This window comes from Sander lucioperca, chromosome 11 (assembly GCF_008315115.2).
Source record: "Sander lucioperca isolate FBNREF2018 chromosome 11, SLUC_FBN_1.2, whole genome shotgun sequence".
NCBI classification, from domain to species: Eukaryota; Metazoa; Chordata; class Actinopteri; order Perciformes; family Percidae; genus Sander; species Sander lucioperca.
Window position 1 is genome coordinate 34659555 of NC_050183.1, and position 119751 is coordinate 34779305.

Genomic DNA, 119751 nt, shown 5'->3' on the forward strand with positions numbered 1-119751 from the left:
TTGGAATACAAACTTGTATACCAAATTGTAAAAATGTAATCTTTTATGAAAAAAACACTTATATGAATGTAATGTGTATATTGGTCAAAACGTTTAGAAACCCCATTCTTAACCCTGTGTCCTAGTTGTCATGTGTTTCTAAGCAGTAACAACACTAAGTAAGAATATTGTATTGTATGTACACTGTTGTTTAACAATGAATAAATTAATTTAAACATTAATGTCAGGTATTTCAGGCATCAAGATTTAACTGTACAATCTCCAAATATGCTCTTGGTGCAAAAGCAGCTTTTGATTCATTTAGCACATTTTAAAACCAGGTTCACAAAGTGCTGTGTAAAGAGAAGAACATATAACAGTCAATGAGATAATATATACATACAAAGAACACACAAAATGCATGGAAAATACAGTGTTTACAAGAATAAAACAATTGTGAGCAAAAGTACAACTAAAAAACATACTTGTGGATTGGCTGTACACAAAAAAGGAAACAATGTACTATCTACTCCTTTGAAAAAAATCAACTGTATCAAAAATAATGATAACGCTGAGTGATAATGAACATGATTCAAGACTTTTCAAGTAGTGACAAGGTTTGGATGGGAACCTTATCATTTTGGTGCGTAAAAGTACAAGGTATGTTCAAATCGGAGTGCATAAGGTTAATAATACTAGGTTATACCTACACAGTTCTTTAATTTGTTTATGCAGCATATTTTATTGTTTAAAGGTGCTACAAGTTTAAAGGTGCTTTTCTTGTCATTCACAGAGAAATTAAATTTGTCAACACAGGAGCAGTTGGCAGCCACAGGCACCCGTGGACCACCTCCAGTCTTTTTACCAGTGCCTTTTGGTCATAGGGCACTGACAGCAGCACTAACCTAGACAACGGCGGCAGTTTTGAATGTGTGACCATAACACGTGACATTTCTATTTTATGTTGCGAAACGGTCGTAGTTGTAAACTCGTGTTTAACGTTGTTAAACGGAACTGCTCGGGTAAGTTTAGGCAAAAAACTACTTGGTTAGGGTTAGGAAAAGATCATGGATTGGGTAAATCCGTAACAAAGTTGGTTTGCCTAAAGAAAGTCAACATTGACTTTTGGTTTCACGCGGCACACAAACAGCTGTCTCCTGGGTGAGAGCCCTGGGTTTGTTTGACCCATCCACCACCCCAAACCACTTTGGTACTCTTAAGCTTGATTTATGGTTGTGCGGAGGCTCCACACAGAGCTTTCGCCGTAGCCTACGTTAAGTGGCCTGAAGTTTATACTTGTAAGTTGGTATGTGCGTCGATCTCTTTAAGAGAATAGCAGGGTCGGCATGTGTGTGGGGAGTGTGTGGTAGAGCGAGTGAGAGAGGGACGTGATAAGCTTCGGAGCGAGTGCCGACTCTAGAGGCATAGTGGGAGAAACAAAATGTCTCCCCATGTGCTTTCTGACCACGGTCGGAAATCTGTAGCAGGAAAAGTTAACCCTCTCCATGATTTCATATTGTTTATGGAGAAGGAGAACCAGGAAATGAGTAGACGGAAGTGCAACGCTACCAAGCCACGGCGGAGCAACTTGCGTCACAGCGAAGTGTAGTTAAATTTTTTGAGAGGTGCAAGTCAGGCTACGGCGTAGGGTCCGGCGTAGGGTCCGGCGTAGGGTACGGCGTAGGGTACGGCGTAGGGTACGGCGTAGGGTACGGCGTAGGGTCGGTATCTCCACGTACCTACGTACGTAGCTACAGCGTTTATTTAACGCAGAAGCACAAATTGGCTTTTAGACTATGTCACCTGACTTTCGCCTTTACTCCCACCATGATTACTACAGTCACTAGAGGTCACCACCTAACAATAAACATGAATATGGGTCATAATAGGCTGCTTGCACAATCTACCTATACGGCTTTCTTTGAAAGGACAGTCTGATACCACCAAATGGGTGAAGCTGGCAATTGGATCTTGAGTAGAATATTTTTTTGAAGGGGTCAGTTCACCCAAATAACAGAACAGAAACAGAACATATTTGGTAACATAAACACATATTTGCTTACTATATCTCGCTATCATCGTGAAGTTTTGAGATATCCGTACTTAAAATTTCTGCCTCAATTGAGGGGAAGGGCATTTTGTGCATGGTGCGTACAGCCTTGAACATTTCAACAGCAACATCTTCCAGAAGCAATGACCCAGTCACTCTGGATAATCAATACACTTGCTGTAAACAGGTTTCATTAAGAATATTTATTTGATAAAATGTAGGGGTAATAAAAACTGCAAGGTCTTATCCCACTGTTACAGGGAAGAAATGATGCTGTTGAATCATTTCAAACATGATATCTTGTTGCTGTGAGGTGCTCACTGCAGACCAAAATCTACTAAGATCCATTTTATTTGGGTGGAGGCAGAAATTTCTAAACTAACTGCATGGTTAGATACCATTACAGGAAAGGTGTTTTTGTAATTTGAGTAAACTGTCCCTTTTAAGTTGAGGTCAATTAGGTGTATCTAGTTAATGTAAATATAATTAAATTAAATCACAAAGCTAAAAAGGATCAAAAGGATAGAAATGTCCATAGATCCACTGTAGACATGACACCAGCCATGATCAATCCTAGAGTTCTACCGACCTTGTATGTGCTGTGGTATGTCATATAAGTTACTAATACATCATGAGGTGCACCAGTACTGTACCATGTAAATACTAGGGCTGTCAATCGATTTAAAAAATTTATCTAATTAATTACAGACTCTGTGATTAATTAATCGAAATTAATCGCATACATAATTAACGGTGCCTGAACCGATACTTTTTAAGAAAAGAAAAAAAGAAAAGAAAACAAAGGGTACTAAACAACAGTTGGTGACATTAAAGAAAGGCTTGTTTATTGCTAAGGCCATATGGTCAAAATTAAATGATTTAATAATAATGTATAACAATAACTTATTTCACTAGTAAATTGCTGTTGAACGACAAAAACAACCACCAAGGACATTTACAATAACTTCAAATGCACCACGAAGCTGTAGTTTACCAGTTTCATTGAACGCACTGTCTGTGTTGTTTTTCCGACGGCAGCTCGGCAGCCAAGTATATCTCGCTGCAGTCTGCGGGAAGGCGGGGCTTGACATCAAGCCCCGCCCACATCCAAGTCAGCCATTTTTTTTTTGCTTACGTCATTCCCCATACGCTCGAACGGACCAAGAAAGCCTGGTAGCATTTTTTACTATGAAGAAAATTATTTGGATAAATGCCATGTTTTTTATTTTGAATCTTTTAATTTTATTTGAAAATTTTATATCTATAAATGTAAATGATCTGAAAGAAAACCGAATAGGCTAGTCACCAATTTAAAAATGACATGAAATTATATTTTAAAACTTTAAAAAAGGACTGACAAATAAGAAAGCCATCCAGACTCTGAACATTTACAATGCCTTACAACCTCTTTAATGTAAATTTAATGCGCCCCTTTTTCGTGTATGTATGTATGCATTTAATGTTTTCAATGTGTTTATGGATCTGTACTTGAATAATAAAGTTTTTTGAAGACAAAAAAAAAGACGCGAAGCTGATATAGCCTCTTGATTCACATTAGATAGAAACTGATGATGTTTATAGGCTAAACACAAATGACATTTCATGCAACAGTGAAGTTTTCATGTAGTTACTACTGATTTCTGATTTTGAAATGATATCCAAATTTGAAAAATGGGTCATTTTAAACCTTGTTAATATTGATGACAATGTGTTCAAACGGAAAACGAGCCATATTTCATTTAATTTAGCCCTCAAAAGTAGAATGGTGTGTTGTTTCTTTAAATGGTCTCTCTGTCTGGTTCAGTAGAACTCACAATCATGCCAGATGCTCCTCAGATATTACCTGCACAGTAACACACCTAATCTAAGTATTTCAAAAGGTCGAACACACATACAGATGTCTAGATACAGTAAAATCGCTACGTGATTACCGTTATATCCGAGGGTTGAAGTTGCATTTTAACGGGGCAGTGCAAGTTGCTGCTGTGGTTTAGCTGAAGCTAACGCAGCCTGAGCTTTCACGTTACAATATAAAAGGTGTTGACCGTTGACTTAGCTAGCACGCAAACAGTTCATTTACATGTCTACGAGCACGTTAGCAAACTACACCAAAAGACAAATACTGAGGAATATTGATAGAAAGCAGGGGAAATTAGTAGGCTACTTCCATACTTTTTAGCATTGGCTAATTAGCAACCTGCCTTCCATCAGATGTAGCTTCCGAGCTAGCTAGCAGCTAGCCCCAGAAGCTCATAAAAACAAGGCTTTCACCGGAGCAGTCTTACGTTATTTCCGAACCACTCTTTTCGTTTCAAAGTCGGAAATCAAATGAACGAAAAAGTACACGGGCCCAATTACAGTTCACTGTTGTTGCATGAAATGTTGTTTGTGTTTAGCTTACATCAGTTTCTGTCATCTAATGTGAAACAAGAGGATATCAGCTTTACTACCGTCTTGGTCCGTTCGAGCGTATGGGGAGACGACGTAGGTTAAAAAAAAAAAAAAAAAAAAAAAAAAAAGACTGACTTGGATGTGGGCGGGGCTTGATGTCAAGCCCCGCCTTCCCGCAGACTGCAGCGAGATGCTCCTCTCGGCAGCTGCTTTTGCTCAGATTTCGGTAGCCAGGGTTGGCAGGAAGAAGATTTTTACAAATAAATGTTCCAATTAATGATCCAGGCAGCACATTCTCGTCTCCCTCCTTCATTTTACAGTCCAATGGTGGCTAGAACGGCTCCGGGTCAAACGTCAATATGGAATGGATTAATCTGCGTTAATCTGCGTTATTTTTTTTAACGCGTTATTTTTTCTCAGATTAATTAATCGACATTAACGCGTTATTTTGACAGCCCTAGTAAATACTGTTTCTAATTTTTAAAAGACTTATTTACACCCAAGATGAAATGCCAGACATTTTATGCCACGTAGGATGTGACTACCGTCCATCACTTAGACACTTACACCCATTTGGAAAAGAAGCACTAGAGTCCTGATTTATGCTCTCTTTTGCCTCCATGGGGAGCGAGTCAAAGAGATGATCCTCCACAATCAGGCAGCTCCTGTGCAGGAGGCTGCACTGACCAAGCTGAGCCGGGAGACGATCCAGACAGTTTCCCTTCAGTTCCAGATGTGTCAGCTGCGATAGTTGGCCAATTTTCTCTGGAATGGAGGAGATACAGTTGTGGCCGAGACATAAGGTCCTCAGTTTGTTGCATTTGAACAGTTGCTTAGGAACTACCTCAACTTTGTTGCCGGTAATGGCAAAATGTTGGAGGTTCTGCAGAAAGCCAGCCTCCAGTGGTATTACCACTACAGAGTTGTGGCTAACATCGAGGTACCTCAACTTGGGAAGGGTGAATAACGATGAGGGTAGACACTCAAGCTTGTTGTGTGAGAGATAGAGTGACTCAAGGTTTTTTACATGGCTAATTGACAATGGAATGGTGATGATTTTATTGTGCCAAAGTTTGAGGCACGTCAGTCTCTTAAGGTGCTGGAAGCTGATGATCTCCTCAATGGTACGAATGTTGTTGGATTTTAGATCAAGTTCCTGAAGGTTGTTCAAACTGAAAATAGCATGGGGGATTCGCTCCAGCTCACAGTTAAGAAGCTCCAGTTCGGCGAGATTCATTATTTTCTTCAAACTATTCAGCACTAAGAGCTTTGTACCATCATTATGAATGACCAACTTGATCAGATGTGGAGACAGATCCGTTATGTTTGTCGGGATCTTTGTTAGGTTGCTTTTGAGATGCAGAATATTTAAGTGCCTGAGGTCTCGCAGAGACTCGAGTCCGATCATTTTGTTGTTTTCAGAGTTCAGGTTACCAACCAAGTACAGTTCCCTTAAATTTTTCAACAAGTATACCCAGCTTGGAATCTCAGCAACATCTGTGAATTTGACATGAAGGCACCGGAGATGATCACGCAGAAAAATGAAAGCAGTCTGTTCAACTTTGGCTGGACAGTGATACAAGTGCAGCTCCTGGAGGTTTATCATTTGTGAGATTTTAGCAGTTATCCTGGCCTCTGGGATTAATTCTAGTTTAAGGATTTCCAAATCGGTGAGATCAAACACAGCATCTGGCACCCCAGAGAGCATAAAAAGATGGAGTTCCAACTTTTCTTGAGAATTGCGCGTCACATGCTGCCGCAACTTCTCAAAAGTCCACTCATGGTTCAGGCTGATCTCCCGAAGTTTGTTCTCACTCACCTCAGAGAGAAAAACACCAAAACGCTTTGAATACAGCTGGTCATACTGATCGACCATGTGGAGGAGGAATGCAAAGTCATTCTTAACATCTGGAATATCACTGAAGCTGCTCTCCTCTCTGACTTTTTCAAAGGAATACTCCTTAAGTGGTCTCCGAAAAAGCCAGAACAGTGTGTATATACAGATTATGCCATAAACGCATATAAGAGCAATATAACTAACAAGGAGTTTCTTTAACATGAACGCCATGTTGTGTGTACAGTGGAACTTTGTATATCCAGTCAAATGCTTTATTTCAGGCTCACACACATGGTCAAATTCTATAGAGGCAACAAAAGTCATCGTGTAGCAGAGGATCAAAATGAACTTAACTGTTTTGATGACTGTCTGAATGGCATACAGCCTGTAAATCAAGTCACTGTCTTCCACATGGGCACGGAATTTCCGGACTTTTTCAAACAGGGCTTTTGCTTGCTCACCATCTTTCTTGTCCAGAATGGTCATGGCGGGAACTTCACTCACAAGCTTTTCAGCAGAAAACGTGAGCCCAGGTTTAGTCAGCATTGGGACGGACTGATTTGGACTCCCCTCCTCGCTGCATGTTGACAGATGCTTCAGGAGGGAGGAGGCCCCAGCCAGTCTCTGCTTGTTCTCCTCCGAGTCCTCGCAGGCAGTCTCGGACAGTGCTTTGGTAGTCCAAGGCGATTCGAAACATTTTCCCAGTATCGAAACAAAATGTTCTATTTTAGAACTTGTCTTTGGGTACTTGAACCAGAAGTTGCTACTGACCATTAATACAATGGTGTGAATTAGAGCCAGGTATGGAAAATATTTGGAATACCAAGGAAGGGCAACATGGTAGCACATCTGATTGACAAAAACATACTGCTGAAAATCCAGCTTAGTCCTGACACCTGTAGGCTGAGGCTGCCCAAGAGTACCAGACTGCGTGAAGTGAACTGTAGGGGCGATGCTATCAGGAGGCCTTCTAGCCATTAAAGGAGCGGCTTGCTCTCCAACGGCGCTTTCTTTGTTCCATAAACTATCAACTATCTCTGGTGGTTGGGGTCCTAAAAAGCCCCCAGCCCCCTCTGGAGTTTGTTCCATAATGGGAAGACAAACCACTTGGTCCTTAGTTAACTGCATCGTTCCAGAAAATATGGCCAACATCAACATGACAATACCAAGATAATCCATGAAGACATCCCACCATGGTTTCAGTATTCGATAAGTCGGCTGGATGTCATTCAGGGAGGCTACTTCCGTGAGGCTGAACATTCCTGCAAAAGAGAATATGAATTACCATCATGCTTGATTTCTGTCATTACAAAAAGTATACATAATACGATTCTCATCCCAGTAGATTTTTTTGAAATCTGTATTTCTAATTTCACTTACTAATTGAATAGTTTTCTCATAACCTCCCACTGAGTTTCCCTTGTGCCACCCTGCTTTCACACATAGGCTTTGGCAGCTTTTTGAGTAAGGCTACATTTTCAGATGTATGCACCTTGTCATTATTTTATTCAAGCTAAATAGGACTTCTATCTTTGTTTTAACAATTCTATTTTTAGCTGTGACCAGCAGGGTATAAAAGTTTTTGTGTTTTTTTCAAGAACTTGAATTTATAATATATAATAATAATATTGTGTTATTGCAGGACAAAGCTTTTACCTGAGCTTAACTACCTGTCAGTATTTAGATAGTTGTACATGTACTGCTGATCTCACAGAGGGTGAAAGCAGGGGCGGACTGGGACAGAAATTCAGCCCTGGCACTGTAGCCACACCAGCCCACATTATCATGCCCATGCAGCCCAACCCACGGACACGTGCATTCACTAATTACATCTGTGAAATAATATAAGCAGTACCTTATGTAAAAGATTTTCAAACATTTAATGTAAGTAACTGGCAAACAATACTTACTACTTTTTAAAGAGCACACATTTATAACAAATTTACACATACTGCCTGTTTATGCCGTTTGTATGCTGTTACTGTCATTCTCTACAGTATGTTGTTCTTTGTTTGTCTGTTCGATTGTCCGTGTTTCTCTCTGTTGACACTGTACATATTGTCTGTCTGGTTCTCCATCTTTTCATCTGTTTTAACTCTCTAATTCTGCAATTTATATATGTTTTTATGGCTGTGATTATACTTAAGGGTTTTTCCTTGCTCAGAATTGGCCTTTGGGGGAACACAAAGTTTTGAGGGTAAAAGACTTCAATTCCTGCATTCTGATACATTTTTAGGCACCAATTTATGGTAAAGAAACGTCTATATTTATGGAAAGGAAATCACAAAATTCTGGTGGCAGTTAACAATTCAAAATACAAAATATAATGGAATATTATTATATTCAGTAGTCCAGTAAGGGGGCTTTCACATCTGGGACATGGGCTGGATACGACAACACTTAACCCCAAGGTCCAGTTGTTTAAAATAGCATGAACAGAGCTTTATGGTCAGTGGCGTTGAATATAGCCTACAGTGTAATGGACCACCACAGTTCATGCATACATGTGAACTGCGGATAAATTGCAGAGTTTAACCTACATAGTGTAAAACTAAACACGACGTGAATGGGGCACAGCAGAAAGACGGAGCAAAACAATGCTGCTTGTTCAGGGTTTTCATGTGTACTCCTATAGGCCTACACTTCGCATCAGGTGTTAAAACCAACTGTACCAAAACACCGAATTAGACTACTATTTAACGCGTCGAGACGTCTCAATTTAATATTGATGCCGTCAGACGGCCGCACGGACAGACAGCAGTCAGAGCTCCGGCGAAGCTCTGCGCTCGTCAGCAGCGGCTTCTCACTGCACAGCTGGTCCCCCAGAGCAGCATGATGACCGGGAGGGTCGGGTACAGCCTGAACCCTGCAAACGGAGATCCTGTTTGAAGGTGATGTACTTGATTTTGACTGAACGTCCCAATTTGAGTAACCTCTGGATGGTTCGGACGGCCCATCTCGGGACCAGGCTGGCTGTTGCCGACTGGCCAAATGCTTAATATTTATTATTATTATTATTATTATTATTAATAGAATTATTATTATTATGACCATAGTGAAATCATGCAAGCGATAAAAAACAGCCTATGCGCTGTTGGCCTGTAAAGACAATTTATTTGTATATTAAAAAAAAAAGAAATCTGACCGGCCCACATTTAAAAAAATGGCCAGGCCCCTCTGGCATTTGCCAGAATTGCCAGATGGCCAATCCGCCCCTGGGTGAAACTAATGGTATGTTGTGGAATTCCTTGCCAACTTAAAACCTAAAAATTCCATGTTTACCACTACTTTCATTGGATGGGTGACAAGTGGTAAACATCATACAAAAAAAAGTTTCATAATACCTTAGTTTACAGAGTGGTCAATTTTCACTTATATAAATGATGATCAACTGCAAAAAAAAAAATTACCAGTTTAATGATAAATATATCCATAAAACAATTGATAAAATAAATCAATTGTTTGTTGTCATGTTGTTCTATTGGATCATTTTAAATTGTAATGTGTTTCTAATAGCCTATTTCATTTTCTACATTTTTAGTGAGATAGCATTAACTGTACTCCATTGTTTTGCATTATTTTTCTGGTCACTTGTATATCACTCCTGATAGAAATAAATATTTCCTGGCTTTACTAGTTGATGAGAACAAGCCAATGTGACCAGTGCACAACAGATTCTGGGACACTGACGACTGGAGGGATTCACTCACTCTACTTTTAAGGAAGGCCGCATTTCCCAGTCACATTTAGAGGAGGCTCAGCGAGAACAGCCTTGTCAGATTGTTATGGATTTAGAGATGACACTGCCCTCGAACTGGGACACACCACACACGTCTGTAGAGACAGTGTATGCCATGTGAAACACAAATTCTGCAAACCTAAATGTAGTCTTAATTATCCATAACGCACCCTTTAAATTACTTATCATTGCAACATGCTTTTCTGTGCATGCCAACTAACTACTGCCTTACTATATATTAGCCTCCTTCCACAGAGTTTACAGTGTGCTCCGTCAGTAGCACTCACTACTAGGGGTAGGATCGATACAGCATAGTATATACAGACGGCAAGTATCGATCTATTATTATATATGTGTTGGTCAGTTTGTCTGCTTGACATCCCCATTTTGAAGCAATAAAACTGAAGTGAGATGAACAAACAGAGAAATGTATCTTTCTTAGATAAAACAGATGATGACAAAGTTTCCTTTTGGGGACATAATTGGAAATTGGGAAAAATTTGATGTTGGGGAAAAAGGTAAAAAATTGCAATATATCGCAGAATATTGCAATATGTTTAAAATCGCAATAATATTGTATCGTGACATAAGTATCGTGATGATATCGTATCGTGAGGCCTCTGGTGATTCCCACCCCTACTCACTACTAGGGATGCAACGATACACTCAACTCATGATTCGATACATGTCCACAATACGATTTTCTCGCGATTAGTTTAACAGAATGAGTTGCAGACAAATGACTGAAAATAGTCCTTTATTTATATAAACTGTGCACAACAGATGTGTCCTCTTATCAAAAGTGCAACTGAAATTGTGTTTTATCTTAAATAACAAAAATGTAATAAAAAAAGAAGCAGTGAAACGCCCTAGGCCTTTTAAAAATTGCATCACGATTATTTTTTTTTAATCTCAACCGGTTGTAATCTTTACACATTTACTGTATATCGATTTTTAACCGATTCTTGATGCATGTTACAGCCCTACTCACTACCACCACACATATACCCATCATACTGCCTTAGTGGCCTAAACTTAACCTATGTATATGTTGCCTGTAAAAACTCTTTATACTAACAAATCTATTGAATACATAATATATATAATTATTATTTATTTTATTTTTTTTTTTTTAATTAAATTAAATAATATAAAAAAAAATTGTGACCCCACTGTGTTTAACATATTGTTTGTTGAAAGAAAGTGACTATTTTTAACAAGGTTGGTTGAGACCGGTATAGCAGCAAGACGCATCCATGGCACAAAACAGCAGGTGGACCTCATTCCGTGAAGCCTTTAAACGCAGCACCGATATCTGAGTTACATTAGAGAAAATCACGACGCGTTCACATTACATTAGGGCACTAAAGACTAAATGCCCTGCTGGTTAATTTTTATAGCCGCTGTTTTTCACAACGCTATATATAACCTGGTACCACTACTGGGCTAGAGCATTTGGAGGTGCATTTAGGGCTATTTGTAGACCTTGAATAACCCAAATAACAGACCAGCACTCAACGCACAGATATACGCACCTTCAGGATGTCTGATCCAGTTATGTCGATGCTAGCAGTACCGAACAACACCTCTCTTTGTATGCCATCTTTCGCTGCGGTGATAAAGCCGTCCCTTCTTCGCATCAGTTGAACCGTGGGCCTGCTGGCCGGGCTGTAAGCAGCTTAGCTGACTACCCCCACTCCGCTTCAGATGGTCGGGTCCCCCGCCTCTGACTGGCGGCACAGCCGGGCACGACAGCTGCTGGAAGTGTAACGTTACCCGGCTTGATGTTATTCACACACTCACCGAGGTTGCTCCTCTATAGCCTACGTTACACCATGACCATCAATTGGCAACGGTTCTGTAGTAATGTGACGGATAAATCTCTCTTGATGTAGCACAGGATATGTTTTCACATAGCTTAAAGCCTGCAAGGATTGAAAGTAGGAGAGATGACCCACTGAAGTTAGGGACCGTCGTAAAAGTGCAAAGGGTGTAATTTAAAGTTACGTACACAGCTTTGTTTTGTTATTCCAAAAATAAATATACATGGAAGCTTTCACTAGAGGAAACGCTTAAGAGACTAGTAGAGCCATATGTATTCTACGTTTTTTAAATATTACATTTAAAAGGGTGAAAACACGACAAAGAAACTTCAAATTACCTTGATTTTAATGCAGGTCTTATTCGTCTTTGCACAATGTGTCATTGCTATATGACCCAATGAACCAATTATGGTGTTTTCTAATAGCTTTGTCACTTTTTTGTCATAGATACTTCAAAACACTTTGTTTCTGTTCTTGGTATCTTTGCACACAGTGAACACTCCAACCTAAGGGATAACAATGGTATATTTACAGTAGTGTCGACCAATGTGCATTGTCCCTGTAAAAAAATAAAATATATAAATTAAAAATAATAAATGTAACATATTTAGCAGGACTATATATATATATATATATATATATATATATATATATATATATATATATATATATGTTCCAGTTAGCATTGTTTTTATTACACTTATTACACATTTTTATCTGAAATGAATTAATTTTACTTTTCTTCTTTGTATGCATGTATTTGGTGAATAATGATTCAGATTCTTTATTTAATCTAGGACTGATCCTGTTGCAGTCACAAGCTCTTAAATTTTGAAGGAAAAATTATGCAATGAGGTCTTCTTTATTTATTTTGCCCCAACAACTTTCACATTTTTTGTTCTAGACACTTATAGACTTAATTTTTTCATTGGTGCATCATGTGCGCATAATAATAGACTAATCTTCTTTGCCTTGTAAATCCTCACCAGCCAGCAGGAAATATCTAATCCCACAACACCTTTAGGAGCATGCAATGTGCATTGACACCTTTCAGATAGTCTCATGCGCCGTACGTCAGACATTCTCCTCCCCTTTCGCTATCAAGGGCACTGTCGCTGCATCCGGAGCTTAGCACTGCTCAAACCATTGTGATTGGTTTAAAGTAGGGCTGTCAAGCGATTAAAATATTTCATCACGATTGATCGCATGATTGTTCATAGTTAAGTCGTGATTAATAGCAAATTAATCACAATTTTTTTTTAACTGTTCTAAATGTAATTTAAAAGGGATTTTCTCAAGTTTTTAATGCTCAAGTGGTATTTGAGACTCGACATTAAAAGAAATTTGCGTTGGTTGCCTGGGTGGCCTAGTGGTAGAGCACATGCCCACATATAGATGCTCAGTCCTTGACGCAGAGGCTGCGGGTTTGATTCCGACCTGCGGCACTTTCCTGCATGTCAATCCCCCTCTCTTTCCCCTTTAATGTCTAAGCTGTTACAAAAATAAATGCCAAAAAAATAGGAATTTGCGTTAACTCGTTATAATCACGTTCATTTTCACAGCCTTGGTTGAAAGAAATGCAAACAAGCCAGAGTAGTTTTTCCCCTATCCCAGAGTGATAAGCGGTGTAGCCAGACCATACTCAAGCATTGACACAGTGTCGACTGTGGAGATGGTATGGCTATGCGATATATGATATTAAGAAACATAATAATTTTTTTCTCTAAAATATTAGTCAATTCAACACCATTGCTTTTACCATACTGCATTGATCTGATCAAATTGTACGTTTTTTTTAAAAATATATATATATATTTTTTTATTTTATAAATCGTGGGGTTTTGTGCAGTTAGAACTTTAAGAAATTCCATCCTAAGAAATGACATTTAGAAAACAAATCCATTTTTATTGGTCAACAACATTAAAATACTGCTTATAAAAATACATTTTTGTAATGTAAGGCTGTACACTTATTGTGCACATTTTGAAAAGCTGAAGAAAAACACCAGTATGACAAAGTCCTTTAAATTTAATGCACTTTATACAGAATTGTTAAGTCAAGGTATTACATGTACTTATGTAAGATATATCTTTTGTTTTTTGCATTTCTGCTGCAGTCCATGTGAACTAACAGTCTCTTGAAATTAAAATAAGGGCAACATAAAATACAATATAGCATACACATGACTACTGGCCTATCTTAAGTGAAGTCTTCCATTTAGATTCACATTCAGTAATCAAATTATTTCATGTAGCAGTGACAGGAAATGTGTGTGTTTGGAACATAGACTTATTTGCTTTCTTGCCAAGTTAGATGAGAAGATTGTTACCACTCTTGTATCCGTATGCTAAATGTGAAGCTACAGCCATGAAACAGTTAGCTTAGCATCAAGACTGTAAGCAGGGGGGAAGTAGCTAGCCTGGTTCTGTCCAATTATTAATAAAATCTGCCTACCAGCACCTCAAAAACTCTTAAGAGACTCCAAGGCCAAACAATAGTCCAGCATGTAATTCCCCATGAAACCACAACTTGTGATTTAAAATTTTAAAAACTAATTAGCTAGCGTTAGGTGTATTTTTTCACTTTTGGACAAAGCCAGGCTAACAGTTTTCTCTTGCTTTTGGTCTTTGTGCTAAGCTAAGATAATCCACTGCTGGCTGTGTTTATGTAATGTTTTAACGTACAGATATGAGATTGATGTTAATCTTCTCATCTAACTCTAAGCATGAACTACTCCTTAAGAAGGATTTGTGGCTGGATAATATGTCAAAAGTGAATAACAGAACAAGCACCCCTGTTGCAGCCACACTTTAAAAGCCCCTTTCACACAGCCTGTTAAAGACAGGAATGTTGCGCCTTTAACAATAGCACCGCTTAGCTTTTTAGGGTCTGACGCCCAAGAGCGTCTGTATCCTTTTGTAATCGCAGATGGGCCATTAAAGAATCACCCATCTCCATCCCTTTATCGCTGTGTTAATCTCTATAGCAGCAAGGATACACGCAGCCCCCTCACAACCAGATAGTTTATTTAAAGCCCAGTTTTCTCCTGGTATTAAAATGTAAACTGAGTGATCCAATCACAAGTGGACATGTGCAGGTGTGAATGCATTTAGGACGCATTATGTTCCGATCGCATATGGCGCTTAACCACTGCTAGTACCAGCTCTGCTTGGCCGCGGTGCCCCATCCTCCATTTTCCGTTGCAGATTTAGTACCGCCTCATGCGTGAGGTGAGCGTGGCTGGTCATCATAGCAATGCCGCAGGAAACTGCCGTGACCTAAGGCAACACACACACACACAGAACGTCGAAGGTGTGTTGATTTTGATTCTCGGCATGTGGCCGTTGCCACAGCCAGAAGACAAATTTTGTTTCAAAAGAAGCTGGAGGGAGCACCGCTGGCTAAACTATTTAAAAATGGCGGGTTTGTTCAGGACACCCCCGTCTGTCGCTAGCAATGATGACGCAGTAATTAGTAAACGATTCTCTCTGACCAATCAGTAGTCTGCAGGTTTTCACGTCAGCTTTTGGTATCGCCTCAGCTCGTTTGGAACCTCGACGGAGGTGATACTAAAAAAAGTACCTGTTAGCTAGTACCAGGTACTTTTTTTTCATTATGGAAATCCAAAAAAGGCCAGTAGAGTCGAGGTGAGGCGAGCAGGTACCATGTAATGGAAAAACGCCATTAGACCACATTCGGAAGTAAATTGGGCCACGTATGACCACATTTTTTAGCATTGTGTATATGTATGTGTCCTGGGCCACATTAAGGACCGTCAACTCAACTGTGAGCGGAACTACGTACTCATTCAAAGTATTTCTCCCTGCTCTTATACCCCGGCTGTCCGGAGCTCTGATCCCCACTGTAGCCTGGAAAAGGGCAGCCGCTTGGAGACACATACTACTGCCAGGTGTAAACATGTGTACCTAGAGCTTTCCACTTGTGATCGACTCACTCAGGACAGATTTTAATACCAGGTGAAAACAGCCTATAACAGCTTAAACCCAGACAAAACTGGTATACTCTTATGTCTTACAGTAAAATGTGCTATTTTAGAAAAAGTATTTCACGCTGCTACTTGATGCAATATTTATTTGCTCTGTGTGTCATTCAGTTTAATTGAGTCAACACAAAATTTCTGAGGTTCCTGTGAGATAACTCCGGCAAATAAAACATTTTCATTTTAAAACATTTTCATTTTAAAACATCGTTTTGGTTCTATCTGATGCTGTTTTGAGTTGTAAGCAGCGTATAACCTGCAGTGTAAAACCTAAAAGGAAAGGAACAAATGCTGAACTACATTGTAATCAAGTTTGGCATTTTTATTTTGACAAGTAAACTAAATGATGAATATAATCACGGTGCAAATTATTATAATATCACATTTTGTTGCGCCTTAAGGCTGCGTTATGCCGGCGTTGTTTGGTTCAGTATGAAAAAGCGAAAACGGCGAAATTGCAGTATCTCTGTGTGAAAGAGGCTTATGTTACAATATATGAATGAGTAATTATCCCTTCCATCAAGGAAACTGGAAACATAACTTTCTTAACAGTAGTGTAATACTTAAGTATGGTAATGAGTTCATACAAAACAAATGCTCGGAATTGGTAGACCGAACAAACAGCAGGCACTGTGGCTACAAAAAGGCATCTCACTCAGCCTTCATTTGGTCCCTGACATCAGGAGGCAGAGTTTGAAACAGTGTCTCTTCCACTATAAGGCCGCTGTGCTTCAATGCACGACAGCAACCGAGCTCTTGGGGCAGAAGCTCAAAGTGGTTGCCTTTGAGGTCCAAGTACGTCAGTTGAGCTAGGTAGGAAATCTTTGGCGACAGTGAGGACAGCGAGTTTTTGCCAAGCTTCAGTGTTTTGAGCTTTTTGCAAAAGAAGAGCTCATCTGGTAGATTTTCGATTTTGTTACAGGTGACAGAGAAATACTGTAGACTCTGAAGAACTCCAATTTCTGGAGGGATGAATCGGATGTCATTGTTGGACACGTCCAGGTAGCGCAGCTTGTTGCACAAGAACAGGTGCGAAGGCAATATCTCGATCTTGTTGTGACTGAAGTAGAGGCGCTCTAGGCTGCCAAGCTTCTTGATATGCTCTGGGATGTACATGATACCATTGTACCAAAGTTTAAGGCAAGTGAGTTTTCGAAGATGTTGGAAGCTGATGATCTCCTCTATTGAGCGAAGGTTATTCTCTTTCAGGTCAAGCTCTTGCAGATTGGTTAGGCTGAAGATTGCATGTGGGATGCGTTCCAGATCACAATGCACTAGCTCCAGCTCGATCAGGTTGGTCATCTTTTTCAGGTTGTTGAGCATTACGAGCTTAGTGCCATCATTGTGCAAGTACAGCCGCTGCAGATGGCTGGAGACATCCACTATAGACTGAGGTATCTTGGTCAAATTGCTCTTAAGATAAAGCATTTTCAAACCCTTCATCTCCCGCAGTGACTCAAGAGCTATATTTTTGGAGGCATCAGGGCTTAGAGACCCGGTGAGATAGAGCTCCTCTAAGTTGCGCAGGACATACATCCAGTTTGGAAGTTCCCTGTTATCATCGAATTTCACACGAAGCACTTTCAGGTTCTCTTTGAGGAAGGAGGTAGCTGTTGTTTGCGACTTTAAAGAGGATTGGTAAAGAGACAGCTCCTGAAGGTCTTCCAGCTGAGAGATTGAGCCAGGGATGGTGGCATTGTTGATGATCTCCAGCCTGAGTGACTGCAGCTCTGTCAACTCAAAGACAGTGTCGGGTAACCCAGGGAGCATGAACAGCTGAAGTTCAAGTCTGTTGTTGCTGTTAGTCTGGAGTTTCTGACGCAATTTATCCGCGGTCCACTCATTGTTGAGGTTGAGCTGTTTCAGTTTGTTCTCACTGACCTCGGATAGAAACACTGCAAATCGTTTAGAATACAGCGGGTCATACTGATCAATCATGTGTAGCATGAAAGCAAAATCGTTTTTGACGTCTGGGATGTCATTGATGCCTGTTTCCTGTCGCACATACTCAAAGGAGTATTCTTTCAGTGAGCGGTAAAACAGCCAGTAAGAGGTGTAGAGGCTTGTTAATCCATAGACAGCCACTAAACACAGGTAACAGTAAGAAAGCTTAGAAAACAGATGAGCCATAGTGTGGTTGCATTGAAAGTTACGGTAGCCTGTCATGTCCTGGATCTCAACTTGGCAACTCACTCTATTTCGCACTTTATTCACGAGAGAACTATTATAGGCAATGATCAGGAGGAATTTAAACACCTTGAATACTGTCTGCCGGACGTACATCAGATAGAGAATGTCTCCTTCCTCAACGTGCAAACGGAACTTCTTCACCTTTTCAAAAAGAGCTTTAGCTTGTTCACCCTCTTTTTTATCAAGAGCACTTGCTGATGGTTTGTCAACTACAATCTTTTCTGGTATAGACCGGAGGGACTGTGTCTTCTCCAAACTTCCTTCTCCGGGAGACAAAGCAATGTTGGACCTAGAAGTGGCACTCTTTTTATCCTTTTCTTCAGGATTTTCTCCGGACACCTCCGACAAAGCTCGTGTGGTCCAGGGAGAGTCGAAGCACTTGCTGAGCATGGAGATGAAATGCTCTATTTTAGAGCTCGAGCCAGGGAATTTGAACCAGAAGTTGCTACACACCATGAAAATGAGAGTGTGTATAAGAACCAAATAAGGAAAGAACTTGGCATACCAATGCAGAGCTTTCTCATAACACATCTGATTGATGAAAAGGTACTGTTGAAAATCCAGCTGGGTTTTCAGGCCTGTCATTTCTTTTGGTACGGCTGAAATATTGGACTGCAGGTGTAACAGTGACTTCACTTCCACTTCACTTGTGTTCCCCAAAGACTCTCTCTGAGGAAGGCATATGATCTTATCTTGCATTACCTAAAAGGAAATGTAGGGTGAAAAGGAAGATTAGACAAATTTAAAGGACATCATCCCACCAATGCAGCCCCTTTCATTACTTCAATGCAGGGCTGTTTTGGGGTTTAAAAGGCCTGCTGAGAGACACCTGATTTCCCCAGATGGATTTTCTCTGCATACACAATTTCTTGTGTATGCAATCGGCTTTCTACTTCTATGCATGCGCATGACAAAGTCTCGAGACAGGGAAAGTATCACTGTGACAGCAGTGCAGTGGGATGAAAGGAGAGATCCCCACACAAATCACATTTACAAGAATTGCATCCAAAGTCAGACTTAAACTGAAACTAATACAAAGTAGCCTCCAGAAGTGTTAAGTGTTAAATTCAGACACATACATTATTGCTGTATGGAGACGCTGTGCCCTCACTGCTGAGCCTGTTCTCTCACTGAGCCCCGTCACATACAACACAGTAAACCCACACACATACAAACATAAATAAACAATTATTGCATCAACCTGTTAAAATGAATAAGTATTGCTTGAAAAATTGGGTTGGAGTAGAAGAGAAGTCGTTTTACTGACCTAAATTGAGCAATTACTGTGTGGGTTTGGTAACACCACTCAGGGTGAAAAGAACGCTCTCAAGAGAGGCATAAAAACAGGATAATTAAACATTGGTTCATGTCTCCCCATCATTAAGCCTCTGTACACCACTGCAGGAACAAAGTACGGGCCATCCTCAGAGACCCCCACTAAATACAACCTATGGCATCACAGGCCAGAAAGTCACACAACACAACACAGCAGGTTCAGCCGAAACTCCTTCCTATCTGCAATAATGCATCGACTCATTGCCAACAAGCTATTGTTATTACAGTGCATTTAAACGTTTCGTACTGCCTGTCTAACCTGATTTCTCTGACTAACCTGGTTTACGAATTGCATGTAAACATACTGAATATCGACTTGGAAAGTTGGCATCAGTAAACAACCCCTGCCTTTAGTGTTTACTGAAAATAATGAAAAACAGCTGCTTCACTCTGCAATGCTAACAACAGGAAACAGGGCACTTTAATTTAATGGTGGCAGGCCTAAATGGGAGACATTTTGTGCACTTTGTTTAGCTGACTGATACCAATGCCCATGCACAAGAACTACATTTGTGAAGAGTGAATCCAAAAGGGCATTATTACGATGGTTAAGTGCAAAGCAGCTGTGCTGCAGCACATCACAGACTAAAATGCTTAGTCAGGTCTGCTGGGGTCTCTGAAAAGCTGATCTGCAGCGAATATTGTGTGAGGCAATGACGTAATTATACAAAATGGCATGTTGATAATGTTCTGACTTATAAAGTAAACTTGACTACATGAATAATGATCTACTCAATTTATTAACCATTACATTGTGTCCAAACACTGTTATCGTGAGAGTGGAAATCAACAGCTGCTCCCACTCTGATAAATATCCTGTTAACTGTTTTTCTAAAAATGTTTTGGTATCATTTCCAGGATTTACACTACAGAGAATTGCAGGAGCCAAAAAATCAGTCCTATTCTAAGTTAAGCACTGGGCCAAGAGTTTGGAATCTTGATGTTTACTGAAAGGGGCTGGCTGGGTTAATATTTCCACTGGTAAACTCCTGTTGGGATGAATGCTTCCTTTGCTGCTCCCAGTCCAGGTTGTAAAAGCAGGGAATTAGTGCTTTTGAGCTGGTGCCAGAGAGGAGGCAGAGTAGTAATGTTCTTTCAGAGAGCCTATAGGCTTGCTCTAGTGAATTAAATTACTGCCCTTTCACTGTGATGAAAAAAATAGTAGGACAACTCCTTTTATCTCATAAACATGTTGCAGTTTGAGCTCATGTTACATTAGCATGCATTAGCTAAATTACTCCCTCACTTTCAAAGAGATGGTTACAGTAGAATAGTGGAAACACAAGCCATTACAAAACCTTATGGAACACATGAATGCAAAGCCTGTATATCATGGTGAGGCAATGTTACTGACCTGAAGAGTGCATCCGAAAACACCAATCATGAGCATGACTACAGACAGGTAGTCGGTGAACACATCCCACCACGGCTTCAGGACTCTGAACGCTGGCTGCTGTTCAGAGAACTGCCGGAATTCCATCACAGGAATCATGATGCCTGGTAACAAAAGAGTGGAAAATGATCCCAAATGACTTTCAGTCATACAATGGGGCAAATGGTTTGGCTATAACGGGGGATGAAACAATGGCGTTATTCAATTCCCAGCATTAAGGGGTATTCCTGTTTATAACAACTCACAACAGTACACTGTAGGTTTTTAGCCTTCATTCATGTCCCGCTCAAGATAACTTGAAATGACTTCAATCCTCAACTTTTCATCGAGTGCCACCATAAGGTCAAATTTTCAATTTGTGCAATACTTTGGTTTATGCCCAACTATCTGCACAAACTAATCACATTCCAATCAGCCTCAGCTGTATTTGTGTTTAGTGCGAATTAGAAAACGTGAGCACACAAGCTGATGGCGAACATGGTAAAACGTATACTTTCTTTATAAGCATTTTAGCACTTTTTTGGTTATTGTGAGCATGTTAGCATGCTATTATCATTCGGCCTCAGAGCCGCAAGCATAGCTGTAGACCAGCGGCAACGGGTTACTCACATTGGGGAGGACAGAAGGAAAACCAACCAAAAGTGTCATGTATTTTACAATAACTCTACTTTCTTATGATGATCGGAAAATTAAGCAGCAAAAACAATCAGAATCCAGTTTATTGCACACAATTATTTGCATACAAGTTTTTTTGTTTTGTTTATTAGTTTATATGTCATGGACAGTCCCCTTTAATTAACTGTAGTCCCCAGCCAGTTGACAATAGGCATCCTAAAATACTGGTTAAAAAATTAAAATAAAATAAATTACATTACATATATAATGACAGCAGGCCTAAGCAAAAGGGAGTAAAACATACAGACATGTGGCACACAATTGGGCAAGTACAAACAACTCTGGATGGTAATGAACCTGGGTTCCCGTGTGTGTGTGTGTGTGTGTGTGTGTGTGTGTGTGTGTGTGTGTGTGTGTGTGTGTGTGTGTGTGTGTTAGATAATGTGGCACAAGCATGTCAGTGCAATGAGGGGGGATGCAGCACCGAGTACATTACAGTGGAAATTTTACACAACTCCCTCAGATTTAAAAAGGACAGACAACAAAACAGTGTAAATCTGGAATTAGCCAAGCCACTGTGCCTTAAACTGATGAGTCACTCTCTAGTGGAGCTCCATCATTATACAAACGCACATTACTAATGTAACTATTTGTAAGTCAGTGGCCACAAAAGACTAAATAAATGACTCATGTTGTAGAGCTTGTGTTTGGACATTAACTTCATAGCCCAAGAAGCCCACATATTTGTAAAGTGGCTTCACAATAAACTTGATGACTGACTAAATTGAATTATACCAGAACCCAGCCCTTTCGTTGTTTACACACAGACTCTATGGTCTTCAAGTTACAGTATTAATCTCTTAAAAGTCTGTTTAAAAACGTTCTATAATAATCTTTCAGCATCTTGTAATCCAAGAGGTCTGAGAGAAGACATCTGCACCTCTGACGTTGGCCAATCACAGGTCATTTCAGAGAGAGAGAGAAAGCCTTCCTATTGGCTGTTCTGCCGATGCAGATGTGCGTGCTGGTGCCTTCTGTTTACTGTAGCCAAAGGCCAAAGAGCATCAGCTAATTTAAGGCTAAACTACTAGAAGAGATTTTTTGTGAACAATCTATACACAGTACATATAGGAACGAAGTTGTGTAAAAAGTAGTCCAGTTTATTGTCTAGGGAGCGGAGCTGGTCTGCTGGGGTTAGCCTTTAGCCTGACGAACACCTGACGTTTGGTGTGTTTACGTTTCCTTAGTCTATATCAACGACGTTCCACTTCCAGGATTGCTCCGGTGCCGCCAGAAATTCCACCGGATGCACCTCTTTTCGGCCGGATGTCCATTTCCTTCCACTTTCTTTGTTTTGGAATTCTAAACTCCGGTGGATTTATGAGGACTATAGTTAACTACTCCTCAGATCTCTGCAGGGTAAATCCAGACAGCTAGCTAGACTATCTGTCCAATCTGAGTTTTCTGTTGCACGACTAAAACAACTTTTGAACGTACACATGTTCCACCAAAACAAGTTCCCGAGGCTATTTTGCAGCGCACCGTGGCTGTCGGGTGCTTAGCTCCGCCCAGGACGATTGTGATTGGTTTAAAGAACGTTTTTCTCCCATCCCGGAATGCTGTGTGGACTAGCCAGACCCTCCTTCGCAGCGCTGTGGAGGAAGGTCTGGCAAAGCAAGAATAACGTTTCCTTTCACACAACGTCCGGCGTCTCCTCGTTCGGATGGCATCAGGCCGATACGAGGACCAGAGCCTGAAGCCGTGGCACCGCCTACTGCAGTCATCCTAGCGAGGACATGGCAGAGTCGGTGTGAGAGAAAAACGTAAATGTGGTAGATGAGCCGGTAGTTTAGCCTTCTGCTAACTCTAGCTGCGGCTAATTCAAGTTCATGTTTATGTAGCTAACTAGAACCTCGGTTCACAGTATGTCCTCTCAAAGGGCTTTATAAAGAAAACAGGACGGTCATTCTAATAGAATTGCAACTATAACAGCACGTCATCTGGTTGAAATGAGCGATTAGTGCTCGTACAGGTTAGGCCCTCCTTGCATGGAAATGATACATACATAAGTTTTCCCCACACAAAACCATCATATGGAATAATGGAAACATTACTGTTGGAAAAAAATCTAAGAAAAATTGGGTTAGTAAAGGTATTGTTTTTGTATGAAGAATAATGTATGTTGTTTTGTCCCTTATTTGTATTTTTGAGGTTTGTTTGTTTTTTTTAATTCTTTTTTAAATTCACTTATTTAAAGTCATTTTCTTTTTTCTCTGATTCATTATATTGAGTATATATCTAAAATGTTATATATTTGAATGTTTTTTTCAGTAAAGGTGTTGAAAAAAAGTACTTGTACTGGTGACTGTATGAAGCCGGTGCATGTCAGGCCCCAAGGAAGTTCGCCGGGCTTTTAAGTGTAATTTCATTCCCGGAAGTTTTTTGGCTTCACATGCCACTGAGCAACTCTCATAAATGGGGCTCCGCCTTGAACGGTGTATCCAATTCTCTTTACACATCCATGGCGCATGCCTGTGCTTGCCAGATGTGAGGGGCTATACAGAGAGGGGGCAGGGAGAGCTGCAGGAGGAGGTCTCCCTTTACTTTAAGATCTGGCGTTTTTTTTAAATTCTACCTCCTGCAGCTTTAACGGCTGTAACTTGTATAAGAGTGTGTAAGAGCGGTGTATCCCTGATGCAGCTTTCTGCTCACATGCTCTGGTCACCTTCTGTAAAGTGCTTACTGCAGCTGCAAGTGTCCTATTTCCAATGTCTGTCTGGCAGTGGAGTTGGCTGCATTGTCATTCAAACTTAGAAGGTCTACTCAATAAAAACCTTTGTACAAGCACTGGTGATTTTTGTAGTAAAACATCTCAGCTTGAAATTAATTTTTTCATAATTCTATCACAATGGGCTGGTGGAAACAATGAAAAATGCTAAATAAATGTAAAATATCATCCAAATACAAACATATCCCGTATGTGTCAAAAGTTTAATCATATCATCAATCATGTAATGAATAATCTACAAGGTGCCAGACCATAATGTACAGTGTTTTATGATCTGCAGCACCACAGTGCCTAAGAGACAGGTGTTGGCATTAGCTGATTACATACACTCAAGCTATAGTTCATTATTAATGAGTTTAGCTGTAAAGCAACATTGAATAGGTTCACTAAAAGCATGTGGGCTTTTAGAGAGATCATGTTTTTGCTAGTTCAATTACGTTTTAAGATCTGTATTGATTCACCCATCTCAGGGTCATGACACCCGGCGGGATGGAGAGCCATTGAGGGGATGGTGAACTGTCTACTGAGGTTCACTTCAAATGATCAGAACCATTTTTTGAGCCTGTTCTACCAGACTGGCAAACAGCTTCATTCCCCAGGCTGTCAGGAAGCTCAACACCCTCCCCTCCCCTCCACTCTGCCCCCAAGAACTCTGGACTCAACCCCTTTCTATATCTTATTTGTACATTTTACTTATCTTTTTTATATTTTATATATTACTTACTTACTTACTAATCTTTATTTGTATATATTTCTTATCTTTTAAATTTGTTGCACGTGTCCTTATGCACCGTGGGTCGGATAGAAACGTATTTTCAATTGCTCTGTATGTCTGGCACATATTGCAGAATTGACAATAAAGTTGACTTGACTAGTTATATTTCTATCTATCTGTGCAGTTTCATGTGCCAAGGTTTGAGATATCCATCTCGATTGAATTTAGTTCCTAGCATTAAAAGATATGTATTAATCCAACAGACACATCTGTATCCAGGAACACTGATCTAGTTACTCTGGATTAGACCTTGCTGACCTGAACTGTTAAAGGAAGAAATGTGTTCCGTGTTCTACATAGAAAGTAACTAAGTACATGATGTACAAGTACTGTACTTAAGTACAATTTTGAGGCAATTGAACTTCACTTGAGTATTTCTATTTTCTATGAACTTTCTGCTTACTATGTACTTTATACTTGTACGCAACAATATTGCTATAATTACTAGTTACTTTGAAGATTAAGCTTTTACACACAAACATAAGATAAACTAATTCAGGGGTTCCCAACCTTTTTCGAACTGTGAATCGTTTTTCTATTGTCAATTCGGTAACCTCTCAACCACACTCTGTTTGAATGCTTAAAGGAACACGCCAACTTATTGGGACTGCCACAACTCTTTATTAGACTAGCGGCAGCTTATTCACCATAACCCCCAGAGTTAGATAAGTCCATACATACCCTTCTCATCTCCGTGCGTGTTGTAACTCTGTCCGACGGCTCCACCGGTAGCTTAGCCTAGCACGGATCCTGAAGTTAATCGGTTCCAACTAGCCTACTGCTCCGAATAAGTGACAAAATAATGCCAACATGTTCCCGTTTACATGTTGTGATTTGTATAGTCACAGCATGTACAAATAATAAGGTCACATGAGACACAGCCATCTTCTAACCGTATATAAACTGGGAACTGTATTCGCAGAAAGGCGAAGCACTGCTACTCTCTGCTCGGGGCTTCTCAGGCGGTGCAAGCATATCACTCCGCCCAAGTAGCAGAAGTAGCACTGCTTCGCCTTTCTAAAGTCCCAATAAGTCGGCATGTTCCTTTAAAGATGGTGATGATGGACTGTTTATCTTGCATACTGAGGACCTACTTTATTTAAATTTTTGTTAGAGGTTTGACAGGGAGGGATGATTTCCTGTCTCTGTGTCCCGTGGGTTTCTCCACTGCCACAACTCTTTATTAGACTAGCGGCAGGTCCTGACTCTTGAGTCTATTGATTCCAATGGGAGAAGTGAACGTGAACGCAGGTTATGATCGATTATTTTGCCCCATAGTGACCAATGTAAATATTGGACCCGTTTTTTTACAAGCCACATAACTCCCGGACATTCTGACACTAAAATGGCATTTTTCAGACAAACAAATCAGCAACAAATAAATTGTGTTCAAAACCTGTTTCTGTCTCAGGAACAATCTCTTGTGAGATCTGGCAACACAGATAAGCACTTGAATTCCCTAACAAAACTCTTTTTTTTTTTGCTAAATATGGCTTTTAACTGTGCAAATATATGTTAGCAAAAGAAAATATGAATACATTATGCAAATATAAATCCATCCACAGGACATTCACTACACTTTCAAACAAGACCACGCCCATTTAGGAGACAGCTAGTGTGTGCCTGCCGTTTCATAACATTGGTGCTGCGTGTAATGCGCTATCTAAGTGTAACACGGAGAAAACCCCGGTGACATCATCAGGGTACTTTGTGAGAGGTCAACTGAACGTCATTTGTAAAATCTGCGGTGTGCCTCTTCAAGTTAAAGTGATTTACACTGCTACATATCAAAAAGTGGTACGTTAGAAAAATAGTGAGTATAATTTGACTGTAGGGTACATTTTTTAATACCAGGGTGGATTCGTAAAAAACAATCCAAGAAATAGCACAGAGAAAATAGGCTTTTGGCTCAGTGTGTGAAGCCTGTAGTCTGTAGGTAGGCTACTTTCAGGAAAAAGCCTGTCTTTCCACTGGATGAGTCAGCCATTGAGTTGAGCTGACCAAGCCATATCCTTGTCCCTTCCTGACAGGAAATTTGTCTGAATCCCAGATATCTAAAAACAGACATGTTTGGAACACACCCAGCCCCAGGCATACAAGAAAGTCTTGTCTCGTTTAGGATATGGGCTATATAAAAGAAGGGAAAAAAAACTACCCGCATTGCAGAAAAAAAAAGCCCTTGAATGGGTGATGAGGCGCACATTTAGTAGACTTTATCGTCAAACAGAAGCTCCTGAAAAAAGTGCGAATACAGTCAGAATAGCTGTGAATTATCATCACAAACCATCAATAAGTTATCTGTTTAGGAGCTGAGTTCCCTGTTAGAATATGAGGGATTAATTTAAAGGTGAGAGTTAAACGCGGTTAAACGCTTTGAACGCGGCTTTAAGCCTCGTGCACGCAAACTAAAGCGTGTCCTATTTACAACGACTGTTTGAAGATAGCAGGTAAAGTAACGGTAATCTCAGACTAAACTAGTTGGTGAGACGCTACGCCGACCGCAAATTACGCTATCTAGCCTATACATCGGACCAATATGGTCTTAAACCTACCCTACATCATAAAAAAGTGTGAGTGATTTACCTTCTTTTTAGATGAGAGCTGGAGTTGACGATGTAAGTGGTCGACTTTCAAGCGATGAGATTTAGGAACATGATGTGCGCACTCCCCCTTCTCTTCTGTCCACCGACCTTCCTGGATCTCCGAACACAGACCATGCAGGCATGCCTACTGCAAGCCACTGCCAGGGGCGTGGACTTCTGAGGAAACCCAAGCACAGACTTTGATGTTTGTGATGAATGATTTTTTTTAATATATATATTTATGACAGCTGAGTGGAGGAAGGACAAAACTGCAGCAGTTATCTACTAATAATACTCACAGAAACAAACAACAGCTCTCGCACCGTTGTCCTATACTTTTGCCTTTTCAACCTGGTGAATAAAAGTATCTTTTAGTTCAAGTCAATAAAAGTGCATTGATGGCATGCAGTGGTGGAAGAACTCCCATCCTGTATTTAACTCACATCCTGTATTTAAGTAAAAGTACCAATGTGTGAAAGTAGGCTACTCCTACTCCGCCTACAAGTAAAAGTCCTTTGTTCAAAACCCTTCCTAAGTAAAAGTACAGACTTATCATCAGCTAAATGTAGGCCTACTTAAATGCATCCAAAGTAAGTATCAACATTAATAAACATATATAGGCCTATATGGTTTAACCTTTAGCAATGCATTGTATTTTATGAGCTTATTATCATATGTGAAATGTACTAAGTATAAAGTAGTTGAAAATGGAAATACTCAAGTAAGGTAGGCTAGGCTACATCAAAATGGTACTTTGTTGCAGCACTTGAGTAAATGTTGTTAGTTATATTTTCATTTGTAATAAACACATAAATACATCCCCGAAATAATCTTATAAAGATGTAGGAATTACTGTCTCCTTCACGCTCCACTTTGCCCTCTTGTTCCCTCTGCACGAAGGCTGAAGCTGTTTTGAGCACTGTCGGCTTTTACAGCTGTTTGGAACAATCAGACTATTATGATCTAATACCGTATGACATTTGAAGATTTCCTTTTGCTTAAGGGAAACCAGTAGCTAGAACTTGGAGCGCAGATGCATGCTGATACAATCCAGATCCTTCTGTTCATGGGCAGTCTCACTCTGCAGCCTCTGAACCAGTATGGGCAAGATATTAAAGTATAGCCTGCTTAGCCAGGATATATTCTGTTGGCTGTTTATTAAGTACACCTAGCTAAAACTAATGCAGTCTAATACAACAGCCGCAATAATCCTACCCTCATTAATTAACTCTTTCATAGGGGTATCAATTCAACTTCATGGTCATTGTGGAGCTTGTTGTTTGTGGTTCAGTTGAATCACATTGCGTTGTACTGAGAGGAGTTTCTAATATTTTGCCCATCTCATTTATATCAATGAGGGTATTTTTGTTGTTGTTGCATATTTCAAATATAGTAACCTTTGTTTTGTACTTAGCAACTGTTGGCCCTTTAAACACATAAGAAACTTGAACATAAATGTGTACACTTGGACAACATTGTTTGCAGGCTACTGTCAAGAAGAGATCTCACACCTCTTTTGAACTCAGAAGATTTATGACCTATTATTTATGTAAGGGACTATACAAAAATATCACGGTGGTGAGGGGGCCTGAAGCTTATTGTTTCACTTCGTTAAAAAAAAGCAAAAGCCCTCCCCATGGTTTTTCTTTGAACTTGACGTAGTTAACTGCAACACCCTCCCCACAACATGTCGAGATTATTAACGCATCCTCATACCTTAACGACTTAAGACTAGATATTTTTCCTACAGTCCCTAATGTTTCATGTTTGCTCTAGGCAGTATAAGGAAACAGAAATGTGGTGTGCATGTGGTAGCAGAGCACTTTAATCAAAGAAATGACACTCATGACTCGTAAATTAAATTGGGTGAACCATCAAAATATTACAAAGGTAACCTTTTATCAATATAAACTTCATTTCAGTCAAACTAGAAGATGTATAATATATCTTCAGATATAAGATCTAAAAAACTAAACAAAAAAAACAAGCACCTAAATACCTGAACCATAATCACAAACTAAGTATGTCTAAAATTAAAATAAATACAATAATATCCTCTACTACTTTTTACAATGTTCCCAAGTTATAATAAGATTGTATTGTTTTTGTAACATTGACATTGACTTGAGTAGAAGTAGCACTTGCATCACAACAACTATCACTAGGATGTTAATGGTGACCTAAGGTTTACTGTATGTGCTGTGCTACTGCTGCAAGCTTCATTGACATTTTCACAAAAGTTATTGGTCTACCCATTACAAAAGAAACAGCTGGAAACCTTTAGTAAATACAAGTGGGGAAGAGCTACTTGCATTTGAAAGCAACGTAACACAAAGCAGAGGAATGTGTGTCAAACAGAGCCAAGGTTTCTTTGCCTTAGCTGGCTCGACAAAGCCTGAAGCCCCAATCAGAGGTAACGGGTACCATGACGGTGGTTATCAAATTTCTCTGTTAACTCCGGTTTTCTTTTTCAGTCTCTGTGCGCTTCCCATAAAAGGGGGCATTAAGAGTGTCATTTGACTCTTCTACCGCACTAAACGGATCGATCGGGTGGAGCCTACTTCTGACAATGAGGAAAATGAAAAACATATCACAGCAAAAAGCAACGCTGTTCCTGCAAATAACACAAGAGAGGAATGTTGGAATGTAGGTTAATTTTTTTTTCATGCACTCTATTTCTAACATGACAGCTGCTCTTTCTACAGCTCTGACATTTTAAGCTGGAAGCAGTGGCCTATTTTTAAACGTTATAGTCTACTCAAGAACTGTATTTATGTCTGACACTGTCCAACAATCTAGAGAGCCACCTTCGTGACACGGAAAGCCCTGGCTTTAGACTCGACATACCTCGCTAAGCCACTAATTTTGCTTTGTGGAAATACTGCAGGGTGCCAGGTCTCATACAGGCCAAACAAGTTTAAGGTAATCAAGAATGCAATCAGAAGACTAAGACTGTTGATAATTGGCAGGATGCTACAACTTAAAATATAACTCCTAATTATTTTCAGCTGGTCAGCATGCAATAGAATATAATATATCAAACCATGGGCATCGGGAGTAGGCCCCGCACTTTACAGCCCTGTTCCACTTTCTTTATTAAAGTTGCAAATCCCTGTATCCCCGCAAATGCCCCTTTATGCAACACGGGAGGGGTGGAGGGTGTCAGAGACATTTTTACTCGCATGTTAGTCTATATCCACAACGTTCCACTTCCGGGATTGCTCCGGTGCCGCCGGAAATTCTGCTGGATGTCCCTCTTTTCGGCCGGGTGTCCGTTACCTTCCGCTTTCTTTGTGTTGTAATTTTAAACTCCGTGGATTTATGAGGACTATGGTTAACTGCTCCTCAGATCTCTGCAGGCTAAATCCAGACAGCTAGCTAGACTATCTGTCCAATCTGAGTTTTCTGTTGCACGATTAAAACAACTTTTGAACGTACACATGTTCCACCAAAACAAGTTTCTTTCTGAGGCTATTTTGCAGCGGCACCGTGGCTCCGCTCGGCGCTTAGCACCGACCAAGACGATTGTGATTGGTTTAAAGAAATGCCAATAAACCAGAGCACGTTTTTCTACCATCCCAGACCCTCCACCGCAGCGCTATACCATATGGATTTCTTTAATGGATATGAATGGGACTGCAATATATGAGAGGCCGTATAGGAAATAATTCATACTTCTGTCTTACACACATCTTGCATATACACCACTATACTCATACACACACACACTATTATAATCCTTTTACATGTATGTATGAGAGGGTATAGTCGTGTATATGAGAGTATAGTAGTGTGTGTGTGAGAGTATAGCATTGTATGTGAGAGTGTAGTAGTATATGTGAGAGTATAGTAGTGTATGTGAGAGAGAGTATAGTAGTGTATGTGTGAGAGTATAGCATTGTATGTGAGAGAGTATAGTAGTGTATGTGAGAGTATAGTAGTGTATGTGAGAGAGAGTATAGTAGTGTATGTGTGAGAGTATAGCATTGTATGTGAGAGAGTATAGTAGTGTATGTGAGAGTATAGTAGTGTATGTGAGAGAGCATATAGTTGGGTATGTGAAAGAGAAAGTATAGTTGTGTGTGAGTGATTGTATAGTTGTGTGTGAGAGAGTATAGAAGTGTGTGTGAGGGAGTATAGTTGAAAAGGAAGTTGGTTTGATCAATCAGGATAGTTTAAATTCTCACTTCCTCATTGGCTAATGGGGCCATTTTAAATTAACATTATCTGGTGGGCTTGCTGCTTTGAAAGTACAGCTAGCACCAACTCAGAGGAACAAGGAACATTTAAATCAAGCAGCAGAAACTTTAAGGACAAAAACAACCTTGTTGGACGAAAAAACGTATTCTTATCTTATTTAGTTTCTTTTTCAAGGTCAGTTTTGGTTTGTGGAAGTAAATGGTAATGAGGAAAACATTGCTATCTTTTTCACTGATACACAGTTCAGAAAATTGTGAGGGAAACTGACAATTTGGGACATGACCGTGTCATTTTGGAAAGATTAATTTCTGAGCTCAATGGTTATACTCGGACAATGTCTTTCTTGCTCTCGATTAACGAGCAGTTTGAAGAGGGTGACAATCAGGGAAGCTTTGGTGTAGACCTGAAGATCTTTGTCCGAACCCGACGGGACCTTAATTTCTATCATTTTACACGGGCTCGCACTCCGGGTTGCAACATTTTAGTTGGGAGTGACAACGCTGAAATGAATGAAGACCCCAGTACATTTTGAGACTTCAATCAATGTTGTTGTTCCAGAAAATGACTTTATTTTCAATGAAACAGTTATGAACAGAATTCTAGAAACTGTAGACCCACTAGCCAATGACGGTAACATGGCATTCAATTATTTTTGGGCCTGGTGAACTCTATCAGTGAGCAAGTTCATTAGTGTCAAGGAAATTAATAAAGGTTAATAAAAGGCCAGTGACAATTTCTGCTTCACAATGTTGAACAATAAAATAAAATAACAAACTGGTTTCCTTTTTAGTCAAATGATTATTCCATTTTCAATTGTTTAAACAAGACATTAATAATGTATTAGGGAAATGGTGAGTTGATGACAACGATGCCTCATCAATTTAGTCAAGTTCATCAGGCAACAGATTTTAATAATGTATGTTCAGGAGTTCTCGGAAGTCATTCCTGACCAAATCCCTGAGTGTTTTTTAATGCAAAATCCATAGTTTCCTTGAAATCCTCAAATCTTTTCAGGACTGGCAACCGCAGGCAGTTAATGCATGTGTTTGCGGTGGGTAAATGACAGCTTGTCTGAGGGGCAGCTCATGGAGAAAATCCACTGAAGGTCGTGGGGAGAAGCCCAGGGGTGGAATTGCATTTGCTCCCGTCGCAAAGGCCAGGATACCCCCTAGTTGCAAGGGTCCCTCTTGCTCTGAAAAAGAAATACACCAAAGAACACCAAAAAAGAAATTAAACCTAGCATGTAGAAAACTTTTAAAAAGGAGGGAAAGGAAAGACAGACAGAAGGGCATATGAAAAGATTTTTATTCCATAACTAGCAATAATACTTACACTCAACATCCAGCAGGTAGTCCCTCCAAAATGCAACCACACATTCCTCTGCCCTTCATTTGTTGCTGCCCACTGCTGACAGTCGAATTTCAAAGAGCTGTTCTAGTACATCAGCTGTGAGTGGGGATGGCTCGTGACAAAACAGCGTTCTGAAAGCATCTGGGTGCATTCTTATCGCATCAAGAACACCAAGGGTCTTCATCCCCTCCCGGAATCTGTAAATCTGTAAAATGTATCATGAGAAGATACTGTTTTCAAATTGGATAAATTATCACACAGCACATGAAAGGGATGACTTACAAGACAGTTCAGTATTTTTTATTATGCAAAAAGGCCTTGTCATTGACAACTATCTAAAACGTGATGTTCTTTAAGTTATTTTATATGATACATGCAAGCCTTTATTCAGAGTGTTTGTAAGGTTGTACACTGGCTTTTAAAAATATATGTTGAAATCTTTAATTATTCTTAACCCTTGTAAGGTGTTCGGGTCTGTGGGACCCATTTTCAATGTTTGCTAAAAGAAAAATTATGCTATTTATTATTTCTTCTAACTCAAACTCACTGGCCATGGCTCATTTTCTGTGAAGAACATAAAAAAGAACTTATTTTCAATGGCTGCACACGGTACACCCCCCCTACACATAACTATTACATATGAGGTGTTCGGGTCTACTGGACCCCAGTGTAATTATTACAGTGTAATAATTATAGGTGCTATGTAGGTGCTAGAAACTTAACTGTGTCCTCCTCCTAATTGGGCCTGCTGTGTGTGTGTTTGTGTGTGTGTGTGTGTGTCTGCGTCTCTTTGTGTGTTTGTTCGTCTGTATGTGTGTCATAGTGTAGGTGCTATGAAACTATGTTGTCTTTCTGCACCTGCTATTCCCACACAAAGTTACAAAGCTGTTACATTTCAAGTACTTTTACCTGTTCTGATTAAGTTCTAAGAAATAAGCACCAATAATGATCAAAAATCTTGTTTCTATTTTTTTTTTTTTACATTTTTTATAATTTAATTTCCTTGTTTACTCACAAAAAAACGATTTTTGATCATATGATCTCACAGGAGTAAATGGCAAATATGAACTATAAATGATGTATATATCATTGGTAATTGAGCTAAAGTAAACCGCTGTTAAGTATTTTTACATAAATTGTTATGGCTGTATTGATTTAAAAGCCTAATAATGTGGTGGGTCCACCAGACCCGGGAACATTGGCTGTGTAACAAAAACATGAACACCTTAGAAGGGTTAATTATGTTTGCTAAACATAAATTATGTTTGCTTACACAAACCTTTGAAGTGCTCCCCTGACTCACCTGAAACATGATGATATCCTCCAATATCCTCAAAGTCCTTAGACACCCAGCATTGGCCAGATAATCTGTAATAAATCATCGTATAGTATGAACAACACAAGATTAGATATATTAAACAAACTGTTCTTTCCTGGAGGCCAGGCCTGTATGTGATGATGAAATTAGGTGATGCATGAATTTATATGAATGACAGCTATTATTTAACTACTTCAATCACAGTAGTATATTGAGCACTGACCAAGCCTGGTGTAAACATTCATATGAAGGTCAGAAACTAATCACACAAACTAAAGTGCAGATTGCAGAAATATAAAAACAAATATGTGGCTTTACCACACTTAGTAGTATTTAGATTATTATTCACTGTAATAAACATATGTAAACATGTGGATTGCACTTTTTAATAATAATAATAATAATAATAATAATAATAATAATACATTTTATTTATATAGTGCTTTTCATGGTACTCAAAGACACACACAGATAGGCTAAACATCGTCACCCAGTCAGATGATTGCAACTCAGCTAGCTAGCCAGCCAATGCTAGAGCTTTCTCATTTAACGCTATCTTTGCTGTAAACAGCCTACTCTGATGTCTCCTTACCCAAAGATAGGCGAAATCCAATAAATGCACAACTACACTGTAATAAGCTGCGCATTGAATAGCAAATTACAATGTGTTTGAAATTGAATAACAGGAGCGCAGCAATGGGTACTATACCTACCAATATGCTTCCATAGAGGGTTTTCACCGACGTCACGTTCTGGGCGGTAACCTAGATGCACAGCCATATTGGAGGCACTTTACGGTGTAAACAACTGAATGGAGTAATGGAGTAATGGAGTATTGTGCACTTTGGATACTTTAATACTTTATGTCTAAACAACAGAAAAGCTCATCAAAAATGCAAAGGCATGGAAGGACTTGGACCACAAAAAGGCGCGATATTTTGAGAAATTACAGTTTACTGGTGGTGCAGATCCCTAATAGGTGGCTCCCTCTTCTTGGACCCATGGCGACCCGGTGATTCTTCCTTCAGTTGCATATCCCGATATAGTCAACTACCTGGTTTTCTCGCCGAGCCCATACACAGCGGAAGACCTTAAATCCTACAAAAGTTTGGAGGCTTATAACCAGATGGTGTGTGAATGGGTGAGGGAGACGCAGTACCAAGTCATTAACGACCGTTGTGTTGTGAAGGCCAAAGTAAGTAATGCAATAACGTCTTTAATCAACCTAACCTTAACTGTATGATATTATTGCGATACTCAAGGTGTAGCCAAGTGACTCTCAATCGGTTTTTTTTCATTACAAAGACCGAACAAGACAGATTTTTCCCTCGTAGATCCTGGTTGAGCTTTGCCAACCACAAGCGCCTCCTTTCCTCTGATAACTTCTGGCATTCCTCTCCCTGGTTTTTAATAACTTTTGGAAGTCGATAATATTCCAAATATTTTTCTCGGTCTGACCTATTGGTACAACCTAAAACACGGCAATAATTAACAATTTTCCTTGACGCCATTCGGGATCTACTTCAGTGCCTGTGCTTTGTTGTGATACGGAGTACCTCCAATATGGCGACTTCTGGTCTGATGACGCGTCGTGAAAACCCTCTGTAACTGCTGCTGCTAGCTGCTAGCTTTTTCTCCTAGTCAAAGTCAAATGTATTTGTACAGTAAAATATCATATACTGTGGTTAATCAAAGGGCTTGATAGATACTGTGTTGTCTCTCTCATGTAACAACAGATTTAATTCTGAAACCTGATTTCTGAAATTATTTCACACAGCTTGCTCAAACTTGCTTGATCATATTAACTAGCACTAGTGGAGTTTTCAATGGAAAATGGCTAGCCCGTGTTGTATGTTGGTAGCAACTAGCTAGCGGCGCTAAAGTCACGACCATGCTAACATGAATTTGGGGGGACACTGCAGATAGGATGACGTTAATAAAAAAGGGTCCTTGGCTATTTTTTAATCAACTTACCTCTTCCTGGATTTCGACAACGATCCACTGAAATGCTTTCTCGTCTGGTAACGGGGTCCTAGCAGTAGTAGCGCTAGCGCTGGAGCCAGGTCTGACTGGATTTGCAGTTCCACCCCTGAATAATCTCTTCATCTCCGAATCAGAGCTCTGTTGGACTTGATTTAATTGTTGAGACATCGTTGACAATAGCTCACCATTTCCTAAAATATTATTTAGAAGACCCACAGCTTCATTTAGCCTCTCTCTGTCCATTACAGCGCCACTTCAGCCAAACTATTATAATGACAGTGCAGGATTTTGACCGTCAAATACCGCTTCTTCTTTGTCAACCAATCAGGAGCTGAGTAATCAAACTCCCTTCCATTTCAATCAAACTCTCACACACACACTACTATTCTCTCACACACACACTACTATTCTCTCTCACATACACTACTATACTCTCGCATAAACAACTATACATTCTCACATATTCAACTATATACTCTCTCACACACTACTATTCTCTCTCACATACACTACTATACTCTCTCACATACACTACTATACTCTCTCACATACACTACTATTCTCTCTCACATACACTACTATACTCTCTCACATACACTACTATACTCTCTCACATACACTACTATACTCACACACACACTACTATACTCTGTCACATACACGACTATACCCTCTCATACATACATGTAAAAGGATTATAATAGTGTGTGTGTATGAGTATAGTTCTGTATATGCAAGATTATGATAGTGTGTGTAAAACAGAAGTATGAACTACTTCCTATACGGCCTCTCATAGAAATGGAATGCTTTCCCTCAAAACCCTGCCCTCACACTCAAATAGCCAGTGCTTGCACTTACATTTGCTCTGCTTCTGCTCAAACTGTATGCTTGCACTCATGCTATATTGTTGCTTGGACAAATTCCCTACGCACAGTAATACACGCATACATGTGAGGTTGATGCACAATAAAAAGGCACTGAATAATATCCACATTTTGCAAACCGGCAATGCAATGAGCTGTAGTGATGCACTGGGAGAACGGCTAGAAGCTGCACTCCAGCTTCAACCCTTCTCCTCCCAGTCAGGCTGCTTCTGTGCGCTCTTGAATCATCTACTCTCAAATGTTTTGTTTTTTTTGGAGGGAATTTTTAAGCCTTTATTTGACAGGACAGCTGAAGACATGAAAGGGAAATGACATGTAGCAAAGGACCGCAGGTCGGAGTCGAACCCAGGCCCGCTGTGTCGAGGAGTAAACCTCTATATATGGGCTTTCAGATTTCTCCTCTGCTCTCTGATCTTTTGTGCAATAACCTTTAAAAATTCCCCAACCAATAGAATGTCAGGTGTAGTGTTTACCATTGAAATGATCCCTGCCCCATTGCGGGTGCATTCTCTTTTGTTTTTTAGAGGTTCCCTTGGGGGCGGTTTCTCTTTACCGGGTTCATCCACTCAGTCCTTCCAGACAGTAAATATATACCAGCATCCATACATATTTTACTATAATTTGCACTGTGCATATAGTCCTAGCGTGTGGGTATGCCAGAGCCCAAACAAAGACTAGCAGGGGGGGAGTCACGTCTGGCGACGACGTAGATGTGGCGCCATATTTATTAACAACGATGTACACATGGCGACGTGAATTATGGCGATGGTGTAGCCATGATTAGGGTTTAGGTCTGTGTGACGGTGTGACAGTTTAGCTGGTGATCATGTTAACTAGTGATATTTGCATAAAATCAGTGAATATTCAACAAGGCCTTGCCTACTTTTTAAGAGGGTTCTGCTCTGCCTCCGCCCCTCAAGTGCCAGAGGTTCACATTTTCACGAAGTGTTTGCAAGTGAGACAAAATAATGGAAAACTTCACCAGTATACAGTGCCTTGCAAAAGTATTCACCCCCCCTTGGCTTTTTACCTATTTTGTTACATTACAGCCTTTAGTTCAATGTTTTTTAATCAGAATTTTATGTGATGGATCAGAACACAATAGTCTAAATTGGTGAAGTGAAATGAAAAAAATATATACATAAAACTATTTTTTAGAAATAAAAAACTGAAAATTGGCATGTGCGTATGTATTCACCCCCTTTGTTATGAAGCCCATAAAAAGCTCTGGTTTCCTTCAGAAGTCACATAATTAGTGAAATGATGTCCACCTGTGTGTAATCTAAGTGTCACATGATCTGTCATTACATATACACACCTTTTTTGAAAGGCCCCAGAGGCTGCAACACCTAAGCAAGAGGCACCACTAACCAAACACTACCATGAAGACCAAGGAACTCTCCAAACAAGTAAGGGACAATGTTGTTGAGAAGTACAAGTCAGGGTTAGGTTATAAAAAAATATCCAAATCTTTGATGATCCCCAGGAGCACCATCAAATCTATCATAACCAAATGGAAAAACATGGCACAACAGCGAACCTGCCAAGAGACGGCCGCCCACCAAAACTCACAGACCGGGCAAGGAGGGCATTAATCAGAGAGGCAGCACAGAGACCTAAGGTAACCCTGGAGGAGCTGCAGAGTTCCACAGCAGAGACTGGAGTATCTGTACATAGGACGACAATAAGCCGTACGTTCCATAGAGTTGAGCTTTATGGCAGAGTGGCCAGCTGAAAGCCATTACTTTCAGCAAAAAACAAAATGGCACGTTTTGAGTTCGCGAAAAGGCATGTGTGAGGCTCCCAAAATGTATGGAGGAAGGTGCTCTGGTCTGATGAGACTAAAATGGAACTTTTCGGCCATCAAAGAAAATGCTATGTCTGGCGCAAACCCAACACATCACATCACCCAAAGAACACCATCCCCTGTTGTGGGGATGTTTTTCAGCAGCCGGGACTGGGAAACTGGTCAGAGTTGAGGGAAAGATGGATGGTGCCAAATACAGGGATATTCTTGAGCAAAACCTGTACCACTCTGTGCGTGATTTGAGGCTAAGACGGAGGTTCACCTTCCAGCAGGACAATGACCCCAAACACACTGCTAAAGCAACACTTGAGTGGTTTAAGGGGAAACATGCAAATGTGTTGGAATGGCCTAGTCAAAGCCCAGACCTCAATCCAATAGAAAATCTGTGGTCAGACTTAAAGATTGCTGTTCACAAGCACAAATCATCCAACTTGAAGGAGCTGGAGCAGTTTTGCAAGGAGGAATGGGCAAAACTCCCAGTGGTAAGATGTGTCAAGCTCATAGAGACTTATCCAAAGCGACTTGGAGCTGTGATTGCCGCAAAAGGTGGCTCTACAAAGTATTGACTTTGGGGGGTGAATAGTTATACACATTGACTTTTTCTGTTATTATGTCCTATTTGTTGTTTGTTCCACACAAATACGACACATGGAGCTCAGCGTAAATTCTTTCAGGAAGACTTATGTAGACTAAAACATATTCACTTTTCTCTCTCCTCTAAACGGAACAGCTGTAGAGGTGTTCACTTTTATCTTAACCAATCAGAAGCGGCCATGAAAATCACGAGCCAATCACCGCATGACATCCCTGTTTTAAACCTGTCTCTCTCTGCTGCTCAGTAGTCATTTCAGGCTAAGAGCACAACCCTCCTCCTACCCTTGCTCCTCCGGTCTTCATCACGCACGGCTCCTAGGTCCTCCGGCAGGCCACTACCGACGGCTCTTCGGTTTTGGTCTTCAGGCTCCTCACGCCACCATCAGTGTCTAGACTCCATCGGGGGATTATCTTTCGGGTTTCTACACCTTTTAAAATTTTAAAACGATGGAGTCTAATCTCCAAAGACTGTACATTTCAAATCATGCATACGTACAATAAATCTTTGCATATCTGCAACAAAGTCTCTCCTGATTGAAATACTGTATGAACGGGGGGAAAAAATATGGGTCTAATGAAATTAAACACAACTATAATCAGTTGACTTGTGGCACAGGTTGAAAGAGACTGTTTGTGCTAAGATAGGCCTACACATTCTTCGTATGAGATGGCCCACATTAACAATGATAAATGATCACGTTTGCGCATGACTGACATGTTTCATTTTTACCCCCAAAACGGAAAAAAATGTTAAGTGGGGTCATGTCTGTTTGTTGTACATCAGTTAGGTTTTGGTATGTGAGGCAAAGATGAACCTACTTTCCTGTTTCGAGACCTGAATTTGCCCATGTTAAATTTTGATATCACCAGGCGTATATTTCTCTCATATGTTAACCTGTGTTAACTTATACTAAAAGTCAAATATATAGATAGAAATCACAAAATCATTTCAGGGGTGTGTAGTGTAGTGGTATAGATGATGTAGAAGCTAGTCTATCAATTTTTCCATGACATCCAAGGTTCGAATCCCAGCTAGATCTCTAGTGCGTTGTTTCGTTTTATTTTTTTCCGTTCATACAGTATGTGTCGTAATTGTGTGGATAATGATTAAACGGACATGTATTACACATAAACTGGTGATGTTTTCAGCGATATCCATTATTTTGTCTCACTTGCAAACACTTCGTGAAAATGTGAACCTCTGGCACTCGAGAGGCGGAGGCAGAGCAGAACGCTCTTAAAAAATAGACAGGACCTTGTTGAATATTCACTGATTTTATGCAAATATCACCAGTTAACATGATCACCAGCTAAAGTGGCACAACGGCCGTGACTGTTCGTTCAACAACAATGGCAGACGTGATAGACAGATGGTTCATCCAATCACCTGCCAGGTTTTTTTTTTTTTTAGGGACTGTTTGTTATTTAATTAAGGGGCCACTGAAGGAGTTTTGTGGCCTCTAACCTAAAAAGACTTGACCCTCCCCTCATCAGTAATAATTTTCCTATGACCCTCCCATTGCATGCAAGTTTAGACTTAGCTAAGAAGTACAGATGCCATTTGATTTTTACAGCCATGACATACAGGCGTTAACCTCTGCATTCTCATCTTACACATCCCACTCCTCTGTTATGGTGTGGTGGCCATTTCAGTAGATTTACTCACCAACATTGTTGTGGAAACACAATAAGCATGGAAACTAAATGCACACTTCATGCATTACTGCATTACTTCAAATACTAAGTTATTCCTCTAGTAAACTAGTATTCACATGAAATAAAACAATAAAACATTGAGACCATTCAGCAAAGGACACTGGGAAATAACAATTCAACACTGGTTGCTATGGACTTGTCACTAGGCTTCGTCATTGTATATTTCAGCACATAGGTAAAGCTGCCGAAGCTGAACATTATATTCCAAAACACATATGTTTATTTTTAAAGCAGATTTTAAATTACATTGTAACAATTTAACAATTCGCCCTTATGAAATCCAATCGCGGCACGGTTGTTTTGGAACGCAATAGACAGACGCTTAAATTCAACTAAAATGTAACGGTGAACAATCAGTGTTGGACCTACAGTCTGTTGAGATGCCTCTCCAAACTCACCATAAAACGTTAAGACACGTTAAGAAAAAATATCCGTATTTTGCCGTAATCCAATGACACGAAAAAAAGTAATCCACAGCGATCAGTAGATCCATAAAACAGAGGCACGGTGTATCCAGCAAGGCCGATACGAGCGTCACATTCACCAGCCAGCTCCCAACAGGTGAACGAGGCCTCTCCACTTCGCCGTTTAAACAAAGTGGAATAAACGTATAAAAGTCCAAATCTACACAAAACCCGCAATCAATTAGTAAGCTGACATCACATTTATATACATGGCATTTAGGAAAACTTTATTGCAAGATGTCCAGACTAGTGCAACAGTAATTTTCGTTTTTTGCGTCCTGCTGCTCCCATCGTCAGCCAGGTAATATTTTTTTTTGCGAAAGCAGTATATGAAATCTGATGTATTACCTACCACCTGGTTGTTTTGTGTTATTTAAGATATTTATAAAATATGTGGTCATGCCAGACGTAATTATTCCACTAATTTTTTAAACAATGCAATTACCCGTTTCAGCCACCAGGGGGAAAACTCCATGTATGTGGTCAGACCCATCTGCTAGGGGGCCGAGACTGAGAGCTACATGGATAAATATGCACCAAACAAGCCACTTTGAAATTTTGCTCTTTTCATGAATAAAAAAGTTGGGTGACCCCCCCCCAACCCAGACTAAAAAATGTTGGATGACCCTGCCCTCAGCAAAATATAAAAAGACATGACCCTCCCCTATTTTCCTCCGGTGGTCCATTCCATAAATACCGAATGGTCTCTTATAGGGTCTACCCTTTTTCAAACAGCTTCCAATGACGGCTTCTCAGATGTTCTATGTAACAAACTATCTGGCGTGTCAGGTTACTCGCCGTATCTGTGTCGGCACTGTGCTGTCTCAGCTGTGTCTCACGGCGTAACCGCGACCTGATTTGAAGTGTTTATTTACACTTTAAGTCTATTTTTTCCACAATACGCATAAACTTGAGGTTGATGCACAATAAAAAGGCACTGAATAATATTTTATCCATATTTTCCACGTGCTGTAGTGATGCACTGGGAGAGCGGTTAGAAGCTGCCAGAGTTCTCTTTTGCTTTGCTGCCCACAGTAGTGGGAAGATATAGCCTACAGTAAAATATAATAAACTGAAAAACTGTTCCAAACACTGTTCTTTATTGATAAATAAAGCAGCACAAAAGACAAAAAAGTTCCAAGATATCCAATATCCAATAAATAGCTGCTTTGCAAACTGACCTAATGCTTGATGAAATAATGAAACAACCACAAACCCTTAGACAATGTAGTCTGTAGTTGAATCATCGGCTATTTTGTTGATAACAGCAATAAATAAACAGGGCCAGTTTTGAAAACGTAGCAACACGTTTATTTCAACTGTAACGGGGGTGCATTGAACATCCTGTTGTGTGAGCAAGCGCGCTGCCTCTTTATTACCACGAGTTTACATGCACGTCTCTGCTGATTAGGTATCACCCGTGACAACGTGGGGGATACTCGCCGCAGCCAACCTGTCGAGCGGCAGTGTGACGTCATGGGAGCGCCGTAACTGTTTATACTCGCGCGTGATGGTCGCGACACTAGTTGCAGTCTTCTCCCGAACAGAGGTGGAGCTAATGAGGAAAGGCTACCGACTTTGCTATTTCTTCGGCCTAGAAGAAGAAGAAAAAGATAAACAACGGCAGAACTGGCAGCATTGACGTCAATGTTTCGATTTGATTCGATGACCTACTTCGTTGGATCAAGCCTTTCATTCGCCATAAAATAACTCATCTTAACCCAGTAAGTTAACAAGAGAGACTTCCAGTCACTCTGAGAGTCCTGGCATCCGGTTGCCCTCGAGCTCGTCCATGCTTCCTATTTCCGCTTTGTCGCGCGCCGCTGAAAAAAATATAGTGGTGCATGCCCTCTGGTCGCGCACTCAAAATCCTGGCGCGCCAGCGAGATCTACGTCATTTTGACGTCACATTCGCGCGCGCCAGCTTGGTTGCGGCGACTGTAAAAAGGTCCTAAGGCCATAGCATCACCATTTCACACCGTAACGAGGAAACATGTCGTTCAACACGGCAATGGCAACAACATGGTGCACACCATTTTGAGATTGAATGTACCTGTGCAGAAGTCCATAAGCTACATTCCATGCAGTAACAAGATAACCTTTCTCCTCAATTTGAAACTTTATAGACTGCATGTTCTGTTAAATATGCTGCCATGTAATTTCCAAAACGCTAGCATGGTAGCCACAAAATACGGGGAAACAGCAGAATTACAATTGTTTTCTGCACACACGTGTCTCACTCATGGGTGTAGGTCTCACAATTTTCATAGCCTATGAGATGGTAAAGGTGTGACCTGCTCACTCTGACTCTGATTGGCTAGTACTCGTTGCCTTCGTTGAATGGATTGGTTAGGTTTAGGCACAAGGAGTGAGATTGGTTAGGGTTAGGGGAAGAATTCCAGGGCAAGCCAACCAGAGGCATAGTAAGGCAGAGTAGGGCGGGACATTCCTTCGCCATCCTAGGAAACGCAAATTTGCATACAATTTGGGACAATGCTGCCTTCATGGTTACCACGTAGAAAGTCCTTCATAAAGTGTTATGTGAGCTGTTGTTGACTTTGTCTAAGCCAACAACTAAAAAGACGACAACTATTGTAATGCAGTGACATAATAAAATGGAGAGAATAAAATTAATGTCAGATAGGCCTGTATTATTAAACTGATTTTCATTATCATTAACAAATGTTAAGCAAATATTGAGAGCAAATACACACAACAACAGTAACACAAGGAAATACCAAAAACTAATCTGAAAAGCACTTATTGCTACCTTGCTCTATTTAAAAAAATAAAATAAGCCATTTGCTTCGTCAGTTAATGTGCATTGTTCGTGTCCTACATGTAAAAATCATTAATTTCCGACAACGGTAAATGCAGCACCACTTTCTCTAGGACGTCTCCTCCTCCTGAGTCCTGACCGAGGCGCAGCGTACAGAGGTCTGTTTGTTTGGCCAACGACAAGTAAGTTGTGGTTGCAGACCGGTGGTGGTTTAACTTCTATCAGTAACGTTACATGGTACGTGTTTTTTTAAAGAAGGACTGATGGCAGTTGCTTTCATCACCGTGATACAATGCAAGATAAATCTAACGCATCAGCCAGCTCCTCTGGCAGCTATAACAAAATGTTGCCACCGCTAAAGCTAACGTTAGCTAGAAACGGCTAGCTTTATGCGGTGTGTAATGTTATTCGGCTGTAGCTAACCATAGCACATTGTTTACTAACAACATGCATTTTTCTGTGGTAAAAACCTACTGAGTGCAAATAACGGGGTCAATAACTTCCCCGACAGTGTATATAGGCCAAGGGCTACATAATATCTGGCTGGAAATGTCAGCACCGGACAGTCCATGGTCAGAACCATTGAACACTGCTGGATTTATGTGTTGCACATTTGCGCCATCTGCTGTTGTAGTTTTGCAGGATTAACGTTAAATCAAATTTAAACTGTAGGAAAAGCCATTCACATTTTCCTAGAGCCCAAGGTGACCTGTTCAGAAACCCTTTTTGTCCGACCAACAAGTCAACTTTACTGTCCTAAATACTAATTTATTTGTACTGAATGTAAAGAGCTCCCTGCATTATCATTATGCCTCATTATTAGTTGTAATATTGTAATATTCCTTATTATACGTTTCTTTGTTTTTAAACATGACTTGACATGTTTAAAAACATGACATACTTGATTTTGAGTTTAGGATTGTTTTCATTCATTATTTGGTGTAAACAAACAGTACAAAAACCCCAACATACTGAATGATTTCAATAGGAAAAAATAATTGAAGAAATATATAGTTTTTGTAAATTGTCAGCGTTACTGTTTTTGCGTTTGATCGATTTATTTCTTATATTTTCCTATGCCCTCTCATTTTTTGTAGTCAGTGTTACATTGCCAGTTTCACTCACTAAGAATGAATGTCATCTTTATTTGTTCAAACTGACCTAATGCATCAACCAACGTTTGTTAGCCTAATTCTTTATGCTTTGGAAACCTGATCTTTAGTCGATTGTTATTTAAAAGTATGAAAGTATTTTCTTCAAATGTATGTCCAAATGAGAAGTCACATATTGGTCCACCAAAATTAGATCTGGTGACTTTTGTAGCAATTGTTGTCCTAAAAAGAGTGGTGCAGTGGGAAATGTCAACATGAACCTTACAACAACTGCAAATAGATGTACACGTTGCAACATTGGAGCAAACGGCCGGTGTGACAGAAGAAAACATGTACACTACCGGTTATCACAGGAGCGCAAGATAAGGAAAAATCATTTTCACTGTATTTTTAATCTCTCTCTTTTTGTGCAGCATGAACATAGCACGACAAGTCCTGAATTGCTCCAAGTTTGCCTGTCATTCATCTACGATAAACTGCAGGAGAAGGTTTTGTACTTCACAGGTAAGAGAAGTCCACTTTAAAACTTTGTATTTAGCTATACTGTGCAATATTAGGTTGGTGATAAACTATTTGGCAAACTTACCATAAATTAGACACTGTTAAAAAAGGTCTAGGTGCTTGGATGGAGAGGTGCATATGAGTTGTTTTTAACTATTCTGACTTTAAAAGCTCAGTATATTAACGCCAGTGCAGTCTATATACATAACGTTACACTTCCGGGATTGCTCCGGTGACGCCGGAAATTCCGCTGGATGTCCCTCATTTCGGTCGGATGTCCGTTACCTTGGGCTTTCTTTGTGTGGGCATTCTAAACTCCGGTGGATTTATGAGGACTGTGGTTAACTGCTCCTCAGATCTCTGCAGGGTAGATCCAGACAGCTAGCTAGACTATCTGTCCAATCTGAGTTTTCTGTTGCACGACTAAAACAACCTTTGAACGTACACATGTTCCACCAAAACATGTTCCTTCCCGAGGCTATTTTGGAGAGGCACCGTTGCTCCATCCAAGACGATGGTGATTGGTTTACAGAAATGCCAATAAACCAGAGCACATTTTTCTCCCATCCCGGAATGCTGTGTGGACTAGCCAGACCCTCCACTGCAGCGCTGTAGAGGAAGGATCTGGCAATGCGAGACTAACGCCAGTGCAGTGAGGGCATAGTGCGGCTGGAAAATGGCTGGATAATGCATTCAATTTATGCACAGACATGCTCACAACAGTTACAAACCCACTGACCAAATTCCTGGTTTGTTAATGGACAGTACCAAAGTGAGTGGTGGATTATTTTACTTCTATCACACAGCTTGGTGGATAAGCAAGTAAGTAGTAGGTATTGCAATGTATTGATGTTAATTCAGGTGTAATGTATCTTGGTTTTGTGTTGCAGCATATAATGACATCCCGGCACACACACTCCAAAAGAATCCAGGGACTGGACAAGAATGTTTGGTAAGTGAAAGAATACTACTAAAACTACTACACTACTGCGTTTTATACTATGTCTCATTCCCTCACTTTATCATAATGTACATATTATATTATTGTGTTACATTGACTCTTGCATATTCTATTCTATTAATACTAGGGCTGAACGATTTGGGGAAAAAATGTAATTGCATTTTTCTGCCAGATATTGCGATTTGCTTCTTTTTTTTTTTGCTACATATTGCACCTTCTACGATCATGTTAAATAGAGTAATTAAATATGAATGAAAGATCCACTGAAAATACAACATTTCTGTAAATAATCTGTGATATGTAATAGTTTATCTTCTGAAAAAACAGTAAATATAATAATGAAGAGGAATAAAAAAATGTTGAATCAAATGTTACATCAAACATTCAACTAAATATTTCACATTGGATTAATTGCAGTCTTCACGATTAGCTAATCACATTCTTTCAAATCGCTATTTTGATTTGAAAACGATTAATCGTTCAGGCCTAATTAATACAGACAAACACTTGAGTTTCATTACTTAACCATATCAGTCTGGTGTACACTGTCTACATATACCTGTTGGCTCTGCTGCTATTAATCACACTACTTCACATCACTTTATCATTTCATTTGTCTCCAAATACTCTGTGATTAATTAATCGAAATTAATCGCATACATAATTAACGGTGCCTGAACCGATACTTTTTAAGAAAGTAAAAAAAGAAAAGGAAAAAAAAAGGGTACTAAACAACAGTAGGTGACATTAAAGAACGGCTTGTTTATTGCTAAGGCCATATGGTCAAAATTAAATGATTTAATAATAATGTATAACAATAACAATAACTTATTTCACTAGTAAATTGCTGTTGAACGACAAAAACAACCACCAGATGGGAAAAGGACATTTACAATAACTTCAAATGCACCACGAGGCTGTAGTTTACCAGTTTCATTGAACACACCGTCTGTGTTGTTTCTCCGACGGCAGCTGTAGATTGTTACATACCGGTGTTGAATCCTCTACAGTAAAACACAGCTTTACACCGTTTAGCGTTAGCTGTCAGCATTTTAACCGTGTTTAATCCAGCTACTAGCTAGCGGTAGGCTAACGTTAGCTGCTGTCGAGTATAGTGTTAAAGCCCATGTTGCAGGGTTTATTTTCTAATGAATTTGCGCAATTTGCTTGTTGGTAATAAACATTTAAACTGTTACCCAACAACATCAAATACAATGGATATCACAAAACGGAATAAAGTACGAAAAAGTAGTACTATTTTACAGCAGTTTGCAATGATTCTTTTTTCCTCCACAATGCATTGCATTACGTCCCGTTGGGGAGACGACAGACAAAAGCCCCATCTCTGTTCACTGTTTATGGTCTCGGTCTGTGCCACTGGTGTTGCAAAATATGGCTTTTGGTCTCGACCGAGTCCATGTGTCTTTATTATGTGTATAATAATATTGGAGGGAAAGTGAAACACAGCTTGGACAGGGATGCTGTTCGGCTTTTCACAAGTTTAGACAGCTAGCTAGCTAGCTACGCCGACGTTTGCAAACGTTAGCGCAACAGCGTTAGCCTAGACTGCTAGCTAGCTAGGTAAATATTACGACTGCCTTCGGAGTTTCCTATATTTGCATCCACGTTGTCAACATAAGACATGTTGCGTTAGTGCTCTTTTTGTACCATCATTTTATTGAATGAAATGTGATGTTAAGTTTTGCTCCTTGCTCGAGATGGGTGGGTTTTTGTTACATACAAAGCTAACTGGCTATAGTTAGCCTGTATGTATGCTAGCGGAATTAGCTAGCTAACGTTGCGTAACCAGCCAGCAACTTCGGCAATCGGCAGTAGTTTCGGTGAGCTAACCACGACAGTATTGTCGCCCACAATCAACCTCTGCTGCTAAAAGCAGTCAACCTGCAGTGATGTTTGAAATAGAGATGCTTGTGGATGTGTTAGCTGTCGTGGTTAGCTCCCCGAAACTACTGCCAAAGCTGCTGGCTGGCTACGCAACGTTAGCTAATTCCACTAGCATACGCACAGGCTAACTATAGCCAGTTAGCTTTGTGTGTAACGTAACAAAAACCCACCCATCTCGTAGGAGCGAAGCTTAACATTCCATTCAATACAATTATGGTACAAAAGGAGCACTAACGCCACATGTCTTATGTTGACAACGTGGACGCAGATATAGGAAACTCAGAAGGCAGTCGTAATATTTACCTAGCCGTCTAGGCTAACGCTGTTGCGCTAACGTTAGCAAAACGTCGGTGTAGCTTTAGCTAGCTGTCTAAACTTGTGAAAAGCCGAACAGCATCCCCATCCAAGTAATAAATAAACACTAGGCAAATATGTTGTTACTGGAGCTAGTAGGCTACCATCAAAACATGAGATATCTAATCGAAAATGTGTTTACAACGTCAGGGGATTTCACAGGTGGGACTGGCAAGTTAGCCCATAGCTAGCATGATGCCTTCTATTTCTAGATCTAGCTAGATTACCAGTACTTATCTGAACTAACGACATGATCACCGTCACTAGATATAAAGAAAACCTTGACTTTCACTCGGTGCTATTCACTGACAGTAAAAACACCTCTTCCACCTCTTCCTCATCCCAGTCAGTCACCATAGTTCTAGTACTAGGCTGAGGCACGTCTCCCCAACGTGACGTCATCACCGAATTGCGTTAAAAAACCCAATAATACCAAAAACGACAAAAACTGGCCTTTAACACTATTTGGAGACATTTTTAACAATGATATACATATGTTGAGTGCTTTATGTACCCATTAATCAACAGTGGTGGTTAACCTTCTTCGCCCAGAACATCGCCTCGGATTAGGGCGACACCAAGACCTGGGTCTTGGGTGCAGCTGTGGCTATGGACCTGCTACACCCTGCTACGCTCTGCGATTCCCTGCAATGCCCGGCTACGTCCTGCTGCGTCCACCGCGTCCACCCATGCTCTGCTGTGCCACGCTACATCCTGTACCGTCATAACCCCAACCGTCAGACACCGCCCACCAAGAGTCTGGGTCTGCCGAGGTTTCTTCCTAAAAGGGAGTTTTTCCTCGCCACTGTCGCAATAGCCACTGCTAATGCTTGCTCTTGGGGGAACTATTGGAATTGTTGGGGCTTTATAGAGTGTGGTCTAGACCTACTCTATCTGTAAAGTGTCTCGAGATAACTCTTGTTATGATTTGATACTATAAATAAAATTGAATTGAATTGAATTGAACCTGCAACATGGGCTTTAACTAGCATCACGTGCAGTGGTGTTTGTGTTGCCTGTAGGCTATCGTATGTTTCAGAGCATCAGAGAGAAGCGCAGACATATCAACTTCTCAACGGTTGTGATTGGTGCCACGATTTGGAAAAATTAGAAATGGGCTTGAATGGGCTCTTGGCCAGACTGACTTGCAGAGCAAATCTCAAATTTGCCGGAAGTTCGTCAGGGTTTTCCCAGGCTAGAGCAGGAGAGGAGTTCTGTTTACAGAACTCTGATCAGGTTCCATTTTACACCATATTGTTATCACATAAAAGCTAGCCAGTTTTCTGATGTTAGACAAGAGCAAAGTAAGTCCGGCAAGTAGGGTGTGAAGGACAGTAGCCCTATAGTCTTTGTGCTATTTAATTTTAATTTGATTCATGTCATTTACACAATTAAGAGGAAGTGTGGAATTTTTATCATCAGCATAATGGATAACTAATAACGGATAATTTGCAACATGCATTCATGTTAATAAATTAGTTGTTGCTGAATGTTTTACATAACTAGTGCAGTGCATTGCTTGGCCTGCTATATTGCTGCTTGCAGCTTTCTCCAGAACCATTGTACCTCAAAATAACATACATAAGGCCTCCAAAGCACTTGAAGGCAGGGTTGGTAATGTTAAAAAGCTAGCAAGTAGCATCTATTCGGGGCTCCGTCTAACCCCTCCCTCTTGCCCCCGGGGCTCGGACCCACACACACAGCCGTACACAAGCACCACTGCGTCACTGCTTCAGAGCAGAGCGGAGAAAGGACCGCCCCTCATCAAAACTACTTCTGGTCTCATTGAACTGCAGCAGGGGCATCTTTTGCTGAGTTTTTTTTCCTCCATTCTCCAGTGAACTTGCAGTAACTCCACGACCACGACACACATTGAGTGCAGCGGGGCAAGGAGGCATTTCATTTTTTTTTTCAGTTTTTACAGGATTACAGCAGCTACAGATGAGGATCTTTTTTGCTCCTTTTTCAGAGCCCATAAGTTATTTGTTGCCCTCGGGGTGTAAAGACCATTTCAAACCATATATAAAAAGTGCATATTGAAAATAATCGTTAATAATAAATAAACTATCGAAATAGTTGCCAACCCTGCCTTTATGCAACCCAACTGTATACTAATGAATTACTGTGTACTTCTTCTTCAGAGGAAAACGTTGTACTACTACATTTACCTGACAGAGAAATGTTACTGGTTACTTTGCAGATATAGATTTTACTCAAAAAAACGTCAAGACAATTAAGATATAATGCGTTATTATCCATTAAACTATTCCGCATTTATATTACAGTTAAAAGCTCCACCTTGAACATATGTTAAGTCAATTTAAGTACATTGTGCTGATAATGCCTCTCTTTCACGCTTCACTTTAAGTAAACCACTGCCAATACCTACTTTCAGAGAGAGAGGGTTAAAAGTAAAGCAAGGCCCCTGAAATCAATATATTATTATATTGAACATTTCAGTTAATCTAGTCTCGCCGTAACAAATAAATTTGTCATTTTAGCCAAACTTATTTCACATAAGATTGTATCTGATATATCTGATGTATCTTATCATTATCTAATGAAAAAACAACACACTTGTTCAACTGTCTTTAGCAGTTTAGATAACTGCTGTTATTACAGACACGTGAACTAGTCACAGACACTTGCCTCGTTCATGGACTCACGGCTTTCAGTGTCAGTGGTTCATTTTTTCAGCAACTACTATTGATCTACATGAATACATTTAGCAAATTATCCTTCGGGTTTATTGGATGTTCAGTAATACATTCAATCCAGTGAAAAATTAGCAATTGGTGAGGCTTTCAATACCCGCACGTGAGAATCACACAAATAATTAAAGGGCCAAACCAAAAAAAGAATTCATGGCTAAAAAAGCATTTTGTAGTAGAGCTATACGATTTTTTTAAGGTCACATGAATCTAAGAGGAATTTTCACTCAAATCTAGCCTGGATGCCAGCCGAACTTAGCCCCGCCCACAACATTTGAGGTCGGGAACTTCGGTCTGGACTTGATCCGTTGTGGAGCAACTATGCTCGAACCAGAGCTGTTTGGACCAATCAAATTGTCAGGGCAGGCTTTATACGATGATGGACAGATGATCAACGGTAACGTAATCAACCACGTCACCAAAGAGCGCTTGGGTTGAATTCGTTTACAACAAAGAGGGCTGCTGCTGGAGAATTGAGATGTGTAGATTCCGCCATTGCGTCTGTTATAGAAGATATCGACAGCGCATTCATTTTTTAAAAGGGGAACAGAGAACTGCGATCAAGGCATTTGTCTATCGGAAAGATGTTTTTGCCGTCCTTCCTACGGGATTCGGCAAAAGTTGAATCTATCAGCTGGCCCCGATAGTCACTAAGAAGATGGGGCGCAATGAAAACCCTGTGGTCACATACTCCGTTGCTCTGATTGGTTGTAGGTCTATCCAATTGAGTGCAGAGGCATTTTCTTTCCTGGTTCGGTTGAAATACTCCCCACAATCACAGCCCAATGAAGCAGTATCAGACTCATATTCTGACTAGAATCTGAGTATGACGACATCAAGCTAACTCAAATCTTCTTCTCTCAAGAAAATCCAGGACATGAACTGGGAGGTCTAGGTGAGACCGTATGGAAAACACACATATTGTTGGCTGTGCTTGTAAACATTTTTAGTCAATACTGACATCAAACCATAGTGATAGGTTTGGGTGAGAGACTTCAGTTTTATAGTTTCAAAGATATTTTGTGGCTATTTTTACTAGAAATGTGTTAGAATTTCTTTTTTTAATCTGTAGTCTGTTCAATAATGGCTTATTTCGTTGTCAATTCAGGGTGGCGTTTACGTCAGTGGCAGCAGACCCATCCATTGTTAACCTGGGCCAAGGCTATCCAGACATCCCTCCACCTTCTTACGTCAAGGAGGCACTAGCAGAGGCTGCATCAGTGGACAGGATGAACCAGTACACCAGAGGCTTTGTAAGACTGAACTAACTGTAACCACTCACTCATGGTCCACTACAACAAAAAGCAAATTGTTTTTGGAACCTGGTTATTTAACATTTCTTATAAATGTAATTGTAAAGGAAAGGTGTTGCTGAGGGACTGGAGACAACATTTAATACTTTCGATTTCACCTCTAAATGCTGATAATTGTATTAACACTATATTGTTTGAATAATTGGTCTTCTGTTGATTTGCAAGGGTCATCCATCTTTGGTGAAGGCCCTTTCTCAGGTTTATGGGAAGGTCCATGGGCGCCAGATTGACCCCTTCACAGAAATCCTGGTCACAGTAGGAGGTTATGGTTCCTTATTCAGCACCATGCAAGGACTGGTGGAAGAGGGAGATGAGGTAAGGTCATAGTTTATAGTCATAGACATTCATATATACATTCATAACCATGCTCCCAGTACATACAGTATATTAGTAATTGCGTAATGTTTATTACTCCAGGTCATCATAATAGAACCTTTCTTCGATTGTTATGTACCAATGGTGCGCATGGCAGGGGCCAAGCCTGTGTTGATACCGTTACGCCTTGTAAGTTACACCTAAAGCTACTGATGTTTGTCATACATGTTTCATATATCGTCACTGTCGGGTAAAAACCTTGTATGTCTAATTTGAATACGTTTTATTGAGCTTACAGGATTCAAAATGAACTTTTTTTCATCCACCAGCTAAATGGCTAGCGATTGTTCAAATTTTTACCAGCCACTCAATAGATTACCATTGTTTTTTTGGCTTGCGAGTGAAGCAAATCTATCAGCCACAAGTAGTCCATATCGATGACATTTCATTTCATTTCGCCGGATGTCTGCTACCTTCTGCTTTCTTTGTATTGGCATTCTAAACTCCGGTCTATTTATGAGGTTAACTGCTCCTCAGATCTCTGCAGGGTAAATCCAGACAGCTAGCTAGACTATCTGTCCAGTCTGAGTTTTCTGTTGCACCACTAAAACAACTTTTGAACGTACACGTTCCACCAAAACAAGTTCCTTGCTAAGGCTATTTTGCAGTTGCTTCGTCCGGCGCTTAGAGCCGTCCAAGACGATTGTGATTGGTTTAAAGAAATGCCAATAAACCAGAGCACGTTTTTCTCCCATCCTGGACTGTTGTGTGGACTAGCCAGACCTTTCTCCGCAGGTCTGTGGAGGAAGGTCTGGCAATGCAAAACTAATCCAGTCCAAGTGACCAATAGCATTGATTTATGAAAAAAAAAATGTAATGACGGAATATGGAGATGCAAGGTTGTTGCCCGACAGCGACGATATACAGTATGTATTTTATCTGCTGCACGTCTTAAGTATGTTAGCAGATATTAGGAGCCATGACACAAAACATCTTCTGCAAAAATTTAGAAGTCTGGAAATAAGACAATCACAAGTGCCGACTGGTTTCTCGACCCAGATGAGCTTTCCAGTAAATTCAACTCTAAGACAAAGGCCATCATCATCAACACACCCAACAATCCCATTGGGAAGGTAAGTCACAGTCACATACGTCACAGTCGTCACTCATTATGTTGCTTGCTGACTTGACTTGACGAAGAACCAGCGCTTTCAGTAGTTCCTGTCCTCTTCCTGCAGGTTTTCACCAGAGATGAGCTGCAGATGATCGCCGACCTCTGTATTAAACATGACACGCTGTGCTTCAGTGATGAGGTTTATGAGTGGCTCGTCTACAGGGGACACCAACACATCAAAATTGGTACATTTTCAGCTCAACATACCTATCTGACAAAAAAAAGAGTATGAAAGAGCCAATCAGTAGCCATGTTTTCATCCACACGTTTTTTTGCGAATTAAGTAATATCGAATGAAAAATGTCTTATGGAAACGGTAAAATTTGATTGATTTTCATGAAAATGGACACAAAGTTTGTACGTTCAGTCTAATTGGATTTTCTCTTAATCGATAAACGGCTCATGAGTTAAACACTGATGGAAACGTCATTTGCCGAATAAATAATTAATTGCGATTACGTTTTAGGTCATTTTATGGTTGCAACCCACCATGAAACGAAGAAGAAGAAGAAGTTTTAGGTAATTTCTGCTTTCTTTGCAGACACGGCGGGTGTCAACAAAGACAGATATAGGTGGACGAACGAGGACACTTTCGGACTTCAGGACATTTCATTTACGAGCAAAATATAACGGCTATTTTAGCAAAAAAAGAAAAAGCAAGAAATCTAAGAAATGCCATGATTTATTTGCATCATCATAGCCATGTTTTGATAGTGTCGTTGTTTTATTAGAGCTTGATGTGTTCAGCTGGCACATTAGCACAATTACAGCTTGTGCAATATTAATTATTTGTAGGTAGACGGCGAGATCCATTTTGGCTAGCAAACTTTGTTCGCAAATGTTAGCTTAAATGTTGTGCGATTCAGTGCGAAAATGAATGGAGACACCTTAAAATGTCTCAAATGTATTCTATACACCAATTTGGCTGCAAAATGGCACGTAACATCAGTACGCACAGGTTTTTATTCGGTTTAAAGCTGTTGGATGGAAACACACATTCACCGGCTTTATTTGCATGAATGTTTTTAGCGAACTTCAGTTAATTTGATTGAAAAGTAGATGGAAACATAGCTACTGTCATCCATCTTATAATAATCATCCATTCCATTCTTTACACACAGCTATAGGGATGGAAACCTCTACATGCAACAACCCTTGCTTTAGGGTTCAGTCACTTCAGAAAGTCGCTCTGCAAAATAGATTCCTGTGTACCCGTGAAATAGGCGTTGCTTGAAGCTTGGTGAAGAAGTGCTGGAAGCTTGGTGAAGAAGTACTGTTAACTGGCTAAGCTACTGTGGCTGGCAAGCTAACTGGTCATGCTAGATAGCAGTTAACATGCTAGCCCTAGTCAGTCACAATATCCCAAAAAGGTAGTGGGCAGTTTGTCAAATGCGAGCTAGGAAACCAGTATGGGAGGGAATCACCAGAGGCGCCATGATAAGATATTATCACGATACTTATGTCACAATATGATATTAATTTAATTTTAAACCCATTGTGATATGCAACGATAAATTGCAATTTATTACCTTTTTTCAACTTCAAATTATGTCCCCAAAGAAAAACTTTGTCAACATCTGTTTCATCTGCTGACCTCACGAGAAAAAAAAAACTCAACTCCACCATCTAGTGGACTGAAGAAGGAATTGATTTTTTTATTATAGTACCAAAAAGTTAAATTCTAATGTGCAATTTATATAATAAAAAAATCTGTGTACCGACACACTATTACCACGGAAAATGTTGCGATACTATGCTGTATTGATTTTTTTCCCCTCACCCCAACAAACCGCTAAGCTTAGTTGCTAACCAGACATGTTAACACAGTTTATTCAAGAGTTTACCATTGACTGTTGTCTCATGGCTCCAAATAGTGATAGCCTCTTTCATTTATAGGCTCAACACTTGCATTAACGTAACTTCTGTAAGCCAGTTCTCTATGTTTCCATCGCATGGAAATGATTTCAATATTATATTCAAGTTATACATTCTAGTTTGATTCCTACCCTGAGGAGCATTTATAGTATTTGTACACACCAGCCCAGTGTTTCAGAAAACATATATTTTTCGGCATGAAATTATGTTCTTAATATTGAATGTTTAATTTAAAAAATTGTCGTCACTGGCCTTAAAAGATGAAATATTCTAAACTTTTTCTCAATTTCAATTTCCTGACGTTTTGATGTAGTTTTCTTTCTCTACAGCCACTCTGCCTGGAATGTGGGATAGGACAATCGCTATCGGCAGTGCAGGGAAAACATTTAGTGTTACTGGATGGAAGGTAAGAAATTTGTGGATTTAGAACACAACTTTTTATATTCAACATGTCATCATGTCGTTAAAATGTGTGTCTCCTCTCCTAAGAAGCTTTGTGCGGGGGAGAGACGTGCATGATGGGCTTATGGTTTTGTCATTTATACATGTTTATTTTGGTTTATGGTTTATTGTCTATTTTGTTGAATGGTCTGGCATATTGTAGTTACTGTGTCATTTTTTCTTGCTTTGTGTCTGGGTGGGTGGTGATGACAGAAGGGAGGGGGGATTTGTTCATGTTGCGAATTGTATGTTTTGTAAAACAAAAAAAAATTTTTTAATCACACAAAAAATGTGTCTCCTAGCTTGGTTGGTCTATAGGACCTGAGCACTTGATAAAGCATCTTCAGACCGTCATGCAGAATACTCTGTACACCTGCCCGACACCTTTACAGGCAAGTTTGCACAGCTCTTGCACAATATGTTCCTTGAAACTCCATGTTTTTGTCTGAAACTTCTAGCTCTCCTTTTCTCTTCTCAGGAGGCTGTGGCGCAAGGTTTGCTGCGGAACTTTGAGCTGATGGATCAGCCCGAGTGCTACTTCTCCTCCCTGGCTGAAGAACTTGAGGGCAAGAGGGACCGTATGGCTGCCATCCTGCAAGAGGCTGGTATGACTCCAGTCATCCCGGAGGGAGGCTACTTCATGCTCGCGGACGTCACATCTCTCAGTGAGTTACTGAATATTTGAACTGACATCATTAGCACATATACACTGCTGTTGCATGCAAGTCGAGGGGAGAAGCTTGGTAGCTCATTTTAGTTTTCATGTTGGTGTTATGTGCTTCACAGAAATGAACTGACTAGTTGATCCAAGTAGTGCAATTGAAGCTTGAGCCCACAGAATGAAGAAATAACTTGTAAAAGTTGTCATTGTGTTGGAAGAGTTACTGGACTTTTAAAGAACAGTAGATCAGTCACTCTGCAGTTATGTAGAAAGGTTTTTGCCTTCAATCCAAAATTGTATTTGCACTTAAAACATCTGTTTGCGTCATTGTTGGAGTTAAAGAATGTGTTTTTTCAATTTGTGCAGTAGGAAATAGCTGACAGTTTTAAGTAAATAAATAGTTAATAATAAAAATAGTTAAGGAATTTATTTCTTGTATTATTTATTCAATGATTGATACGACGACACATGATGTGTCACCTTTTTCAGCTCTTCTGAGTTTACAGGTATGCAATTTGAAACTTCATAAATCCTGGTATTTTAGCAGTTTGGTGGTGGATCAGCAGTGGGACAGTCTGTTGGACCCCGACCCTGATGCTGAGTATTTATCTCTGCTCTGTGTCTATCGTAGATCAGGACCTGTCACATATGGTCGGGGATGAAGCCTACGACTACAAGTTTGTGCAGTGGATGATTAAAGAAAAGGTACATCCACTGAGTTAATTCGGTTTATAATATGTAGTACTACATTCTAATTCAGATGCACTCACATTGCAGCCATTGTTTTAATACTATTGTTTTAATAATATTAACAGAAATTGGCAGCCATTCCAGTCACAGCATTTGTTGGAGATGAGTCCAAGAAGCAGTTTGAGAAATATATTCGCCTTTGCTTCATAAAGGTAAATGCAAAACTTTTTGTTACAAACCAAAAAACACACCACACCCAAAATGATCTAGAAAAGACTTATGTTGGCACTTTTCTGCGGTGAAAAACACAATATTTACATAACCTTCAATTGTCTTTGTCTTAACAGCAAGATAGTACTCTAGACGCAGCAGAGACCATCCTGAAAAACTGGAAGAAGATGTAATGGGATGCAGTGTCTGAAGAGTTGAGCACGATTTCAGGGAGGAGCTACAACTCTGCGGTCCAACTGAAGGAATGGGATTTTGTTTTTTTAAAGAATATTTTTGGGGCATTTTCGGCCTTTATTAGATAGGACAGCTGAAGATGTAAAATGGTAGAGGGAGGAGGAATGACATGCAGCAAAGGGCTGCAGGTCGGAGCTGAACCTGCGGCCACTGCGATAAGTACTGAGCCTTTGTACATGGGGCACACGCTCTACCAGGTGAGCTATCCAGGCGCCCCAAGGGAATGGGATTTGACTGTAAAATTGCACACTAGAAACCGGTAAAATGTAGGTACGCCCTGATTGATCAGCTGCCGATTGTTCAGCCGATATTCAGTACGTGATCGGGAGATCGGCAGTAATGCTTAGCATTTGTTTATTTTGTACGTAGATTGGTGCACCTAATGCAGAATCAAAGTTGACAAGCACAAGTTCCGCCCGGATAATTATATTAGCCGTTTGCCATTAGCAAAATGTACTGAGGTTAGCACAGCAAGAGGATTGCCGAGCTAGTCAGTCCCACTATGACAGATGAAACGGCGGAGCTGGAAGACCTGGCTGCAGGTTCCTGGTCAGACGACAATGCCGTGTTGGCGGCGCCACACTGTTGTAGTGAATGGAAACACATCCAACGCGCTAATGCACATTGGACTCTATCACCACGACGTGCCGATCATGGAAAAAAAAAACACAAAAGCAAAGCAGGGTGAAAGAAATTTTGAAGCAATTTGCATTTAAATTTAAATACACAACAAAGTAATAAAGAACTTGAAGATAGGGGCTGGCGATATGGCAAAGATATTATATGATTTTTTTCTGGCATGATCACGATCCACCATCTCAGCACAACTCTTTTTCATGTTTAGTAATTATTTTCCCAATTACTGAATAGTACAACCACACTAATATCATTATTTAAAAAAAACTATAGCCCTACAAGGTAACAAAATACCACACCAAATTGTGTCCTCATATTCAGTGCTCACTTTAAAGCCTCCGGCGAGAACATAAACATATGAAAATCAGTTTTATTTTATTCTCTCATCTTCACCTCTCACCTGAGACACAGGTTTGCAGCCTGCAGTTCAGCGCGGCTGCTGGCACGCATGAATCACTCTCTTTTTCTCTCTGTCTTTTTTTAAAGGAGCCAGGAAGCCGACGGCAAAGCCTAACTTTACTTTCAATTGTATCAAACAAGGAGAAATGTTCTCTTTTAAAATGGTCATAAATCGATACTAGAGTAGCCTACTTCCTTGTTTACTGCTGCACCTGCAATGAAGGAAATACAGAGGAGTAGAAAAGAGCATCTGGCTCCACAACATCATCTGTTGAGTGTTTGATTGTTATTTATTTATGCTTTAGAGTGTAATCGCTGTCAATTCTAAAATATGCTTTATTTCTCTCTCCCCTCGCCCAAGCTCGCAGTGCAAATCTCTGCTGGCTGCAGAGATCCTACTGTACTATAGTAATTTTTCCATCTAATTGTTAAGCGAATTTTAACCAAACTTATAAAATGTCGCAAAAAAGAAAATGCAAATTAGAAGCGTTTCCATCAACTGGTTTAGAGCGAATAAACTAGACTACGCAAAGGGTAGTTTCGTCACAAGTTGACGTTACGCATGGTTGTTGATTGCAAACTGGCTTGCTAAATCAAAGAGTTTAGAAGCTAAGTTCTTTGGCTAAATGGAGAGAGGTAGCATTGTACAAGTTGGCCACCTGTGCAGAATACAGGGTTGTGGCAGAGACATTTGGTGTCAGAGAGACAACCGTTCACCGCTGTGTATACTCGGTGTGCAGGGCCATACGATTCAAGCTGTTGAACCAATTTGTCAATTTACCCGATGTGGCTGAGGCACAGGCTATAGCGCACCGCAACTCCACTACGCTCCTTGTTCCACAAGTGTACGGCGCACTGGATGGGACTCATTTCCTGATCCTTCCCCCATCCGATGGATACTGGGACTATATTCATGTGAGTTTCATGTTCGCTACGTCACAACTTATTCGGCAAAGCTGTTTCCATTTCCCATTTTGCGCATTAACTTTGCTAATTTGAGGAAGTTTTTTTTTAATTTTGCCGTTTCCATCAACATTTTCTAATGCGATACTTCAAAATGCACATAGAAATACGTTGATGGAAACCCCACTAATGACGAATTCAAGTAGCTACAATTAACACTAGTTCTGATGGTGTACAGCCGTTAATATAACACATCCATGTGTACAGTTGGACTGGAGTAGTCGACAACGTTAGCCGTTTACTAAATATGACATGTAAACTGCCCCGCCCATTTCCAACATGTAAGGTAATTGTTATGCATTGCTCCCTAGTTGTGCCATTGGTGCTATCTGAAATTGCCTTGACCAGGGATCAACCCGTGTTGACTGGCTTGGTTTGAATTGCCAAAATGAGGGTTGAACACATGTCAGATAAACCTGGTCCAACCCTGATCATTGGTGTGAAAGAGGTACAAGGTAATCAGTGCTGCTCCTGGAAAATAAAGGGAGGTGCTTTTGTGAAAAACAAAGCCGAAAATTCCCTCCATTTAGCTTTCTAAACATTATTCTAACATATAATTGTAACGATATAGGAATGTTCAGAATAGGTATTTAGTAAAAGTCAGGGCAACAGGGAAACAATGACTAAATAATTAAAACATTTTACCCCAACTTTGAATGGTGTGGGCTATGGCGGTTTGTTTGTCGGTTAATATTTTCATAGGGGTTTAACATTAGACGGAAGGTAAGCCAGGGGCTGCTTTGACTGTACCTTTCTGTTGTAACTCTGTCCTTTTGCCCTGTGTATAGTTTCCAATAAAACTGGAATCAAGACACAGGTCTTGGGTTGGTTTGGTAAAATAATAGTTTATACCATAATGGTGAGTAGAGTATCTTTGATGTTAATCTGTGATTACAAAATACAAAGTTGGAAAGTATCTGCCTATGGGTCTCTTCATTTTTGGCTTCTGTTTCTCTTTGGAAAAACAAAAAATTAAATCACAAATAATGCAGATGTTTGTTGTCTCGAGAAATGTATTTGTATAAAAAGAAATGCAATCCCCAAAAGAGTTCTACATATGACAATTAATGCTGGAACTTTATTAGCTGGCCTTACCTGTAGAAACAACTTTCACAGTAATTTAGTGTGTGTATTCACCAAATACCGAATTTTGCATCCCTCACGCACCAGATGGTTTTCTACACAACCATCTAAGAAGCTGTTATTTGAAAAAGTGCAGGCACTTTCAAAAAATACCTGGCAGAGAACCATTTGTCCATCACGTCCATTGTTATTCTGATTTAACTGTCTTGGCATTCCAGGCCAGGCCCCCGTGCTTTGAAGGAAATTGAATAAAGTGGCCAAACAGTGGAATTGCAACTCCCGGCTCCTCACATGATGCCCTCTGGTCCCCAAAAGACTTCCCCACTGGAAATCAGTGGATCATTTTTTTGAGCTTCACAATCCCCGCAAAAGGTCTCGTTTCACTATCAGAATTTGATTAATTTGGTCCGATAACATTTGGAAAGTCTAGAAGAAGCGACACGATTAAATCATTTAATCCCCATTGAAGTTAGTTGAGCGCTAAACAGGTAGTTGCTGGGGAAAAGTCTCTAGTGCACCTGCTCTATTTGCCGCACAATGCTTCAAGCAGTGCCGATCATCTGGGTAGTTTTTGGCTCCATTATGAGCTCTCGTAGGAAGTAACAGGGCTCCGCCTTGAATGCAGCTGTATCCATTTCTTATAACACATTAATACTGAGACCGAGACGGGTAGAACTTTCTAGAGTCTGCGTTGTCTCTGTACAGGGTTGCCAGGTCCGCGTTTTTTCGGTTAGGCTGGTTTTGTCCATAGACTGTATATACAGTCTATGGTTTTGTCATACTGACCAGGCAACCCTGTAGGTGTTGGGCGAATCATAAGGCAGCACCTTTTTTCAGGCGCGTATTCGAATCTGAACGGTAGCCTTTAACTTTCACCATCCCCCCCTAAAAAAGAAAGACGTCTACATATGAAAAATGGCCCGCAAAACAAACAAAGAAGCTTTGAAGAACGTCCTGCAGGATCTGAGTAAAGATAAGTTTTCTGAGATTTGTCACCGCCTGCGAGACCGCAATGGAAAGCCTCGCGTGAGCTACAGTGATGTGGAGGATAAAAATGTGTTGCAGATCACAGACCTCATGGTTTCATTCTTCACAGAGAGCAAAGTTCTTCAAGTGGCTCGGACTATATTGAGACAGATTAACTGCAACCAAGAAGCAAGGACACTGTGTGAGTAATTTCAAAAGTATCGAGCGAACAGCCTGTCAATGTAAAACGGACCACTTCCTAGCCTACTACAGTCCTTAAAACGGCTAACGTTTCGTCGATATTTTTAAATAAACAATGTAAATGACGTGAAAACGATGTGACATTGTTGGGGACATAGATATAAACAATAGACATGTGACATGACGTTATAACTTATGGTAACATTATAACCATAGACCGTAAAAGAAACCGTCTGCCATCTTACCTGGGTACCGTTTACTATTGTCACCTATGGGCATGAGCTGTAACTTATTTAACGGTATTGCACCTGTTGCTTTAACCAAAAAGGACTAAAGTGACAAGGGAGGCTGGCATCACTCCCCACACGTCAGTATAGAGTGACGTTAGATTATTTATTTTTGCCACAAAGATACACTTAAACAACATAGTCAGTGAACTAGCTAGCTAGCTACGTAACTTTAGCTACTGTTAGCTACCAACGGACCAGAGTTCTAGATAGATAGCTAAGTCAAAGTTATTGCTGTGTGCTAGCGTTAGCTTTCAACAGCATTGATTTGTTAGCTAACGTTAACGTTAAACAGATATTTTAAGACTAGCAAACATTGCTTTGTTAGCTAACTACGCTAATTCAGCTCTAAGGTAAGTTTCAGTAACGTTAACATTATAACAATCTTAATAATACCCTAAAATTTGAGCAAGCTGTGTCCATTCATGTTAAATCAAGTGTAAACATAGGCTAATGTTACGTGTTAACAAGGACCAGTGCTCGTCTTTACTCCTAAATCCCGTTTCATAATATCTCAAGAAAAATCCAGTCAGCTGCGTTACAATCTACTGACAAATCGACCTAACAGTAACGTAACTACATCCTGACAGCAACACGGAACACTAAACGAGCACACAATCAGCCGAGGGCTCGCACTTAACGTGACGTTCATCACATCTAACGTAAACTAACCCCGAATTAGCTGCCTTGAATCCTGCAATCAGTCATCGTAAATCATATTAAAGCCTCTGAACACTCACACGTGTTTTCAGTTATTCTGGCTGATTAGACTCTGCTCAGGTTGAAGGGGAGCTTTGATGGGAACTTACTTAATAGGTCACAAATTCTTTCTACCAATAAGGATAATAAAGCTGTCATATGTTCCGCCCTAACAGGTGCAACAACACTAACAGGGGACTCTACTCAGAAAGAATCAATCACAGATCAGTCTGAATCAGCCACATTTACTGAAAACACCTCTGTGGGTGTTCAGGGCCTTTGACATCACTTGTCGTCAGTTTACCTCATCCATTTACACAATTTTCCTTACAGTTAAGCAAATAAAACATAATCCATGTCTTGATCAGGTAAAGTAATCCAGTTTGTACTTCAGCAGTTCAGGTCAAACTTCCTGCGATTTCTCCACATGATCACCGTAAATTTATTATCCATAACATCACCGCGATGAGAATTACAGACAATTGAGACGAGTCCAGTAAGAGTTGTGCTGAAGGCATCATGTAAGCCCTGAGTCTGACCCATTCATCCACCCCAGTTGACTTGTTATGGGACAGAATGGACACATTCCTTCTGTGTGATTATTTTCACCCAAGTGCGGATACTACAGAAAAAGCCATATCCAGTCAGTGTAAAAAAAAAAAAAAAATCCACACATTTCATGTAGGCCTACATTTAATTATTGTTAATTAATGAAGGGGTATAAACCCACCCATGTAGGCCTAAACATTATAGTTTTTATCAAAAAACGGCAGCTAAAAACGATTTACGGCAGCACATTTACGGCACACACGCACACACACACACACACACAGTTGACGGACAACCGAGGCAGAGTTTAGAAACTGCTGACAGATTGTCAATGTAGTGCTGCTCAGCTTGACAAGCTTGCAGACGTGTCAAATGCATCAAAACCATGAAAATCCCAAAGATTAGACTTCAAAATGTCTCCACTGTCTAGTCCACTGAGGAGATTTCTATGAGTTACTACACCAGGGTAGTCATTTTTGATACTGCAAAATTGGTGTAGGAAAGTCAATACCGCAGATCAGTAGTGTGTATATTGATGTCACAGTGTAATTTATATTGTAAATATAAAGGGTTGCAATGGTTATACCAACTGTCTAATATTGGCCTTTCCCCACCCTATTATCTTTCTCTGCAGCTTTGAAAATCAAAGCCTCTGTGGACGTAAGTTCAACACACAATGACATTCAAAGATTCCCTTTTCAACATAGTGATCATTAAAAATGATACTGTTTTAATGTGTCTTTTTCTTTAGAAAGGTAAACCTACCATCCATAAGAATTGTGCGGCTGGCGGGAAGGGTCTAAAGGCTAAAAAGATTTTGCAGCGTGACAAAGAGCAGCCTGCAGCCACAAACACCAGCGCTGTCCCCAAAGCAGCCAAAAAGGAACCGCTCCAAAACAAAAGAGGCCAGCCAACCAGTGCCTCAACGTCCGAGGTCGGCCCAAAGCAGAAGAAAGCAAAGAAAGCTAAGATGACGGATGAAGAAGGAAAAAACATAAAAACCAACAACAACAACAACAACAACAACAACAAAAAAGAAAAACAAATCGGGAAAAAAAGGAAAAATAAACAAATCAACAACAACCGTAAAAAACCAAACCAATCAACATAAACAGGGGACAACAAACTTGACAAAACGAGAAGGGCTCTCGGATGCGCATACCAACGCCAAGGCATGCCCTGCCTGACATGTCTTACAATTGTGGTATTCATTGTCATGGGACTGTCCTCCGGTTCGAATTGCATGCCATGATCAGATATTTTGATATTTATGTTGATCTTTCCCTATCTCCTACGTATGCATTTTAGGTAAAAAGCCTAATGATATAACAAGTAGACCCCTGGTTTCCTCTCCTGAGCCGATCAATGATTTATACTCTAATGCTGCACCAGCATTAGAGTATAAATATCTCATGTTATTCATGATAAAATGACCTTTGAACTCTATGGATGCTGTGTGCAGTAAAGCCCACCAGAGGATGCTTTTTTTTTTTTTAAATCAAAAACATTGTGCTTTTAATGTGGATAGCACTTTTATGAAGATGTTTTCCTTGTGTTTTATTAACTCAATCTTAACCTTTTCTTTTATCAGTTAGTCCGGCTCCATCTCTTTAAAAAACAGGAACCGGCTGCAGGGTGTAACGGGGCATTCACACCAAAAAAAAGCGATCAGTGATTTTCTGTAGGGTGGTGCGACTGGGGGGGGGGGGGGGGATGTCCTATTGTGTTCTTAAATCCCCCCCAACAAAGCACAAGTAGACTTTATATTTCACAATTACTGTTTTCCGTCAGATCATTTATAGATTTCAACATTGACGACCGCACTTAAAAGCAGCGTTATTTCACAGGAGGGAGGGAAAGAAAAGAGACTAGCGAGACAAACTCCCGGGCAGTTCAGTGCTTGCTCATTTTAAAACTTTCTTGTGGCAGCGGTAGAGGCAGCGATGTTTCTTGTTTACTGTACGGGACTCTCACACCGCCTCAAAATACACTGACAAGTCTGATCCCCGGTTACATGATTGGTCACTGCAGCGTGACGTGGGGTTGCATTTCTCCAAAAGTTGAGTCGTCTCAACTTTTCGCTGCAAGCCCTCTGCGTTTTTTTTAGACACACAATTTTGACCAATAACCGGAGTTTCCCGCGACTTCAACCAATCACAGCAGTCCCACGTGCCAGACTTTAAGTCAGTATGTGACTCTGAGAGCCAATGACCAAGCGGGAGTGAGAACGGGTTGACGTAACACACGTACGTCGCCAAATTCATTTCCTTGTTTCTGATATGAAGACGTGTGTGACTCGAACATCTCACATTTACCAACAAAACGTACAGCAAAAGACATTCAGACCGTCCTGCCAACCTGTATACATTTTAACATCAATGTAGGCTGTAACGTTTTTTCACTCTAAAGTCGCTGAAAGCTGCTGTTGTTTCCTGTCAGCTCTCTGCAGCGGGCGGGGCTGCTCAGTTCCCCCTGCGACTGACGCACGCACACACAGAGAAACACCGTGGATGCAGGAAAAACCGGAGATGAGATGTACAGGATGACCTATATTGAGGACAGCTACGCTCGTTATTTTAAGTGCAATGATAAGTTAAAGTCCAATAAGTACTTATCAAACCGTATGAATGTGTCCCAGGCCAGGATAGGAAATTAACTAACAATGTAAAGATCAACAAGCCACTGTCGGATATGTTCAAATTTGATTCATTCAATAAATTATAACTTTGTGTCTTAAATCCACCAACCATTTTCATATTATACCAATAATTGCAGCATCCTGAGCCTTTTTGGTAACGTTACTAGGAAAACTCAGCCCAGAACAATTTTTTTCTCCCCAAAACAAGTTTCCTTTTTATTTTTAAAGAACTATACAAAAAAAAAAACTCATCTTTTTTTGCAACTTCATTGCAACAAACATACAAAAGACATCGCAACTTTTATCGCAATTTGTTACAAAAGCTCCTGCAAAATCAGGCATTTTGGGCCGCAACAATCTAAAAAGAAAGGCCGCGAAATCCTGGAGGGACTGATAAATCCACCAGAGTTTAGAATGCCAACACAAAGAAGCGGAATGTAACGGACATCCGGCCGAAAAGAGTGACATCCCGCGGAATTTCCGGCGGTACCGGAGCAATCACGGAAGTGGAACGTCGTGGATATAGACTAAAATGAATAGAAAGACCTGTGTTTTTGTTGGACAGCTGACGCAGGCAGTCCTAAGGCATGCAGCAAAATTGAAGGTCTGACCCTGGATGACCGGACTGCACTGTATCAGGCTAGGGTGCTTAAGAAGGACCAATCAGTCCTGTCTGAACCAACCAATCCTCTTTTTTTAATGAAAAGAAGTTGCTTCCATCCGGCTGTAGATACCATCGGCCTACTTGCAGGGCTTAGGAATGAATTTATTCCAACAGCTATTGGCCTTTTAAACAAAGTAAGGTAGTTTTATGTTTAATTTATATTTTGATAGACTTGTTAATGTTAATGTTATGCTCCATTTGTTGTTTTTACTATCTCAATTTTACATTGCTTGTCTGGTGTGTGAAACTCCTGGATTTAAATTGCCCCTCAGGGATAATAAAGTTTCCTTGAGCAATGGTGGGCTTTTTGTAATATTTGGTAAACATTGGAAAGATTCTTTTTTTTATAAATGCTAATGTTCTAATTGTTATCACAGCCATTTCATCTTCTATATTGATCCATTTGGTTTCTGTCTTCCCTTTCATCCAGTTCATTATTGTGAATATGAAGATTGACTAACAATAACTTTTTGAATTCCTCAGAGTACCTGTGTTTGACCAGGACTCTAAACTTCAACCCAGTGGAACCAATCTCACCATATCTGTTTCTCATCACTTACCAGAGGAGTGGAATGGACTGTTCTTCTCTTATCAACAAGGAACAGTCTGCCATTCTATTCAAAATGGGATTCTCCTTTTTGTTTTTCTCTAAAATTTGCTTTGACTTTATGGATTAGATACACCACCTCATTGCTAATCAAATACTCAGTATTAAACTTTGCATAAACCAATGATCCAGATTTTATCTGGCCGGTCTGGGGATTGTACCAGCGACCTCCCAGTCCCAAGCGTGCTTCTTTAACCTTTAGGCCACCACTGCCAGGCCACAGAAAGTCAACAAAACACCCCCTTAATTAACCCCTGTCCTTGGCTCCCTTTGGCCATAAATCAAACTTGGTCAGAACCCATTTTCCCTTCCCTTTGCATTTCTGTTGAATTATCAATATTATAAACTCTCATCTCTCTCATACAGTTACGAACCATCCATTGTATACTTTCTAGTCATGCAACACCATTAGGTTCACACAAAATAAGCTTATGTTATTTCCCTGTTACAGGATAAAGGTTGTAACATTTCATCTCATAATTTCAAGATTATGAATTGTAGCATTCAAACTTCCTGTTTGGAATGAGCCAGTGTTATTAGTATCCTTAGATATCTTCAAGTATTTAAATAGCTAAATTGTCCTATATAGGTGATTAGAAAATGTGGATATACCTTGGTGATGAAAGCATGTTTTTTTGTGCATACAAGTATACGCTTTATAAATAAAAAAAAAAAATGAATAGTCACTAATATCCTAAAAACTGAGGAGACACAGAGGCAGGGCTCACGGAGCAGGACCTGAAAAATGAATGTAAAGATTTGTGCCGTAATGTTGTAATATCTTTTTGTTAAAATGGATTTTAAAAAATTGGTATCGGAAAAAAGTATCTTCATGAACCGGCACGGAATTCACGTCTTGGTATCGGTACAGGTATCACATTTTTTTTAACCATACGCCCTGGCCGTACGCGCCTACAGGCCTCGCATAGATGTTGACCTCATTTGAGTTGTTACAGCTTAATTTATAACTAGTTTCTGCCTAACTTCTCCAGGCCAGTAAAATGTTTTTTCAACACATTTTAGGGAAGCTTATGTGTTCCGAAACAGGGACTGCAGAGTTAGGAAGAGATATGCTGTAGCCTAGGGTCCTCTTGCAGTTGTACCTTTATAAATTACTCTTTCAAGACTCCAAGACACAAATATTCTCTGTATACAGTAATATCGCTTTTTGAGTAGGAGTGTTATGAAAACATCGCTTGGATTTGCCAGTAAGTCTTTCAAGACTCCAAGACACAAATATTCTCTGTATACAGTAGTCCTCAATACAGATGTATTAACAAACTCCATTGACAGAGAGGTTGCCGATCATTTGTGGAGAAAAGCTGGGAATACACAGGTGTAATTAATAACATTAGTGGTGGGCCAGCATACCCAATACCAGGGGTCTGGAACTGACTCCCCTGAATGGAATGCAGCCATCATTAAAGTAATTAATTACACCAGTGTTATCGCTACTATCACTTGTCATTATATTTACTTTAAAAAAGGTATTTTCATGTATGTAGCATTTGGAAGTTCTTTGTCATCAGATCCACACTGTACTGTGAATAATGATGTAAGATTGTTTGTCCTTTAGACCACATGAGGGAGACAAAGTACATCAGACTGTAACAACTTGACAATGCAAATATAATGTAGTGTTTAGTATTTGTCTTTTCACCCTTTACAGCAGCGATGCAAAAGAAAAACAAAAGCCAAATCAATTTGTGTTTTTTTATTTGAATGTTTTAGCATTCATATGAACAGTGAATTAATAGATGTGTTGCTCAAACATTGCTGCTGCTTTAGAAGGGGGAAAATATGGAAGCATCAGGCATTGATGGGGAGTGGAGAGCAAAAAACATACTCTGAAACATCACCCACACCCACTAAAAATACAAAAAGTTTAAAAGACTGCAAAAACTCCATAAAGATTTTACTACTTGTTAATTTATACACACTACTGTAAGCCACAAAATGTACAACTGAACCTACAATACTCTATTATGGAGTGTTGGGACATGCTGTAATGGCTAAGCGCAGGAATCTGTCAGGGTTGCAGTGGTAAAAAGATTCTGTGTAACGTAACCAGAATATGCTATTTAATGGGCTAGTCCTATAATAATTAGGAATAAAGGAACTACTTATTGTACCTACTACCATACATGTAATGTACATGTAGACTAGATTTAGACCATATTTAAACCACAAGCACATAGTGTGTTATAGAAAAAAAGACTGGTGAGTTAACACATACCATGATGCTATGTCATGGCAAAGCCACATACATGTTGATTAATCAAATACTCCAAATTCAATGTCATAATGTTCATTAATCATAGTTAGTGATGCATGGAGTGTGTTTGAAATTTCAACCACAATAAAAAATCAACACAAACAAAATCTCCAAATCTGTAACCTTCTCACTAAACATTCTTCAGAAATGGGAGGAGCACTTACAATATTATAGATCAACATGATAAACGCCACCTGTAGCAAATATTAAAGCAGGCCGAACCAGTTTAACGTTTTAATTCACTAAACTCGTATCAAAGTAAGCCACCTCAACAAGTTATTAGGAACAACCTCATTATTTCTAAACGGCTAAAGTACCACAGACCAGGGGATCAAATTACTAGACAAGCTAACTGTTGTCATTCTATAACCATGAGGCTGTGGACACAGCACAGTGAAATAGGACTCTGTTGCAGAAATGTATATGTAAAGGAAATGTTTCTTTTTGTCTAAGCAGACAGGTGTAATTCATTTCTGGGGTTATGCATAAACCTACGCACACCTGGCATCTAGTTTCCATGACATCATGAGCCTACATAAATTCAGAGGCCCTCTGAGGTCTAAGGGCATTTTTACATATCTTCTTAAATTCACCTTTTAAGGGTATTTGCATATAAGTGATTCACATGTGTTTCATATCAAAATGTTCAGAACAAACTCAGCTTTCTGTCTAGTGAGACACAAATGTGTTCCAGAGCAACGTGTGAAGAGATAATTTTGACCGAAAGCTGAAAAACTTTCAAATCTCTTGTGAAAACAAACCTACACTCAATTGTTTTGGTGCTTGAAATGAGTTTACAAAAGTCTTGGGTTCACAAAAATAGCGTAATATATCAATAAAATATTAAAGTAAATAAAGTTTATTTACTTACTTACTTACTTACTTACTTACTTAAATAAATGTTTAAAAGGAAATTTGTAATATCGCTTTCTGAGTAAGAGTGTTGATGTGAAAACATCACTTGGATTTGCCGGTAAGTCTTTTGTCCTCAGAGGGCAGTGTTGGGAAGGATACTTTCAAAACGTATTCCGTTACAGAATACAGAATACATGCCCAAAAATGTAATTTGTAACGTATTCCGTTATGTTACTCAATCTGAGTAACCTATTCTGAATACTTGGATTACTTCCACACTGAATTGCATTTTATAAGTAGGAATGCGGCCATCACATACAGCTTACTAAACAGGCCTATTCTGGTGTGTTCTTCTGTTCCAACTGGCTGAATGTGTACCTAAACAAGCAGATAGATTTTTGGATTTGTAGTCCTGAACTGCATAGCCTACTACAAAAATCTAACCGCAGTCTAAGCTACCACAAGCTAATTTTAGCTAACGTTAGCTAACATGTCAAACGGGGGCTAGTCAGTCTTTCAACGGCTCTGGGGCTAGTAAATCAGCACATAGGAGAATGTAAAGTCGTCAACTATAAAATAGCAAGATGACCAGTAAAACTACAGCAGACGACTACCCTTGGCTAATTAAAAAAAACAAAAACTTACTTTAAGATGCTTCTTCAGGTTGGAGGTGGAGTAATTTGGACGCTGAAAGGAAGTTGGTTGCTGGCAAGCAGAGGTTGCACTGCACAGTTATATTCATGCTCCCTTATCTTTCTTTAATGTGAAATGCTGTTTGAATTTCCAAGATAGAAACGCATTCCTGCCCTGGCTCTGTTGTGCCGGTTCCGGCTCCATCTCTACCTCTATCAGTGATCACGCAAATAGCTAATTTTTTCGTTTTCATATTGGGGCTTCTGGGAAATGCATGGAGTTGCGAGAGTGAATAAACTCGTGAAACAGATAAGTATCGTCATGTAATCCATTGATTTCAACAATGTAACTGTATTCTAAATACCAACTATTTAAATTGTAACTGTAACGGAATGCAGTTACTCATAATTTGTATTCTGAATACGTAACGTCGGTACATGTATTCCGTTATTCCCCAACACTGTCAGAGGGTAATGTAGGGGTTTAAGGGGCGAACATCAACGCCCCTCCTCACCTTCCCCCATTTTTTCTAGCAGAACAGAGCACCTTCAGCTTTACCAACAGCGCAATTTCATGCCAAGTAGCTTGGAACGTTGACTATTAACTCTGAGGCTACAATTTAGAAAATATAATCAGATAATGCTTCCCTCACCAGCTTACCACAGTTGACTATGACAGCTGGAAATAGCTTTACTTTGGGTATTTGTTGCGCCGAAATTTGCAGAGCACATGAAACACATGCTTCAGGCATGGAATGCTATCATTGTGTGAATGCTGATTCAGCGGCATTCACAGTATAGTTATCGGATTCTTTATTCTTCAACTTTCTTTGGTCGCCTCTAACTCCTGCATACGTTCAGCTACAAAAAACATTCACGACACATGAATTTCAAAAAAGCACCAAAATGATTTATTATTTTTATTCAGGAATTCAACTGTCTGTCATGTAAACCCGAAAATACAAATAAAAAATCATTAAAATCATGAAGTGTCATTATGAAACAAATAAAACAAACACAATGACTGCGCTTCAACATCAGCAACATCCAATCCAATCACTCCTTCTCGTGGCTGCCTGCACACGCACTTTCCCTGGCCTCATGGCTGCAACTTGCGCTCTCTTCATCTACTCTATAACATGAAAAGGGGACAAAAAGGTTGTATTTTTTGTAATTTTTTTTTTTATTTTTTGTATTTCAACCCCAGACTGTGGTGTCCCTCAGCTGTGATGCTGAGGATGATTATTTTTCCACATACATTTTATATCAATACGTTCCCAAAGGACTTTCGGCACTGAAGACGAGGTCATTTCACTTATGCCACCTATAGTTTAGACTGTCTGAGCCTGATTAGTAAGCATGACGCAGCATTTTCGCAAGACAGTCAAATTGCAACTACAGACAGTAATATGTCGTTCGCTTGCCACTGCTGTGCCACTGTTGTAACACCTTCAACTTTCATACAATATGGCTATTATTCAATTTAAGATATATTAATTACAACAATTATCACTTTTCCACATTTTTTACAACTTCACCTTCTTCTTACACATTTTAACCACCAATCCAGTTTAGCTTTAGCTTTTCAAAAATACCTTTAATTATTCCACATCTTTTTTACATTAGTGGTGTCAACTTGTCAATGAAATTCATACCAATTAAAACAATTCCCACTTTTCCAACTATTCTCACTACTTAATCTTCTTTTTACAGATTTAAAATATTAATCCAGTTTAGCTTTAGCAATTTAGCTATTCAGCAGTCGCACGCATTTTCTGCAGGAAATGCATTTTCTAGTATAAACAGATATCCTGCAGCTAATCATTTAAGCTCATCTTTAATGGCACATACTTAGTCAAGGGCGTAACTTTGGGTTCAACATTGGGGTGGGGGGGGGGAGGTGAGATCTCCACTTTTGAGCAAAATAGAAATTTTAAGCATATCAAACATTTCCTGCATTCTGGTGATTTTTTCTGCAATTATTTGTGCCTTTTCTGAATCAATTTATGGTGTAAATATCTTTAATTATTTAAAGGAAATTATTATTAGATATTTGGGGGGGTTGCACTGGCCAGTTTTGATTATTGGGGGGGGGGTTGTAACCCCCCCATCCTCCCTGGAAATTACGCCTATGTCCTTAATTAAGATCAAAGCAAAACACTTTTCACTCTGCATTTCACTAGTGTTTTCCAATTATAACATGATGCATGTGAAAGGGCTTCTATTTCTGAACAATGTTTAATGAGACTTAATCTGCTTATGTTCTCTTTTTCCTGCCTTAGTCACACAGCGTATAGCTGTTTTCTGCATTTAATGATTTCACCTTTTGCTCAGTTTGTTTTACATACCAATTTCTAGCATTCAGTGAATTTTTCATGTGTAGGAAATATCCAGCACCATAAAATGTATAATTCTACATAGCTGTAATGTAGTGTAAACACTGAAAAAAATAGCGCTGGGAACACAACAACTGCAGTTGAAAATTTGAATAGGATTATTATGTAGGCTGCTGTTATCAGACATATGTATAGTGTGCAGTTACCAGATCCCTGTGGATTAGATGTCTGTCTGCATAATACCATCATAATTTATGTTAATTATGATTATTGTGCCAATAATCTAATGTCACGATCCTGTTATGAAGGCAGATTTAGGTTAGTGTTGCCCTTAAAATGAGACCAGATGTTTGTGTTTTCTAATGTTACATCTAGGTGGCCATGATGATCATATTCTGTAGAACATAGTCATACAGTTGCATGGTGCCCTTGTTTCTGCTCTCCAACCAAACGTTTGCCAAACAGCAAACACAAGTGTCTGATGTAGACAATGCAGAGGATGATTAATCATTTATTGAATTTACTATTTCCTGTTGAGGGACTCACAAGAGACAAATAACAAAAAAAGTGGTCAAAATTGAAGCAGCAGATATCCTGACTTTTAGTCTCTACTCTCTAACATGGGGAAAGCTCCAAAATTGCTGGATCCTACATATCCCATAATACAACTCAATAGCGTCTTTCATTAGACCCTCCATACCTCACATTGCCCACTTCTTTCCAAACCCCACAACTCTAGTTTGTGATGAAGGCTTGTGTGAAGGCACACACACGCACGCACGCACGCACGCACACACACACACACACACACACACACACACACACACACACACACACTGTGTATATTTATATATATATATATATATATATATATATATATATATATATATATATATATATATAATATCAGTGTTTTCCCTAGCTTTATAAAAGACTTAAGTGCACATATTTGACAGAGAGTTTAGGGTTCGTCCTTCAACAAAAGGTTTTTCAGTTTAAAAAGAAAAAATCAATCTGACATAATTTTGAAACATTATTATCACCATATCTGTGTCTAAAACGTGGGAAAAGCTAGAGCAGATAATAAATAAATGACACTCAAAAATCTTAAGGTTAAAGAAGTCCACTAGGGGCCGACTACAACCATTAGATTGGAGGAAAGTATTTTAGTTAGTTTTTTAACATTCATTCGGCTTAAGTGCTGTCCATAACGGCTCGGGTGCTGCACCTGGTAGGGAATATATATACATTATATGTGTAACATTAGGGGTGTGCCCCTAGAGTAGCAGTTATCTTTGTCCAGGAAACCTAAACTGTTGTTTAGAGCTGCATTAAGAGACAATTGTTTGCCATTAAAACCATGCCACAGTAGAATTTAATTTACAATAGAAAGTCAAAATGGCCTAGGGGATTGCAGATGGATCACAATCAAGTACTAATCATCATAAACAATCAACACATTTATATGTTGTTCTGCAGCATTACACAACATGCTCTATTGTGACCAAGACATAAATATCTGTGAGAATTTAAGGGGTGTACCACTGCACCCCCAATCAATGTCCGTTCCCACACAGGCCATATGGCAGTGCTGGCCCAGCTCTTAGTGCCAGCCCCTGCTCTGTGCACACGGGATAACAGCTTGGTGGACACATAATTAATTTGCTTAGGCGTCTGCCATTTATTTTCCAACCTACATTTTGTTAATTGGACAGAGGAGGTTAAAATCAAATGAGTGTCTCCGGGTATGTTAAGGCTTCTAATTGCATTGGGTTCACAAGATAGTGGTTGCTTGAGGGAACACAGATACAGGGGTGATATTGGGGAGGAATGAGGTGAAAACATCACATGTTTTCAGTAGGGCTTATGCTAAAGTCCGCAGAGGACAAGAGGCAATCACTGATGATCATAGACGAAAATGTAAATAAAGAAATATGAAAGAAATCATGAAAAAATGCAAATGACAGACTTATCTGCCCAAAAGGAAAGACCCTTTTCTTCAGACAGATATGTCTTACTTGGGTTGTATTGCTTGTAATGTGTCATTTTAGTTGTCCTGTGTTGTTTAAACTTTACATCATAATGGAACCCCCCCCGCCCCCCCTCCTTCTTTTCTCTGTTGCGTCTTTTTACCATTCTGCTATTTAATTCACCAAGCACTAACTGCCTCTTGCAACCAAAGTTAAATCAGACTTGTAATATGAATTTAATCAAGTTAATTGACTAGTAAATGCAAATGATATTAGGAGCCCAATATGCAGCATAAATCTAGATGATGCCTGTTTTTGGTATTTTGTAAACATCAAAAGATGATGATGAAAGTTGTTATCCAAATGATCAGAGAGATAGAAAAAATGTGTATAAAGAGAAACCGTTAATTAGAAATCCTGAATGTAAAATAGGTCTCATTGTATTACACTTTTTATTTAATACGGTTCCTTCATAGTGAATAATTAAAAAATGACAGTGTACTCAGATTGCGAATGATTAGCTGAGAAAGATTAGGAACATTTAGGAATGGAACATAAAATGATATCATACCCTCAATATATCAGCTGCTTTTTCATTTCACGGAACTTTTTAAATGTCTGTGTCACCATATCCTTCTGTCTGAGCCGGGTTTTTTTGGGACTGTGGAGCGAAATTGTGGGTTTATAGTGCTGAGGCGTGGAGACAGTGCACTAGGGGTAGGGCTGAGCGATTAATCGCTATTTTTTTTATTATTATTTCTTTTTTTAAAGATTATTTTTTGGGCATTTATTTCTGACAGGACATCTTAGACTTGGAAGGGGAGAGAGAGGGCATGACATGCAGCAAAGGGCCACAGGTTGGAGTTGAACCCGTGGCCACTGCGTCGAGGACTGAGCCTCTTTACATGGGCGTGCGCTCTACCAGGTGAGCTACCCAGGCACCCGATTAATTGTTTTCAAATCGAGATTTAAAAGAGAGCGATTAGCTAATTGTGAAGACCGCAGTTAATCAAATCCGCAATATCTAGTTGAACGTTTGGTGTAACATTTGGTTTAACATTTTTTAATCCTCTTTTTGTTATTATATTATCTTTTTCATTTTACATATCACAGATTGTTTACAGAAATGTCCTATTTTCATTTTCATTACTTTATTTAACATGATCGTAGAAGGTGCAATATGTAGCTGTTGCTATTAAACTGAGTCATATCTAGAAATGTCTGTTAACAGGAAAGTACTGTGATTGTTTTGTTTTTTTACTAATATAACTTTAACTTTTGTGATTTGACTGTTCAATGTCCCATGCTTATTAGAAGGAAAACATGTATTGCTGCCAATTCATACCCATGTTGTCATCCTTGTATAAGAATACAGAGCAGCTTTGATGGTATCTCATGTTGTAATGCTCCAAAAAAAAAAAGAAGAAGCAAATCGAATCATATCTGGCAGAAAAATCGCAATTACATTTTTTTTCTTCCCCAAATCGTTCAGCCCTAACTAGGGGTTAATGACAATAGAAATGATTGCACTCATTCAGGCTTTCAGGGGATGATCCAGCTAGCCAGTGCCTGCAGCAGCTGTGTGGAAGGGTTCGTATTGGTGCCCCTGGAGCTGTGCAAAACAGGCCACGTTGTCCACAGCAGCAATCCCTGCTGCTGTTAATCACCTGCCTTCCCCCCACCCCTAAATCTCACACCCCCTTTTTCTGGTTCCTTCTGTCTCTCTCTCTCTCTCTCTCTCTCTCTCTCTCTCTCTCTCTTTCCCCCTGCACTGATTTGCAAGCGCAGATTAATCAGAGCATGGGGGCCTTGATGAAATTTTGCTGTTATTGTTCCCAATTTTAGCAACATCTTTTATTGTCTTCATCATTCATTTACAGGAGGGAGACGAGGGTGGGGGGGGGGACTGTGTCAATTATGCAAATGATGTTGCACACTTTTGCAGATTGCTTCATTCGGTTGCCATTGTTTGGGAGAATTTAATTATTAAATATTATTATGCTCATGTTTCCTTCAATTTTCCAAAGCTTTGTTTCAATTTGATCTCTCCTCCAGCTGTTCATCCCTCCGCTCCGAGCCAGAATCAAACAGTCTGGCACGCCAAGGCCAAACAAACTCCCCTCCGTTTAATGATTTTGAAGTTTCGTACCTCGCTCTCTCATCTGTGGGCTCAATACTATGATTGGGAAGAAAAAAAGGCAGACCACATTCAGTTTAATGACCGGGAATTGAATTCAAGTTTATTCAAAATTGACATTCAATTACGTAGCACCTAATGATATTTTAATCTCTTTTCTTTAATTTCATAGGAATTGGCTTTTCAAAGGCTTTTGTCTGGCAGCAACACAGACGGACTGAATAAAGAATACAGATTGGTATTAGATCCTAGTGATGATAGGGAAATTAAAGCTTTTATAGTTCACACACTCAGAGGAAAGGCAGTGTTCCCTTATTAGACATTTCAATCCCCGTTTCTTGAAGCCCATCGTTGCCATCTTTCCTCTGACATAGGTTGGAAATTTAAATATTGCAATACATTTTTAGAAAGCATTTATCAATTTCTACAAACTCTTACTTGATACTGCTTTACTATTTTCGATTGAGGGGAATCTGTCAGGTGTAGATGGGCTAATTATGATTTGCTCGTGCTAATTGATCCAAATCATTTTATAATATCCCATATCAAAGCTACTTTAAGTACTGTATGTACAGCAGTATAATTTGTATAGAAAATAAAGAATGATTGCAAATTGCGATGGGAAACCGGACTAGGAATAAGAAACCTTTGCTTGTGGCAGCTGAAACTATTTTGTCAATTGAATAACTGTTTAATGCATTGTTTTATGTGATAGTAAATTGAATATCTTCCGATTTTGGAGTGTTGGTCGGACAAAACAAGTCATTTAAAGTGCCCATATTATGAAAAAAACACTTTTTCTGGGATTTGGGGTGTTATGTTGTGTCTCTGGTGCTTCCACACACATACAAACTTTGAAAAAAATCCATCCATGCTGTTTAGAGTGAGATACGGTTTCTGAATGTGTCCTGTCTTCAGTCTCTGGGTGAGCTGTTCAAAATTGGCACGGCTTGTGACGTCACAAGCCGAAACGAGCAGGCTAACCGCAACCATTAGCTCGTAGCGTTAGCATGCTAACGCTAATGCTAACGCTAGCATGCTAACGCTAGCATGCTACCTCGTTCTCAGTAGCAAAGCACTGCTACAACACACACAAGTTCACCATAATCTACAAAAGAACTACTTCCATGTGCGCCCTCATTTAGAAGTCTCCCAGCTAATCCTGCCTTGTAACTGACCAAAGTTGTAGAAACAGCCTTTCTTTTACTGTCTATGGAGCTAGCTAGCTGACATGATCTACATCTGAGCTACTGGGCATGTGCAGTGCAATCAAAGATAGTACAGAAGAAGAAGAAGAAAAGAGGTCTCACTCTGTAGCTAAAACAGAGACCAGGTGAAAAGAGGATCTGCAGCAGTGAGAGAGAGCAGTGCAGTACAACAAAAATACGGTGTTTTTTGAAAATTAAATCATGTAAACCTATTCTGGTACAACCTTAAAATACAATTATGAACCTGAAAATGAGCATAATATGGCTGCTTTAAAGATGTCCTGCTGGCCTTTAGGAAAGTGTGATTGGTCTTTTTAACTGGTTTTATCGACAAAACGATTATCTGATTAATCGAGAAAATACTTGGCAGATTAATGAAAAATAATCGTTAGTTGCAGCTGTAATGTGCACACTAGTAGAGTTAAAAATGTATGTAGACCAGCGCCCCTATTTGTCAAACTTCTAAGAATCATACTCTAAAGAACACATTTTGGATTAAAAGGTTATTTGCTGAGTGTGAAGAATAAGACACATTTACTCCACGATTGATTTATGCTTACAGCAAAGTGTCACCAGGCTGATCACATGTATGCTACTCTATGAGCAAGAATAGCCAATCAGAGACAAGAATTTGCCCCTACATCTGCCACATTACTCATTCTTTGTAAATAAAAAAGAAACATATGTAATTAGCATATTTAAAGAAAGTTCATTTCATTTGTGTGAAATTCTTAACATGTCCAGTAGCAATTACCATGTCCAATGAACAATCTAATCTATTTTAAAACATATACATTTATAAATAGGCATGAAATTAAAGGAAATTTTCTGAAATTAACTTAAACTCAAACCACACTGGGGAATCTCCTGTAGTACCACTTTGACAACTGCAGACAATAAAGATTCATGTTAAGGAATGACAAAAAAGTTCAGTTCACTTTATTTATGTCTAGCATACCAAACCTATTTTGAATTCAGCATATTGCTTCAGCCAACATATTATTTATAATGACAATTAGTTATTTTGAACATTCACTTCATAACATATGTGCTCACCTCGGGAGCTTTCTTAAATGTAAGGGTGTTTTTAAGTCAAAAGAAACGTGATAAATAGTTTTTGTTCATAAGTTCATGAGTAGGACTAAAAATGAGGCATTTTTACTTTAATCTCCCACTTCAAGCTATAGTGCGTAGTTTCTGTCGCCTCCATGAGGAATTCTAAGTAATGACAACAAAACTGCAGCCATCCACATGATACAAGCCTTCCGTGATCGCGCACGCGCCCCCACCCCTCCTCCACGCAGTAACTAGTAGCCAAGGAGGACACGGAGGATTAAAGCTAGAGTGCGTAGTTTCTGTCGCCCCCATGAGGAATTTTAAGTAATGACAACAAAACTGTCAGCGCACCATCTCCACTCCTCCTCCATGCTGTTGCTAGTAGCCAAGGAGGACACAGAGGATTAAAAAAACATGACGGACTCTTCAGAAGAGGTAATTATCTTCACTCGAGTTTCTGCGCGCGAAAGTCGCCAGACGACACAATCTTCTGAACATAGCCATACTGAGAAATACAGAGAGTTGTTTGGAGCTGATCTGAGTCTTAATTAGCTTTGTAGCAACTCATTTTGCAATGGCTTGAATGTAACAGACGTTCATTAATATCAAAAAGTTACGCACTAAAGCTTGAAAAAAAGCATGATGGACTCTTCAGAAGAGGTAATTATCTTCACTCGAGTTTCAGTGCGCGAAAGTCACCGGACGACACAATCTTCTAAACATAGTCATACTGAGAAATACAGAGAGAGTTTTATGGAGCTGATCTGAGTCTTAATTAGCTTTGTAGCAACTAATTTGGCAATGGCTTGAATGTAACAGACGTTAATATCAAAAAGTTACACACTAAAGCTTTAGGTAATTTAATAGATACAGGCCCTGAACTTAGATGCTGCTTTTTTTTTGCTTCCTACAGCATCACTACTACCCATGACTTTTGGCTGCATGCCCTGTCTGAGAAATCTTATTGGATTCCTGTGACACTGTTTTATCTCATGCACACGGATTTCCTCACCACAGGTTACTGGTGGAATTATACACCAACAGCCACTTTGACTTCACCAATTTAAAGGGATCGGACGGGGTCATGAGAGAAGGGGAGCGGCTGGTTCTTGGAGGGCTTGAGGGGGTGGGGGGGGCTGGGCCTGAAAAAACATAACCCGAGGAGCACTTTCTCGCTGATTACTCATTGACGTTTTTCCTGCCTTGTGGGATACTTCTATTTCTGACAGTTGCTCCCACAGTGGGTGCGTTCAGCGGCATGTCCGGCGCCACTCGTCATGTTGGCCGTGGCTGGGAGGAACAGCTGTCTGCGTTAACGAGGCCAGAGCCACACACAGACCAGCGAGGCGGCGGCGCTCGGGCAGACCAGAGCACCACTCAGGCTCCATAAGGCCCCGGGATACGTAAACAATGACTTAATGAGAATGCGTGCCATTACTGTAATTAACACAGCTCATGTCAAGCACTGTCAGAGTTTCAGGAAGGTCTTGCATTACATTGAAAAGGCTGGCATGCAATGACCAGAGGCCCTCCCTACATTCACAAAACAACCTATACAGAGCATAGACACACTCAATAAAAAAGGTGCATAAAAAGATCCACCATCTGTAATCAAAACAACATTTAACCTTTTATGTAATGATCTCTAATTACATCTTTATTTATGAGCATTTTTATTTCATTTAAGTAGCAAGTCTTTCATTGTTTTGTATTTTTTCTGTAAAATGAATCATCTCACTCACAGATGCAGTTTGTATCTAAAGGCTACTCAGCCACTCACAGGATGAAATGTAATAACCATAATCAAAAGGTCATTTTTACTGGCAGATTTCCTTTTCACTGTTGGCGCTCTTTATCTGTTGATTAGATTTGTTTTTTTATAGGATTAGTCTGACCACATAAAAGCAAAACAAAGCGGAAAACACAAGTAATGCCTAATTTTCATTGGCCATATTACAGTATGTTGAGAATATAGTAAGTGGAATTAATGACTCTTCAGTATGTTAATTGTTTAAATATGCACAGTTTTACAGTTTTGTGCAGTGTATTCTGATCCAATATCCTGCTAATGGCAAATACATCAAATAAAGAAACATTTCATCCACAAACAAGATTCATTTTGCAAGATAGCAGAATTGACAGAGCCACATAAAATGTCAGCAGACCAAACACCATCACACAGAATTTTACTGCTTGTGCAAACGCCCTCATCACAGTCTGACCATGTTGGACTCCAACCTTTTCTCATCTTATTACCCTAGTTTAGACACTCATAATTTATGTTCAGACTCAGTCCAGATAATCTGACTGAACTGGATCAAGTCTTCTGACTTCAGTAAATCAGAATTATAAACATTGTCATTAGATGATGTAGAAAGAAATCAATTTTGCAAGATTGCGCTAACTCTCTTTAAATTTAGGAGAGGATGTTTTAAGCCATCAGTGTGACATTTTGTCTTTTTAGTGAAATGCCTCAACAACTATTGGATGAATCCCCAGGGATTAATTGTAATAACTTTAGTGTTCCACTGAGCTTTCTTCCAGAGCCACCATCAGGTCAAACATTTGTCCATTGTGAGCAAGTTAGCATGCTGACTTCTGTTAAGTACAGCTTCACAGAGCCCGAGCATGACTGTAGAGTCTTAAAGCCGATTTATGGTTCTGTGTTAAATCTACGCCGTGGCTACATACATAGGTACGTGGAGACACGGACCCTACACCATAGCCTGACGTGCACCTCTCAAAAATTGAACTACATGTTGCGGCGACGCATGTCACTCGGCCGTGGCTTGGTAGCGTTGCAATTCCCCTAGTCTCGCTTTGCCAGAACTTCCTCCACACGCTGCAGAGGAGGGTCTGGCTAGTCCACAGGGCATTGTGGGATGGGAGAAAAACGTGCTCTGGTTTATTGGCATTTCTTTGAACCAATCACAATCGTCATGGGCGGCGCTAAGCTCCGCACTGAGCCGCTGCAAAATCGCCTCGGGAAGGAACCTGTTTTGGTCGAACGTGTACGTTCAAAAGTTGTTTTAGTCGTGCGAGTGAAAACTCAGATTGGACAGATAATCTAGCAAGCTGTCTCAATTTACCATGCAGAGATCTGAGAAGCATTGTCCCCATAAATCCCACACAAAGAAAGCGTAAGGAAACAGACATCGGTGAAAAGACATGCATCCGGTGGAATTTCCTGCAGCACCGGAGCAATCCCAGAAGTGGAACGTTGATGATATAGACTACATTTCCCCCTGCTCATTTCTGGGTTCTCCTTCTCCATAAACATTAAATCAAGGAGAGGGTTAACTTTTCCTGCTACAGATTTCAATGCAGGTCAATGCAGCGGCTGTGAAATGGTTTCATTTTCTTATAAGTTCTTCACAATAAAGTCCTCCGTTATTTTGGTAATTGGATGCTTTTATTATGAAGCAGCAAAATCAGGAAATGTTGGGACTTCATCAGCTGCACACAGACAGATTGTGGGCAGCGCTTTTTCATTTTTCACTTGATTGATGTGAAAATAACATTATAAACACACAACTAGCCTATATGCAAACAGAAATGATGTACGTTTGTATATAGAGCGGGGAAGTAAGATCCGATCATAAGTGGTCACTGAGGACGCATTTGGAGACACATTCAACAGACAGGTGAAAACCTCTCAGTTACACTGGTTTGGTTTGATGCTTCTGTTGATCTGGGATGACTTAGCTAAAATGATGACAAAAGGCATGTTGTAGTATGGATAAAGGAAAAGATACAGTATGTTAAATATATTCCCTATAGGTCTTAGTTGCTGCTTTTGTCACTTTGTACTGTATTTGGGCTGGCTGTGGATGCAACATAATCAGTTGGAGCAGTGTTGTTGCAGGGAGGCAACATTATTAACAGTTAATCATGAAGCGAAGTTGTCAGCGGGGGTGGCTGCAGCTTTCATAATGGCCTAATTTCTAGAAATCGCAAACTAATTATCTGCATTTGCAATTGTTGTGAATTCTCTTTGTGACTATGCAGGAACATTTAATATAGAGTTTATAGTCCTGGGATGAGTTGTTGGGTTATGTGTTTGGAAAACACCATAGGGCATAACTGCCCCATAAAGCTGTGACATAACTGCAGCATAATTAGAAGGGTAAATTCTTATTCGAAGCCTGTTATATGCCAACAATCAGGCATTGTGTAGTTGAAGATAAATACAACCAAACTCATACAGAGTTAGTTAGAGTATGCTATGGGTAGCATACTCTACGGCAACAAAATCAATTAATCTGACTAAATATGAATAAAATATATACTAAAATGACATTGACACAGTGGACACCATGCTTGAAAATATCAATGCAGCAAGTCATGCTAACATGAATAAACACATCAAAATAAAAACCTTTTTTCCGCCTGTGCTCGTTTTATTTTAAATTTCTCTAACTGAATAAAATGTAACATGATTGACAAACATTACATTACATTTACATTATCATTTACCATTTATACTTAATAAGCATTATAAAACAAGTAGATCTGACCTGACAATCTGAGCACACCTGGCGTATCACTTAAAATATCACTCCGCCATTTCTGTGTCAACATTACAGAGTTGAATTAAAAAACTGTTTCAAAACATTTGTATTCATGTAAGGATCGGATTAAACAACGTATTTGTTACAACGCTCTGAAGTTAAGTTTCACTGGAAATGTTTTGGAACCGCTGTGCCGGTGACGGTGCTATCTTGAAATTTCTTTCAGCTGATATCTTAGTTACAACAACATTGAGCTTGCAAAGCAGTTTTGTGTTTATACCGTATGTGCGGTAGTTATTCAGTTTGGGAAATCCCACGATCTCTACAAATCTAACGTTAGCTTAAGTTACCTGCTGACTAATGTTTTACAGGGCCAAAAAAATCGTCTCCGTTGTTTGAAGTTTGCAGACGTTTAGTATCTAAATCTATCCATGGAAAACATTTCTTTTTTTCAGCACATATCTTAGTTATAACAGGATAGAACTAGCAAAGCAGTTTGGTGTTTATATTTGCGGTAATTATTCAGTTTGGGAAATCCCACAATCTCTACAAAGCTAACGTTAGCTTAAATTGACTGGCTGACTAAACAGGGAGTGACTAGAAATCGTCCTTGTTGCTTTTTTATTTTGAGAGCTAATTGCCCCAAAATATTAATTATAACTTTAATTTTATTGTTAAATATATATATATATATATATATATATATATATATATATATATATATATATATATATATATATATTGTTATTACATATATTTTGTTGTATAATCACAATATTACACTCAAGGGTTTGATTTAACGTCATTATTGACCAGCAGCGATGTGGCTAGGAGCAACAAGTCCTCCAAACCATACAACAATATATGTTGTTAATTCCTACCCTCTAATACGACACACAGGAGCGTTTTATAAATAAGCGAGATCATGGTTTGGGTTAAAATCATCTGTTAAATTACTTAAAGTGCCCATATTATAAAAGAAATCACTTTTTCTGGGATTTGGGGTGTTATTTTGTGTCTCTGGTGCTTCCACACGCATACAAACTTTTTTACGTAGACCTGTTCGAGTCGTGATTCACTTGGATCTTTAACCCGAGTCTTTAAATTGACTCACGAATCGCGAGTCTCTAGTATAATTAACCCGGTTCAGTTGAGTCCTACTACAATTCAATCTAAAATGATAACAGCGCCACACACAAACCTCTTGCAACATTAGCTTCTACTATGCTAGCCATCTTAGCTGCAAAAAGCTTTATAACTTACAATTTTGTAGGCAACAGCAACTCCACAAGTCAACTCAGAAGCGCCTGAGTGAGCAGAGAGACAGTCCCGACCCGCAGACTCAGAGCCGGAAGCTCGCAGACCATGGGATTCACTCGAGAACTCACGAGTCAACGAGGGCTCGTGAGTTGTCGGGTGATTCATGAGTTGTCGGTGATTCATGAGTTGTCGGTGATTCATGAGTTCTTGCGTGAATCAGCTGGCTATATGAGTGGATCTGATTCAGACGAGCGAGTGGAGTCTCTCCTTGAGCTCAGAGTAAAGCAAATCCACAACAAAAGCCATTCTTTCACTTCTGAAATAACATACAATGTTCTGCACGTAGCCTAGCTAGGCCTACTGTAGGTTTTGGTGTATAAATGTAGTATGTTAAATGCAATTAGGTCAAGCAGACAGTCCGAAACATTACAAGCTCGCCTCGGCTCGGCTGGCTCGGCTCGCAGACAACTCATGAGTTGCCGACAACTCACGAGTCCTTGATGACTCGTGAGTTGTTGATGACTCGTGAGTTCTCGCGGGAGTCAGTCAATCCCGCGAATCAGCTGAATCAACCGGCTACATTGTTATGAGTGAATCTGATTCAGACGAGCGAGCATAGCGAGCGAGTGAAGTCTCTCCTCAAGCGCAGGGTAAAGCAAATCAACAACAAAAGCCATTCTTTCACTTCTGAAATAACATACAATGTTCTGCACGTAGCCTAGCTAGGCCTACTGTAGCTTTGGAGTCCGTAAGCTCACCTCGCCGACAACTCATGTTTTTTTTTGTCTTCAAAAAACTTTATTATTCAAGTACAGGTACACATACACATTGAAAACATTAAATGATATGCATACATACATGAAAAAGGGGCGCATGGAATTTACATTAAAGAGGTTGAGTCATTGTGAATGTTCAGAGTCTGGATGGCTTTCTTATTTGTCAGTCCTATTAAAGTTTCAAAATATAATTTCATGTCATTTTTAAATGAATATTCGGTTTTCTTTCAGACCATTTACATTTATGGATATAACGTTTTCCAAATAAAATTGAAAGATTCCAAATGAAAACATGGCATTTTATCCAAATCAAAAGCTCGCCTTGGATGTAGCATACAATACTGACTCAAGTGACTCAAGTGACTCGCACAACCCGGATCAGTTTAGTGAGTGACTCAGAATAACCCGAATCCTTAAAAGGAATTGAGTTTGCCAGGCGTATTTCTACGTAACTAGCCGAGACGAGGGGCCTAGGGGGCTAACCGCTAGCATGCTAGCTCGTTCTCAATGGCAAAACATTGCTACAACACACACAAATTCACCCTAATCTACTAAATAAATTGTATAGAACTACTTACATGTCCCTGTTCTGCAGGTATTCCACACAAAGTTGGAAGTGCGCCCTCATTTAGAAGAAGTCTCCCGGCTAATCCTGCCTTGTACAGGCCGAAGTTGCAGAAACAGCTAGCTAGCTCATGTAATCCTTACCTAGCTACTGCGCATGTGCGACTGACAACAAAGATCTTACAGAGGTTGCGAGTTCTCACTCTGTAGCTAAAACAGAGACCTGACACAGGGTGAAAAGAGGATCTGCAGCAATGTGCAGTAAAACAAAAATATGGTGTTTTTTGAAAATTAAACCATGTAAACCTATTCTGATACAATCTGAAATTACAATTGTGAACCTGAAAATGAGGTTGAATGAATTTAGTGCATAACTTTTTGATATCAAAGATCGTCCGTTACATTCAAGCCATTGCCAAATGAGTTGCTACAAAGCTAATTAAGACTATCACTCTCTCTGTAGATTTCTCCGTATGGCTATGTTCAGAAGATTGTGGCTTCCGGCAACTTTCCCGCGCAGAAACTCGAGTGGAGATAATTACCTCTTCTGAAGAGTCCATCATGTTTTTTTAATCCTCCGTGTCCTCCATGGCTACTAGCAACTGCATGGGAAGGCTTGTATCTTGTGGACGCGCTGACAGCTTTGTTGTCATCTATCTATAAATTGCAGGAACGTCTGTCTGTCTGTCCGTCTGTACGTCTGTACGTCTGTCTGTCCGTCTGTCTGACTGTCTGTCCGTCTGTTATGCGCATATCTCTCGAACCTTGACAGGTGTCTTGCTACGGGCACGAGTAAGTGCAGTGCCAAGTTTGACATTGTTTGGATTAGAAATGCAAAAGATATCGTTAAATATATAGGTAAAAGAAGCACACATTGGCTTTTGCTGCTCTAGCCGCTGGCCACTCCCCCTCTCACCCTGAGGATCAGAGACAGAGAGCAGCAGAGCTTTGGCAGCTAAAATGTGACATACACCTCAGACCCACACAAATGTGCAAAGTAACACTACTTTGGACTGTCTTTGACTTTGAATAAACAAACGACAATTCCCGAATTTAAGGACGTTTCAGAATCCCACACATGCAAAGCACAGCCAGCTACAGACAAGTGGCAGCGAGACGTATCTGTATGTGTGTGTCCGTGTTTGTGGGCGTGTTCGGTGGGAAGGTAACCTGCACATCACACGCAGACACCACATGCAGAACGCTTTACAGCGGGGGCGACTCTTTTCCTGCTATTGTATTAAGTTGCTGTGAATTGGCAGAACATAACGTAATCTTGGAGATTATTCCTTCAGAGCGCTGTGCAATGCGATAAAATCTCAGAGTTGAACCGGGCAGACACATCAGTTTTCATCAGACTCACCCTGGGTCGGGTTAATTAAGTCTACTGCTAACTTACAACACTAATAATATTACCGTCACCAAAATACCCCCGCGAACAAATCCATACTTCACTGTTAACCGTCAAGCCACTAAACCTGTATGGAAATGAACACCTGCTGAAGTGTTAAATTTGTTAACGATCATACGAAATGATGATGAACGCAGATATGTGCTGATTAGCTCTCATAACGGGCCAGATGGGTAGCTAACTGCCATGAGTCCATGATGCTAATGTCTGATTACTCCACATTTTCATTGTGATATTTTGTGATTACATTCTGAATCTGCCCCGTTCTTTGTCAGGTAAATACAGTAGTACAATGTCTTCCTCTGATGTAGACGTAGCCTATGCTGTAAGTCAGTAATAGGCTATACAGTGGAGGTGCATATTAAGTGGTTTGGGGTCCTTCTTTAAGTAATTTTGGGGTACAATTTGGTTTTGAAGAATTCTACAAGCAGCAATACCACAGGCCAAGCAATCGCCCGTTCCAAACATTTTCAACAGGCACTGCACTAGTTACTTAGAATTCCTCATGGGGGCGACAGAAACTACAAACTATATATAACCTCCGGTTACGCTTTGACGCAAGTAGTTGACAAATAACTCACTATTTACTTTACCTCTGCTCTCCTCGGTGAAAGTCCTGTTTGTTTGACCCATCCACTGCCCTAAACTGCCTCCTTATGCAGAATTTGGCGCTCCAATACACCTTACTTTACTTTCTACTTTGCTCCAGTAATAATTATGGAAGGCCACTAGAGGGCCCTGTCCCTATAAACGTGAAGATGAGTCATTATTTCAAGATTCAGTACTTTATTGCCATACAACTCGGTGCAAGTTGCTAGGGATTTGCTTCATTGCTTCATGACAGGACATCAACAAGATATAAAAAAAACATAGAGCACATATATACACATACGGTATCCCACACGAGATCACACTTGACACAGGCAGATAAAAAAAAAGAGGGCACACCGCTCACCACATACCTGGATGACAGTCCAGGAGGCTAGAGTGACAGATGTCAGGTTAAAGTGACATGGTGCATAGGGATGCAGAGCGCAAATCCACAACTTTACAATAAATAGATCAAATAAAGCTAGTATGGGTAGCATCCACATATGCCAGTGATAATGACAATATTTAATATACTTTGTATTGGTTTTAATATTTTGGAGTGAATGTCTTTTGCAAATTGACTGACACTTCTTGATGAGTATTACACCTAAAATATTTTTCCCAATTCTATCTGGAGGGAGGAGTGGGGGAACTGCTGTTTGGTCAAAAGTGGGCTATATGGCTTAACACGTGTTGGACATAGCCACTGTTGACTTAGTTTTCACTCATTTGCACTTCATACAACAGTGTTTCTGACATTGTTAGAAAGGGCAGAGAGGAGAAAGAGAAAGGAGAGGCAAGAGTAAATGTTATCATCAGTGATGAACGGTGAGCTGTAATTACAATAGTCCAAAACATGAAGCTTCTATTATTTGTGGATGTTCCTATTTTCTAATATTGTAACAGATTGTATTGTAATCAGCAAGATATGGGGATGAGTAATCTTTTTGAATCTGTGTAGATGATATAAGGACCATTTATTGTATGGCCAGAAAGGGAGTCAAAATGTTCAGTTTCTGACAGTGCTCCTAGCTGTGTTGTTCAAGTTTTTGTAAAAGCAGGATGCATCATGGCAGGTTTTTACTAAAATGATTTACTAAACTTTTCTGGATTAATATGTTCAGAATATATGTGAACTTGACAGAGCTACAATAGTAATCAGAATTTCCCGTACAAAAAATACATGTCAAAGAAATTGGCCATATTTTACTTTTAAACAAACTGTAAGATATGTTGTGTCTGTACATATATCACAAAATGATTACAGCTGTGTATAACACAGCTGTAATCAGACCAGTTAAAAGTACAATATGTAATTTTCTACCGCTAGGGGTCTCTCAATCGAAACAGTGGATGTAAACAAAGACTTTTGATGACGTTGTGAAGTGGCATTATGGGAGTTGTAGTTTTCATTGTTTAACACAATTGCTGATTAAAATATATCTGTTCACGGATGGGTTTATCCATTCCAGTTTTATCCACATTACGTTTAAGTAAAGTTTATTCATGTCATTCTGATAAAATAGCTGTAGACTCCCCCACATAATTACATTTTCTTGATTCGATTTGTGGTAGCTAGCTAGCTAGTTGACCAGTTAGTAAGCAAGCAAGCAAGCTAACATTAGCCAGCAGCTAAAACCACAGTATCACAATATATTTCACGTCTGTGTCACTTTTTGAATGTTGTAACGGTACTCAACACCGCTGAGAGACTTATACTGAACAAAATTATAAATGCAACGCATTTGTTTTTGCCCCCATTTTTCATGAGCTGAACTCAAAGATCTAAGACTTTTTCTATGTACACAAAAGGCTTATTTCTCTCAGATATTGTTCACAAATATGTCTAAATCTGTTAGTGAGCACTTCTCCTTGATTAAGGTGACCAGATTTCTGAGACAAAATCCGGGGACATTTTCAGCTTAGAATGTTTTTATCTTTGTAAAACTTAAAACGGGGACACTGACCCAGGGGCGTCCCTAGACCTAGAGCTGCACTGGGGCACAAACCCCCCTATGCATCAATCTGGTGCACTTCACTTTACTTACTGTACGTGTATGCAAACTGTTGCTGTAAATGTTTTCCTCAAGTATAAATATTTAGGATACTTTTCTCCTTCTTATTTATGTGTATACATGAGAGTATGGGTGCAGGTGTACATATGAATATTATGTATGTATGTATATATGTGTATAATATGTATGTATATGCATATGTGTATGTATGTGCTAAATGTTGTTATGCCTCCTATTACTGCAATATGTATTATACACAAACTTGTTTTCAATAAGGAGTCGGTGGGGGGTGGGGTGAGTGAGATGGAATGGGGGAGAGCTCTAGCAAGTGTGAATGTACATGTGCTGTATTGTCCTTGTCTTATGTCTCGAGGACCCCCTCGAAAACGAGATGCTTCATCTCAAGGAGTTATCCTCTTAACAATTTCAATAAACAATAAACTTGAAAAGAAATTCAGAGGTTAGACTTGATTTTTCTTTTCTATGGATGGAAATATTTGTACTGTAGCCTGAACTATTTTGCACTTCAGAATTATAACCATGCACACAGTTTTTTCTTCATATTTTTGCATTACTGTCACTAGGAAGCATACTAGTAGAATTATATATATTCATATTTGTAAGTGGGATATATATAAGTAAGTGGGATTGTCTGGAATCTGGCAATATAATAACCATTATGGTGGGATACACTGGCTAAGCAATTAACAAAAATGTCTGTCCTGACATAAATAGTTTACATGAGAATACATTATAATTTTGGCCCTTTGGCTGAGTCTCTATCTGTCAGAGGGAGAGCAGGAGTGCAGCTGTGAAGAAGTTGGTAATTTCATGGCGCAGATTAACACGTGCACTATATCCGTGTCACATTCTCATTAGGGGCTGAGCCCCCCTAAAGGTCTGATCCTAGAATCGCCCCTGCTGCTACTTCATATTTGTACTCCACTACACCTCAGACGGAAATGTTGTAATGTTTACTGCACTACATTTATCTGACAGCTTTTGCTGTATTGCTTCAGGCTGGGCTTGTTTCTGCAACAGCTCATTGAGTATCGGATACTATTAAAACTATTGAGGAAATATTTTCCTTTGACATTGGTCCAGTATTAAATGAGATCGCTGCAGTCGGCAACGGCGAAACAAGCTACAATGTAAGTTAATAGGACGTCAATTGTCCATCTTGTATTTACGTTCATAAAAGTGCTCGTTTTGCAACTGACAGGCTCAGATTAATATTCTAAGTATCTGACAACATTATGGAAAGGATTTCTAAGGAGGTCAACCTTTCTGTTAAAGAGTAAGATCCTTTTTTAAAACATAAAAAAGTCTGTTTAGTCAGTTTAATTCGAATTTCGGGTCTGTCAGTCACCGGGGACAGTCAGTGAAAACCGGGGACATTTCCGGGGACAGGTCATCGAAACCGGGGACTGTCACCCTATTCTTGGTGCCATCATTTTTCCGACGCGCCATTGTTCCGATCTCTCAATAACCCGAAAAATTCCCTTTGGTCCTACAGCCCACTAGTCCGACGTCCCTTTGTTTTGAAAAAAATTAACCCTCTGCTCCGACATCCCATTGTTCCGACCATATAGGCTTTTGTGGATCACCTCCCATAATCTAAAATCTGAATCAAAAATAACAAGCAAAATTACTTTTCTCTAGCTTATCAACACATTTAAATGTTTAGCCTATCTTTGAAAAACTGAAATATCCTGTTGGACTTTGGCTAAGTCCAAAGTCCAACAGGGTAAAGTTAGTTTTGGCTTGGATATGTATTTATATTTCCATAAGCCTGCAATGACAATGAATAGGAATGGGGCATATCATTGCAATCACCAATGTGAAACTAACTTGATCAGTGAGAAGACGCTGGCCGTTTCAAACAGGAAACGTCGGGATTCCCGACATGTTAAACAAGGCAAAAATCCTAAAGAAATATTATAAATAATTGTCCCTAACCCTAACCCTAACCCTATATGGTCGTAAAAATGGGATGTCGAATCAGAGGGTTTATTTTTTTTTAAACAAAGGGACGTCGCACTAGTGGGCTGTAGGACCAAAGGGAATATTTTGGGTTACTGAGAGGTCAGAACAATGGAGCATCAGAGAAATGGGCAGTCCCCCTTCTCCTTTGACAAGATAATCCATTCACCTCACAGGTGTGGCATATCAAGACGCTGATTAGACAGCATGATTATTGCACAGGTGTGCCTTAGGCTGGCCACAATAAAAGGCCACTCTACAATGTGCAGTTTTATCACACAGCACAATGCCACATATGTCGCAAGTTTTGAGGGAGCGGGCAATTGGCATGCTGACTGCAGAAATGTCCACCAGAGCTGTTGCCTGTGAATTGAATGTTCATTTCTCTACCATAAGCCATCTCCAAAGACGTTTCAGAGAATTTGGCAGTACATCCAACCGGCCTCACAACCGCAGACCATGTGTAACCACACCAGCCCCTACCTCCACATCCAGCATCTTCACCTCCAAGATCGTCTGAGACCAGCCACCTGGACAGCTGCTGCAACAATCAGTTTGCATAACCAAAGAATTTCTGCACAAACTGTCAGAAACCGTCTCAGGGAAGCTCATCTGCATGCTCGTCGTCCTCATCGGGGTCTCGACCTGACTTTGTTTGTTATCGTAACCGACTTGAGTGGGCAAAGGTTCACATTCGATGGCGTCTGGCACATTGGAGAGATGTTCTCTTCACGGATGAATCCCAATTTTCACTGTACAGGGCAGATGGCAGACAGCGTGTATGGTGTCGTGTAGGTGAGCGGTTTGCTGATGTCAATGTCGTGAATCGAGTGGCCCATGGTGGCGGTGGGGTTATGGGCAGCCGTATGTTATGGACAACAAACACAGGTGCATTGGCAAATGGTGGTCACACCAGATACTGACTGGTTTTCGGACCCCGCCCGGACCCCCCAATACAGTAAAACTGCACATTTTAGAGTGGCCTTTTATTGTGGCCAGCCTAAGGCACACCTGTGCAATAATCATGCTGTCTAATCAGCATCTTGATATGCCACACCTGTGAGGTGGATGGATTATCTTGGCAAAGGAGAAGTGCTCACTAACACAGATTTAGAAAGATTTGTGAACAATATTTGAGAGAACTAGGCCTTTTGTGTACATAGAAAAAGTCTTAGATCTTTGAATTCAGCTCATGAAAAATGGGGGCAAAAACAAAAGTGTTACGTTTATAATTTTGCTCAGTGTACAGCTGGGGCTGGCCGCCAAGTATCTCCGGTGCCGAGCCTGGTCCCGGAGATACCAGCCGAGAACTGCCGTTAGCATCGTTATCACCTTGCGCTCGAGTTTGTGCTGGCTGGGTTCGGATTGCTTAATAATAGTGGCTGGCTGCTGGCTAACTGTGGATGTCGTGTCCCTGGGGCTGTTGTCCGCTCTCATCCCGACTAAAGTCCCTTAGCGGGGTGAGTGAGGCAGAAAAACCAGGGTGGGATAGCTGGCTAAATTAGCATTTGATTTGTCTTCTATCTATACAGCTAATGTTAACGCTAGCTGTAGAACGTAATCGTGGGTTAGCCCAGTTTTGTTTAATGTTAAAGTTAACATTAAACAATGAAGTTATTTTAAGTATAATTGTTTTGATCAAGGTAAAGTTACCTTGATCAAAACAATTATACTTAAAATAACTTCATGAACGTGTTGAACAATGTTGTAACCTTATAACGTTAACGTTGTCCACCGAGCATTAGCATCAGCTAACGCTAATGTTACTTGTCAACGTAGCACATAACGTTAAGTTGGATCAATCGATATTGAATTGTATCAATAAATAAGATCTCTGCTGCATTACTGTGTTGTAAGTGGCATGTAATCAATGACAAAATTATGCTGTGTAGCAGAAAGCAAGCTGTATTACAGTTACTGAGTATTATTTTTTGTGTGACATTGTATGATTTACAATTACTCTCGAACGTATCATCTGGGTTCCCGTGTTTTGACGGAAGTTAGAGGAACCAGAGGGGTCAAAGGTTTTATGATGCCACTGACAGGCGACTAAATGAAACATCCTGTGTCATTAAAATAAAATAACAGATTTCTCTAGGTTTGAACATTGTTGGAAACATTTAGGATAGTGTAAGTACATTTTATAACTCAACAAAATACTTAACATAGGTATAGTCATTTTTAGACATTTTAATGCAGAAATGTTACATATTGTACCTTTAAAGTGCTCATATTATGCTCATTTTCAGGTTCATAATTGTATTTAGAGGTTGTACCAGAATAGGTTTATGTTATTTCATTTTCAAAAAACACTATATTTTTGTTGTACTGCACATTGCTGCAGCTCCTCGTTTCACCCTGTGTGTTGAGCTCTCCGTTTTAGCTACAGAGTGAGGCATTGCACTTGTGTTACATCTTTGTTCGGAGTCGCACATGCACAGTAACTAGGTAAGCACTACTAGTCAGTTGAGGGCATGCCACGCTAGCAGCTAGGCAAGCATTATAACGTGTTACTAAGTGACGAGCATTCGTTACGGAAGTAAAGGCTGGACTACAATAGAGCTGTTTGGAGCAGTTTGTGAACAGTGTTTTCCGTTGGAGATGGTAAGTCCCTTTGGGGTGGACTTTGGGCTTTTTCACTTTGTAAACCTATAACGTGCACAAAAAGATATATAACACAATAAAGAAAAGGGAAAAAGCCAAAAAGCATAATGTTAACACTTTAAGGCTGATTCATAGGAAACAATATTATTGTTGACAAATACAATGATAAACACTTAGAAATGTCTGTATGTCTGCTTACAACTAAATTATAGTATGTTATAATCCACTTTCCATTCATTCCATTTTTTTTTTTTACAAACTCCAATTCCAATGAAGTTGGGATGTTGTGTAAAACGTAAATAAAAACTGGTTGCACGGTGTTCTTTCTAAACTATCTTTTTAATAAACTGTCTGTACACTTACAAAGTTCTCAATGCTTCGGTTTGAGCCTTGTTAGTGGTATAGAAACAGCGATTTCTTTTTACTTTACCCTCTGCCCCGACGACTAGCGTTATGAGCTATTTGGCGGTTTGCGATTAAACTGGTCACATTCGATTAACATGAAAACATATTCCAGAGAACGGTCAACTCGGTACACATATATAATTAACCCCTAGGTTCATTTTGCGCCTGATTTGTCCTTTAAACTTGATCAGCCAAACCTCAAAATCAAAATTTGACCCTAAAAGCAATACCAAAATAGCTTCATGAAGAACTGAAGACTGATCATTGTCAACACCATCATCAAAAATGTCTTTCCTCTGAAGACACACACTGATTTTAACATGCACCTTATATACACACACCATAGCAAAGCAATGAATGGTACAGTGTGTGCCTGCCAACGATTGATGACTCTGCAGCACTGTGGTTGTAAAAGTGGTTGTATATCCTTGTGTCTTTTTAATTAGAGATGAATTATTGAGGCTTACACAGCCAGTGTTTGCTTTAGGTTGTGGCGGTCTTTTTGCCTAGCCCGTGTATGTTCTTTTTTCACTTAAATATTTCACTTTTCTTGCATTGACACCTGAGTTTCTTTTGTTTTAGCCTTTTGTGGTTAATCAGGGTTTCCACAGGGTCTTAAAAAGTCTAACATTTCAAAATTAAAATTTTTATTTTCCTACGTCAGTGTAACGCTACAGCTCATTAGATATTTTTTTTTTTTTTTATTCTGTAGTGTTGTAGTTCTTTCTGTCGCTATTCCAAATTTGCTGTATTACGACTACAAATGAGACCAACATGCAACTTATATTGCAGCCAATCTAGACACCAGTCCTCTAATGCTAATGGGGAAATCTGGGAATTGTTTCAGACAAAGTTTCCGGACTCTGACATCTGACTTTGTTTTTGATGTCATTCATAATGGTCTTACAAAGGTCTTTAAAAGTTTTAAATTTGACTTGGTGAAACCTGTAGAAACCCTATTAATGAAAGGTGACATACATTTTGCCTGAAAATTTGAATGTTGCTCCTACTGTAATTCACCAAATATAATTAGCTATCAGAAGAGGGGTAAAAACAGTATTCAGCACGGTACGGTTCACACCTATAACCAGTGTTTTCATCACTTTCTTTATTGTTTGTAACAATGGCTGAACATTTGTGAAAAGGATGTAGTTTCTACTTTGTGCGATGGGACTAGAGTTGACTCGTCTGCACTGTTCACAGCCTTTTATTCTTTCTCTATCTTTCATTTGCTTCACCCCCCACACACACACACACTCCCCCCATTCTTTCCTTCAGAGAAAAGAGGGCTACGCATTAATGAGTCAATGCAGAGCTGTATTTTGTTTAATTAGGTAGTTTATATAATGAGGTGTTCATTTCTAATGGAGGGACATGCTGTGAGCAGCACATCTGCAAGAATAACTCAGGCAATCAGCAGCATGAGGACCCATGGAACTGCAAATGAGACTTACTTACTCAGAAATGAATTATGTTTCAGTGCCTTTCCCAAAGCCCATTAATTAAATCCACTGGCATCAAGGTCTTTTTCTTAATTTCATGTACCATTAGCATAATAAACACAATTTGAGTTAGCACAATGTGATCAGTTTAATGGATGCTATTTATTTTACTTTATTATTTAAAGCTCTGCTAATGGCGGGAGAAGCATAAATATATCTCTATGGCTCCCTCTATGAAAAAACTCCCATCAGGCCCTGGCGTCGACACAGATGCTCGTTTCAGTGGCCCCATACATTTGGAGTGCTGCTGCTGCCCCTTGTGAGTGTGCAGAGTGGAAAGGTGTTGCACGGCTATAATTTTAGGGCACTAGACTGCGGTTCAGTGCAAACTCGGGCCAGGATTCACATTCATTAAACATGGGCCTGCGGTCTTATATGTCACAATCTCCTTACTTATAATGTTTGGTGTTTCTGGTGGTGTACTGTATTCCAGCGTTGCTTTTCTGCTAAGTGAGAAGAGAATTAGGATTTGGAGGCATTTCATATGCACAGGGTATTTGAGGTCTAAGTGCAATCCGTAGCGCCAGGAATCCATGCACCTTCATTAAAACAATACAAGGACTTAATGTATGGTAGTGAATTTGTTCTGACCTTAAAGCGATACCCTAGAGGTGAGATATGATTAGCGTTATTGTTGAGGACAGGTACATCATTATCTCAATGTACCTTGGCCATTGCCAAGTTCCACAGCCGTGCTCCATCCTCTGACTCGGGCACTAGCACAAGACATAATCTCTTCTCAGGAGCGGAAATGCACTTAATCGTCTACTCAAGTTTCAGGGACTGCCCCCGAGTGCTCTCTGTCTAGTAGAACTACGACAACTGCTCGGCAGAAATCTGCAGCAATGTTTTAAGTTCCCAAATTAATTGCCTAATGGATTAGGAGGTATGGAGTGTCCTACTTTACTAGGATGGAGCAATAATTTAAATTGTGCCAGGTAAGGACAAGGAGAAGTTGTATTTCAGGAGAATGTATTTTTTTTTCTCTCAAGATAAAATACATCTTTTATTGCCCCAAATACTGTGAGGCCTCCTCCCTCCACCCTCATTGGCATTCTTTTCAGGGGTTCATTAAACAGTCTAGTGCCTTGAAAAGAGAATTACTAGCAATCGGTTCTTGTTACTTACATACATAGCCAGACACGAAGGTACAGACAGGCAGACATTGACACACTTTAAATTACAAAAATCGTGTCACATACACACCAGATACAGTGCGGCTGTGAGTTACCAAGACAACTCAGTGTGCACAGATGCAAAGAAAGGATGGTATTTTAAAAGGAGGGAAGTCTTTGAAATGGACTCTCATTTTGGACAATCTAAGTGACCAAAAGTCAGCCTGTTATTTTGGCATACCTCATCGTAATGGCATTAAAGTGGGGTGGTTGAAGGAGAACAGCCCCATGTGTCAAGTGTAGAGTGAAAAACACATGACACCAAAACCCATTAGTGTCCTCCGGAGAGACAATGCCCAGAACTCTCCCTCAGCCTCCTCCTCCTCCTCCTCACTCCAGGCTCGGGGTGCCGTTTTTGTCAAAAGACACTCCTTTTGCTACAGATAAAAGGCCGCACGATTAGCCCAGGGGTTGAACTGTGCTCCATTCCAGTTTCACTTTTTTCTTTGTAAAATGAGAACTTGAAATGATGTCAAAGTCTGGTGTAATGAAAGTGATTGTTTTTTTCTATACTAGATCTCAGGAACTCAGGAAATCATCCAATTATCTTTTCACTGAAAGCATTTTTTATTGGAAATGGTGATGCTCAGAGATGGTTTGCCTTGATGTTTATTGCATGAATTTAGATTGGCAGTTCTTTCAAAAGTAAATCCCACTTGGATTATGTTATTGCTAATGGTAATCATTATGGGTTACTGGAATATATCTGTCTATCAAGCAATCAATCTGTCTGTCTGTCTATTTGTGTCTCTTTGTGTCTGGCTGTCTGTCTAACTGCTTGTCTAACTGTTAATTTCGTCAACGGAAACTATGACGGAAAATATTTGACACCCTTTTTTCCCACAGCGACACTAAAACTAAATACAAAGTTGACTTTGTAAACAAAGACGATAACATCTATCATGTGTTTGTGTACGTTTTATTTTTTTAATCATTTGCATTTAGGGTAGTCTGTTGCACACCCGTTTATGCTGTTCCACCCTCTCTGCAGGAACCATAGACTGTAAAAAGAATGGACGTAGCATCTTATAAAGTAACAGTAAAGCATGAATTTAATTAGTGAAGATATTTTGAAACAGGTAACATAGTTGGCAAACTTGCAATTTGAGTTGGCAGAGTGACGATGTTACTGACCTGTAGGATATCCGCTCGTGCCCGTTATGGGAAGCGAAGAAAAGTTCCGTTGTAAGGTTAGTAGGCTATATCCAGCGGTTAGAAGCATACAGGTGAAATATGGAGGTATTCATTTCCAAATAGGTGTATTAATTGACGGTAGCCCGCTGCGGAAGACATGCTGTATTTATATAGTGCTTTTCTAGTCTTAACAACTACTCAAAGCGCTTTAACATAGAACCTGAACCATTCACCGTTCAAACACATTAATACACTGGTGGCCGAGGCTGTCATACAAGGGGCCACCTGCTCATCAGATAAACATTCACACACATTCACATACCGATGGCGATTCGGGGTTCAGTGTCTTGCCACAGGACACTTCCCACATAGAACTGCTGGACCAGGGATCGAACCACCAACCTTCCAATTGGTAGGCGACCGCTCTACAACCTGAGCACACGCCAAGTGTAAAGTAGATCAGATGAACGGTTTTCGAGATATTTAAAAGACAATTGGACATTCTCTCTCTAACACACACACACACACACACACACACACACACACATAGGGTCCTGCCTTTTTAATTGGATGTATCACCCCCTGCTCATGTCCCGCTGCCTTCTGTTCTTCTTTTCACTTCTCCTCAGGTCTCTTTAATGCTTCAGAATGTACTTAAACTTATTTGCCTGGACAAGGTAGAGTCAACCCTTTTGGTGTCTGAGCTCTGAATAGCGTCACTGATATCATTGTAATATGCAGCAGCACACAAGTTATAAACAGACACAAACCCAGTTTGAGACATGGTAGTGTTAGTATCAGATCACGAAAATGTTCAGCAGTTAGATATTTCGAAACCTGAATTTGTCTCAGATCCAGAAGGTCCTGATTCAAAACTAAAAAGTTGAGAAGTTTAAATTATTGAAATTATATGAATGAAATGGAGAAACTTGGAAAATGTGACTCCTGAAATTGACATGATGCAATCCGCTAAAAAGAAGATGATAACATAATGATGACAGAGTGATGCTTCTTATACATCATAAACAACCTTTGGCAGAGCACAGACACCGGATAAGAAAAAAACTGACAATGGCCACAATTTTATTTTGGCACTAAATCAAAAATGTTGAAATGTCAAAACTAAGTTTCAGAAACATTTCACGGTCTTAACCCATTTTTTCAAATTGTATGGCCATTGATGCATTTATGTTAAAACATATCTACACAAATGTTAATAAGCCAAAGAATAGTTTCAGGTGAGCAACTCATTTTTGACCCCAAAAAAGTCATATGGAACCTAGTCTGGATCCAGCTAATTTATATAGCTCACATTACTGTATTGTGTGAACAATTAACTTAATTTAATGTTTTATGTGGCGTTTTCTTTTGCGGGGTGCAAATGTTCCCTCAAAACAAGTTCCTTCCTGAGAATATTTTGCAGAGCCACCGTCACTGCGTCAGGAGCAAGGGGGAACCTCCTATGATTGCTACCAAACGATCACCCGACGTTAGCATTCCATTGACTGCCATTCATTTTGACGTCACTTTGACAGAGAATAACTTTACATCTGAAGCGTTTAAAGACTTTTTTGTCCATTGTTATAAAAGGCTCCATTACCTTGTATCTCATGTTATGGCTCCGTAACAGACGTTTTTATAAAAATAGGCTAACGATTGTGTCATAACCACGCAAATTATTGTCGCATAGTAGAGGAATTACCATATAGTACAGGAGAAGCTCACATTACATTAGCTGTTTAAGTTTAATTACTAGTGTTAACTAGCATTTTAGTTAGCAATAATTAGCCTGGGTCCATGTTATCTCCTTACATATACCTACACTCTCCGTCTCTGCAAGATTGGGAATGAATGAGATTTCTCTTGGCACAGCTATCAGAAGACTTACAACTTTCAGACAGGTTGCTCACGTCACATCTACATCGTCTCTTTCAGTTGGAGGCTGCGCAGTAACGCTCAGTGCTCACCGGAAAAGTGCTTCTAATATCCTTCACTGGTCTCCGTCCAGATCAACGGGATCTGTTGGTCCAGTTTATATATTGTCTATGGTCAGGAGCTTGGCACCACCCAAGACAATTGTGATTGGTTTAAAAAAAATGCAAACAACCCAGAGCTTTTTTTTAAATCTCCAATCCTAAAATGTATCTAGGAATATAATGTGGTGTAGCCAGACCTTACTCCACAGCGCTGTGGACATAGGTCTGGCAATGGTGGACTAGATTGAACCTTATGATTCTAAGGTTACACAGTGTTTTTGATTAATGTTGATTAAAACTAGAGTAAAACTAACAATTGCCAAATGACTAAAATGTGAGTAAAACTAATACTGTGTACATTTTGTCAAAAGATTAGGACTGTCTGCCAATCAAAATGAATCACTGGGTTAACCTTCAGTCTCACTGCAAAGAAAGGTCTCAGATTGGTTGAACCATTTTACCTGGTTCCACCATTGTGTTTTTTTAACACCCTCTATTAAGAGTGTTTGACACAAAAACAGGTGCATGAGGATCAATAGTGGAGTTGCGTGCTAATATTACCCCGTGAGTCCCGCTGGTCATTGAGTGGCGCCATGAGCTCATAGCTAATGACTGAAGATCAATGGCCAAAAACTTGACTGTGGTTTGTCTCAGTGTTATGTTTACCATACAGTGGCTGCTGCTGTACCACTGACACACTTCACCCAAGGGACAAAAAACAGGCTCTGGAAATACATTTGCTGTTTGTGGTTTTAGTTGCTTATTACATTTTCAACTACTTAGGGTTAGGGTTAGGGTTACATTACATTTTCAACTACATGAGAAATCCCTGATTATAGTACTAAAACAAGACAAGACATTAGCTATACTAGTGTCACATAGGTTTGTTATGACTTCATATCTAGTTTCTGGTAAGTTTAATTCACACAAAAAAATTAATGTTTTTAATGTATGGAATCAATAAGGGACTGTTGGAAAAGTAGTTAACCCACAAAGATAGTTAACACAACCAGCCATGCGACTCAAGCATCATGTAATTGATTTGACAGACATCTGATCTCAGACATATCAGACTATAGCATTGTATGATAACATTAGTCCTATGTGGAATCTATCTGGGGTTTGGAGGAAAAAATTGCCATGCTCAAGTAGGGTTGGGTATCCTTTGGATTTTTCGGATACCGGTGCTAAAACGATACTTTTAAAACGGTGCCATATATATATATATATATTTTTTTTTAAGGAGCACAAAACGACAGCGACTTTTAAGCTTGTTTATTACTAAGGCCATATGGTCAAAATTAAATACTGTAATAACAATAACTTATAACAAACTTATTTCACCAGTAAATTGCGACAAAAACAACCAGTAGATGGGAAAAGGCTATTTTACAATAACTTTGAATGCACCACGAGGCTGGCGAGGCAAATTTCAAGGCCAGGAGCTGCAGACTGTTACGTCCCAGTGTTGAAATTTAGGGATGAGCGAGTACAGCATTATCTGTATCTGTATCTGTTAACCATATGAATTATCTGTATCTGTATCTGTACTCGGACTGGGCGGGGCCTAACCCGGAAGTGGGCGGGATTTAACCAGGAAGTGGGTCGGGTTGTCTTGAAATGGGTGGGGCTTTAACCGGTATGTTATTTTAAGCATGCAATTGATATGGGTTGATCAGAAATTGTTATATTTATTGCTGATTAGAAAACTATTTACATGACAGCATCAGCATTGAGCTTCAGATCAATGGTTTTGATCACGATAACAAACGAACTATATACAGAACAAGTTTTGCAACAATGAATACAACACATGCGGTTGCAATTATGAAGTAAAATGTAATGAACAAGAGTTTTCATACTCAATATAACTTTCTTTTTTTAACTTTTAATTATTTTATGATCAGTGTGATTTTTTATTTTTTTTTTTGGTTCTTTTTTTATTTTTTTTATTTCCACACCAGGTATGTGTGTGTGTGTGTGTGTGTGTGTGTGTGTGTGTGTGTGTGTGTGTGTGTGTGCGTGTGTGTGTGTGTGTGTGTGTGTGTGAGTGAGTAAGAGAGAGAGAGAGAGAGAGAAAGAGAGAGGGGGGCGGGGGGGACTGTGTTCTACGGCTCAAATAGTCCGACGCTGTTTTTTCAGATCTGTTTAGAGCCAGCTGACGGTTTAAAAAAGAAAAAAAATCTCCGACAGGCAGAGACGCAACGCGAGTCGCATTCTACCAAGCACCACGTCTGAACAAACCCCACGTTTACCAGAACTCTACAGGTTAATAAGTAAGTACTACAAACCGAAGTAAAAAACAAACCTGAAGCTGAAGAAACCTGAAGCTGAAGAAACCCTCAACGTTAACGGAAAAGACCCGCGAACCTGAGTGACTGAGGGAGAGACAGAGACAGAGAGAGTTGTTCTGTGTGAGTGAGCAGAGCTGTATGTTTGTAGGGGAGGGGCACTGTGACGACTAGCCTATCACAGAACGCAGACACAGTCAACTACCCAATGAGGATTTTTATTCAACCCGAGCACAGATATTGACTCGTATTACTCGTATAATACTCGTACTCGGCAAAAGTGCTTTATCCGTACCGGATACTCGTTTCCGGTACGGTATCCGGCTCAACTCTATTGAAATTCTCCACAGTGAAATACATTTTACACCTGTCAGCAGTTTAGATGTCATCATTTTAATTGTGTTTAATCCAGCTGCTAGCTAACGGTAGGCTGACATCAACGTTACCTGCTGCGGAGTGTAATGTTAACTAACGTCACAAACAGCTATGTTTCCGTTTCCTCTAGCGTCCATTTCGGAGCATCAGGGGGCAGCGCAGGCCAGGGGCGGACTGGGACAAAAATTCAGCCCTGGCACTGTAGCCACACCAGCCCATATTACCACGTATGCAGCCCCGCCCACGGCCACGTGCATTCACTAATTACATTTGTGTACAAATGGTGAAATAATATAAGCAGTACCTTATGTAACATATTTTTAAACATTTAATGTAACTGGCAAACAATGCTTACTACTTTTTAAAGAGCACACGTTTATAACAAATTTACAGTGTGATGTTGAATATAGCCTACAGTATAACAGACCACCACAGTTCATACATACATGTGAACCACGGATTAATTGCAGAGTTTAACCTACATAGTGTAAAACTACTACGTGAATGGGGCACAGCAGAAATACGGAGCAGGACGACGCTGCTTGTTCAGGGTTTTCATGTGTACTCCTATAGGCCTACACTTCACATCAGGCGTTAAAACCAACTGTACCAAAACACCGAATTAAACTACTATTTAACGCGATAACGAGACGTTTTTAACCGGTAATGAAACTGTCAGCAGTGGCTTCTCACTGCGCAGACGGTCCCCCAGTGCAGCATGATCACTTGGAGGGTCCAGTACAGCCTGAACCCTGCAAACAGAGATCCCATTTGAAGGTGATGTGCTTGATTTTGACTGAACGTCCCAATTTAAGTAACTTTGACTGGCCAAATGCTTAATATTACACAAGATGGCCAATCCGCCCCTGGCGCAGGCATTTAAGTTGCACCGAAATGAGGCACCAAAATCTGTGTTACTATTCGGTCCGGTAGATACCGGTCGTTAAGGCACCGGTGCCATATTAGCACCGGGTCTGGGTGCTCAAGTCCATCAGAAGCCACAGAGCTGCTGCCCTGCCTGTTCTCGTTTCAGTATTCACCTTTTTGATATGTTATGGGAATATTTTCCCGACTCTTGGCGTGTCTAGGACACATCCATTCATCGTTTTTTGAAACAGGCTGTAAATATGTTTATTTCTGCTCTAGAGTTGGGGGTCAAACGTGATTGACTCCCTTTTGTAGCCAGCCTCAAGGGGCCATTCGAGGAACTGCAGGTTTTGCACTGAAGGTTGCCTTATTTTGGTTAGCCTTCGGCAGCTAGCTCCGACCGGTAGCTCCAATGAACGGCTAGCCCAGGCAGCGGGAGCGGTTATGGTGGTTGGTTCCAAAACAAAAACAAAGCTGGCGGTATTAGGTGTTTAATTCTCAAGGCAAGAGTCCCAAGTTGCTCCAGTGTGGCGTCTCCGTTGTTTAGCAGCAGTAAACTCCTCGCGGACACTGCTGCCAGTCTTGCACAATCTCGCTAGGGAAAAACAAGCCTTTATCACACTGAGCCACTGGTTTAATTGATAAGCACCACCCACTTTACTTTGCATGTCAACTGGATTCTTGCAATATCAGAACATATCAAAATCACAGTCAGGCTTCAAGTAATGCGTCTGTCCAAACAACCAGCGGTTAGACCAATCAGCATTCTGTGAGAAGCTACTGTCACTTACTGTACGGGCATTGTTTAGGTGTGTGTGACGACCGTGACTGTCCATTCAAAACCACAATAGTGGACATAATAGACAGATGGTTCATCCAATCACCTGCCAGGTATTTTTTTTAAAGTGCCTGCCCTTTTCCAAACAGTTTCCAATGACGGCTTCTCAGATGGTTCTGTGTAATGGACTGTTCGGTATTTATGGAATGGACCACCGGAGGAAAATAGGGGAGGGTCATGTCTTTTTATTCTTTGTTGAGGGGAGGGTCACCCAAAGTTTTTTAGTCTAGGGGGAGGGTCACCCAACTTTTGTATTCATGAAACAGCAAAATTTCAAAGTGGCTTGTTTGGTGACTATTTTTCTATGTAGCTCTCAGTCTCGGCCCCCCATCGCATCATCCCCCACCCCCATGATGCACCACACCTGACCCTACCCGTGAATGCGCACAGATTCACAAAATGGATCACAACGAGCTGAGGATGAAAATAAGGACCGCTAGCTGGAAGCACAAAAACCAGAGTTTCACTCCAGAAACACAACTAACACAGACCTACCCAGAGCACCTAAAGGCAGTGGCCATGGCGGGATCCGCGCCGGTATCATGATGCCACGACTACCAGATTACAGCAGTATGATGAAATAAAATGATTTTATAGGCCGAAAATATCCAGACTTTAAAACACAAGAGAATTAGTACATACATATTGTTTATCCAGACCAGATTTAATTTTCAAACACAGGCACACATCTGTCACTCAAGAACCGTTTTCCGTTATCAGTTTTTACAGTTTTTAATGAGCTCTGAAGAACTGCTGAGGTGTTGTAAACTCAATGAACACACGACTTTCAAATAAAACTGCAGTTCATTTTTTACTTATAGGGAGTCATGTCATGACTGTAAAAAAACAGTGGCTATCTGTACATCTTTGCCAAGTGCAAACCTGTACAGAAGGCATCAATAAATTGTTGGGGAGGGTCAAGCCTTTTTTCCCAATCATTTTCATAGAACACAGGGTCATAGAAAAATGTATTGCTGGCAAAGGGAGGGTCAAGTTGATTTTGACTAAAGATCCCAAAACTCCTCCGGAAGCTCCTTAAATAAAAAACGAACAGTCCCTAACAAACCACGCATGTCAGGTTACTATCCACTACCACCCAGCCAAAAAAAGAAAAAAGGAGTTACCAATGTGACTACCAAAAAGCATATTGCCCAACCTAATGTTATGTTTGCCATACATATATTATTTTGAGATATTGGGGAAAAGGTAGTAGATTGTTTTCTAGGCAATGGAAGGGTTAAAAAAAAGAAAGAAAATAATGCTAGCGGGTCTGGCTTTTTACAAAATGGTCCTCCTTTTCACCCCAATAATTTGTGTACAGTCCCTAACAGAGTTGATTAAAAAAAAGCTGAAAAGATTTTAACAAATACAATGCAGCTTCTCTTTAACTGCTCTCTTACAGTCAATGATGTCTCCCTCTGAAGAAAAATTGAAAATGACTGCCAGTGCCACCATGAGCCGCTGTGGTTTCAGGCTCAGAGCCCACATTCAGACAGGGGCTCATCCAGTCCATTTTTTCAAATATAGACTTATTATTACCTTCCCACAATAAATTGCTCTAGAGGGCTGGGGAAATGCTGTTCTCCGTTTCTGTAACAGTGGCCTCTCAGATATCATTAGGAAAGTACGATGCAGGGGGACAGCAGATCAATGGATTCCACCACACAAGCATTAGTACACTCTGTGTATGATCAGTTTACTGAACAACAACACCGCCACGGCATCTCTTACTGGAAACAATTGATGCATTGTTGCAGTGAAATGAATCCCCTGAATTCATAACCCCAATCAGATATTCAATTGGCACTACCCAAAATGATTGTGTGGATGCCTATAAATAAGAAACAAAGTCTGGACCGAGGCAGGACAGAAGCAACAATGCCCTTACAATAACACATGCTGCTTTATCATCTCAATAAATCAGTCAGAGCATTTGACTTTGATTTGATTTATGATCTTAAGGTCATTTTATACTGTATTCTTCCTAATCCAAAAGAACCAATTTGAATCCACAGAGAAATACATTAAGGCTCTAAATGTCTAATGTAGTTATGTTTTTAGAAAATATTTTTGTGTTGCCTCCCTTGCATGACATTAGTTTAAGGCATTTGTTGAATGTCGCAGAGTCTGCATCCTTAGACGTGAAATGCAGCCAAACCTTCGGCATCTTCATTGATCCTATCAGTTCTGATAAACAAGTGTGCTGAGTAGCGGCACTGACGTCACGCAAGTTGATGCCGAAACACCAGGGGGCGGTTTTCGTTCTTATTCGGTCTCGTTACTACCGTTTACGTCACAACCCTACTCTTGGGTTAGGAAGATTATGTAATGGCCACACTGTTTAGGATTAATTATTGTCATTATACAATACAGGATTTCACAATGGAATGTAGTTGCAGTAGGGCTGGGCAATATATCAATATTATATCGATATCATGGTATGAGACTTATAATATCCTAATATCTAATACTAATATCGTAATACAGTAAGTGTTGTTTTTTCCTGGTTTTAAAGGCTGCATTACAGTAATGAGTAGTGATGTAATTTCCTGAATTTACCAGACTGTTGTAGCAGTTCTATTATTTGCCTTCACCCGCTTAGTCATTATATCCACATTTTTGATGATTATTATTCTAAAATCTCATTGTGAAAATATTTTGTGAAAGCACCAATTGTCAACCCTACAATATCGTCGCAATATCGACATATAGCCCCAAGTTGTAGCCCCCTCCACACTACACACACAGAAGATGTATAAACGGATATTAAAAATATTTAAATGAGAATAGAATATAAACAATAAAATAGGCAATGAAATAGAACAAGCTATATAAAAGTAAGGCTAAAGGAAGAAATAAAAAGGAAATCTAAATATATATATATACGTAAATACACACAGAAAATACATACAGTTATGTGTAATATGGGTATAGTTGGAATGAGGGTGGTGCAAAAGGTTGTGGTATGGTAATGTGCAAAACCAGCATAACAGAAAGTTCCATGTCATGTAAATATGGTGGAGTGCGGAGGATGAGGTGGAATTGAGGAGTCTCACAGCCTAAAGAAAGAAGCTGCTGTGTAATCTTACGGCAGAGGATATCTGTATCTCTTGCCAGACGGCAGCAGGGTGAACAGGCAGTTGCTGGAGTGGCTATTGTCTTTTTTTATTCTTTGGGCTCTGTGCAGGCACCTCACCGCAGGGCTGTAGTACTAAAGTCCGGACTCAAGACGTTTTTCTATTGTCTTGGACTTGTCTTGAACTCGCTGGTATTTGGACGTAAACTTGTCTCAGTAGGGTTGGGTACCAAAACCCGGTGCTAATATGGCATCAGTGCCAAACATGCTCTGGTTTATTGGCATTTCTTCACAATTGTGTTGCGACCGACAGAGCCATGGTGCCGCTGCAAAGTAGCCTTGGGAGAGGAACTTGTTTTGGTAGAATATGTGTACGTTCACAAGTTGTTTTAGTCGTGCAACAGAAAACTCAGATTGGACAGATAGTCTAGCTAGCTGTCTGGATTTATCCTGCAGAGATCTGAGGAGCAGTTAACCATAGTCCTCATAAATCCACTGGAGTGTAAAATTCCAACACAAAGAAAGCGGAAGTTAACAGACATCCGGCGGAGCAATGCCGGAAGTGGAACGTCGTGGATATAGACTATACTTAAAGTAAATAATATAGCCTAATTTGATCCTTTCTTTCTCGGTCTAGAATGTCTCTCTTTTGGACTCGGTCTTGACTTGGACTTGAACCTTTTTGGACTCGGTCTAGACTAGTTTTGGTCTTGGACTTGTCTTGGACTCGACAAAGGTGGACTTGACTACAGCCCAGCCTCACCGATATCAGCGATGCTTGGTAGATGGGTACCAATGATGTTCTGAGCGGTTTTAACCGCTGATACTATGTAGATCTTCAGAAAACTACTAACGACCAATATATCGGTGACTATTTTTTCCTTAATAACAAAGTAGTAGTATTGGATGCAAACAACTGGAGTTGCATGCCCAATGTTCATACTATCAAAGAAAAACACTAATTTCACTGCCTATTTCATGCTGTTTATGGACAGAGTAATATTTCTTCTAAATGATGTGCTGAAAAAATTAGTCCATTCATTTAGTGAGTCAAGTGACAGAAAATTAATTAACAACAACTTTCACAATCAATTAATTGCTTAAGTCATTCATCAAGCAAAATTGCCAAACATTAGCTTCTAAAACGTGATGATTTGCTGCTTTTTTTCTGTTTTATGTCATTGTAAAATGAATATGTTTGGGATTTTGACTTGTTAGAAAGGACACAACATGCAATTTGAAACTGTCAACTTGAGCTCTGGGAAATTGTGATGTCATAGACTTAAAGACTAAAACAATATAGTTGATATTTTAGAATAGGGCTCTACCTAATGCTTAGTTTTATTATTGACTTTAATTCTCAATTGGTCAATTCAACGTTTCCGTCTACAAATGTCTTAAAATGAGTGGTATCATCAAATAATGCTTGTTTTGACTGACTAACACTTTAAAACCCAAAGATATTCAGGTTACTATTGCATAAGACGAAGGAACAGCAAATCCTTACAATTTAGAAGCTTAAAACAAGGAAATGGAATTAATAAATTATAATAGTTTCTGGTATTTTTCGATCAATTGATTGACTAATCGTTTTAGCTCTAGTTTAAATACATCCTAATAATACTTGCATCAAGAACTTTGAGTAAAGTTTGAAAAAAAAAGCGCATCTGTGCAAACAGGTATTCACTACAGTGACTGTACACTATGATTTAAAAACAAAATCACAATTAAAGATTCCAAGAAAATGTGTTTGTGTTGGAACCCAAACCAAAACCAAAAATGTTGCGATTAATGCGCTTTAAAGCATTTTCACTTGAAGTTTGATCCCTCCTTAAAGGTCCAATGTGTAGGAATTTCTCCCATCTAGTGTTGAGATCATATATCGCATTCAACTCTCTCTCACCACGCAGTTCAAAGTACGTATTACAGCAAGGTAGCCTTCACGCTTCAAAAAGCCGGTCTCTTGCTCTTTTCAATATCCTTTTTCTTTTTCTGGGCGAAGAAGAAGACTCCTGTTCCTGAAATTTGGATTTTGAATACGTGTGATCCTCCATGTTTCCTTCTTCAAACTTGCCGGGGCCGGGAAGCGACGATACCCATTAGCAGCATTAGCAGCACCTGTGAGTTTATCATGTGACAGCGAAAACACGAAAGGCGGAGCAGTATGTCCTGTATGTCCCTTACTGGCTAACGTATTTCAAGATGGCGCATGAATATGGAGCGTCTACCCCAGTTCATGCAAACGCAATGGTAAAATTTCAAGCCAAAAGGAATACTTGGAATTGATGATGGTGGTAAATATTCATGAAAAAGGACAAGTTTGTGAATGGGCAACACAGATTTTGATAATGAACAACTAAACACGTTGGACCTTTAATAAGTTGTTTATTTTTTGTGGTGAATTTGTGATGAAAACCAGGTAATCAGATCAGGGGCCTCATTTATAAAACTGTGCGGCGAATTTGCGTCAGAAGTGGCGTACGGACGAAACATAGGATGTGAGTACGCACAGAAATATTCAGATTTATAAAACCATGCGCTACGCCGGATTCCCTTTATAAATCACAATCAACTCTAAATGTGGCGCAGCTTTGGCGGCTTCATGTCACGCCCATAATTGCTCTTAAGTAGTAAGTGAAACGCCCCAAATTAATATTCATCCATACCGACATCATGATCAGAAAACAGAGCAAAGGACTTTCACTCAATGTGAAGTTGTAGTTCTTTTTATCGAGGTGGAAAAGAGGAAAATATGTTTGGAGGGCACAGTGTGGGCATTACTAATGCCAAACGTTGTAGAGTGACAACACGTTGCAGACACAGTTAATGCCACAGCCTCAGAGGTCGGACCATGGCCCAAATTAAAAAGAAATGGTCCGATATTAAAGTTGATGCAAAACAAACGCCTAGCGCTACCCCAAGAAAGTGTTAAAGCCACAGGACACCAGAGCTGACCCCTCTTGAAGTGTGTCCCACGTGGTTTCTCCGAATGCTCCTTTGTAACGCTGGGCCCAAAATAGCACAGAGATCTAACAGGACAGCTTGAGGAAGTCGGAACCGGCTCTGAGGCCACTCGTCCTCGTTTGCAAGCAAGTCTTCTTGCTTTCTGTCTCCATTTACCACATCTTCCAACATTGCAAAGCCAGCCATTCAGCGTCATTACACATCACATGCCTTTACCCTTTCATTGGATTGTATCTAAAAAGCTAAAGGTGTCGGAATTAATGTAATTGTAAAGGACAAACAGTTCTGCGCAAGGAGCATGTAATTAGTAAAATGTTCTATTGCACCTTTCACAATGGTTAAAACATGCTTTAGACCTACAATAAAAACAAACATTTAAAACAAAAATAAAACGATCTAAAGCCATAAAAATTAACACTGTATAAAACACTATGATAGGCTACTGTAGGCTATATGATGACCATATTAAAACGATGTGCTCCGCCAGATGGAGGCATCGAAAACAGCATCTATTTGTCCTGTTTATTGTATTATTCATGAGAATAAATTCCATAACATGCCAATATAATTACAGAACATTTGAGTTTTCTTTGCAAATATATCTTTGTTTGAATTTTCGATAGTATCTTGTTTTATTTTGTTTGTTTTTCACCGCAGATTGATTGGTGTTTGTGTAGGATATTAATTGTAAGAATGGCTTTGTGAATTATATATAACATCAATAAAGGGAATATTTTGATTTGTTTTACACAATGGTCTCAGATTCACACAGTTTCACGTGTTTCATCCTTCTGCCGTCGGTGTCGCCATTTCTCATTTCACCCATTTCTGTGCGTAAGCCTGGGTCAGAGTGTCAGTGGAGGAACGCACATTTTCCCGGCAAGTTTGCTTTTTATAAACCCCAATTCTTGCGTAGAGTGTGGCGTACGTCTTCTTTTGTGCGTACGCCACGTTTATAAATGAGGCCCCAGGTCTCTTTTGTTCTCCAAGTCCCACAATGTAGGTTAACCAGCAAACTCACAAGTCCTTGAAATGTGAAGTCACATCTCCTGCAGAGGACAATAAATATTTCAGAGAGGTTGTATCAGTTAAGTGACATGGTCACAATGAGAGAAGCTTGCAGTCTAAAGATGTACTCTGCACAAATGCTGTGGCCGCATTAGATTAGCCACAACCTGTAATCTGTCACTTAGCTGCAGCATGCTGTTTCAACTGATGTAAACTGCTGCTGTCTGGGCACAAAGCTGGGGAGTGTAATGGGGATTCATTGATCCACTGGTCTTTAGCTGATTGAGTTAGATAATTAAAAAGCCTCTTGTATCAGTTCCATTAAGGATTGTTTGTGTAGCTTTTTTCTTCTTCTTGCTTTTGTTCTTGAACAGCAAAACTTAGAGCTCTGGAGAGCTGCTGGAAAACAAACAAAATTGTCTTTTTGGCCCATTATTTAATGTATTATTTAACCAATGTGATTGTAACATCAGTGATGATTTTGTGAGCTTGATGAAACACAAACTAAGTGGAAGTTCTAATCTAGATTACATGGAGATATTCTACGTTGGGATTACACTAAGGGCGCAGGTTTTGTTTCAACACTGCACAGCACATTATAACCGGGTGGGTCTGGGGATCCTCCCTCATAAACTTTTTGAGTGTCAAAGGCTTCAATTCCTGCGTCTGAAATCGGAGGAAAACATATATTTACTTGTAAGAAGTAAGGCTGGATCTGAATATCCGACTATACGGATATTCATTTGTTTGGTAGGTGTTTGATTTTCAATTTTGGGATTCGTTTTTGTTTAGCTTTTCCTTCAACACTGTAATAAAGTTGAGACGGATTCAACTTTTGGAGAAACGTAACCCAAAGAAGCAGTGGGGAGTGGGTTGGCTTTCATATTTTTATAAATATTAATATTGGGGGAGAGATATCCCCTGCACCCCCCCCCCCCGAAATCCATACCTATGATATCACCATGCAGTATCCGAAGAAATGAAGAAGTGGCTGTGAAAATCAGAATATTAAGCGGCAAGTGTGATGGGATCACACAGATCCCTTCTAACAAGATCTGGAGTGACTGTGCTGTCCTGAAGCGTGCAGGCTGTGGTCTGCTTTGTACCTCCTCCAACAGGCCAACTGTCCTCTGCTGTCACTGGAAGCCGCGCCAGGCCTCCTCAGCAATGGCTATGTTGTCCGTGGCAATGCTGAAAATAGCCACGCCGAGCTCATTAGCAGATTAGGTGTTGCAATGAATCTGCGTGGTTAGAGCGCCACGACCTGATATTGTTCCTCCAGGATGGCAATTACAGCTGATTGACGTGTTGGCACATGGGGATGGAGGGGTGGAGCCTGCAGCTCGTGCCTGTGGAGGGGGTCCACATGAAGGGCAAAATAATCTTCCCTACTTCACATACAGTATCCTACCAACACTATCCATGTCACTGGCACCAAGTGAAAGATCTACAGTTGTTATGGAAGACATCAGGTTTTTTTTCTGCATAGAGGAATGTTTGGCGCCCCCCAAACAGGTTTTAGCCAGCCCCAAAGGAAAATCACTAACAACCACCAATGATAAGAATTGAGAATAAAGATAGCAATTCAAATCCTCTCCAAATGTGTTTAAGAGCAATTAACTAAACAACTGTTGAACAAGCAGAACATAAACTTGAATATGAGAGCTAATCTCAGTTTTACCCTACAGAGTCCCTGGGATTTATTGAAATATTAATATTATTTTTGTTACCAGTTTTGTTTATTGGGGTTTCATTTACTTAAGCATAATATACATTTTTGTTTATCACATTGTCAGAAATAACAGCAAAATGCATATATTTCTGTCAAATAGGTAACACAGACTCATTGCCTTACTGTATGCGGACCGATCATTACTGCCGTGCGTAGTCCTCCCCAAAGGCCCATTCTGAGCCAGGAAAAACCCTGGACATGCTTTAGTTTGCATCAACAGAAATACGTACTGCCACACTGATGCTGAGCTGTACATGCTGTGTAAATTACATGTCGTGCAAAAATGTGTGTATACTCTTGCACTTTGGTTGGTTGACATCGTAGAATTTAGATCCCGTGGCTCAAATTTCTGATCATTTATAACCATGACTTTATTTCCTTGCTTACCTGGACACAGTGGCACCAGCAAGAAGCACATACTTGTCTTAATTTCAGCCACCCTCCCCCCTTTTGATCAAGGATGCCTTGCCCTCTCAGGGCCTTCCCATCATGGCTGCTAATCAAATAAGTGTGCCTTTATAAATGGATGTTGTCTGTGATTCCAAATGACACCCCCACCTCCTCAAATTGAAAGAGAATCATTGTGAGTAACCAGTGACTGACTGACCCCCTTTTCTTTTAAATTATACAGTTTGATCTGTGGTTGTTTAAGGGAATATTAAACTTAATTTCACAATATTAATGGGATGTCAGTAGTGGCAAGAGAATATTTGAATATTGACAGAATGGGGTAAACTGCCAACAGGCCTCTGATCATATATTTAAAAAAAAAATGGGTCAAATAGTCATTTGAATATTTTTTCAAATATGTAGACATTCATGAACTTTGTATGATGTGCATGTTTTTAGATCAGACATAGGGCATGGGTAAAACAGCGTGGGGTGACTGTCTATGTATGTATAGAAAAGAGTAATGATATTTACTGTGTGGCTAGATTTCGCCCATGCCAGATCTCCAGTAAAATCTGAGCTATGATAGTCTATATCCTCGACATTCCACTTCCGGATTGCTCAATTGCCGATGGAAATTCCGCCAGATTTCACTCATTTAGGCCGGATATCCATTGCTTTGGGCTTCCTTTGTGTTGGCATTTTAAACTCCGGTCAACTATGGTTAACGTTTTCCTCAGATCTCTGCAGGGTAAATCCAGATAGCTAGCTAGACTATCTGTCCAATCTGAGTTTTCTGTTGCACAACCTTTGAACATACACGTTCCACCAAAACAAGTTCCTTCCAAAGGCTGTTTTGTAGCAGCACAGCGGCTTTTTCCTGTGCTTAGCACCACCCAAGACGACTGTGATTGGTTTAAAGAAATGCCAATAAACTAGAGCACGTTTTTTTCCCATCCCGGAATGCTGTGTGCACTAGCTAGACCCTCTTCCGCGGTGTTATGGAGGAAGGTCTGGCAATGCGAGACTACAGCTATGATAATGAGGGTCCCTTTCATTTACCACGGATCAGTTGCTTGTCAACCTCTGTCCATATAGTATAAAAAATAAAAGTTAAAATATTACATTTTCACAACATCACATTCAATCCAAATCCAATTTAAAAATGTAGAGATTTTAACTATTTACCCACAGAAATACCTCTTCTCACCTTGACATTTAACAAATATGTAAGCATAGCAGGCTATTTTGGACATGACCTATACAAATAAGAAAGACCTCTACTACTACAACTATCCTAACCCATCTGGATCCACTGACCATAAAAAACCTGCTTTTGAGTAGTACTCTTGAGTCCAAACAATAGAACTGTGAGAAGCAGCAGATGAAATGTCACTTGACCCATGACAAAATGAAGGCTGTTGGAGCATGTCCGGCTATCACTGACTGGTCTGCTCTTTATGAATCCAAAAACATAAATTCCACGGTTGAATTATTGAGATGTACAGTACATACTGCTCTAAATGCATGCTCCCCTGAGAAGTGAAAAGCTAACAAACAATAACAACCACAAACTCTGGTTGCATTGGTGTCGTGTAGCCAGTAAAAACGGTGATTATGGCTTGTGACGTCGGAGTGCGCACTGTTGTCTCCTTTGTTTGACATCAGATTGTGCGCCGCTATCACCTTTGTTTACATGAGACGAATCTCTGCAATGCCGGACATAGCTAAGATATTGCTGGTAATAACTGTGCTAACAGGGCTTGTTACATATACAGATACATGCACACAGTTCTCCCATTAAATTGCGGAACAGAGGTGTCAGAATGCAATACTCCGCAAGTCACTGCTTATGAGTATCATTGGAAAAGAGTTGGCAACACTGCACTCTTGGTCACTCTCTTTTTCTTTCAGGCCGATCCGACTTCAGCAAAACTGCAGAGCCGACGTAGTTTGCACCGTCCGCAGCTATGCGTGTGTGTGCAAGTGTGTGTGTTTGTATCAGAGCTCCGCTCTCTGTAAATTTTCAGAGAGGACAGATAAGCTTGAGCTTACGCGCTCTCAGGTTGTTTAACGTGTAAAAAAAGGGGGCAAATTTACTGGTCGCACATGTGCGACTGGATGTAAAATTCAGTCGCACACTCAAATTTTGGTCGCAAAATGCGACCATTTAGCAGATAGCAGTCTGGAGCCCTGTTGTTATTTTGTTTTCTATGTCAGTGTCTAAGTCCGCTGTGGTATGTTTTGGATGGTTTTTTGGTTTTAATTATTTAGTTTGGCCTTCTGTCAATTTGCAACAAATTACAAATATTACCAGAATAGTTGTTGAAATAAGTTGTTGTGTCCTGTGTGGGTCTCAGTTCAGCAGGCTACACATAGGTCAAATGAAACATGTTCTTATTGGTCTCAATTTGCAGTAAAACAAGAGGAATTGAAGACATTCCAGTCAGGCCACTGAAAGAGGACGCCTTGCTAATGTTATTAACCAACCAAGAAGGTTATGTTTTCGGTTTGCTTTGTCCGTTGGTTGGTTGGTTTGTTTGTCAGCAGGATTGCGGAAAAACTACAGACCCCATTTCCATGAAACTTGGTGGAAGGTTGTAGCATGGGCCAAGGAAGGACCCATTCAATCTGGAGCAGATCCAAATCACCGGGCGGATACACAAATCACTTTCGTTATCATTGTGAGATTGTGAGAGCGTTTGTGCTGCATTCATGTGGTGTTGGAATAATCGGAAAAATGAGTTCCCGACTGGGAAAATTCACACTGCATTAACATTGTGAGATAGGGCATGCCTTGCCTCTCTGAGTGCCCTTCTAGTTGATATTTTTGTTGTGTCTCATTGCTAAAGGACTGTTCCTTTGATGTGGAAATGTGAACCCCATACCCAGAGTTTCACCCTGGCTGGAAGTAGCGCTCCATCTCTAGAATTTCTTGTTTGGTAAAAGCAAGACGAATTTAGAGTGATAAAGTACATTTTCACTCTTTTGTTGACTGTTATATTATATATATATAATATTTTTTAGTATGTGAGATTACAACAGCAGCACTGGGGAAACATCAATGCCTG

General features: G+C 39.9%; 4 protein-coding genes and 3 long non-coding RNA genes across 9 annotated transcripts; 4 read left to right on the forward strand and 3 right to left on the reverse strand.

The window, feature by feature from the left end:
• Positions 1-1906: 1906 nt before the first annotated feature.
• lrrc8db (leucine rich repeat containing 8 VRAC subunit Db) lies at positions 1907-12053 on the reverse strand. The gene is made up of 3 exons (XM_031318314.2): positions 11532-12053; positions 4890-7519; positions 1907-2694 (listed from the first exon to the last, which is right to left on the reverse strand). The coding sequence occupies exon 2, from the start codon at positions 7515-7517 to the stop codon at positions 4962-4964; it is 2556 nt and encodes an 851-aa protein (XP_031174174.1). The 5' UTR covers positions 7518-7519; positions 11532-12053; the 3' UTR covers positions 1907-2694; positions 4890-4961.
• Positions 12054-16152: 4099 nt separating this feature from the next.
• On the reverse strand, positions 16153-28366 carry lrrc8c (leucine rich repeat containing 8 VRAC subunit C). The gene is made up of 4 exons (XM_031318315.2): positions 28352-28366; positions 27500-27675; positions 20700-20842; positions 16153-18712 (listed from the first exon to the last, which is right to left on the reverse strand). Exons 3-4 carry the CDS (start codon positions 20835-20837, stop codon positions 16472-16474), a joined length of 2379 nt encoding a protein of 792 aa, XP_031174175.1. The 5' UTR covers positions 20838-20842; positions 27500-27675; positions 28352-28366; the 3' UTR covers positions 16153-16471.
• A 5286-nt stretch (positions 28367-33652) lies between these two features.
• Positions 33653-33928, forward strand: LOC116063363. The gene is made up of 2 exons (XR_004108256.2): positions 33653-33744; positions 33877-33928. It is a non-coding gene; the product is annotated as an uncharacterized LOC116063363 (long non-coding RNA).
• A 10762-nt stretch (positions 33929-44690) lies between these two features.
• Positions 44691-59723, forward strand: LOC116063354 (kynurenine--oxoglutarate transaminase 3-like). Of its 3 annotated transcripts, XR_004898818.1 has the most exons (15): positions 44714-44830; positions 46119-46209; positions 47097-47158; positions 53246-53390; positions 53616-53765; positions 53868-53954; positions 54776-54898; positions 55004-55124; positions 57144-57220; positions 57558-57647; positions 57734-57920; positions 58548-58621; positions 58732-58818; positions 58954-59062; positions 59127-59723. XR_004898818.1 is itself a non-coding variant. In XM_031318318.2 (14 exons), the coding sequence occupies exons 2-14, from the start codon at positions 46120-46122 to the stop codon at positions 59008-59010; spliced, it is 1350 nt and encodes a 449-aa protein (XP_031174178.1). In that variant the 5' UTR covers positions 44691-44775; position 46119; the 3' UTR covers positions 59011-59723. The 3 variants fall into 3 exon arrangements, 2 of the variants coding, with proteins under 2 accessions (XP_031174178.1, XP_031174177.1); XM_031318318.2 differs by having other exon boundaries at positions 44691-44775; positions 58954-59723; XM_031318317.2 differs by having other exon boundaries at positions 58954-59723.
• A 20-nt stretch (positions 59724-59743) lies between these two features.
• LOC118496273 lies at positions 59744-61985 on the forward strand. Its single transcript, XR_004898819.1, has 2 exons — positions 59744-61531; positions 61600-61985. It is a non-coding gene; the product is annotated as an uncharacterized LOC118496273 (long non-coding RNA).
• Positions 61986-62977: 992 nt separating this feature from the next.
• On the forward strand, positions 62978-66705 carry LOC116063357 (putative uncharacterized protein DDB_G0292292). The gene is made up of 3 exons (XM_031318319.2): positions 62978-63320; positions 65489-65514; positions 65606-66705. The coding sequence occupies exons 1-3, from the start codon at positions 63068-63070 to the stop codon at positions 65963-65965; spliced, it is 639 nt and encodes a 212-aa protein (XP_031174179.1). The 5' UTR covers positions 62978-63067; the 3' UTR covers positions 65966-66705.
• Positions 66706-100183: 33478 nt separating this feature from the next.
• LOC118496314 lies at positions 100184-116244 on the reverse strand. The gene is made up of 3 exons (XR_004898871.1): positions 116112-116244; positions 107295-107301; positions 100184-100193 (listed from the first exon to the last, which is right to left on the reverse strand). It is a non-coding gene; the product is annotated as an uncharacterized LOC118496314 (long non-coding RNA).
• Between the last annotated feature and the right edge of the window lie 3507 nt (positions 116245-119751).

Bases quoted from the DNA above. Each gene is read 5' to 3' on its own strand.
- lrrc8db (XM_031318314.2), bottom strand. From the start codon at position 7,517: ATGTTCAGCCTCACGGAAGTAGCCTCCCTGAATGACATCCAGCCGACT.
- lrrc8c (XM_031318315.2), bottom strand. From the start codon at position 20,837: ATGATTCCTGTGATGGAATTCCGGCAGTTCTCTGAACAGCAGCCAGCG. The intron at 18,713-20,699 runs GTCAGTAACATT...ATTTCCTTTTAG, and splicing joins TTTTCGGATGCACTCTTCAG to GTAATGCAAGATAAGATCAT.
- LOC116063354 (XM_031318318.2), top strand. From the start codon at position 46,120: ATGAACATAGCACGACAAGTCCTGAATTGCTCCAAGTTTGCCTGTCAT. The intron at 53,955-54,775 runs GTAAGTTACACC...GCAAAAATTTAG, and splicing joins TGTTGATACCGTTACGCCTT to AAGTCTGGAAATAAGACAAT. The intron at 57,921-58,547 runs GTGAGTTACTGA...TGTCTATCGTAG, and splicing joins CGCGGACGTCACATCTCTCA to ATCAGGACCTGTCACATATG.
- LOC116063357 (XM_031318319.2), top strand. From the start codon at position 63,068: ATGGCCCGCAAAACAAACAAAGAAGCTTTGAAGAACGTCCTGCAGGAT. The intron at 63,321-65,488 runs GTGAGTAATTTC...CTTTCTCTGCAG, and splicing joins CCAAGAAGCAAGGACACTGT to CTTTGAAAATCAAAGCCTCT. The intron at 65,515-65,605 runs GTAAGTTCAACA...CTTTTTCTTTAG, and splicing joins AAATCAAAGCCTCTGTGGAC to AAAGGTAAACCTACCATCCA.